General features: G+C 43.0%; 1 protein-coding gene and 1 long non-coding RNA gene across 2 annotated transcripts; both read left to right on the top strand.

Annotated features, from left to right (window-relative positions):
- Nucleotides 1–30,924: 30,924 nt before the first annotated feature.
- LOC134336870 (14-3-3 protein gamma-B) lies at nucleotides 30,925–84,768 on the top strand. Its single transcript, XM_063031462.1, has 2 exons — nucleotides 30,925–31,180; nucleotides 83,841–84,768. Exons 1-2 carry the CDS (start codon nucleotides 31,094–31,096, stop codon nucleotides 84,495–84,497), a joined length of 744 nt encoding a protein of 247 aa, XP_062887532.1. The 5' UTR covers nucleotides 30,925–31,093; the 3' UTR covers nucleotides 84,498–84,768.
- Nucleotides 84,769–95,501: 10,733 nt separating this feature from the next.
- LOC134337026 (uncharacterized) lies at nucleotides 95,502–103,621 on the top strand. The gene is made up of 3 exons (XR_010015915.1): nucleotides 95,502–95,860; nucleotides 97,171–97,324; nucleotides 103,462–103,621. It is a non-coding gene; the product is annotated as an uncharacterized LOC134337026 (long non-coding RNA).
- The last annotated feature ends 40,558 nt before the right edge of the window (nucleotides 103,622–144,179 follow it).

Below are 144,179 nucleotides of genomic sequence, written 5' to 3' on the forward strand. Positions count from 1 at the left end.
TCCACATTCAATATATCATCTATAATTCCCTCCACCTTTAAGGTAATGACATTACCTGACACACCACAGCCTCCCAGAATAGTAAAGGGACCATTTGCTTGGCAATTTGATTATTTGCTCTTCCATCTCCGTCAGCCTCACAGGAGATGTGCCACCTGCCATTCGCCTCTTCCCTTTCCAGCATCCAGCTAGCCCTTCACAAGAAGCAGAGATTTACTTGCATTTCTTGCAATCTAGTGTATTGTGTTCATTGGTGCCCTCACTTTGGAGAAACCAAAGGCAGAACATCTCAGCTTAATCTTCATATGGATATAATTACAAAGACAGCACAACAGTGCCTCTACTTCCTCAGCAGTCTGAGGCAGGTCATCAAAAATCTTGGCAAAGTTCTATGGATAGGTGATGGAGCATGTGCTGACTTGCTGCATCAAAAATCACTCAAAAGGCCCAGAACATCATGGGTAAAACCCTCCCAACCATTGAGCACATCTACATGAAACGTTGCCAGAGAAAAGCAGCATCCATCATCAAAGGTCCTCACCACCCAGGCCAAGCTCTTTTCTCACTGCTGCCATCAGGTAGAAGGTACAAGTGTCTCAGGACTCACACCACCGGGTTCAAGAACAGTTACTACCTCTCAACTATCCAGGCTGTTGAACAATAGGGGATAATTACACTCACTCTATTTCTGGTGTTCCCACAACTGATGGTCTCGCTTTAAGGACTCTTTATCTTGTTACTTCATGCTCTTCCATTTCATGTTATTTCATACTCGTTATTTTTTGCTATTTATTTATATTTGCATCTGCACAGCTTGTAGTTCATTCATCCTGTTTAGAGTTACTGTTCTATGGATCTGCTAAGTATGCCAGCATACCTAGCAAATGATTTTCATGTGGTGACATGTACGTACTCCGACAATAAATTTTACTTTGAACTGTGAAGGACAGTTCAGTTTGTTTATCACTCCCACTCTGCCATTAGCTGCTCATGTTGTTCCCACTGTAAATGGGAAGGCAGTGCCCCAGGGAAGTTTCTATCACACTGTTACCACACGATAGAACTCATCTCATGTGCCAAAAGATGAGCCAATTTACCTCATTGTGGCCCTTGCATTTTATTTGTTTACCTGCACTGCAGTTTCTCTGTAACTGTAATGCTCTATACTGTACTCTGTTTATCTTTTTATGAAGTTGATTTAACTACGAATGGAATGATGTACCTAGAGGGCATATGAACAAAATATTTTTGCTGCATTTCAGTACACGAATGTTAATAAACCCATACCAATCTGGCCTTGCAGGGATTCTCAGCACTCAATTGAACAACTTCAGATAACCAGCCTTTCTAGTTTGTCTCAGAACTCTCTTGTTCTGATGACAGCTCACCAAACTATAATCTTAATTTGAATTCCCACTCCCCATTGATACTGCCCGGTGTTTCCAGCATACTCTTTTATGTTAACCCCTCTAGCAGCTTCTTTTTTGTCATCTCTCAGTCCAGGCATTGTGTTTGCTTTTCCTCCGTTTGCCTCACTCATTTCCCACCATGTAAACCTCCTGCTGAGAGGTCAGTTGCAATCAACAAGCTTTCATCACTCTCTTTCAGCTGGCGAAACCACCTTCTTTCTGTCTTCACCCTATCAGAGATAACCCCTCTGATCACTCCACTTCTCCCCCTTCACTGCAATGCGAAAGAGTTTATTTCGTACTTTCATAGAACAGTACAGCACAGGAACAGGCCACTTGTGCTGAACCAGCTAAAAAAATGCAAATCAGAAGCAACCAAACACTAATCTCCCTCCTACCTACACCATGTCCATATCCCTCCATCTTCCTCACATCCATGTGCCTATCCAAACATCTCTTAATAACCTCTACCACATTACCAGGCATCCACGACTCTCTGAGTAAAAATCTTATCCTCACATTCCCCTTGAACCGACCCCCTCTCATCTTCAATGCATTCCCTCTGGTAGTAGACACTTCAGCACTGGGGAACAGATATTCTCTGTCTACTCTATCATAATCTTGAAAACCTCTATCAGATCTCCCCTCAGCCTTCAATGCTCCAGATAAAAAACAACCCTAGTTTATCCAGCCTCTCATGATAGCACATGCTCTCTAAACCAGGCAACATCCTAGTAAACCTCTTCTGCACCCTTTCCAAAGCCTTATAGTGAGGCAACCAGACTTTCCCCAGTTTTGTTTAAAGGTCACTGACCTGAATCATCCCTGCTGTTTCTCAGTCTATACATGGTGCTTGGACAGGGTATTTCGACTGTATTTTGTTTTCCTTTCAAGCTTGGGTGCAGTTTAGGTCACCATGCTACAGGAAAGATATCATTAAGCTGGAAATAATGTTAAGAAGATTTACGAGAATTTTGTCAAGACTCAAGAACTTGAGTTATAGGAAGAAGTTAGGCAGGCTAGGACTTTACTTCTTGGATTGTAGGAGACTAAGAGGTGACATTATTGAGGTGTATCAGGTCATGAGTGGTATTTTTAGCATGAATGAACTCAGTCCTTTTCCCACGGAAAGGTTCAAAGGTTCATTTATTATCAAAGCACTGTACACAACTCTGAAATTCTTCTTCTTCGGGTAGCCATGAGACCAAGAAAGAAAAGAAAGGCAGCACAATCATCAACCTCCTAATCCCACCTCCCTGCACAAAAAAACCGAACAAAAGCAGAACACCAATCCCCAAATCATTCCTCCCACAACAAAAAGAAAAATACAAACAAAAGTGGAACAGGCACATCAACCCCTAAATCATTCCTCCTGCACAAAAAAAACAAACAAAGGAGAACCGAGATATCAATCCCCAATTCCCTCCTCCCACACAAGAAACTGAACAAAATGGAGCAGCACATTGACTCCCAAATCCCCCCCTCCCTGCACAAAAGAAAATGGGAAAGATCAGGCGAAAAACACAGAATATAAAAAACTATAAGACTGAAAAAAATGTCTACAGTCCAAGTCCACATCCAAAACACAGAAAACCTGAGCAACACCCTCCGGGCACAGCAGCAGGCTCTCCCATCTCTGGTATAGAGCAACCAATCAAAATACAGGCAGCTGGAGAATCAAAACCAGTGGGCATAGGTTAAAGATGAGAGGGGGAAGGTTTCAAGCAGAGGGTAATCTGAATATAGAATGAGGTACCTGAGAAACTGGCTGAGACTGATAACTACAGTAACAACAGTTAAACAGCTGCTGGACAGGTACATGAATAAGACAGGATTAAAGGGAAATGGGCCAAACACAGGCATATGGGACTAGTTAGATAAACATCTTGGTCAGTATGGATGATTTGGGCCAAGGCCCTGTTTCCCTGTTGTATGACTTCATGGGAAAGCTGATGTTGGAACGCAGACAAAAACTTTTTTTTTAAACCTTGAATATTTTCGAGGAAAATTCAGAATGAGAATCAGGTTTATCATCACCAGCATATGTTGTGAAATTTGTTAACTTAGCAGCAGCAGTTCAGTGCAATACATAATAGAGAAGAAAAATAACAATAATAATAAATAAATAACAGTATATGTATATTGAATAGATTAAAAATGGCGCAAAAACAAAATTAATATATATTTAAAAGTGACGTCGTGTTCATGGGTTCAATGTCTATTTAGGAATTGGATGGCAGAGGGGAAGAAGCTGTTCCTGAATCTCTGAGTGTGTGCCTTCGGGCTTCTGTACCTCCTACCTGATGGTAACAGTGAATAAAGGGCATGCCCTGTGTGCTGGAGGTCCTTAATAATGGATGCTGCCTTTCTCAGACACCGCTCCTTGAAGATGTCCTGGGTACTTTGTAGGCTAGTACCCAAGATGGAGCTGACTAGATTTACAACCTTCTGCAGCTTCTTTCGTTCCTGTTCAGTAGCCCCACCATACCAGGCAGTGATGCTGCTGTCAGAATGCTCTATTACAGGTTGAGTACTGCTTATCCAAAATGCTTGGTGTGGTAAACCATATATATATGTTGTAACTGGGTTACCTGTCTGGACACGCCCCTCTGCTGACTGCTCCTGTGGCTCCTCACACAGTTCCTGAATAAAGGCGATTGCGCCATTGCTCCTCCTCTCAGTCCAGGGGCAGGTACTCAGCATGGTGGAGGTCATATTTTACTGCTAATAAAAGCCTTTTAGTATTTATTCTACTTCCAGTCTTTTGGAGTTATTGATGGTGCATCACTTGGGGACGGAAGTATTTCAGATTTCGGATTTTGGAATGATATAATCGTTCTGTAGCTTGGGGTCACCATCATTTCTGACTCTGAATTTATATACCACTGGCAAACAATCTTTGTCTGACACCTGGTCATCACACTTATGTACTGACATTCAGTGTCCCAGATTTTCATCAGCAATGATTTTGGCAAACTCATCAATGAATTTCTCTGCTGCATCATAATCAGCAGACACTTCATCACCACAAATCTTTAAAAATTTAATGTCATGTCTTTTCTTAAGTTTCTGCAACCAGCCTGCTGAATATTTACTATTACCTTCAATTTTCAGTTTGTCATGATAGATATTTGCTTCTTTCATAATCAGCATACTGTTATGCCAATCAGACACTGATGAACTCACTCTTTCAATACACAATTAAAATCTTCCCTTTTCACTTTATGCAGACTTTATCTATTTTTCATTAATTTCTGTTCATTACTTACGTGATGTCACTTCTCAGAACTGTCTATGGTGTGCAGAGACCTGTGCTTCACCTGAGAACCTTATCAACACCTTGTAGAATTTTCCATTTGTGGCATCATGTCAGTGCCCAAAAAAAGTTCAGATTTTGGAGGTTTTCGAATTTTGGAATTTTGGATAAGGGTACTGTTACGTACCCCGTAACTGGGTTGCCAAACCAGCAGAAATGGATCACTCAGTTGGAGTCTGGATTACTACAACTAAGAAAGTTTTATTAAAGAAACAAGCAACACAGTACTCTAATCAAAAAAAAGGATAATAAATGCAACAGTTCAGCAATGATAAACACACATGTACACAGAATTAAGATAACAAGTTTAATCAAGCTCTATTGTTGTCTAGGGGCAAATGACCAGTTTCAAAGTGACACAAAGTCCAGTTCAATTTAGTTCAGTTTGCAGTAATCGTTGCCATGGCGATGGACAGTTGGGAGGGAGGAGAGAGAGCAAAACAAATGAATATTCAACACAGCTTCCACACAGACCTTCGCAGTCAGATTTCAGGCGAGGTCTTTGTGATGTCATCTGAGGTCACCGACCGTGACCCCTCCGTTTCCAGATACGACCGTTTCTCTGCGCTGAACCTGGCACCCAGGCAAGGGTGGACACACACCAGGTTCCCGCCGATCGTGCCTTTCCACCCTAAGCGTCTAAGGCTGATCCTGCGATCAGCCGTGCAAGAGCTTCCCACCGACTTGTGAGAGGCGCACCGCTTCCAGGGTCTCGTTACCTCGGGTGTCGTGTGTGTCTTGCCTTAGCGAACCTGTCCCTTTTTATCCCCCTGCTGGAGTATCGCTTGTCCATCACTTCAAACAGTTCAGGGTTCAAAGGGGGAGCCACTCTAGACAGCTCTCCTTCCCCTTCATTACACATCTCCAAATGCTGCTCCATTGTTTTCCTTCTCTCTCCCTCTCCTGAAGAGAGGTGGCAGACCAACTGCTGATCCCACTGGTGCCAGCACAGGACAGCTACATCTTAATCTATGTGTATTCTCATCACAGTACTCAACCTATATACAAAATTCAGCATAAACCTTTCATGTATTTTAAATAGTTTATTCAGTGATTCACCTGCCAACCTTAAACTGGGGTTACTTCTCTATGTGAGTACACAAACTTCCACAATACAAATTGAAAATCTCACAACAGCCCTGCAAATCACTTCAATTATTGAATGGTCACACCTCAAATGGAATCACATAGTAGTATCTGCTCTGGTCCATATGTGCTCCCAATCTACATCTGGGAAAACCATTTCCATCTGCATGTGCATAGTTATCATGGCTCAAATTAGCTGTTCTTGTGGTGTGCTATGCCTTCCTTCCTTACTTGTATGCACTGCAATTGATCTAGTCTTCTGAGGGTTTGAATAGGGTTGAAAATCAACTATGGTTCCTTTACAAGATTGCAATTCAGTGAGCCCAGTTGGAAGACATCTATGCATGAATTATCTTAGTGGTTACCACTCTTGTCCACAGTCAAGTAGTCTGCTAACTTAGGGATAGATCTTATAGATTTGGTCTGTAGCCTTTGAACCAGAAGTAGATGTTTTAAGGGTAGTGTTAAGAGTATGCGTGTGGGAATTCAATGCAAAGGGGAACCAGGGTTTGTGTCTCCGATACACTTGCTTTGTACTTAATGCAGATTGGTGTGTGTTTTTTAATAAAAACTTACATGAGTTTAAAAGTTGGCTAGTTGGTTCAGATACACCAACTATCTTTCGTCAACAGGAACAACTTGGTTTGTCAGGAGAGAGTCATGATCCAGGATAGTCTGCTCACCAGAAAGATGCAAAATTAATTAAACATCATATGAATAGAAATCAAACCTAAATGAATATATTAAGAAAAAATATATAATGATACGGTATAGATGATATGTTGTTGCAGCAATATGTTTGTGGAAACCAATGCAGTCCCAACAACTACTGGATCTGATCAGAAGGAACTTGGGATCTGTGTTATTGTACAAAAATATTGACTGTAGATGTTACCAGTAGAAAATTTAACTGGACAGTTCAATGCATGAGACACCCTTAAGTTCAGTAGGAGCCAAGATTTGGGCAGTGGTTAGAGACAGAAGGAAGTGTTTGTGAGTCAAATGGATGTGGTGGCCCAGGAAGCAGTGATACACAGCACTTCAACTTTTCCCTTTGGCCAGCAGACGTGAGTAATTTGCTGATGACTATGGAGAAGATGGGAAATCCCACTGTGTTAACATGGTGCAAGAGACCATTCATTTAAAGAGAGTGAAAACGATCAAAGCAGTGGAAGAATGTAACTAGGGTGACGGATACGGCTACCTATTCTACAACTCAGAATCCAAACTGGTGTGTGCTTGTCCACTGACTGACATAAAGCTAAACTGTCCTAGACCCAAAATGTTACTTTACACTTTTTGCCTCCACAGATGCTGTTTGACCTGCTGAGATCTGATTTTTTTAAAGACCAGCTGAGGAACTTAGATTAAAAGGATTTCTTTGAATCTTCTTCTTCGGCTGTCCGTCGATTTTCGTTGTTTACTGAGGCCTGGGCAAGGTTGTATGGAAGACCGGCAGTTGCCCATGCTGCAAGTCCCCCCTCTCCACGACACTGATGTTGTCCAAGGGAAGGGCACTAGGGCCATGACAGAGCAATGTGTGGTTAAGTGCCTTGCTCAAGGACACAGCACGCTGCCTCAACTGAGGCTCGAACTAGCGACCTTCAAATCACTAGACCTTAACCACTTGGCCACACGCCACACTTTGAATCATTGAATTCTTTGAATCAGTGGGGAAGCAAAGATATTAGTAAATCTTGGATTATGGTTCTGTTGAAAAATGAGGGTGGCATTAAAATGAAAAGTCTTCTCCACCAGGGATACTAATCAGGGTTAGTCATATTCATAGTCATACTTTATTGCTCCCGAGGGAAATTGATTTTCATTACAGTTGCCTCAACCAAGAAAAGAGTATAAATATAGCAATATAAAACCATAAATAAATAAATAGTAATATGTAAATTATGCCAGGAAATAAGTCCAGGACCAACCTATTGGCTCAGGATGTCTGGCCCTCCAAGGGAGGAGTTGTAAAGTTTGATGGCCACAGGCAGGAATGACTTCCTATGACGCTCTGTGTTGCATCTGGGTGGAATGAGTCTCTGGCTGAATGTACTCCTGTGCCCAACCAGTACATTATGTAGTGTATGGGAGACGTTGTCCAAGATGGCATGCAACTTGGACAGCATCCTCTTTTCAGACACCACCATCAGAGAGTCCAGTTCCATCCTCACAACATCACTGGCCAATGTTGTTATTTAAGCTGTGGGGAAATTGGCATAGGTCTGATTGATCAGAGAATTAAATATATGACTCAAAGTCTAGAGTGGGAAGAAGTAGCCTTTGATTCTTGGCATATTGGCAGAGGTCCAGAGAGAAGAGTAAGCTATTCAATTGTGATGTGCTCTTCTTAAGTCAAGCTGGTACCCATGTCTTGCAGAGTCAGATAGCCACAACAGAATGGACAAAACATCATAGTAGGAGATGAATCAAGGGAACGGTGGGTTATAGACTCAAAGGAAAAGCGGTCAAGGGCGCAAACCATTTTGTGTAACGATAGGCCATGAGACAGGAAGGGGCGGAGTTTAATTGCATTGCTGCTTCAGTAAGTAAAATAATTTCAATTTTCAGGTCTAAGATCCTTAATCAGAATTGGGAAAGAGAAAAAAACAACTTAGCTTTCAGTTGCAGAGATGATGGGACGGGGTTGATTACAAAAAGGTGAATGTCTCTGAAGGGTTATGACCAAATGTAGCAGTTATAGAGGTAGACTGTGCTTTTTTCTGTGTCGTGTATTACAGCAGGTCAGGTTATAATTGCAGAGTATAGGACTAGAGGGCACAGCCTCAGATGAGAAGGATGTCTCTTTAGAACAGTGATGAGAAGGAATTTCTTTAACCAGAGGGTGGTGCATCTGTGGAATTCATTGCACAGATGGTGGTGGCGGCCAAGTCATTGAGTATATATATTCATTGTATTTTATTTAGAGTTACACTATGGCGACAGGCCCTTCTGACACAACACACCCGTGAGGTTCATTTATACCCATATGAACCATCGGATTTCTGAGTGGACGGTGAACCCTCGTACTCTACCCACTATGTTTTTCTTCTTCTTTTTGCACTATTCATTTTATATATATGTATTTCTTATTGTAATTTATAGTCTATTTTTATTATTTGCATTGTACTGCTGCCACAAAACAACTACTTTCACGACATATGTCAATGATATTAAACCTGATTCTGATTCTGAACCCCTAAGACCTTGGAATGAGGGAAGAAACTGCAGCACCCAGAGCAAACACACACAATCATGGGGAGAACATCCAAATTCCTTTCAGACAGCGGCAGAATTGAATCTAGGGAGGGGAGGTTGATAGGTTCTTGATTAGCAAACGCATCACGGGTTACGTGGAGAAGGCAAGAGAAAGAGGTTGAGAGGGAAAATAAGTCAACCATGAGCATACTTGATGGGCTGAATGGCCTAGCTGTACTACTATAGTCTCTTAATAATGGAGTTCCCAAAACACAGATAGATAACTGACAGAGAAGGCCAGTTCCATTCTAGACAGGAAGAGCAAGTCATCAAAACATAAGGAACTTGATACTGAGTCTGGGAGATTGCATAGAAAGAAGATGAGATTTTGGTGCTCAAGCTTGCATTGTGTCTTACTATAACATGTCATAATTCAGACCAATACATTTCTACTTTCATTTCAAATTTCCTGCATCTGCATCTATTTAATCTATTCAGGGCTCAAGGCTGTGAAAGGAATTTTCTATGTTATTCCGTATTCAGGAACTGGAACCACAGCTAGATGATCTTCGGCTCATATGGGAAAATGAGGAGGTGATACAGTAGATGGGAGTTACAGAGGCAGTCACCACTACGTTGCAGGAGGCAGGTACCTGAGGGACTGTCAAAAGAGAGAAAGGGAATAGGCAGCCAGCTCAGAGCACCTCTGTGGCCATGCCCCTCAATAACATGTATACCACTTTGGATACTGTTGGGGAGGGGACGCCACAGTGACCTGATCTCTGGCACTGAGAATGTCTCTGCGGCTCAGAAGGGAACAGGGGAGCAGAGGAGTGCTGTAGCCGTAGGGGTTTCCATTAATAGAGGAGGAGACAGCAGATTCTGTGGATGCAAAAGAGATACCTGGATGATATGTTGCCCCCCTCCAGGGTGCGAGGGTCAGGGATGTCTCAGATCTGGTCCACAGCATTCTAAAGGGGAAGGTCAACAGCTTTGGTATCTACTGGTATCAACAATGTAGGTAGGAAAAGGGAGGAGGTCCTGAAGAGAGAATATAGAAGGCTGAAATGCAGGGCTCCCAGGGTGGTAATCTCTGGATCGCTGCCTGTGCCATGTACCAGTGAGGGTAAGAACAGGATGACTTGGCAGATGAATGTGCGGCTGAGGAATTGGCTCAGGGGGCAGGGTTTCAGATTTCTGGATCATTGCGATCTCTTCTGGGGAAGGTATGACCTGTACAAAAAGGACAGGTTACACCTGAACCTGAGGGGGACTAATATCATTGTGACCTGATTTGCTGGAGCTGTTGGGGAGAGTTTAAACTAATTTGGCGGGGCGGTGGGGGGGGGGGGACCAGAGTGGTAGGGCTGAGGATGGGGCAGTTGGTAAATAAATAGATGCAGAGTGGAGTGAGTCTGTGAGGAAGGACAGACGGATTAGAGGATCGAAATTGCAGTCACTGTGTTGAGTTAAAGTGTGGTGGGCTAAAATCAAAAAAAGTGATGCATAGAGGACTGAAGGTGTTATATTTGAATGCACATTGTATACGGAATAAGGTTGACGATCTTGTGGTGCATTTAGATACTGGCCAGGTATGATGTCGTGGGTATCACTAAGTTGAAGCTGAAGGAAAATCATAGTTCGGAGCTGAACATCCAAGGATACATATTATATTAAAAGGCCAGGCAGGGATGCAGAGGGTGTTGGGTGGCTCTGTTGGTAAAAAATGAAATGAGATCCTCATAAAGAAGTGATATTGTAGATGTAGAATCCTTATGGGTAGCGCTAAGAAACTGAAAGAGTAAAAAGACCCTGATGGGAGTCATAGACAGGCCTCTTAACAGTAGCCAGGTTATGAGATATAAATTACAAAGAGAATAAATTACTATATAAATTTACAATTACAATTAATTTACAAATAAATTGCAATAGAAAAGGCACGCAAAAAGGGTAATGTCTTGGGAGATTTCAAAATGCAGGTAGATTGGGAAAATCAGGTTAGTGCTGGATCCCAAGGGAAGGAATTTGTGGAGTGCTTACAAGATGGCTTTTCAGAGCGGCTTGTGTTTGAACCCACTAGGGGAATGGCAATTCTTGACTGGATGCTTTGAATGACCCAGATTTGATTAGGAGGCTTAAGGTAAAAGAACTCCGAGGAGGCGGTCATCATAATAAACAGAATTCACCCTGCAATTTGAGAAGGAGAAGCTAAAATCAGATGTATCAGTATTTCAGTGGAATAAAGGGAATTACAGAGCCACGAGAAAAGAGCTAGCTGAAGTTGATAGGAAGGAGACACTAGGTGGGATGATGGTAGAACAGCAATGGCTGGAGGTTCTGGAAGCAATTCAGAAAGCCTAGGAAAGATACATCCCAAAGATGAAGAAGCTTTGTAAAGGGAGAACGAGGCAATCTTGGCCGATAAGGGATGTCAAAGACAGCAAAAAAGCAAAAAAGAGTGCATATAATCTAGTAAAAATTAGTACAAAGGAAGAAGATTGGGAAGCTTTTAAAAAGCACCAGAAGGCAACTATAAAGCAATAGAGAAGAGATGAAATATGAAGATGAGCTAACCAATAATAAATTTTTTTCAGATATAAATGGAGTAAAAGAGAGCTGAGAGTGGATATTTAGCCACTGGAAAATGACACTAAAGAGATAGTAATGAGGGACAAAGAAATGGTGTACAAACTTAGTAAGTATTTTGCATCGGGTTTAACTGTGGAAGACACTAACAGAATGCCAGAAATACGAGAGTGTCAGGGGACAGAAATGAATGTAGTTGCTAATTACAAAGGAGAATTGATTTGACTTTATGACTTACATGCTTCATATACAAGAGGAGTAAAAATCTTTATGTTACGTCTCTGTCTAAATGTACAATGTGCAATTTATAGTAATTTATGATAAATAGTATGTACAACAGGACAGTCAATATAATATAGAAATGTAGTTGTGTCAGCATGAATTAATTAGTCTCATGGCCTGGTGGAAGAAGTTGTCCAGGAGCCTTTTGGTCCTGGCTTTTATGCTGCGGTACCGTTTCCCGGATGGTAGCAGCTGGAACAGTTTGTGGTTTGGGTGATTCAGGTCCTCAACGATTTTAAAATGTCCTGAATAGTGGGAAGTGCACATGTACAGATGTGCTGGGTGTTCCACACCACTCTCTGCAGAGTCCTGCGATCGAGGGAAGTACAGTTCCCATACCAGGCAGTGATGCAGCCAGTCAAGATGCTCTCAATTGCGCTCCTGTAGAAAGTTCTTAGGATTTGGGGCCTATATCAAGCCTCTTCAACCATCTGAGGTGAAAGAGGCACTGTTGTGCCTTTTTTCACCACACAGCTGGTATGTACAGAGCACACGAGATCCTTGTTGATGGGTATGTCGAGGAACTTAAAGCTGTTTATCCTCTCAACCCCAGACCCATTGATGTGAAAGAGGTTAGCCTGTCTCCATTACTCCTGTAGTCCATAACCAGCTCCTTTGTTTTTGCCACATTGAGGGAGAGGTTGTTTTCTTGACACCGCTGTGTCAGGGCGATGATTTCTTCTCTGTAGGCTGCCTCGTTACTATTTGAGATTAAGCCAATCAGTGTAGTGCTGTCAGCACAGGAGAAGATATTTGGGAAGCTTAAATCTCTGATGGCAGATGATTCCTCTGGGCCAGATGGACTACATGCCAGAGTTCTGAAGAGATTGTAGAGGCATTAGTAATAATTTTTCAAGAATCACTAGATTCTAGAATGGTTCCGGAAAATTGCAAATGTCACTCCATTCAAGCAGAAGGAGGGAAATTATAAGCCGGCTAGCCTGAATTCAGTGGCTGGAAAGATGTTGAAATCTATCATTAAGGATGAGGTTTCGAGATACTTGGAGGTACATGACAAAATAGGCCAAAGTCAGCATGGTTTTCTAAAGGGGAAATCTTGCCTGACAAATCCGTTGGAATTCTTTGAGGAAATAACAGGCAGGATAGACAAAGGAGACTCAGTGGATGCTGTTTACTTGGATTTTCAGAAGGCCTTTGACAAGGTGTCACACACGAGGCTTCTTAACAAGATAAGGGCCCATGCTATTACCGGAAAGATACTAGCATGGATAGAAGATTGGCTGATTGGCAGGAGGCAAAGAGTGAGAATAAAGGAGGCCTTTTCTTGTTGGCTACCAATGACTAGTGGTGTGCCAGAGGGGTTGGTGTTGAGACTGCTACTTTTCATGATATAACATGTCAATGAATTTGATTAATGACATTATGGCCAACTTTGTGGATGATATGAAAATGGATGGAGTGGCAGGCAGTGTTGAGGCAACAGGGTGTCTGCAGAAGGACTTGGACAAATTGGGAGAATGAGCAGATGGAAGGTAGTGTAGAGAAGTGTATTGTCATGCTCTTTGGTAGAATGAATAAAGGCGGAGGCTATTTTCTTAACGGGGAGCAAATTCAAAAATCAAAGGTGCAAATACTTCTGTAATGGATGTGGATGTGGGAAGTCTGGGAGACTCCCAGCATCCCGCACGGCCACATCTGTGCCAGGTGCGTCAAGCTACAGCTCCTTAGGGACTGTGTTAGGGAACTGGAGATGCAGCTCGATGACCTTCGTCTGGTCGGGGAAGGTGAGGAGGTGATTGAGAGGAGCTATAGGCAGGTAGTCACACTGGGGCCTGGGGAGACAGATAAGTGGGTAACAGTCAGGAGAGGGAAGGGCAAGAGTCAGATACTAGAGAGTACCCCTGTGGCTGTCCCCCTTAACAATAAGTACTCTTGTTTGAGTACTGTTGGGGGGGATGACTTACCTGGGAGAAGCAACAGTGGCCGCGCTTCTGGCACAAGGTCTCCCCTGTGGCTCAGAAGGGTAGGGAAGGGAAGCGGATGGCAGCAGTAGTAGGGGACTCTATAGTTAGGGGGTCAGACAAGCGATTCTGTGGATGCAGGAAAGAAGCACGGATGGTAGTTTGCCTCCCAGGTGCCAGGGTCCAGGATGTTTCAGATCGCGTCCATGATATCCTGAAGTGGGGAGGTGAACAGCCAGAGGTCATGGTACATATTGGCACCAATGACATAAGTAGGAAAAGGGAGGAGGTCCTGAAAACAGAAAGAAACTGGGAAGAAGGACGACAAAGGTAGTAATATCAGGATTACTGCCTGTGCCACGCGACAGTGAGTACAGGAATAAAGTGAGGTGGAGGATAAATGCGTGGCTGAGGTATTGGAGTGGGGGCAGGGATTCAGATTTCTGGATCATTGGGACAGGCTTGACCTGTACAATAAGGATGGGTTGCACTTGAATCGAGGGGTCAAATATCCTAGCAGCGAGGTTTGCTAAGTCTATTGCGGAGAGTTTAAACTAGAATTGCTGGGGGCGTGGGAACCAACCTGAAGAGATGGAGGGCGGTTGGCTCACGAATAGAGGAAGCTTGTTGGCAGTGTGAGAGGGAGGATAGGGAGGTGATAGAGAAGGGATGCACCCAGACTGATAGTTTGAGACGTGTTTATTTTAATGCAAGGAGTATCATGAACAAAGTGGATGAGCTTAGAGTGTGGATCAGTACTTGAAGCTACGATGTTGTAGCCATTACAGAGACTTGAATGGTGCAGGGGCAGGAATGGTTACTTAGAGTGCCAGGCTTTAGATGTTTCAGAAAGGACAGGAAAGGAGGCAAAAGAGGTGGGGGCGTGGCATTGCTGATCGGAAACAGTGTCACGGCTGCAGAAAAGGAGCAAATCATGGATGGGTTGTCTACGGAGTCTCTGTGGGTGAAAGTTAGAAACAGAAAGGGGTCAATAGCTCTACTGGGTGTTTTTCATAGACCACCCAATAGTAGCAGGGACATCGAGGAGCAGATAGGGAGACAGATTCCAGAACAGTGCAATAGTAACAGGGTTGTTGTGATGGGAGATTTTAATTTCCCCAAAATTTATTGGCATCTCCCTAGAGCAAGGGCTTTAGATGGGGTGGAGTTTGTTAGGTGTGTTCAGGAAGGTTTTCTGACACAATATGTAGATAAGCCTAGAAGAGGAGAGGCTGTACTTGATCTGGCATCGGGAAATGAACCTGGTCAGCTGTCAGGACTGTCAGTGGGAGAGCATTTTGGAGATAGTGATCACAATTCTATCTCCTTTACCATAGCATTGGAGAGAGATAGGAACAGACAAGTTAGAAAAGCGTTTAATTGGAGTAAGGGGAAATATGAAGCTATCAGGCAGGAACTTGGAAGCATAAATTGGGAGCAGATGTTCTTAGGGAAATGTATGGCAGAAGTGTGGCAAATGTTCAGAGGATATTTGTGTGGCGTTCTGCATATGTTTTTTTCCAATGAGACAGGGAAAGGATGGTAGGGTACAAGAACCATGGTGTACAAAGGTTGTTGAAAATCTGGTCAAGAAGAAAAGAAAAGCTTACAAAAGGATCAAAAAACTAGGTAATGATAGAGATCTGGAAAATTATAAGGTTAGCAGAAAGGAGCTTAAGAATGAAATTAGGAGAGCAAGAAGGGGCCATGAGAAGGCCATGGCAAGCAGGATTAAGGAAAACCCCAAGGCATTCTACAAGTATATGAAGAGCAAGAGGATAAGACGTGAGAGAATAGGACCAGTCAAGTGTGACAGTGGAAAAGTATGTATGGAACCGGAGGAGGTAGCAGATGTACTTAATGAACATTTTGCTTCAGTATTCACTAAGGAAAAGGACCTTGACGATTGTAGAGATGACTTACAGCAGACTGAAAAGCTTGAGCATACAGACATTCAAAAAGAAGATATGCTGGAGCTTTTTGGAAAGCATCAAGTTTGAAACGTCATCCAGACCAGACTAGATATACCACAAGCTATTGTGGGAGGAGAGGGAGAAGATTGCTGAGCCTCTGGCAATGATCTGGATCTTTGAGAGGTTCCAGGGTATTGGAGGGTTGCAGATGTTGTTCCTTTATTCAAGGAAGGGAGTAGAGATAGCCCAGGAAATTATAGACCAGTGAGCCTTATTTCAGTGGTTGGTAAAGTGATGGAGAAGATCCTGAAAGGCAGGATTTATGAACATCTGCAGAGGTATAATATGATTAGGAATAGTCAGCATGGCTTTGTCAAAGGCAGGTCATGCCTTACGAGCCTGATTGAATTTTTTGAGGATGTGATTAAACACATTAATAAAGGTAGAGCAGTAGATGTAGTATATATGGATTTCAGCAAGGCATTTGATAAGGTACCCCTTGATCCAGATCAAGGCTTATTGAGAAAGTAAGGAGGTATGCGATCCAAGGAGGCCTTGCTCTGTGGTCCAGAACTGGCTTGCCCACAGAAGGCAAAGAGTGGTTGTAGATGGGTCATATTCTGCATGGAGGTCGATGACCAGTGGTGTGCCTCAGGGATCTGTCCTGGGATTCCTTCTCCATGATTTTTATAAATGACCTGGATGAGGAAGTGGAGGGATGCGTTAGTAAATTTGCTGATGAGTCAAAGGTTGTGATGTTGTGGGTAGTGTGGAGGGCTGTCAGAGGCTACAGCGGGACATGCAAAACTGGGCTGAGGAGTGGCAGATGGAGTTCAACCCAGATAAGAGTGAGGTGGTTCATTTTGGTAGGTCAAATATGATGGCAAAATATAGTATTTATGGTAAGACACTTGGCAGTGTGGAGGATCAGAGGGATCTTGGGGTCTGAGTCAATGGGACACTCAAATCTGCTGCTGTACAGTTTAACTCTGTGGTTAAGAAGGCATACGGTGCATTGGCCTTCATCAATCATGAGACTGAGTTTGAGAGCAGAGAGGTAATGTTACAGCTAAATGGGACCCTGGTCAGACCCCACTTGGAGTACTGTGCTCAGTTCTAGTCACCTCACTACAGGAAGGGTATGGAAACCACAGAAAGTGTGCAGAGGAGATTTACAAGGATGTTGCCTGGATCGGGGAGCATGCCTTATGAGAATAGGTTGAGTGAACTCAGCCTTTTTTCTTTGGAGCAACAGAGGATGAGAGGTGACCGGATAGAGGTGTATAAGATGATGAGAAGCATTGATTGTGTGGATAGTCAGGACTTTTTCCCAGGGCTGAAATGGCTAACACAAGAGGGCACAATTTTAAGATGCTTGGAATCAGGTACAGAGGAAATCTCAGGTGTAAGCTTTTTTCCACAGAGAGTGGTGAGTGCGTGGAATGGGCTGCCGGTGACAGTGGTGGAGGCGGACACGATGGGGTCTTTTAAGAGACTCCTGGATAGGTACATGGAGCTTAGAAAAATAGAGGTCTATGGGTAACCCTAGATAATTTCTCAAGTAAGTACATGTTCGGCACAGCATTGTGGGCTGAAGGGCCTGTATTGTGCTGTAGATTTTCTATGTTAAGTAGACTTGGGAGTCCCCGTGCAGGATTCCCTGATGGTTAACTTGCAGGTTGAGTTGACGGTAAGGAAGGCAAATGCAATTTTAGCATTCATTTCAAGAGGACTAAAAAATGAAAGCAATGGAGAAATGCTGAGGCTTTATAAGGCATTGGTCAGAATGCACTTGTGAGCAGATTGGGTCCCTGATCTAAGAAAGGACGTGCTGGCATTGAAGAGAGTCCAGAAGAGATTCATAAGAGTGATCCCAGGAATGAAAGGGTTACCATACGAGGAGAATTTGATGGCTCTGGGCCTTTACTCACTGGAGTTCAGAAGAACAAGGGGGGATCTCATTGAAAACCATCAAATATTGAAAGGCCTAGGTAAGAGTGGATGTGCAGATGATGTTTTCTATCTAGAGGGCACAACTTCAGAACAGACAGACATCCATTTAGAACAGAGATGAGGAAAAATCGCTTTAGCCTGAGGGTGGTGAATCTGTAGAATTCATTGTCACTGACGGCTGTGCAGATCAAATCATTGGGTATACTTAAGGCGGAAAGATAATATGCTCTTGATTAATCAGGGTGTCAATGGTTATGGAAAGGAGGCTGGAAAATGGTATTGAGTGGGATAATAAATCAGCCACGAAGAAATGGTGGAGTAGAGTGGTTGGACTGAATGGCCAAATTCTGCTCCGATGTCTTATGGAAATTTTCTGCCTGTCTCTGACGCCAATATGCTGGGGCCCTGCTATTTTCAGCAATGGTATTCTTGAGCACCCTCGTCCTATTAGCTGACTAGTTATCCATTCTCTCTTACAATAAACTGAACAAGGATACCTGTTTGTTGAATTTTCAAAGATGAGAAATGCAACATTCCCTCTAACTTTTTTTTTTACAACTGTGCAGACTATTGGCCTGAGCAGGATATTTTTACACAGCCTGAAAACTGTGCATCTGAATATTTTTTTTCCTGATATTTGCATACTATGAATATTTTTAATGAAAATTGAAAAAATACATACGTTTTATCTTATATATTAATTGAAGGTTATGATGGAATACAGTATAACAAAGAAAATCTTTCACAGTGTGTTCAGCAGGCCAGCAATTTAATAACAATGAGCTACCAACTTCCATTCTGTGTTTATTGTTACAATTTGTAACAGTGTTGTAACTTGGAACACTGTCAATGTACTATAAGTAGGTCGAAACTTTAAAATGCTTTAAAGTAAACGTTGTGGCACATTTATTATTTAGAAAATGTATGGATTATATTCATTAACACAATTATATTAACATCATATAAAAGAAAATTCCAGCTGTGCGGCGACAAAGGCTATGTACGTAGGAGCATTACAGTTAGTGTGCAGCTGTGCACCAGCACAGCTCAGAGGGAACAGGGATGAGAAGTGACACATGCAAGATGCTGAAAGAGATCAGTGAGATTGTGCTGCTCTTTAAACCAGCTGGGTAGTCTGGGTGTCCGGAACCAGGAAGCATTATCTCAGGTAATGTTTCAGCTCTCCAGGAACAATATGAAGAGTAGTTTCTTTATGTCAATGATTAAAAAGTGTAATTGTCAAACTCAGTGGGCTATGGGCAATCAGGCCAAGAACTATAAGTGTTTGAACCCAAGGAAGACTAGGCTCATGTGGAATTTTATAGGAATTTTTGTCAGCAAAGTTCAACCATGATCTTACTGACTGGAGGAATCGTGAGAACCCACACTTCCTTATGTTCTTATCAATAACAACAACACAAATCATTCATTAAGGAGCTGTGGTTGTTATGCACAAATTATGACAGGAAAAATCAAATATACTTCCACGGTACAATTTTGGCATTTCACCAGACCATCAAAATGAACATTGACCTTATGAAAGAAATATTTGAATGTAAGTAACAAAGCTAAAATGTCAATTATTAAGCATACTATGAAAGAAAGTCCAAATACAGAAAAATATTAACTATTAACGAACCAACTCTTGGGGTGAACTGAACTTGGACAACACAACACCTATGTCAGGATGCTGTTCATTGACTATAGCTCAGCATTTAATACCATCATTCCCACAATCCTGATTGAGAAGTTGCAGAACCTGGGCCTCTGTACCTCCCTCTGCAACTGAATCCTTGACTTCCTAACTGGAAGACCACAATCTGTGCAGATTGGTGATAACATATCCTACTCGCTGACAATCAACACTCAGTGACCTCAGGGATGTGTGCTTAGCCCACTGCTCTACTCTCTATATACACATGACTGTGTGACTAGGCACAGCTCAAATACCATCTATAAATTTTCTGACGATACAACCAATGTTGGTAGAATCTCAGGTGGTGACAAGAGGGCACACAGGAGTGAGATATGCCAACTAGTGGAGTGGTGCTGCAGCAACAACCTGGCACTCAACATCAGTAAGATGAAAGAGCAGATTGTGGACTTCAGGAAGGGTAAGATGAAGGAACACATACCAATCCTCATAGAGGGATCAGAAGTGGAGAGAGTGAACAGTTTCAAGTTCCTGGGTGTCAAGATCTCTGAGGATCTAACTTGGTCCCAACATATAGATGTAGTTACAAAGAAAGCAAGACAGCGGCTATACTTCATTAGAAGTTTGAAGAGATTTGGCATGTCAACAAATACAGATAATCTATTTAATTACATATACTGTAATTGATTTCCTTATTTATTTACTATTATTATTTTTATTTATTACTTTTTACTCTTCTATGTTATGTATTGCATTGAACTGCTGCTGCTAATTAAACAAATTTCACATCACATGCCGGTGATAATAAACCTGATTCTGATTCTGACATGGACCCCAGTCAAATCTAAACAAAGGAGACCTTTGAAGTGAGACTGCCAGAGCCAAAATTGCTTCCTGCAGATGGATAGTTGAGAATAACTACAGCACTGTTTTAACAACGTAGAACAACATAGCTTCCTTTACACCTCAGGTAGTGCCAGAGACAGATGAGATAAGAATAATGGAAGGATGTGAAACACACCCAACATTTAAAGGACAATTGCTTTACCAACTTCAAAGCATTATTAGTTGACAGCTTGAAGTTTTGATTGACTTTTATCACTTCTAATGTGAACGGTGATTGATCTTGCGAGGAAGGAATTCAAACAAATACAATCTACCAAATGGTCAATATCCATAATTGATAAACTAATTATGTATATGAATACAAGTTTTTTAGTCCTGACTGCAGAACAGTGTGGGTGACAGGGGCCATATTGTTCTCCTTCTGGACAAGAAAAATAAATTATGTTTGAGTCATAAGAGTGTGTTCTGGCTCAGATATTTTGTTTTAATTTATTATCAATCAGGCTATCAAAGTGATCATTTATCTCTATAAAAAATTAAATATAAGTAAGAAAGATAAAATGTCAATTATTAAAGGTACTAAGGTTGTCATAGCCGGGGTGGCAGTGGGGATAAGCTCCCACTACCTATAAGCTGCTCCAAATGGTGTGTGACTCTAACAGCCTCTGACAACCAAGTCCAACTCAGCCTGGCGGAACTGTCTCTACTGACAAGAGAAGCAGCAAAGGTGGACTGCTGGCACCTCAAAAGCAGTTGTTCTGGGCAGGTGGGGCTCATCAGCCTTGGATGGCAGCCTGCCTAGGAGAAGGAAAACTCTGATTTTAAACCTCCGCTGCCTTGCTTCAGAGTAAACCCTGAGAAAGAAATCTGGAACCAGGGCCCTTAAGGCAGTATGATACTGTTTACCACTTCACTCTGGCCACCTCTGAGATGACACTGGTGCCGAGCTGTATTGGTGCTTGCCCTTCCCTTGGACTACATCAGTGATGTGGAGAGGGAGAACCCGCTGCATGGGCGATAGCTGGTTCTTCAAATCTTCCTGCCCTGGAGAGGACACAGTCCACCAGAGGCTCAAACCCATGATCCCCTGGGATTGACGGCTGCCTACTACTAAAAGTACTGTGAAAGAAAGCCCAAACACAGAAAAGTATTAACTATAGTCTACCTACCAACTCTTTGGGTGAGCTAAACATGGACCCCAGTGAGGATGTAACATTTATTTTGGTCATGGTGTCAAGTCCACAATCATATCTTTTCCCCCCGTGGTTGAAGTGTCTAGTACTAGAGGGTAAACATTTAATGTGAGAAGGTGTAATTCAAAGGGTATGGGCAATGCAAGTTTTTTACCACACACGGAGCAGTGGGTGCTTTAAATGCTTTGCCAGGGGTGATCACTGATGCAAGTGTGATAGAAAGCATTTAAGAGCCTTTTAGGTACGTGAATGGGGATATAAGCTGTGCAGAGGCACAAGAATTAATTTAGTTAGGCATTTAATTACTAATCTAATTAGCTGGGCAGAACATTGTGGACAGAAGGACCTGTTCCTGTGTTCCACTCTTGCATGTTCTTTCATTATAGAACTTCTTATCACTACTATTTCCTAAAGAGAATGTTTATACAGCACCTCGTGTTGGTGCCATGGTAACTTGTGGGCTAGTGGACTCCAGTTCAGATTTTGCGAAGATTGCTATGGAATTTAAACTTGATTTAAAAATGAAATTGACCTAAATGTTCAGTTAAAAAAAACAACAGATTATTGGAAAAAACTTATTCACAGGATGAAATCCACAATCGTTATGTTGTGTCACTGCAAACCTACCTACCTGAGAGACTGAACTTCATGATAAAACAATGTATGGACAGTTTTCAAGCAGTAAAGTCTCATATACATACAGCAATTGGATAATAATTGGACAATCTGCCTTAAGTGATATTGGTTGTGGGATGTTTATTGATCCTGAGACTGAGAAGCATTCTCTAACATGGAGAATGGAATCTGCATCCATCAGCTGCAGTCACTCTCCAGTTCTCACCTGCAGTTTTGGTCTCCAAATTTGAGGAAGGACATTCTTGCTATTGAGGGAGTACAGCATAGGTTCACAAGGTTAATTCCCGGGATGGTGGGACTGTCATATGTCGAAAGATTGGAGCGACTGGGCTTGTATACTCTGGAATTTAGAAGGCTGAGAGGGGATCTTATTGAAACATATAAGATTATTAAGGGATTGGACACATTGGAGGCAGGAAGCATGTGCCCGCTGATGGGTGAGTCCAGAACCAAAGGCCACAGTTTAAGAATAAAGGGTAGGCCACTTAGAATGGAGTTGAGGAAAAACTTTTTCACACATAGAGTGGTGGATGTATGGAATGCTTTGCCCCAGAAGGCAGTGGAGGTGAAGTCTCTGGATGCTTTCAAGAAAGAGATGGATAGAGCTCTTAAAGATAGCAGAATCAGAGGTTATGGGGATAAGGCAGGAACTGGATACTGATTGTGGATGATCACCCATGATCACAGTGAATGGCGGTGCTGGCTCGAAGGGCCGAATGGTCTACTCCTGCACCTATTGTCTATTGTCTATTCTTTAGACATTTTCCATATCACCATTCCAGCTATCTTGTGTGCCACAGTGCTGCCTTGATAATTTTGTGTTCTTGCTCTCACCTAGCTAGAAACTGAGCAGGTCCAAACCTTCTGGGCTTTCTCTTCTATGTCCCAGTTGTTCCCTTTATTGGTTGTCACTCAATTTACCTCCTCTCTGTTTCTCCCCAACTGTGGGCTGTAAGCTCAGTATTTTCTGCTCAACTGTGCAAAACTTCATACTACACCCCCTTCTCGCATTTCCTCCGTCTCCGCCGCATCTGCTCTCAGGATGAGGCTTTTCATTCCAGGATGAGGGAGGTGTCCTTATTTTTTAAAGAAAGGGGCTTCCCTTCACCATCAACTCTGCTCTCAAACGCATCTCCCCCATTTCACGCACGTCTGCTCTCACTCCATCCTCCCGCCACCCCACTAGGAATAGGGTTCCCCTTGTCCTCACCTACCACCCCACCAGCCTCCGGGTCCAACATATAATTCTCCATAACTTCTGCCACCTCCAACGGGATCCCACCACTGAGCACACCTTTCCCTCCCCGCCCTCTGCTTTCCGCAGGGATCGCTCCCTACGCGACTCCCTTGTCCATTCGTCCCCCCCATCCCTCCCCACCGATCTCCCTCCTGACACTTATCCTTGTAAGCGGAACAAGTGCTACACATGCCCTTACATCTCCTCCCTTGCCACCATTCAGGGCCCCGGACAGTCCTTCCAGGTGAGGCGACACTTCACCTGTGAATCGGCTGGGGTGATATACTGCGTCCGGTGCTCCCGATGTGGCCTTCTATATATTGGCGAGACCCGACGCAGACTGGGAGATCATTTCGCTGAACACCTACGCTCTGTCCGCCAGAGTAAGCAGGATCTCCCAGTGGCCACACATTTTAATTCCACGTCCCATTCCCATTCTGATATGTCTATCCACGGCCTCCTCTTCTGTAAAGATGAAGCCACACTCAGGTTGGAGGCACAACACCTTATATTCCGTCTGGGTAGCCTCCAACCTGATGGCATGAACATTGACTTCTCAAACTTCCGCTAATGCCCCACCTCCCCCTCGTACCCCATCCGTTATTTATTTATATACACACATTCTTTTTTTCTCTCTCTCCTTTTTCTCCCTCTGTTCCTCTCACTATATCCCTTGCCCATCCTCTGGGTTTCCCCCCTCCCCCTTTTCTTTCTCCCTAGGCCTCCTGTCCCATGATCCTCTCATATCCCTTTTGCCAATCAACTGTCCAGCTGTTGGCTCCATCCCTCCCCCTCCTGTCTTCTCCTATCATTTCAGAACTCCCCCTCCCCCTCCCACTTTCAAATCTCTTACTAGCTCTTTCTTCAGTTAGTCCTGACGAAGCGTCCCGGCCCGAAACGTTGACTGTACCTCTTCCTAGAGATGCTGCCTGGCCTGCTGCGTTCACCAGCAACTTTGATGTGTGTTACCTGTGTAGAGTGCAGGTATGAACCATTTGTATTGTCCTAAATGCTGTGCCTTTCCACAGGAATTTGTTCCAAAGGTAACACGTTTGTTTGTCTGGCGGTGGAAATTCAGGCCCACTTCATTTCTGCACACTGACACTCACCAAGACAGAGCAGTGCAGTCAAAGTGGTGGAACTTGATGCATAGCTCATGACTGCCTGATAATTAATGTTGGATCTGGCACTCCCCACCATTATCCCCATTAAACTTCCTCCCCTACCACCAACTACCCTGCTTCAATCTTTACTGTACCTTAAACAATGCCCACACAACTTCTAAATTCTGCTGGCCCAAGGTGGATAGATCACTCCAGTTGTGACCATTCCAACGTTTTCAGAAATACTTATCACATTCCATTCTCTTAACCTCTGTGTATTTATTTTTATTTATAGAGGGCAGGATTCTGTATACTTTTCTAAATTCACTTTCTAGAACTAGTCTCCCACCATCAAAGAATGATACTTGTTATTTTTCCTCAGTCTGCCATTTCTACTCAAAGTGGAAACTTGATCCTGTTATCTTTACCTCTTCCCATACAAACATGCTTTGCCAATACCACATACAATATTCCTAGCCCAAATTAACTTCATTTGCAGTGATACTGTGAGCAGCAATGAGCCCCTGAACCAAAGCAGTAAAACCAAGTTTGGAACTGAAGTTTAAAAAAAACCTTCACATAGAGAATATATGTGGTGTTAAAGGATAGGACCTACATTTATATAACACCTTTCATAACTTCAGCATGTTCCAAAATCCATTTTATATTTAAGTGTGTCACATCTATAATATAGATTTGAAGAGAATTAGGTTCCTCAAATAGCAGTAAAATAGTGACCAGGTGTATTTTTTTCTGTTATGTTGGTTTAAGGATAAATGTAGAGATAGCAACTCATGAAAAAGACTGATTACCAGGAAATTTATCCTTTGTCAGAAGTGCTAAATGAATCATTTAGCAGTGCCACTGCCTTGCAGCCTGCTTCTGAAAATCATCCCACTGAATTCAATAGAATGAATTTCGGAGGTAAAGTATAACAAGCCACACAATATAGTGCATCAGTGTCTTGATGAAGGATGAACCTCTAAGCATGAACCTTTGACAGTCCAGCACTCCCTCTGTACCACATAGAACTATTTTGGTATGGTGTTTAACCCTACAGGTTCTAAGTCAGAGACACGATAGCCATTACTGAAACAGGGCTGGTACATAATCATCCAAAGTACTCATCAAAACAGTTTTATTCCAGCCTTGATATTTATAAGTTACTTGTATTTTATTTAGTATGTGGAATATACTGGTAGCAATCATTTCTGGGTTAAAATTGGCATCATAGTAGCAATCTCTTCCAGGTCAAAATGCACTCATTGAGAAACTGGTCCTGACATCTGGTGTGTGATTCACTTTAGTCTGGTTGACGATTTGCAACAGTCGTCATGCATCCAAGTGTCTCAGTTATGAGACACAGGTCCTCTCTTATCTATATTAAATTGAAGATTTTGGGTGGAAACTATGATCATTGCTGAACACGTGCTGGGAAATGAAAGGCTTGTCACAAGGTGTCTTACACATACCTGCTGTCAGAGGTCAGCATCACAGAAATCTTACTGGAGTTTCCCATCACTGTTCATGGCCGCTCTGTACAATTCACAAGAACTGCCACTGCAAACTCTGCTCCATAGATCATTATAGTGGGGCAATCCTACCATGGGACCCAGCGAGGCAGGTAGTAATGTGGGGGCAGGGGAGGGTTACCCAGGCAACCAGGAGATCACTGACCTTTCCCTCCCCTTCCCTTACTGCAGCCGTTTAATAGCATCTAGAGGATGGTGTAAGATATGGGACGATTCCCAATGGCTGGTATGTCAGTGATGTGGCTACCTTTTCCTGTATGATCTGTCAAAAGGCACATCGTTTTCAAATTATCATACATCAGAAAAGAAGGTCAACAAACTAAATAAAAGTTGCTGGAGGAACCCAACAGGTCAGACAGGATCTGTGGTGAGCAACCAACAGTTCACATGAATCACAATCAGGTTTAGTTTCAGCAGTATATTGTGAAATGTGTTGTTCTGTGGCAGCAATACATTAAATTAAAAACTGAGTTATAATAACTATATATAAAGTTAGATTAAATAAGTAGAGCAAAAAAAGTAGTGGGGTAATGTTCGTGTGTTTGATGTCAATTCAGAAATCTGGCAGCAGAGGGGAGAAAGTTGTTACTGAATTGTTGACTGTGTTCCCAAGTTCCCTCAGGCTCCTGTACCTCCTCCCTGATGGAAGCAAAGAGAAGAGGGCATGTCCTGGGTGACGTGTCTCCTTCTTGATGGATGACCCCTCTTTGAGGCATCGCTCCTTGAAGATGTCTTGAATGCTATGGAGGCTGGTGCCCATGATGGAGCTGACTGAGTTCACAGCTCTCTGCAGCTTCTTTCGATCCTGTGCAGTGCCAACCTCCTTCCCCCACAATACCAGATGGTGATGCAGCCAGTTAGAATACTCTCCACAGTACGTCTGTAGAAGTTTGCTTGGGTATCACCCCGAAACGTCGACTGTCCATTTTCCTCCACAGATGCTGCCTGACCTGCAGAGTTCCTCCAGCAGTTTGCTCTAGCATCTGCAGTTGTTTGTGTTTTAAGATCAATAAGCAGCAAGAATTGACAAGGGAATGACTGTAGCACAAAGTAGCTGATCTAACATCATCAGTGAAGCCTTTAAATTATTAGCAGACTTGTTGTTTCTTTAAGGAGAAATGACAATAACTTTTAATACATCAAAATGTTCCCTGAAGAATAATTAGAAAAAACTCTCCCAGGGTTAGAGATTTGCTCAGCTAAGTCTGCAAAAAACTGTGACAATCTACTTAATATGGTGGGGAAATACAGTGCACATCCTCCATTGTCCTGGCAATGAAATTGACTCTGCATTTCTTGGCAGAAACTTTGCATTTGTGAGCAACTTTATTCCGGTGTGAAGCTCCCTCCAGATGACAACAACAGTAGTGCAATGTCTGAAAGTTTGTCACCAGTAAGACTTTCAACAAATTTATTCTGAGAAAACAGCAATTGGTAGAAAAGGATGGAAGCACTCAGCCAGTCAAGGAGCATTAGATGGAGAGAAGGAGAGTATGTCAAGGATCATTTACCACAACTTTTATTTATTGATATTCTGCACGGAACAAGCCCTTCCGACCCTTTGAGCCATGCAATCTAGCAACCCCTGATTTAACCCTAGCCTAACCATGGGATAGTTTACATTGACCAATTAACCTACCAACCAGTAGGTCTTTGCACTGTGGGAGGAAACCAGAGCACCCAGAGAAAACCCAGGCAGTCATGGGGAGAACATACAAACTTCTTACAGGCAGCGGCGGGAACTGAACCTGCGCCATTGCAGTCATGCAAGGCAAAAATAGCCTGGCGTAGTTGTAGTCAAGCAAAACCTTTGAAGTGAGACCTTTGGAGACACCTCTGCTCGGTACAGACCAGATAGTGTGTACCCAAGACAAACGAGTAAGGCCTCCGTAGTGAAACTTTTCCAGAACTATCTTTTTAATACATAGCTTCCTGTTATGGGGCTGAAATGGCTAACATGAGAGGGCAGAATTTTAAGGTGCTTGGAAGTAGGCACAGAGGAGATGTCAGGGGTAAGTTTTTTTTATGCAGAGAGTGGTGAGTGCGTGGAATGAGCTGCCAGCAACAGTGGTGGAGGCGGATACGATAGGGTCTTTTAAGAGACTATTAGATAGGTACATAGAGCTCAGAAAAAGAGAGCTATGGGTAACCCTAGGTAATTTCTAAGGTAAGGACATGTTCGGCACAGCTTTGTGGGCCAAAGGGCCTGGATTGTGCTGTAGGTTTTCTATGTTTCTACACAATAGGGGGTGCTGGAAACAAACGAGGTAACAGAAGGATGTGGAACCTACTCGACAAGACTCTATTGTCCTAACTTCAAAATATCATCGGCTGTCTGCTTGAAGTTTCGATGGACTTTAACATCTCTATTTTGAATGGTGTTTGATCTCATGAGTAAGAAATTCAAACATGTACAATTTATGATAGTCAATATTCAGATTTTATGTTCAGACTTCAGAACAGGTGTGGATGACAGGGGGCTATGCTGTTCTGCTTGTGTATAAGTAAAATAAAAGCTACTCTGGATTCGTAAGAATGCACGTGTTCTGGGCCCAGTTATTTCAGTTTAATTTATTATCAGTAATGCAACAACTTGAACGTTAGTCTTCTGCATACTAGTGTATATACATGCACAGCCCTGCCGTGCGAAGCCTCAGCTTTCCTTGTTTTTTACCCATTTCTCTTAAAGCTAAGCTGATTAAATAAGGGGATTTGTCCACCTCTTCTGCTTCACTTGGCTGATGACATAGAGCTAGCACAGACACTCTGGAAGAGCAGATCATAGGAGCAGATCACCAGAAGAGTTCATCACCAAACACAATATCTATCACATGTTTTACAGCCAGCTCACGTAGAAATTTCTCATCTCCCTAATCGATGGATCTATGAACCCCGGAAGGCCTAAAGTGAGCTGCATGAAGAAGTGAACCCCTTTCTTCTTAAGAATGCTCTCAGTGACAGCATCCCCCATCGAAGTGAAGAAAAGCAACAATTCTTGTTGAGAACCACATCTTGCTTTGGTGAGAGGTTAAACAGGCAATTTGCCATTCCCAAAGTTACATACAGTTATAACCACACTCTGCTTTAAAGCAAAGAATTTGGACTATTTTCGTGCTCTTTGAATGCAATGCAGACAATCACTGCCCCAGAAGAAAATGGCAAAAGTCATCTCTATAGTGCCAATTAACCAGGTCTTCTGTCTGCTATAATTTCTCGAACTTCTGCTGATGAGCTGAAGAGATTTACTTGTGAAATTAGCTGTTTGGAATGTCACCCTCTCTTACTTTATGTATTTCACTCCTGATTGATTTGCCTTTTAACATGTTGATCATAAACTGAAAGGTTTAAAGCAAGATTCAGCTGCATTCAAATGAGTTATTAAGCATCACACGGGTCAACATGCCAGGTTCACCTTTTTGCATGAGCCATCCAATTAACCACATCACTGTATTCTGCTCTTTCCTCACAGCATAACGTCATTTATTTTCTGAAATATATAACAAATTACCTTTGCAATCTGCTAATGAAATTGTTTCTATCTTTTCAGGCACGGTATGCGAGACTCTACAGAATATCTTTCCTCCCCGTAGGTTTTCAAATCGTCTTTAATCTGTCCTAGTCAAGACCACGACTCTTCTTTGTATCTTTGCTAGCGAAATTCCCCTTGATTTAGGAGCTTTCTATTAAATCTCTGATATTATTTAACTTTCGGCTAGCCGAAGTGAAGGTTAGTTGTGCCAGCTCTTCAATAGGCAACTGACCAATCCTATCAGTACAAATAGCTTAAGTCAGCAGCACCAATGTTCGGATTCTACCACTATGAAAATTTAAGTTGGTTTCACCTCTCCAAACCAGCTGAATTGACCCAAACTGGCAGTGACTGCAGACGACATGAGTCGCATTGTATGACTCAACAATATTAAGATGACAAATAACAAAATTAAGTCTGAATTAAAAACAGTCAGTGTCCAGAGTAAATAAATCCCCGTTTAAAAAACACATAATGACAACAAAATGACGCAGCTTGTAGAATAATCCAGGCTCAATCCTGAACTCCAGTCCTGCCTGCAGGGAGTTTGCAGGTTCTTATCATTGTGGTGTGGGTTTACCAGCATGATCCTGTTAACTGACCCACTGTAAATTGATCGAGATGCAACGGGGTGAATCATAGAGCTGGTCATTCATGACTCCAAGGAGATGTTGTTTTTAGTGGGAATGCATCATGAGCTAGCATAGACTTAGTAGGTAAAATGGCATCCCTTGTCACAAGGAAATGAATGACCCATACGCTAATTTTCTTTCCACAGATGCTGCTGAAACTGCTTAGAGTTTCTGATATTTCTTCTTCACCTCACCTTCTAACTCCCACATCTTCCTTCTCTCCCACTTCACTCTTTCTCCTTTCGCACCTAGAATTATACAGCATGTAAACAAGCCCATTTGGGCCTCTTCCTCCTCTATTTCCCTTCATTCCTTCTCTCTCCTTCCTCCTTGTTCACATCCACTATCCAGTTCTTCCCTATGTCCTCGCAGCCTCACACTCACTGCCGCCACCCACCTTCCTTTTCTCTCCAGCCTCTTCCCAATCCCACACCTTCCACTTGGTATCCACCTACTTCCCCTCTCCCAATCGCTTCCAATCTCCTAGCTCTCACTTCCCACCTTCTTTCCAAATAATACCCCACCCAAAACCCCCGTCCCGCTCTTCTTTCTCCCTACCCTTCTCCGTTCACAACTCCCCCAGTAACAGTGCATTCCCCTCTGTTCCGGACCTGTCTCTCTGCTAATGAGTGTCCGAAACCCACGTTTTTTTAGCTGGGTTGGCAGCACTTGGCTGAAGTCGCCCGAGCCTGCCAGCCACGGCGCAAAATCTCGGCCAGGCGTGGTTGGGAAATGTAGTTCGGAAGCGAGTCACTGCAGTGGAGCGGGGCGGGCGCTCAACACGGCCACGCTCATTTGCTACTTTGTTTCCAAATGAGGAAATCCGGGGCGGTCGGAGTATGGGCAGTGACGTCGCCGGCGGCGCGGGTGGTGCCTATATATGGGCAGTGACGTCAAGGCGGAATGCTGGGGGTGTTCTGTCGGCGCGAGACTGGGAGGCACCGGCTGCGGCAGCGGTGTGAGCGAGGGGCAGCCTGCTGCAGGAATAAAGCAACGCCGGTTCCCTTTGCTTTCTAGATAAACGTTTTAGTTTATACCTGTTTGTACAAACGCATCCGGTAGAAAAATGGTAGACCGCGAGCAGCTAGTGCAGAAAGCCAGGCTGGCTGAACAAGCCGAACGGTACGACGATATGGCAGCCGCGATGAAATCGGTATGTCTTTGTGAGTTATTTCTCCCCGTTTACCTATTTTGTCTTTTCGCCACTTCCCAGTTTTTCTCATCTCCCCCCGCCCCCACCCCATTCCTCTCCTTTCCCAGCCTTCTTTTATCAGTACAGGACTAGGCGATGCCGCAAAACGGATAACCCGTTTGCAATGAATGAAGCCAGCACGGTGTTTGACACACAGTTTTTGGGCCCAGGGTGGGAGGTGTCTTAACCCAGATATATTTTGTTGGTGGGGCAGGGCCAGCAAATCACTTAATTCCGGAATATCAAGATTTGCGTCTGAATTCTTAACCTAGTAAATTTGCCATTTGGGCTGGTAACATGAAGTGAATTGTCTTTACACGAGACACACTGTGCCTGAGAGTAAAGCGATGAAATCTTTGGGCAAGGGGGGAAAAAAAACAACAGAATGCGGATAATGCCGACTGGGCGGTGCCTTTACGAGAAATTTCTCGCCCAAGCTGCTTTCTTCGATTGAGCATCATTGATCGGGTTTCCTACCCGCGGCGTCAGCTGAAATGGATATTTAAAAGTGAATGGCGTGCTTTTGCTGACTGGTTTTAAAATAAAGCCTTTAAGCTGCCCCCTTTTTAGTAGTATCTGCAGAGCCTTCCCCTGCCCCGCGTGCATCCGGTGGGGGTGGTGGCGATCGAAATAGAGGCGCTAACTGCAGCTTTAAAAGGCACGTTCTTTCCGAGTGACTGGAGGTCGCCCGTGTCTGCAACCCTCCGCTCCCGCGATCAACAGGCTCCCTGTCCCACCCCCAGAAGGGGCGGCTGAGTGTGTGTGTGTGTGTGTGTGTGTGTGTGTGTGTGTGTGTGGGGGGGGGGTGTCCGAGGGTATTGTTCCCACCCCCTCCCCCTGTCCTCTGGAATGCATCGCTGTCAATCTGCGGGAGGCTCTCCGCTTCTTCTGACAGCGAACAAAGCAAATAACTGGGGAGGGAGGGAACAATTCTGGAATATTCTGCCGGTGTGACACTGCAGGTATCCGACTTTCCCGGTCAAATCTACTACGAGTGATAGTCCCCTCCCTCGAGGTTTTCCCTTTCGTTTCAGCGCCCGGTGGATCGTGCTGGGCCGGTTGCTGCAAATGAAAGGAGGAGACGCGTGTCGTTTTTTTTGGCTCTGGGAGTGGCGCAGTCTTCGGTCCGCATGCCCGTGTCTTTATTGCACCATTTGTTTCTTGGCTGTGCTAGGTACGCCCATTGAAACCTCTCAGCCGCATTGTCTCTGCAATTTTTTAGGCAAGAGTCACGTTTCATACTGCCAATTTAGAAACGGCAAACGCCCGAATATTACCCAATTTCTAATTTTTTTGTAAAATGTGGTTTTATAGTCCCATGCTGAATTTATTCGGAAAGAGCGTCCTATAAATCGATTTGAATCGTAGCGCGATCAATTTAACTTGCACCCCTCCTCTTTAGCATCCATTGATTACCCACGCCCTTTTTCTGCGGTATTGGCGGGGTTACAGTCGAATTTGGGAGCACTGGTTCTTTTTCTCCTGTGTGGTGCATCCCACGGAAGATTTCTGGGACCCCGCCCAGGTTTTAACTTTATCAGTACCAGACACCTCGTGGTCGATTGACACTATTTAACGAGTGTGTCTGCCGTTTCAGTCACAGAAGGTGGAGGGAACGCTTTACAGACATCCCGGGGTGAGGGGGGGGCAGATTTTTGCATTTAATGCTAACCTTTTAATCTGTTTTAACAAAAGTATCCGTTTTATGTTATAATTATGATAAATTACAATGGTTTAATAAAACACCAAAGGCTTTGTATAAGGGAATTTGCTATATCGCCACAACTTCAAAAAAAACATTTTTAAAAACCTGGGATTTCTCATAGCATCTCCCATCACTAGGTGATGTGACTAGGTCAGAAATTGTCAGTCTGAGGAAATTAGAATCGTATTTCAAAACATATATTGCGTTATTCTATTTCAACTATACCGAATGGCCTAATTCTGCTTCTATATCTTATGGTCCATAGGAATTAACTGGAGTAGATTTGTTATCAGAACTCCTAAAATGACCATCTATAAATGAGCTAAACATTTAGGGAGTGGATTGTTTGGCTATCGCTGGCTGGTTATGGGTGTGGCTGTGATGACACGGTGACTAAAAACAAGTTGCATAGAGCATACATGATAACATTCATTATCCAGTGAAATAAAACAGGCGCACACTTTGCAAAACGACAAGCTGAAGAGCAAAGTTTAAAGTATATGGGCACACTGCAGAGATCACCTGGTGAATGATAGGGACTCGCTCTTGCTGTCCAATTGGAAAGTCAGTGGTTACCAAGGAATAATTTGCTTGATGTGTTGACACCAGACAAAGATGATTCGCGAGTTTATACTGGGTGATGATTTTGCTATTAGTTGTACTTATCGCATGTTGAAGACTGCATAGATGCAGTGTACACATTCAGCCAGGCAGTGTAAATGTTACATTGGACACTGGAATAGCTATTCTGTCTAGTACAGTTGCATTTTCTCTTTTGGTTAGCATATCAGAATCGGGTTTAATATCGCCAACATATGACGTGAAATTTGTCTAAGCAGCAGCAGAACAATGCAGTAGATAATAGAGGAAAAAACAATTACAACAAGTATTAAATAATTTAAGTAGTGCAGAAGTATGTTTCAAATGTAGTGATGTGTTCATGGGTTCAATGTCCATTCAGAAATCAGATGGCAGAGGGGAAGAAGCTATTCCTGAATCGTTGAGTTGTGTGCCTTTAGGCTCCTGTACTTCCTAATGGTAGCAATGAAAATAGGGTGGTGGGGGTCCTTAATGGTGATGCTCCCTTTTTGAGGCATTGCTCCTTAAAGATGCATTGCTTGGCGAAGGTACAATTAAAATCAGTTACAATTACTTCATTTTATGCTGAGCTATTGATATGGTGTTATGCTGACCTGTTGTTGAGTTATCTTTGGGTTTCACACTGGATAGAAGCATGTCTGGGTCACAGTATCTTTGTCAACACTAATGTTGGCTTTTGATTAGTTGAGTGATAGTTCGAAGGCAAAGTGCAGACAAGCCCACTAACATTTGGGTGAATCACTGTTCGCGTGCCCTGCTATGAATCATGTTGGAAGTGGGAGCAATGTGAATAGTCCGAAATGATGATGCCTGCCCATCTGGGATTGCCGCTATTCAGCCGCTCTTATCATAAAGATTGAAAGATCTTGACAGACAAATGTGGGGGGAAAATCTGTAAATGTGTTGCCAGTAGTCTCAATACTGGAAGGATGTGATAGGTGGGTCCAAACTTTAGGGGGAAAGAACATATTTCAGATCAATGGGCTCTCATGTTTGAGAGGAGTAGTCTATTTGTAGGTATAGAGTCAGGAAAAGCGATTCAGAGTAACTGGGACCAGGGAAAGGGGAACCGGAAGTGACTTCTAGGGGAAGATGGAAGGAGATCGTGGTAAAAAAGGAGCATGAGAGGTAGAAATGAGTAAGCAAAGATGCAAGTAACTCGCTGCCCTTTAGGGCAGCAATGAAGATCCTCTATTTTTGTCTGCCCTTGCCCACTCAGATGTAGAAGGATTCTTCATAGCTGTTTCCATAAGTTTCTTTTTAACCAGTCATGGTTGTTAGCCCTGAGCTGACGCCTGAACTTTGAGGACTGGTGGACTGGTCTTAGTCTGGCTTCTACCCTTTGACCTGTCTGGTAAAGGTGATCTTACCAAGAGTCAAATCATAAAGTGCTGCCTCCAGCCAGCGTGGCTGTCTGGGTCAATGAGGCATGCAAACCTCCAAACTGTGAGAAGGTTGTGGTCCTCTTGAAGGAATGACACAGATGAACATGAGTGTAAATGATACAACAAACTATGGAGAAGGAAGTAAGGAATATTTGGAAGAAGGTAAAGGTCTGGGAGTGCAAAACCTGTCTGATCTCCATCCTATTTAAGATACTTCTGCAACTGTTTCCAGGCATGTAATGGAGGTAACTGACATGGAATACCATAAATGTAAACAGATCATTCTCCCTGGTGGGAAGCAGGTGCTGAAAGCATAATGTCATTCCTAAATGCAAACTGTAATAGATGGGATTAAGTGATAGCTGATTGGCCAACCAGTTTTGTTTGGTCCAGGAATGAAGGAAACCATGTTTTTCTCTCTGCCTGCTGATGGGTGAAAGATTGCTCCTTAGCTGCTCATGTGTTCAAGGTGGCATTTGGTTAGGTCCAGATCATCTAAATGAGGGCAGAAGCTGAGACGTACAACCTGACAGGGAACAAACCCAAGAAAAAAGACGGAAGAGAGGGTGGAACAGTGAATATGATTCTTCTATTTTTGGAATTGATTGCTTAATGGGTACATCGGAAATAGGAGCAAGAGAACACCAAATCCTGCAGCCTGCTCCACAATTCAGGACTGACCTTGGCCCCAACTCCAAATTTTTGTCCAATCCCTATAACCTTAGATTTTGGGAAGTAGAATTTATCTGTTTCCAATATGGCCAATGGGTAACCTGCTCTTGTCTCACTGTTTTCTCGTGCTCGGCTAGTGTTTTCCACGTGTGTAATAATAAAATGATGTTGCTGCCATGCTAATTTGCATAATTTGTCCCTTTCAATGAATAGATGTGAATGATTGTGTCTCCATGTTAATTGTAGTGACAGATGGCAAGTTTACAGGGATCTCTTCAGTCATGACAATGGTAGGTGCCTCCAGCTAAACAGTGGTTTGAATATTTCTCATAATGGTCCAAGCTGTTTCAACCACAATGTTGATATACTTCCCTATGAATGCCTTTTATTGTAAATAAAGTAAGGTGTGAATAGCAGCTGACAAATGGTTTGTTACATATCTAACTTGGAAAGGACTGTATTTGGACAAGAAATGATCTATGGGATTGTGGTTGCCAAGAGTTATACCTGGGTAATGGCTTCCAACCTTTTTTTATGCCATGGACCAATACCATTAAGCAAGTGGTCCATAAACCCCAGGTTGGGTCCTAATTATTTATTCAATGGTATAATAGGGTAATAACTACAACTTTTAAGCCAAACTCCTGCTTGCTTTTGAGCTGCTGTGATTAAACCCTGCTTAAGAACATGATTACACTGACACTCCAGCACAGTTCACTCAGTGGCCCTTTACTGAAGATTTCCATTGCTTCAACTGGCTTTGAGTACAATTCTACTTCCTGCTTGTTTAGAATCAGAATTATTCCTGACTACTTGTTTCAGAGCAAAAAACTAAAGTTACCATGATTGGGGAATACGGTGGATTTTGGTGCATTGGCACATGTCAGGGCCAATATATTTTAGCCCAGTTAAACAGCTGCCCCATTTACCTGAAGTTTCATGAAAATAGTTAAGTATATGAAAAAAGACTAGCATTTGACTGAAAAATTATGTATTTAAATGAAATACAGAACAAATTGGAGCAGTAACGTTACTACAGAACTGTGTATTTCTTCCTAATGGTTATCAATAGAGGAATTCATCCATTGCATGCTGTGTTCTTTTTTGACTGTAAATGACAAAATCATTGCAGACACCTAACACAGAAAATGGACTGCCTTCATACAGTGCTTTTGACCCTTCTGAATTTTCATTGTAAAATTCAAGATGGTTGTTGACACCTTCAAGTTCTTCATAGTTCCTAACTTGAAGTAGTGAAGTCATTTCAGTTTCACTCTTGGCCATTTCTGTCATCTCCAAGCTTCAAACCTCTATGAGCAAAACAGCTCTAAACGTTTGTTTTATTTTGCCAACTATCAGTGAGAAACAAAATCACTGCATTTTGAGCACAGACATATCAACTGACATCATTTAAAGGCAGTTGGCTCTAAGCACGGTGTAGTGGCCACACAAATGCACGTGTCTGCAAGTTAGAAACAGTTCGACATCATTCTTCTGTTCCAGTTAAGAGACATAGTGTCCCAACTAAACAGCGAATCTTGGCTATTTTCTCAATTAATATTTGTTCTTTAAGTATTGTCCCAAATAAACAGATGGCCCAATTAACTGGAATCCACTGTACTTCTAAAGTACAAAAGATTTCCAAACACAAGTACAATCTAGAACGATATTTTAATGATTTGCAGATGAATGAGTCGTCCGTGTCAGAATCCAAATGCTGAAGAATGAATTTTAGTTCTTTCTGTCATTCCTAATAATACTGATGTTTTAGGGAGCTGATGCCAGTGTGGAATATTGAGGTGGTGGTCACCTGATGTTCTTAATTACCTTATCAGCTTAAGTCATCAAAGATTGGTTAACCCATCTAACTATTATGGGATTTTGCTTCCCACTGCATTGCAACTGTACTCTCAGCCTGGTGAGTTCCACCTCACTCATGTTAAGCTGGCGGAGGTTTGAGAGTTATGAAAAGGTGCACTATCAATGTTATGTATTCTGGTGAGAATAAGGAAGAGGAAAGTGTAAAGGAAATAATTGTGGTCAGATTGTTCTTTTAAAAGGAACAAACTGCAACTAGCTTCTTTGTCCTTTGCCATTGTGGGTAATCTGATTATAGAGAGCAGTGGATCCTTTTGACAGGTTTTCTAATGACTTCCTTCTCACGATAGTGTCTGGGAATTTTCCCAAGTTGTTTCTTGGCAGCAGATGTATTTAACCTCTATTTGAGCTGTAATGTCTCAGCAGAGGTAAGATGTAGGCAGCATGATGCACGTTTGGGGCCCATATCTAGAAAAGGGTGTTCTGGCATAGGAGAGGGTCCAGAGGAGGTTCATGAGAATGATCCTGGGAATAAAAATGTTGATTTATGAGGAGAGTTTGATGGTTCTGGGCCTGTACTTGCTAGAATTTAGAAGAATAAGGGGAGGTCATTGATGCCTGCAGCTATTGAAAGGCGTAGACAGTGGATGTGGGGGAGGCTGTTTCCAATAGTGGAGTGTCTGGGACCAGAGAGTATAGACTCAGAATACAGGGGCCGTCCCTTTAGAACAGGGTAAGAAATTCCGAGGGTGGTGAGTCTGGAATTCATTGCCACAGGCAGCAATTAAGGCCAAGTTATTGGGTATATTTAAAGCAGAGGTTGATTGGATCTTGATTACTAACACCATCAAATGTTACAAGGAAAGGCAAGGAGAATAGGAAAATAAAGCTATGGTTGAATAGCGGTACAGATTTGATGGACCGAATGGCCTAATTCTGCTCCAGTGGGTTTCTGATTAACTTTTACATAAGCCAACTAAACCCTGGTCATGGGTAAAGCTAAAGGCAGGGGACTTGTATGTATTTTAATACTTAAGGTGCTGTTTAGATTTTCTCTGAGGAGATTGGGAGCAGGAGGCTATTCAGAATCAGGTTTATTATCACTGGCATCTGACATCAAATTTGTTAACTTGCAATTGATCCAGCCAATTTCCCACAAAATGGTTGCAGCTCTGTTGGGAACTGGGTGTGGCTGGACTAATGAGATGGTGAAAGATACTTGAATATTGTGAATGCTGACTAATGCCTGACCCTATAGCTCCCCAAATGTGAGGGTTTGAGTTCCAAATTTAACCTCGGCAGTGTCATTTCATTTTGATTACAAGTAGCATGAAAGCTTATTGTCAATTAACATATAATTCATTTCTGGAAATGCAGGGTAAGTCAGTCAGCATATAAAATAAATAGATTCATGTGTTTGGGCATTTCAACACAAGTTAGTTGTTTCAACTTCAAATTGAATCATTCACTGTCCTCTCCTTTGTAAATGACTCGTCATTGAACATGATTTTGACTCTACAAATGCCCCTCCTGAAGGAGATATTTCTTTCAAACATCCTCTTGGTTTTAGTTTTAATTGGTATGGTGAATGGTGGTTTGTGAGTACGAGTAATCACTGATCCTAATCAGATGTTTGGAAATGCTTCCAGGATTTAATAATTGTGGGAATGTGGAATAATATTTGTTGCATCAGGATACTGCTGCCAGTGCTTGCGTTGTAGTCTGCGACATTTACTTTCTCAAGGTCTTTTGCTTGTAAGTTTGCCTTGTCCAGTACTGTAGCAAAGGCCTAGTGCAAACTTTAAAAGGAGCCTCGTGACTTAAATGTCACAGGAAGTTGTGGCAGTGATTTTTGAAAGCTACATTGACATTTTGGTTTCGAGTACCAAGGTGTGGTGGATCAGAGAGATGTAGCCTTGGATGCTGAATATTTTAGACAGAAGGCCCTGTAGGTGAAGGACAGTTTTGTTCTAGCAAGTATCATTTTGTGAGAAAATACAGCATGTAATACCTTGGATGTCGATTGTTGATTATGTCAGATATTTTGAGGTGTGATGTAAAGTTCCCGTTTCATCCTTGTGTTAGGAACTAAAATAAAAACAAGCTGGGGGCGTTTGCTGCATCAATTTCTAATGGCAGAACACTAATCTGTGTTCATCTCTACTACTCTGCACTGATCAAAGCGGCAAGCAAGATTAAAATTGTCGAGGGCAAGAGTGGTAAATGAACGGGTTCAGTGCTGTCTGCCTGCGTTTGACTGGTCTCTCCTCGCTGCTGCTGATGGGTGGAAGGTAGTGGAGACTTGGGTTCGGGGTCAGCTGTTGCCCTGCAGCCATCGGGCTCCAGGACAGGCTTCACTGAACAGGCCCCGAAGCTGTGGACCCGCGTTGGGCACTCGTGTTCCTTGTGTTTTCGTTTACATTCTTTTTACCAGTTCTGTGATTTGATCGAGGTGCTTCAACACTGAGTTGACGCTGTAGTTGTAGTTAACTCACCTTGCTCCTCACCTTTCCTTCTTCCTACCTTATTCTGTCTTTCTCCTTCCCTTCCAGACCTGATGAGGGTCTTGGCCCAAAACATTGAATGTTAATTCCTTCCTGAAAGATGCTGCCCGGCTTGCTGAGTTCCTCCAGCATTTGTGTGTGTGTGTGTTCCTCAAGATTTCCAACATCTGCAGAATCTCTTATGTCTATAACTACTGTTTGGGTTTACTTTTATAATCCAAATCATCACTTCATTTAGCTAGTTACTCCTGTCTAATCCAGGTGCATTGTCAATGGAACTTTGTTATTCTGATAAACATGATAGATTTTACATAAACCATCAGTTGGTTAGGTTGGTCTGGGATAAAGGAGTTTGAGGTGCTAGTTGGGCACATCACAGGTTTCATGAGTATTTCCCTTGAGGCAACACCCAAACTGAGTAATGTAGCTGGTCTTAGATTAAAGAGTTCAAATACCAGCATTCATGACTATAAGAATTAGAGCCTGTAATCAGTGCCTTTTAATCTAGTTCCAAATAAACTGTTCTAGGCATTAAATATGCAACATATGCTCTGCTCAGGTTGAAGTATTTGACATTTAGATGAGTCAAAATCGGTCTCGATTTTGCTTTCTAATTTTTTTCAGTCCTACAGCATAGTCATGAACTAAATAGAAGGTGTTGTTCAATCATGAATCCTTGTAAAGGGCAAACTGAATTAAACCAATTTAGCATTTCAGCAGATTGTGCTGAAGTTGGTCTGGTTATGGTGTCAGTTGTGACTCTGACAGTGCTGTCATTGCCGTGACTGAAAAGTGTTCCCATATGTCCTGATGGGAGCTTAAAGGTACATAGCTCTGACCTGGTCATGGCCTGAACTTCATTTGCTAACTCCCTACAGAAACGTTTTTGACATCCAGTTAAGCATAACTTGCAGGTTGAACTGCATTCAGATCTGCCCTCGGGTGTTTGTATTTGCTTCAGATTATCTCTTTGTGTGGAATGAAGAAACTGAGAAGCTAAAGTTAAACAATACATATTGCAGCAAGTGCATAATCTGTTTTAGGCTACCGAAAACCAACAGGTGACTAACATGGATCAAAAGAAAAGGCTTGTATCATAGCTAAGAAGTGAGGTAGGCCTGAGGATTTTAAATTTTAAAAATCAGCAAATAAAGACCAAGCCATTGAAAATGAAAGAAAACAAAAATAGAATACAACTATAATCTAGCAAGAATCAAGTGGACTATAAATGCTTCTATAGATGTGTAAAAATGGAAAAGATTAGCAAGCATTACTGTAGATCCCTTAGGGAATGAGGCAGGAGGGAGGTGGGGAGATAAGTTAACAATTAGTTTTCACCTCAGAAGGTCTGAAAGTAGGGGTAGATGACAAATCCAGAGTGCATGAGGAGCAGAATAAAGTATGCATTAGTAGCAAAATATATTAACAAATTAAAATGCTATTAAATGCCCAGGATCTGATGATATACATATGGTTCAGAAAGAGACATGGTTGTTATCTTCCAAAATTCTGAGTTGTCCAACCGATTGTAGAACATTGAATATTTGGCAAATGTAACTCCACTATTCAAGAAAGACATGAGAGAATTCTGAAGTTGGGACCAGTTCTCTTGATGCCAGTTGTAAGGACAGTGCCAGAATCTATTAATAAGGAAGCAGTAGTGTGATACCTTGTAGGAAAAGCAATGGGACAGAATTGTTTGACTTTGAGAGGAATCATTTTTGATCAATGATAGTTTTGAGGTTATAGCAGGCAGAACAGGAAAAGGGGGGGGGGAACTATTAAAATTGCTGCACATTGGAGTAATAGACGAGTGCAGATTGAGGAGTGGTTGGAGGACAGAAAACAATGGGAATAAACAGGTTGTTTTTATTATGGAGGTTATTACCTTGGGAGACTTTAAGGTATAATGCAGGAGTTCGGCGTTATTTACAATCTACATCAGTGATTTGGATGAGGCGATCAAATTCTGTCCATAATTGGTCATGGCACAAGATTGGGTGCCAGGGTGGATTGTGCTGGATGTAGGAAAATTGCAAGGAAGGGATGGTGGTGATAATAGACACAGGCTAATGTATTGGATGAGAGGTCATGGCAGCTAGAATGTGACGGAGGATATGAGAACATCTGATTTGGTATGAGAAAAGACATTCTGATTTTTATTTTGAAGTGGTTAGATTGAAAAGTATTGATGTTTGGGAGAGAACCTCAGTGTCATTTTGAACAAATCATTGAAAGTTAACCTGCAGATACAGCAAGAAATTTGAAGGAACAGGTATGTTGGCTCTTATTGCAGGATGAATTGAGTACAAGGGAGGTCTTGTACAAGTCCAGTATTCACTGATATTGAACCCACCACCTAAACACCGAGAACCAGTCTGGTGTACAATCTATACTTGAGACCAAGGAGTTGTAGTGAAGACTTGGCAGATTGATTACTAGGATGACTGTTTTAATGTATGAGGTTGGCAGTAAATAGAAGAATTTCCTTGACACGACTAGAGCCTGTGATTCATTAGGAGTTTCTCCATATTTATAGTTATTTCTCCATATTTACAGTGAATCTTTATAGTTCTCTGCTTGAGAGCTCCGGCATTTCAATCAGCAAGTTTCCTCAGGACTAAGGCATTTTTTGTATGTCAAGGGGAGATGGTTTTAATACAGGATGGTGGTCATGATCTAATTAAAGTGTAGAGCAGTCATGAGGGTCTGAGTGGCCTTCTCTTAGTGTGGGAAATAGGTTTTGTTCATTCAATGCTAAATTTACTGATTTTTGGGTACTTGCAGGTTGAGTTGGGTTCTGAAACACCATATATTTTACCATAGCTTCTCATTTAACAAACTAATCTGTCTAGCCATCTGCCTGTTCCTATGAGGAAAAACTGAACGTGAATTGTTAATTTAAAAAATGTGGTTGATCAGACTCCTCCAAAAATTTTAGCCATCTCCTCTGCCAGAACAGAATCTGTAATTTTTTTCATATGAATATGCAAATTTGTGGGGCTTGAAGTGCTGTGAGCCAAAGGGAGGAAATTGGGACTAACTGGGTGGAAACTGGTCACTATGGCTGTGTTGGGCTACAGAGCCTGTATCCGCGTTGCATTGCTCTGTGATGCACTGACTTGCGAATTGGTAACCAGAATAGGAAGATTCAGAATGTGCTAAAAGACAGTTGGGAATAGAAGGTTCTTTTAAGGTTGATGTGCAAGTTCCAATTCATTAATGACAAAATGAAATTGGATAAAGGCCTGACGTTTGTGGGGGATTTGAGGTTGGGGAGAGCAGGGTATGGAGAGTTGGAGAAGCATGGCTTTAGGCTGGAGAAGGGCATTACTTTTTCAGTAAGTTATCCGAAACAATGGTTTCTTCAGTACCGGTATTGTCCTTTGTCTATAATTAGTCACCAGTGTGATCATTCCAGCTGTAAAGAGCTCACTTTCGTTTTATATCTGGTCTAAGGTGGGAAATGACAGTGTTTTTTCACGATGCAGCAAGCATTTACATGTTGATGACACCTTTTCTCTCTGTGCTTACTAATTTCCAATGAGTTGTGAAGTTGGAGGTAAGGAATCATAACTGGGTTGTTTTTACGTTTGAGATATTTAATAAGTGGGAAGTCGTTGGCTCCAAATGTGCATGGTCACAGTACTAAATTCATGCAACTATAAATCAAGATATACAATTATATAAAGTAGGTTATTTCATTTAATGTGGAATATGGATTACTTCCCATGGGAAGCTGCAGACGTTCTAATCCATTTTTCAGGGCAAGATTGAATCTGTATTTTAATAATTACCTTCTAGCTTTTTCTCTAAAGGGAAGCATTGTCTTCAGTTCTTCCTCTGTCCTTTCTCCAAGACAGTCGTACTGCAGGCTTTTGTTTGTTGAAAAGTGCCATTGATTTATGCATCCCAGAAACATGTGCCAGGTATTGCTTCAGCACACATCAGCCAGTATGTCTATTCCAAAGTTGCATGGATGTAGGATACTGAACGCCTCAATGGAAGGGAGGAGAAGCTTCCTGTATAATCCCTGAGGCTGAGAACAGCCAGCTGATTTCATCCATTGATTTTTTTTTTTTAAAAACTAGTCTCCACTTGCGTCTTTGTGTTCTCATTCCCATTGGAGAACAGTGAGGTAGGGAAAGACTAATGGTCTGTTCAACAATCTAGCAGTCAGTTATGTCTGCATAAAAAGTGTGCTACCTTTAGACAGATGACTGCAAAGTTTTGAATCAGAATCAGGTTTATTATCACCAGCATGTGTCATGAAATTGTTAACTTGGCAGCAGCAGCAATTCAATCCTTCCTAGCGTGTCGCACTGGACAGTCGGCCATTTTTGTCTGGTACGTAGTGTCGGGATTAGTCTCCTTTCAGGTTAACCGGGTCACTATATGAACGTCCCTGACTCGACCCTTGTTTTTTACGAGGCCGAGTGGCTAGCTCGACGCTCAACCCGGCACGGATGGAAGCATGCTCGGGGGGGTGGCCCGACTTGGATTCTAACTCGGGAGCCTTTGCTCCAAAGTCCAGCACTGATGCCACTGTGCCATTAGCCAGCCAAGCAATTCAGTGAAATACATAATATAGAGGAAAAATTTTTCTTAAAAAGCAAAATTGCAAAGAACCAAAATAATACAGGCAGTGAAGTATTATTGTTTGTAATCCAGACTGATACCCAGTTCTTCCAGCTTCTCTCTGCATGGCAAGCGTGAGGCTTTCACCTGTGCTGTGAGAAAACTAACTGGGTATATATATCCTTGCATTACAGTCTAGACATTGGTGCCACTTCCTGTTGTAAAAGAGGGCAAAGCTTTGTAAATCTGGTATTTGGAATGATTTGGCGATGCAGATTTTAGTTTACTAGGTAACATGGTGACAGCAATTCACTTGCCCTTTGGGATCGAGAATGACTACTTCATTCTACCTCTAGGTTCTATGGTACTCAAGGCCAAGGTAGGACTGCAGACTCTACTCTGGGTGGGCATGATGTCCTTGATGGGGCACTGGGGGCTAGTTTGGGTGGTGGTGGACTCCTGCCATTTCGATGTATTCAATTCCCTTGGTGCTGCTTACCAATTCGTGTTGTGAGTGACGGACTCTTTCTTGGCTGGTGTATCTCTTGCCGCAGATAGTCCATGAACTGAAGACAGAGTGCTGCTGTCTGGTTTAAGGCCTTGATCTTCACTGTGGCTCCAAATTAAAGATGGAGCTGGTACAATGAGAGTGCTGATTTTCATCTGTGTCTCTTTTTGAATGGTGGCTTCCAAGAGATTGGAAGTGGTGCATGTATTCAAGGCTCTTGTCTGGAACTTTTATGGTGGTAGGTGGCATTGCACAGCTGGGGTAGGTCGACAGAGAACGCTGATTCATGATGTTTTTACTTGTAAGAATCACTCACATTTGCAATGTTTTGGAGCTCTCCCTCTGAATAGGTCCATATTTAATGGTCATCTCAACACTGCAGCTCAGTGACAGAAGCTGGGTTGAATTTCTTTTTGTATCAGAGATGACAGCTTGAGCAACTTAATTGTTTTGCTTCACCAGCTGATTGGTGAGGTATAGATTTGCAGCAAGAAAGATTCAGATGTGTTGAGGTGATATCTTAGATTTGACACCGGTCCACAATACATTTGGATCTCTTCAATACCTTTGGATCTCTTGTGCTGTCATTATGCATGTGGTGAGGAGAGTTTCAATGGCCATCAAAGTTTAAGACGAATGCTCCACATTCCTCCTTGACTAATGTGGTTGAAACATTTGAGGTGAAATGTAGTCAAGTGGTGCTAATGTTGCTCCCTGCATTGTGGGCTAACATGGGGGTTAAGATAATTTCCTGTAGATGGACAGAATTCTAGTAGTGTATTTTCCTCACATGAGGATCCTGGCAATACCTTTAACTGGTGATAGTTAAGAGGGAGACCCTTTAGTTCCATAATCAAATTTGTTCCATCTTGAAGATGGTCACAATTAGTTTGATGTCCCCTAACATGTTGTCCTCTTCAACAACTTAATGAAGAACCAGTGAGCCATATAGAGATGAAATATATTAACTGGATCACCAGATGAGCTTTGCGGCTCACAAATTTAAATCTTCCCTCCTGTCCCAGCTGGTATTGATAGCATATGTGGATGAAATGAAGCATTTTCTAGTGTAGATAAATTTGAAGTACAGCATAGTCATGGAGGGATGCCTTTCATCCCTGTCAGTGAGTAGGGTTAAATATCTAATGCTTTTCTGCTTGCATTCTTTTGGTTCTTTGCAAATATCTCCTGATTGTCCTGAATTGTATATAAACATTTCAAGGTAATTTTTCATGCTTGAAAGCAACTTAAAGTCAAGCTAGTCACAGAAAAGATGCCTTACCGAAAATTTAGATAATGTAGCTTCTATATTTGAGCAATCCATTGGAGTTTAAACCAAGCTTGGTTCAAATATATAAAGAGTTAACTATACTGACAATAGAGCAATGCTTATTTATCCGTCAGTAGCAAAGGGAGGGAAATCACTGGCTCCCATGATCTCGCTTTTATCCCTGACCTCTGCGTCTGTGTGCATGTGACCATGTAGGTTTCCCTCAGGTGCTTAGTTTCCTTGTGTGCAGGTTGGTAGCTTAATCAGCCTGTGTAAATTATCCCAAGTCTAGGTGGGTGCGAGGAGAATCAGAAAGTTGATGGGAATGAAAGCAATTTACAGGGAAATTAACTGAGGAATGGGGTTGATAAGTGCCCTTGAACTAGAATGGGCTTCATAGACCAAATGGCTGCCTTTCGTATGAAAATGAGAAATCTGCAGTGTTTATGTTGAGGACAGTTTGGCTGAGATCAGCTACCCCTAATTGAATTGACTTTATTTCTTTCATCCTTCACATGAGGAGTAAAAATCTTTACATTACGTCTCCATCTAAATGTGCAATGTGCAATCATAGTGATCTGTAATAATTTATAAATAGAACAGTCAATGTAATACAGAGCACACTCAAATCTGTGTGAGTTAATCAGTCTGATGTCCTGGTGGAAGAAGCTGTCCTGGAGCCTGTTGGTCCTGGCTTTTATGCTGCGATTCCACTTCCCGGGTGGTAGCAGCTGGAATAGATTGTGATTGGGATGGCTTGGGTCCCCAATGATTCTATGGGCCCTTTTTATACACCTGTCCTTGTAAATGTCCTGAATCATGGGAAGTTCACAACTACAGATGCGCTGGGCTGTCCGCATCACTCTCTCCAGAATCCTGCGATTAGGGGAAGTACAGTTCCCATACCAGGCAGTGGTGCAGCCAGTCAAGATGCTTTCACTTGTCTCCCTATAGAAAATTCTTAGGATTTGGGCGCACATACTAAACTCCCTCAACCGTCTCGGGTGAAAGAGCCCTGTTGTGTCTTTTTCACCACACAGCTGGTGTGTAATGACCACGTGAGGTCCTCGGTGATGTGGATGCTATTTACCCTCTCAACCCCAGATCCATTGATGTCAATAGGGGTTAGCCTGTTTCCATTCCTACTGTAGTCCACAACCAGCTCCTTAGTTTTTGCGACATTGAGGGAGACGTTTTCTTGACACCACTGTGATGACTTCTTCCCTGTAGGCCACCTTGTTATTGTTGGAGATAAGACCAATTAATGTAGTGTTGGTGGCAAATTTAATTAGCAGATTGGAGCTGTGAGTGGCGATACAGTCATGGGTATACAGGGAGTAAAGGAGGGGACTCAGTACACAGCCCTGAGGGGCTCCTGTGTTGAGAGTCAGAGGGTTGGAGGTGAGTGAGCCCACTCTCACAACCTGTCGGTGATCTGACAGGAAGTCCAGGATCCAGCTGCTCAAGGCAGGGTCAAGGCCGAGGTCTCTGAGCTTTTTGTTGAGCCTGGATGGAACTATGGTGTTGAATGCTGAACTGTAATCCATGAACAGCATTCTCACATGAGCATTCTTCTCCAGGTATGTAAGGACGGTTTGTAGAGCAGTGTCTATTGCGTCACCTGTTGGTAGGCAAATTGTGGGGAGGTCCAGTTTGGGTGGTAGCAAGCTGCCGATGTAATCCTTGACCAGGCTCTCAAAGCGTTTACTTAGTATTGAGGTGAGTACGACAGGACGCCAGGCATTCAGGCCTGTTACCCTGGTCTTTTTTGGCACAGGGACAATGGTGGATAATTTGAGGCAGGGGAGCACTCTACACAGAGACGGAGAGATTAAAAATGTCAGTAAACACCTTTCCAAGTCTGCTACGAAACTGCAATTGTGTAAAGTGGGTTCAAGATGCAGACTGCTGAGTAGACAGGAATATGGCAGATGTAATATAGACAAATATCGACTGAAGACAATACAGTGCAGTATTTCAAATAGTGATATTGTGAAAAGTTAAAAGGGACCTATGTCCTTGTATATTGCCTTTTACTAACTTGGGAGCAAGCCATCAAAACAGAGTATCCTATGTAAACAATCACTGTCTAGGCTCAAAAGTATGTGGATCTCTGGGGTAATGCCTTCTACTCCAAATCTCAATCAATGAGATGAAATTTGAGGTGTGGGTTGTAGAGGTACCCTGCCCTATAAAAAAAAGACAGTCAGGTTACTGACAGAACCTGCTGTTATCGAAGATCTGTTTAAGTGCAAAATGCCTCGATCAAAACAACTTTCAGAGGACCTTTAGAAGAAGAATTGTAGAGATACATGAAGCTGGAAATGGCTACAAAAGCATTTCTAAAGACCTGAGTGTTCATCAGTCCACAGTAACAGAAATTGTCTACAAATGGAGGAAATTCAGTTTTGTTTCTACACTCCATTGGAGTGGACATCTTGCAAAGATCACAGCAAGAGTCACAGCTTGCAGTGCTGAGGGACGTGAAGAAGAACCCAAGGGTATCACCAAAAGACCTACAGATAATCTCTAGAACTTACTAAAGTCTCTGTTCATGTGTCCACTATAAGAAAGACACTGAACAAGAATGGTGTTCGTAGAAGGACATCACCGAGGTAACCGCTACTCAGCAAAAAAAAATGGCTCACATCCCAAGTTTGCAAAAGACCACCTGGATGTTCCACAACACTTCGGGAACAATGTTCTGTGGACAAAGATAAGACAGAAGCTGAACTTTTTGACAGAAACACACACAGCTGTTGAAAGACGAAGGGCACTGCACACCATTTTACAGGAGAATGTCAGGATAGTGGTCTGTCACCTGAAACTTGATAGAAGTTGGATGATGCAACATGACAATGATTCGAAACACGAGTAACTCAACAGTAGAATGGTTTAAAGAATAAAATTCATGCTTTAGAATGGCCAAATCCAAATCCAGGCCTTAACCCAATTGAGAAGCTGTGGTGTGACCTGATGAGGGGTATCCCAGAAATATTGATGAACTGAAACCGTATTGAGTGGAGGAATAGTCTAACATTCCTCGCCATTGTGCAGGTCTGATCAGCAGCTACGGGAAATGTTTGGTGGAGGTTATTACTGCTAAAGAGGGTTCACCCTGTTACTAAATACAAAGGTTCACATACTCTTTCCAGCTTGGACTATGAATAGTTAAACAATGTGTACAATAAAGACATGAAAAGTACAATTGTTTGTGTTATTAGTTTAGGCAGATTGTGTTTGTTTATTAATGTGACTCGGATGAAGATTGGGCCACATCTCAGTAATTAATGCAGAAAGCTAGGTAATTGGAAAAGGTTCATAAACTTACAACTGTATGTAAATACATGTATATAATATGACTGCAACTATAAGGGATCCTGCTATGTGGTTTACAGTTTTGGCCTCCTTACCAATAAAAAATAGTATGCTTACCATTCAGTGTGCCACAATGATATTGAAATTTACGTTGTCTCCCTTACTGTTGTCCAAAACCACAGTTCACACAGTATTGGTAGGTCAGTTAGGACCGGGATGAGAACAAATCCTTTGCTGTATGTTGTGAATCTTTGGAATTTTAAATCTCTGCTGTGGAGGTCAGTCAGAATGGATCAATAGATAGGGATATTGGGGTAGTGCAGGAACCCCTTGCCCTGGGGTAGATCTTTTTGAACAGGAGAGTAGCCTTCAGGAGTCAAACGACACAATCTTTCCCATGTCTTTGTTCTTGCATACAATGCATAGTTTCTATTTCACTTTCTGCGGTATTTTTAATGGATGTTGGGGATTAGGTGTCATTCATTGCATGGGCTCTCTGGAGTTCTCGTTCCACGTTTAGTCGGACAATTGTTACTAGTGTCTCAGCAAGATTTAGAAAAACTCATCCATGCATTTATTTTTAGTAGGCGTGACCATTAATGTGTATTCACATATGTGTTTTTTAAAAAAAAAATCACTCAGAGCTGCAGTTCATTCAGAAGACCAAGAAAGTAGAACATATCGCTCCAGTTCTCAGATCACTACACTGGCTTCCTGTCTGTCAGAGGATTGACCTTAGACTATTACTACTGGTTTATAAAGCACCGAATGGTCCGGGGCTAGGAACCTTCCCGAGCTCTCAGGTCATCTGGGGTAGGTCTGCTTACTGTCTCCAGGGTCAAAACTAAACATGGTGAAGCAGCTTTTAGTTACTATGCTCCACATATCTGGAATAACCTTTCAGAGGATCTGAAGTCTGCCCGAACTTTAAGCTCTTTTAAATCGAGGCTTAAAACTTTTATTTTTGCTGTAGCTTTTAATTAGAATCTCATGCACTGTAACCTCTATTATGCTTATTTTTGTGATTTTATTCTCTTGCATATTGTCTAAAATCTGATGTTTGATTTTTTTAAATCTTTTATGTAAAGCAATCTGAACCTCCTTGTGTTTGAAAATGCTATACAAATAAACTTCTATATTATATGCAAACCTGCATCACATACAATTATAATATTACACAAGATATCCATGGCTACAGATTTGTTGCTTTATGGCAAATGTTGATTTGAATCTTTCTTCAGCTATCTTGCCATTACAGAATGAATGTTTTGAAAAGAAATAATCAAATAATGAGTTTAATTTGTTCTTTGCACTGCAGAAGCTCTTGTCGTGATTTCATCTGCATGGTGCTCTCAGTTGTTATAAAGATACCATTTAAGTACTAAATAGTTGCAGCCAGTGTTTGTTCTTTGTTCTGGCTGGGGGGGATGGGAGACTTTAAAACATTTTGACCTATGAACCTGAAGACTGCATTTGTGAGACTGCAGATATTTCAGACTGGCACTTGTGTAATACGAGAGTGCTGCATGCTTAAAGAGCTTTCAGATGAAAGCAGACAGGGCCCCAGTGTTTAACATCAGGTCCCATAAGCTGTGTTTTTAAGAGAAGCCGAAGGTATCCTGGATGTCTTGGGGGAATATGATTATCCTACATCCAGCATCACTAAACAGATTGTTTATCCATTCCAATATCATTTGTGGCTGCTTTTTCTACACAAATTAGGTTCAACGATGATGTGCTCCATTGGCTGTAAAGTTCCTCGTGGCATCCCAAGGTTGAGGTGCTAATTTATGCAAGTCTTTATATGGTTCAGTATTTTGTGCATTTTGTACTTGACACTTCCATGCCCTTCTCACTGTCAAGTACAAAATTAGGACAGCGTTAGTGCCACAGCTAGTTCAACAGGTGCTTCAGTGTCAGGAACCTAGGTTCAGCCCTGACCTCTGGTGTCTGTGGAGTTTGCACCTTCTCCCTGTGACACCCTGTTACCCCCCCTCCCCCCCCCCCAGGCTGATGGGCACATCAAGAATAAAGAAATAAGTTAATGTAAGATGAGGCATTTAGGCAGATGTGATCAGATGGGTAATATAGAGATATGGATCATGTGCAGGCCGACGGGATCAAATAATCAGCACAAATTGCAGCGCCTTATCCTGTGCGCCGAGGTCCAGATTAATTTGTATCATGAAAAGTGAGAGACTGTTCACAGTATCCCATGGTACCCTGTTGAGAACTGCCTTCCAGTAATAAAACCAGGCATTGGCCAATATCTTTTGCTTTGTTGTTTTTGAGCCAATTTTGGATCCAACTTGCCACTCCGTTCGATCCCATGGATTGTTAGTGTTTTACCAGCCCGCTATGTGTCAGAACCTCGCTAAAGGCCTTCAAAAATCCATGTAGACTGCATTTCCTTTACTGACCCTTGTGTTACTTCGGCAAAAACGTGCAATTAAAAACTGCATGCAAAGGCTTTCTAATCCATGCCTTCCTAAAACTTAAGTCTTCACTGTCCCCTATTAATTTCTATAATTTGCCCACATTCAAAGTTAAGTGGCAAATAACTACAAAGTTTATACTTTTTTAAGCAGTGATATAATATTATCAGTCGTCCAATTCTCTGGTAACATCCCATAGCCAGGAAGGATTGGAAGTTGTGGTCAGCTTCTGTTATTTCCGCTCCTCGCCTGTGATAGATCTTGAGGTTCATGATTTATGCTATCAGCAGCATGAGCTCCTTCATGCTTCCTGTTACAGTGTGAAACTCTTTCAACGTTTTGCTCTTGGCCTCTGCAGAATGAACAGCTCCCCCCCCCTTCTGAATGATGCCTGCAAAAATTCATTATGAACTTTCCCACACTGTTCATGCACACTTGTTTGTTAATGGCTCCTTGTCTTTTTCGTTATTCTTCCTGATCATTTTGTTTTCACTAATCACTTGTTTTTTTTTCCCTATTATACTTGCTTTTTTTTAAATTCACTCTTGTAATTTCTATATTGGTGTATGCTTTTTGCTATGCTAAGCTCTTGGTTTCTTTGAGTTTTTTTCTTTATCATGCAGTATACATTCTGCCGTCTTTAACTTTGTTAAATATTTCCCATTGTTCTGAGAGACACTTACCTTCAAGTAGGTTCTTCTATTTCACATTGGGCTTAATCACTCCTTGGTCTTTACCCTATTTTAGAATCTTCACTTCCATTGTTATCTTTATCTGAAACCATGCCATTGATTACTGCCCAAAGCCACCCTGCGCTCTATCTTGCCTGAAAACTATACAGCCAGATTTCTGAACTCCTTTAGAAAGTGTTTTGGTGATTAAAATCAGTCTTTCAGTGCTGTTAGCTCATCTGCCTGGTTCTTTAAGCTTATTGCATTTGGGTGTTTGCCATTAATCTTGCCCAGACCTTTTTTGTAAACTTGTTTGATCTGCCTTCCAAAGTTTCATGAACTTGCTACCTTTTAAATCTAGTTCTGCTTCACTCCAATATGAATCTTTGCTTGTCTTCCCATCCCCTTTGGAGTTAGACTAAACGCCCTCCAACAACGCAATTAACCCAGCAGCAATATTCTTACAGGCAGTTTTCTCTAAAGGTTCAGCCTGTCTGTGCTTCCCCGGATCTGGTCCCAGTGTCCCAAGTGGTTAAATCCCTCCCGTGTCACAACTTCACTTTAGTTCCTCAGTGACCCAGAGCAGTTGTTCTGTGGCCTGTGTGTTCTGCCACTTGAGAATGCAAGTCATTGAAGTCGTGTTTCCTAACTCATCTGCCTGCAGGACCTCGCTCCTTTACCCACAGACACTGCTGCTGGAATGTAGACCAAGACCTCCTTCCTTTCCAGAATGTTACTGGTTTCAGCTTAGTGATATCCTTGACCCTGGCACCAAGGAGGTAGCACACCGTCCTGGGATCATGTATGACTGCAGAAGCAGCTGCCTGCCGGCCTAATAATAGAACCCCTGTAACTGATACTTTCGAATGTTCGCCTCGCTTCAGGGCTGAGTCACCCATGGTGTCTCTTTCCCAGGAGAATCCTCTTCTCCCGCTACTTGAAGCTGAATACTAGTTGAAGTGCAAACATCTGTCAAAGGTCATCTCTTTTGTCTCCAACTCACTCCCTAACCAGGCTCTCTCCATGGATTTTCCTCAGTACAGTCTCCTAAGCTCAAATATAATTGCTTTTCACTCTGGCAGCATTACAGCAAAACATTGCAGCTGGTATAAACTGTAAACATAGTCCAACATATTGCGGACGATGATTGGTGAGGGAAGGGGGAAATGCCGTACATAGCTCTATCCTGGACAGAGGGTTGAGCAGAATTTGTGTAGCAACAGGAGCAGGCCGACTATCCCTTTCTGTCCGCTCCATCAGTAAGGTCAGGCAGCATTTATGCGGGAGGGGGGAATAATTAATGATCCTTTGCTGGGAATCTTTGTCAGGGTGCCACAGTACCGTAGTGGTTAGCACAACGCTTTACAGTACCAGCGACCCGGGTTCAATTCCCTTTTCAAGGTTCAAAGATTCAAAAAACTTTATTGTCATTCTAACCGTACATCAGCTCTGCAGGGCAGAGTAAGACTGCGTTTCCCAGGAGCAGTGCAATCATAACATAACAAATGCAACACTAAATAATAAACATAACAAATAGTAAAACACAACAGCCACATGTAAGTTTATAATCAAGTTATAAGTGTCCAGTGCACATTGTGTCCAAAGCAGAGTCAGGTGGAGCAGCTATTTAGCAGTCTGACTGCCTGAGGGAGGAAGCTGTTTAGTAGCCTTGTGGTTTTAGTTTTGATGCTCCTGTAATGTTTGCCTGATGGCAGAACAACAAACAGTTCATGGAGAGGGTGTGAGGGGTCTTTAATGATGTACCGTGTCTTCTGGAGGCATCGACTCTGAAAGAGGTCTTGGACAGAAGGTAGGGAGACCCCAATAACCTTCTCTGCTCCCTTAACCACCCTCTACAAGGCTTTTTTGTCGACAGCACTGCAGCTGGAGTACCAGGTTGTGATGCAAAAGGTCAGCACACTCTCAACCACGCCTCTGTAGAATGTAGTTAAGATGTTAGTGGGGAGTGATGCTTGTTTAAGCTTCCTCAGAAAGTGCAATCTCTGCTGGGCCCGTTTCACAATCCCAGTGGTGTTCCTGGACCAGGTGAGATTGTCTGAGATCTGCACCCCAAGGAACTTGATGTTTTCCACTCTCTTCATGTGGAGCTGCTGACGCTGAGGGGTGTGTGCTCAGGCTGAGACGGTCTGAAATCGACGATCATCTCCTTGGTTTTGGTGACATTAAGCGTCAAGTTGTCATCACTGCACCAGCTCTCTAGGTGTCTGACCTCCTCCCTGTACTTTGCTGCATGTATGCAGTTTTACGTTCTCCCTGTGGCCGCATGGGTTTCCTCCCGCAGTCCACAGACTTGCTGGTTGGTAGGTTAACTGGTCCACGATTAGGCGTGTTAAATTGGTGGGTTCCTGGGTGGTGCTACTGGAAGGGCCTGTTCCCCACTATGTCTTGTTTAAAAAAAAAAGTCGGAAAGGGGTAAATTGTTCTCAGCAGCAGTGAAAATGGGTGATGGGTGGAACTAGGAGAATGTCTTTGCTAGGGGGAGACCAAATGACAAGGCGGCACTTACAAACATTATGCTTCCTTGCTTTAGTAGCATACTTTTAAATGGGATGTTTTTGAGTCGAAGGCTGCAGATTTAAATTATCCAACTTTCAAGGTGCTCTTTCTTTCTGACTCGCAGAGCTGGCCATTTTACCTAATAAAGTTCAGAGTAAATGTACTATCGCGGTGCATGCGTATCACCATAATGCTACCTTGAGGTCGCTTTTCTTGCAGCCCTTCTACGGGAAAGGTACAACAGAATTTTGCAATAATCTACATTTAAACAGACAGACTTGACAAACAACCAATGTGCGAAAGAAGAAAAGCTGCAAATAGAAATAACACTGAGAGCATTAGTTATAAAGAATCCGTTTTGAGAAGTGCTGAATGAAGTTAACGGTACAGTTTCAGGAGCCTGATGGTTGTAGGCCAATAACTGTCCCTGCACCTGAAGTGCAGGACCCAAGTTCTCTGTACCTCCTGCCTGATGGTACGAGTGAGAAGAGGGCATGGCCTGGATGGCAGGAGCCTTTGGGTATGGCCTTCATTTCATGTAAATGAATTCAGTGTGGAGGGTGTTTGGGGGGTGGGGGGGGTTGTATCCACTACTTTCTGTTGACTTTCCTATTCCCAGGTATTGATGTTTTCAAATCAGGCCGTGATGCAACCAGTTAGAATACTCTCCACCATGCATCTCTTGAAGTTTGTCAAAGTTTTTGATATTCAAAGTACATTTATTATCAAAGTGTGTATTCAGTATACAACCCTTCTCACAGATGCCACGAAGCAAAGAAAACCATAGAACCTATTCAAAGAAAAACATCTAATCCCCAACATGCAAAGTGAAACACTTGCACAAATGGCAAAAAAAAACAGGGAATATAAAACACCAAACTCCAAATTCAATCCAGAATATATCACTAGTCTGTCCCGAACAAAAATCGCACAAAATAGCAACAAAGAAGGAGTGGCCAAAAACACACAACGTGAACAATCCACAAACTACGTGGATTAAACCTTGCCCAAGACCCAGGACTCCGGCCGTGTCCTCTGGCTTGAATGAATGCAAGCTTCTAAGAAAGTGGAGGCACCATTTTGCTTCCTTTGTTATACTTGTATGCTGTTTCCAGGACAGGTCCTCTGATACGTACAGAGGCTCTAAACAGAACTGCACCAGAGTTGAACTCTGGAACGCCCCAAGGTGCTGCACTACTGTGACACCTGAACTGTTACGTTCTCTTAACATATTTTCCAGATATGATTTACCTTACAGCTATGGTGACTGTCTATTTGTAGGATTATTTTCCATGTTCCCTTCACCACTTAAGTTCTAGCACTTATTACTGTCTGTAGTTTGTTCTGCTTTTCCTAAATCATAAAGTTACAGTTGCCAAATCGCAAGCTATGCCAACAGTCCTGGAGTCTATGAAATTTTGCAATTTGACCAGTACTGTGGACAATATCTTCACTACTGTCTTTTAAAACCTTGGGTACAGGTCAAGACATTTTGGGGATTTATCCCTTCAAAACCACAAATTTCTCCAAAACTTTTAAATTTTACTTTCAACCTTTAATCTGTTGTTCTCCAGTATTCCAGCAAGTTTTTCTCATCTGAGATTAAGCACATTTAATTTATCTGCCATTTTATTTCCTAATCTCTCATCTCTCTGGTTTTAATTGAGTCTGTTTCATGCAATATTATACTCGTTGCCCTACTTTCCCTTGTCAGTGTCCTGGTCCTCCTTGGCTGACACCAAACTTGACTACATCTTCGGGCTTCTCAGCAACATTTGGTTTAATGTGCTGTTTGACCGCTTTGCCCCTGTCAGACCACTTTGTGGCCTTAAGGGGATACATATTTGTAAATGTTAATAGCCAACTTGGGTCTTGTGCCTTCACGATTTGCTTTGTTTAATTTTGAGACCTTAAATATTGATTTATTTTAAATTGGTACCAGATCTAAACTGGTTCATTCCTAATTGGCTTTTCTACTTTCTGATCTTAAGCTATCTCATGTACACCAAATTTGTCCTTTACATTACTGATGCTAATTTAGTACATCCAGTTCATTTTATTATCAAAGTATGTATGCAGAATACAACTGATATTTGTTTCCAGATAGGCATAGAATACAGAAAACCATAGTGGTTAATGAAAGACATCAATTCCACCCCCCCACCCCCACATGAAAAGAAAAATAAATGTGCAAAGCCCCCAGCCTGCCAATTAGCAGCAAGGAAGAATGGGTGAGAACACGAGAAAAACATAGAACTGAAGGAAGCCAATATGAGCTACAGTCCAATCCATAAATCTCAGAATTTTTAAAGTAGATTAATTGAGAGTAATATCCTTGTTGCATGTCCCCTTAATTTTTCGTTCATTAGTTACCCATTTTGCGCTCATGGTCAGTGCCATCAGCTGGGAAGTGTGTTGGTTAAACAAGATGATGGTGTCTCTAACTATGATGCAGTTGCCCATCTGGGTTTGTGGTCAAAGTAACTAAGGGCAGCTGATGTTTACAACAATAAATTGCACTACTCAATGTGAAATAAATTGAACAGCCTGAGCTACCTGGCAAAATTAAGCACTGGCTAGAAGAAGCCATTGTCCAGCAGTCAGTTATACACTCTCGTAACTATGGACAGACTAGAATTGAATGGTTGATATGAACAGAGGCAAATATAAAGAATGTTGGGGATACTCAGCAAAATGGGCAGCATGGGTGGGGGGGGGGGGAAATATTAAAGTTTCAGATGATCCACAATTCCAGCCAGTGTGTGCTGTCCAAGAACCTGTCTCCATATTGCAGTGAGCTCATTAAAATGCTATCGTATGGGTAACGGTACTCCAAGCCAGACCTGTTTTACTGTTCAGATCCAGTTGCTTGTCAGTGATGGAGGTACTTTTGAGAAGAGAACAAGGGTTCAGGTAAGCAATGAGATCTCTGTACTTGTTGGGCGGTTAGATGGGGGGGGGTAGACTTCAGCTTGTCTATCACATTGAATAATGTGGACAGGGCAAAAACAGGAATTTTACATCCCTAAGTTTCAGATTAATTTGTACAGAATCAGTCAAAACACAGCACAGATTGTGAAATTCCAAATGAGATGTGTTTCAATGCACATTAACTTCCTGAAGTCTTTTCGTACTTAAAGAAGCCAGCACTGGTTCTGTGTAGAACTATCATTTTCCAATATTCGTAAAAGGCATTGACATGAAATGTGTCCCCTTTTTTTTGATCTTTAAGTATTTGTTGGATCCAAGGCCTCTGGTAGGCACCTAAGACACAAGTGTATTTAACTTGTTAGGAAGCTAATTCTACACCAATGAAATTAATAAAATGATACTGTGTATCTTAATTAAAACAGGATTACCTGTGAGCAAGCGAGATGCTTATTGTTCAGTGATTTTCAACTGATTTTAGAACTGCAGCAAGTTGCCAAACTTGCAAGTATTCCGCTTAAGATGCCGCTTTGTGTAATGTGAGGGAACAATAAACAATCATTTTCTCGACGTTGCACTGTGTATTCTTTCTTCAAATGTTAGTTTGTAATTGTGCAGATAATTTTAAATGGAAACTTGAGCCATGAGTTCACTGAAGCAACGTGGGGGGTGGTGGGGAAGCGGGGGATTCTAGCTCTGGGTGCTGCACTTTTGTCAGGCTAGTTTTAGGTTCATGTCTAAAGTGGAAATTGAATCTATAAATCTGACATAAAAGCAAGAGTGCGACCAATGAGCCCAAACTGATATTTTGATTATCGCACTCGTTTAAGCTCAGAAAACCATCGTTATCCATTCAGGACTGCAAGGTTTTTGAGGAATTACTGAATAGTTGCGGATGAAAAGAAACCATTTAGGCTTTGGAGTTTGAGCAAACTGTATGCATGAGCAATCCAGCTGGTGCTTCTCCCCTACTCTCTCCTCATAGCCCTGTAAATTATTTTGAATGTGTATCCTGTTCCCTTTTCAACACAATGTTTCTCTGGAATTGCCACCCTTGGCTGTCTCATGTGTGGGTGGGGAAAATTTCTTTGTCACTCCCAGTTATTATGTACATTGTGTTGTATTAGTTATCAGAAGAGTAAAGTAGTAGCTGTTTCTCTCTCCACATCTACTATAACCTTCAGATTCATTCTCTTGCCGGCATACTCAATAATTCCACAATAGAACAATAACCATAACAGAAACAAAGACCAATGTTGGGCGTTCAACCATTGTGCAGAAAAACTGTGCAAATACAAAATGAAAGAAATAATACATGAGCAGTGCATATTAAGAACATGATATGAAAGTGAGTCCATTGCTTGTGGGAACATTTCAAGTGAAGTTATCCTCTCTGGTTCAAGAGCCTGATAGTTGAGGGGTACTGACTGTTCCTGAACCTGGTGGTGTGCACCCTGACACTGCTCTATCACCTTCCTGATGGCAGCAGGGAGAAGGGGGCATGTCATTAGTACTGGGGGGGGAGGGGGGGTCCTTAATGCTGCTTTCCTGTGACAACGCTCTGTGTTGACGTGCTCAGTGGTGGGAAGGGCTTTACCTGTGACGGAGTGGACTGTATCAACTACTTTTTGTAGGATTTTCCACGCAAGGACATTGGTGTCCCCTCAACAGGCTGCCAGTCAATGTACTCTCCACCACACATGTATAAAAGTTTGTCAGAGTTTTAGATGACATGCCGAATCTTCACAAACTCCTAAAGAAGTAGAGCTGCTGTGCTTTCTTTGTTAATGCCCTTGGGTGCTGGGCCCAGAACATGTCCTCTGACATGATAGGAATTTAAAGCTGCTGACCCTCTCTTTCTCTGATCCTCTGAGGAGTGGCTCATGGACCTCTGGCTTCCTCCTCCTGAAGTAAATAATAGGCTCCTTGGTCTTGCTGACGTTGACTGAGGTTGTTGTGATTGTGATAGTGCTTAGCCAGATTTTCAGTCTCCCTCCTATATCCTGATTTGTCACCACCTTTGATTTGACCTACAACAGGAGTGTCATAAGCAAACATAAATATGGCATTGGAGCTATGCTTAGCCTCTCAGTCATAAATATAAAGCAAGTAGAGCAAAGGCTAAGCACACAGCGTTGTGGTGCACCTGTGCTGATGGAGATTGTGGAGGAGATGTTGTTGTCAATCCAAACTAACTGGGATATGCAAGTGAGGAAATCCAGGATCCAATTCCACAACAAAGTATTGAGGCCAATGTGTTGAAGGTTATTTATTTGTTTTGAGGAGATTATATTGAATGGTGAGCTGTAGTCAATAAAGGGCATCCTGAAGTATGCATCTTTGCTGTCCAGATGCTCCAGGGTCAAATGAAGAGCCAATCTGCTGTGGACCTGTTGTGCTGATAGGCAAATTGGTGAGAATCCAAGTCGCCTGTCAGCCAGGAGTTGGATATGTTTCAATATCAACCTCTCCAAATGCTTCATCACTGTGGATGTAGGTGCAATTGAATAATAGTCATTGAGGTTACTATGTTTTTGGGCATTGGTGTAAGTGAAGCAGGTGGCTACCTCAAACTGCTGAAGTAAGAGGTTAGCTGTTGGTGAACACTCCAGGCAATTGATCAGCACAGGTGTTTAGTACTCTGCCAGGTACCCAGTCTGGGCCAGATGCTTTCCGTGGGTTCACCCTGCTGAAAGCTGCTGTCATGTCAGCCTCATCCTGAAATCTCAGGGTCATCCGTGATAGTTCTCCATGTTTTGACCGTCAAAGCGAGCATAGAAGGCTTTGAGCTCATCTGGAAGCAAAGCCCTGTTGTCACCCAAGTCACTTTGAATATTTAAGCCTTTCCTACCACCAAAATTAATTGGTCTCTAATATCTCATTCTATCTCCACTCCCTTTTTTCAAAACAAGGCGCTATTTTTCCAGTCATCCCTGAATGTATTTTTAATTTACAAGTACTTTATTCATAATGTTTATACACATGAAAATCTTAGTCTGTTATTCCCTCAATCTGTAGGTTTTAATTTAAAAAATAAGCACTGTTCATAATAAAAATATACAAAACATAAAACAGTGTGAAACGCTGTCTAAGTATTCAGTAGTGCAACTTTTTTTTAAAATGCTTAGCACCACTGCTACTTAATACACTGAGTATGGCAGCATCTAGGGAGGACCCTGGGGTGATGCACCATTTCAGTGTTTGAGGGGCTTCCCCATCTGACTCAACCCCTCCATCTCTGGTAGTGCGAGCCTAGACTGTGGCCCTTCTCCACAGCTTTTGTAGTGGTTATTGCTATTTTTATTTCTAAAATAAACTTTATTCATGTTCTTTTGAAATTACATACAAAACAAAGAAACAGTACATTGTGTAAACTTTAAAGAGAAAAAGGGAATAAAACAAAGTTCTTGATGTGGCATGCTGAGATGATGCCCCTTTTTATCTGGTTAAGGGACTTCCCAGCCATTAATCGATGCACCATATTTGGAAGAGAGCCAGGTCTCTCATTTTCCACAGAGACCTAGGATGCATCAAAGCTGAGTTAAGTGATAGATTCAAAGTAAATTTATTATTAAAGAACATATGTCATTAATAAAACCTTTGAGATCAATTTTTTGTCAACCCAGAGTTGGAGCTCTGCCTTAAGAGTTTTGCTTCCCTTCCACCCCTGGACCCTGCTGGGATCACTTACCACAGAGTTCATTTGGTCCTGCAGCCATGCCCAGCGCCTCCATGAGTTCATTTCCTTTCTGTTGCCTGATCAGCGCCATCTCTCATTTACAAGTAATTTCCTGTTCACAGGCCTGTAGAATATTTTTGAATTCCCCTCTTGCTGCCGGTCTATTTGCATGCTTTCCTTTCTTTCTGAACTTCCTGTAGTTAGTGCTTGCACGTGGTAGAACTTTTTTAATGACTTTTTTCTGCTCTATTTTGTTATCTTTGAGTAAACAATGGGGTACAGATCTACACTTCTCCCAAGTGGGATCATAGATGAAACATTTCTATCTTTAAGTTTTCCATTGTTTACCAGGCAAGACAAGAAGTGGACATCAATTCCAGTTTACCTGTGCCAGATCTATTCTTAACCCAGTAAACCTGGCCCTTCTCCAAATGGCTATTTTTACCTTGAAATAATCCATGTCCTTTTCCGTAGCTATTTTGAATATTTAATATTCTGAGCTGCTGAGATATTTCCTCCAATGGATCTAGTGTTTCCCTGGCATATATGACAAATAAACTCTTCTCGGGCTTCCAGCCGGGTATATATATCGATTTTAACCGATGTTTCAGTGACAAACCCTGCCATCTTCATCAGCAGTTTTAACTGACGTTTCGATGGCAAACTGCCATCTTCAGGGATGATGTCTAGTCTGGCAGTGTATATATACTCCTGTCATCTGTCCCTCCTGGTTGTTTAGTCCTCATCCAGTTTTCCGCTGTCCCACCTTGTCTACATTCGAATTTCATTTTTAACAGCGAGACTTTTTGACTTTTTCTCAATGACTTCCTTTAGGTGGCCCCCAAAGCCAATGGCACAGCACAGTTTTGTGCTATCGAAGTCAATCCTGTGGCTATTACGAATACAGAGTTCTGTTACTGCCGATTTCGCCAGGTAATACAAACGAATATACCTGTGCTCCTTGATGAGGGTTTCGGCCATGCCAATTATATGCTGTGTGGCGTTCACAGGGAATGTCCTGAGTCCCAGGTCATCTGTGGCTCACATAAGCTGTGATTTGAGCTTCCTTATGCCAGTGGCATTTGGGGACCACCTGCTGAAGGAAGCTGTTGAAATTGGAGAAAAATAATTTTAACAAAGACAAAGGTCTCGCTTTAAGTAAAAACTGGACTTCATTGTAAGCATGGTGCGACAGCGGAAAGCAGATTGGTTGAGGGCTAACCAATCAGGAGGGATAGATGATGAAGGTATATGTTTCACCGGACTAGACATGCCTAGGGATCATCCCTGATGAAATGCAGAATTTGTCATCAATGCCTGTACCCAGCTGGAAGCCCGAGAACCGTTCATTCATTTGTTTGCTCCAATGTTTATTTCTGCTTTAACTTGACTAACTTCCAGGAACTGTCCAGCAATACTACCTTCTTTACTGGGTCAGAAAGCTTCACTGAAGAGACCTAAGGAACTCCTCTGTGGCATCATCACTTTCTCAGTCCACATTTGGGTAGAGGGCACTGGATTTTACAATTTGTTTTAATGTTCCTACAGATTTGCTGCTTGATGATCTTCCCATCATTTGCCAGGTGATAAAAGATTCAAAACCCATGTAGTCATACCTCTTGTTTAACTTTAAACAGATTGTCTTCTGTTCCAGAATCTTTGTTTAATATAAAATGCCAGGGCTTGAAGCCAATTTTATGCTGCTCATTTAATCGTCTCATGCTAAAGCTGGTCAAACTATAACATTCAGCATGCACGTCTCTGTGGTGCATACATTTCTTCAACGTAGATCAGTGTAGATGGGAGTTCAAATAACCGCAAATTGGCAGGAGATGCTTGTAAACTTCAAGCACTGAATACAAGAGTGAGGAAGTGGCGTTACACTTGATAGATACAGCATACCACATCACTTCTTGCTCATTGTGCCTGAATTTGCAAGGCCTCAGTTTGAATATTGGCTCCAGATGAGGATTCTTAATTGTAGGAGGTATGTCTGTTGAAGGAAGCAATGGGAATAGAGGGGGGAAGAGCCTTAATTAGGGTATTCTTACGTGTGTTTAAATAAAAGGACTCATGAGATTTGAGAATCAAGAACATTTTAAGCACGTAACTTTTACTGGCTAGCAAATTAACAGAATGGATGAATTTTATTGGTGCTATAAAATAAGAATTATTTTGTATCATTTCATTTAGCAGTATAGTGCAGAGTAGCCTTTGAGCCATGTCACCTCAGCAACCCCTACCAAATCAGATTAACCCCCACGGGATAATTCAGTGACCAATTAACCTACCTGGTTACGTCTTTGAGCTGTGTGAGGAAATCGGAGCATCCGGGGGAAAACCCACATTCCACAGGTGCGCGATAGTACAGAGCGATGCTAGGATTGAATTCCAAACTCCTGAATAGTGTTGTGCTAACCACTGTACTGTGAGGGTGCCTGTGATTGCCCTTAAATGCCACTTGACGCTAATAGTAAAGAAAAGAAGAGAGACCAAGTAGAAATAGCAGTGGGTCTCGGATGACTTTGTTCAGTAATGTAGTTTCAATAATAGACAAAGAACAAAGGACCAAAGAATGTATTTGAACTTATTGGAAGTAGGCTACGAAATAGTGGTGTTATGTTAGGTTATCTTGTGTAATATTTCCATATCCTGTTCCAGTGCTCCAAAGCTTAGAAATAGTGCAGTTCAGTGCTGGTGCTTTGCCACTGAATTAGGTGATCAAGCCTCATTCCAGGGACAAGGAAAGCCCTTTAATACTGAGAGCATTACGTAACTGGATGTGCTGCCATGCAGTAACAATTAACTCTGGATACAGTGATCTCGTAGTTGTGATTTAAATAAGGGTAACTGCTCAAGCTAGTTGTGTCAATAATTATTCAACATCTAATCACTGGTAATCATTAGATTCCACTCTGTTGCCAACTATGTACAAAAAGACTCCCATTTTTTTTGTCATGAACTGTTCCGACAGGGAACTGTACATCACCAGTTGTGCCATGACTGAGCATGAAAGATGATGGGTATATGGCAGATGACAAGTAAGCCAACACAAAGGATAAGCAATTTACTTGTTGGTGCATCTGTTCAATTTGGCTTTGGTAGGCAATCGTGATTGTGGAGTGAGTGAATGTTAAGGGAATGCAGAGAGACCTGTCCTTAGTGGCAGAGTCCAAACTTAATTTCTCTGAAAGCCAGGGGCAATTAGCGTCACTTTCCAGCACATTAATTTATGGGTTAAGCCAGACATTGCACCCTGCAAAAACTTATTTCAGGGAGGTAGCATCCCTGCCCCCTGCAACCCCATATTTCTCTTCTTCTCTCCCCCCACCCCCCCCCCACATCGACTTCCAGTGATGTATGTAATACTTTGTTTAGTAATTTTGTCTAATCTGTAAACCAAGTTGGGTATATGCAGAAAATGTGACATTAAAATATGTACTTATATTATCATGGAGTTTTTTTTTTATTCTATTACAACTTTAAGCAAGTCTGCAGGGAGTTTGGCCTCATCACGTAGGACATCAATATGAGTAGCTCCTTAGCAGCTAGCCAGCTAGTTTAAATAATATTAGCTATGCTAATGAATGAATGATACCTGTTCAACTCACCTCAACATGTCTTTTGCATTTTAACCCACCATGGGCAATAGAAAAATCACTGTTGCAAACAGTGCAGCGAGCAACACTCATTATTTACCATTACCGTTGAGAGCATACTCACCAACTGCATCTCAGTGTGGTATGGCAATTGTCCCGTATGGGACCGCAAAGCACTCCAGCGTGTGGTGAAAACTGCCCAGCGGATTATTGGCACCCAATTGCCCACCACTGATAACATCTATCATAAACGCTGCCTGGGCAGGGCGAAAAGCAATATCAGGGATGCATCTCACCCTAACCATGGACTTTTTACTCTCCTCCCATCCGCTGGGCGCTACAGGAGCCTCCGCTCCCGCACCAGCAGGCACAGGAAGAGCTTGTTCCCTGAGGCTGTGACACTGCTGAACCTCTCATCACAGCGCTAAGCAGTATATTGCACACGTATTGTACTGTCTCAGTACTTTTATATTTGTGTGCTGTAGCACTTTTTATTTGCAGTTATTTTGTAAATAACGCTATTCTTTGCATTTTTGGTTAGATGCTAACTGCATTTCATTGGCTTTGTATCTGTACTCGGCACAATGACGAAGTTGAATCTAATCTAATTTTTGAGGTCAACTGTAAAGCCTGCCCACAGAGAAAACTGATTGGTCTCTCTTCATGCTAATTAGACCTATCAGGATGCTCGCTCTCGCTCAGCTTCTCAAAAAAAAATTGATTTCCGGGATGTTGTATATAATTGCCGGACGTCAGAGAGCCGTTATCAACATGCGGGAGACTACCAAAACTTCTGGGAGAGGTGGGATGTCTGGGTTCTTCACATGACCCTACTTCTCCATCTTTTCTGCCCCCACCACTCCAAGTCCATTCCTACCTTCTTCCACCACCTCCCTCTCTGTTTTAAGGCTCCAATTTTCTGCAAACTTTTTTATATTCATAGTATTGTGTTAATTATATTTTGAAATTCGTATTGAGTTGGATATACATTTAAGGTTGCAACATTTTTTCTTTTTCCAATTCTATGAAATAAAGAAAAGTGTATACAAACAGGAGGAGAATATCTCTGGTATATATGTCAATAACAGTACATACAGAAGGTAAAATAAACAATATCAGAATCTCACATAGTGTTGATCTACAAAGTATAAATTTGATAGGATGTATAATACAGGGAAAAAATGTAATTCATTCTCCTCTTATCAATTTATGCAGAAAGGAAGGACTATTAGAAATTTTTATATTAAAAAAAGAAAAGAACCCCACTATTCTGAACAGGTTGCAACATCTTAATTCAAAAAGTGTGACAGTTATCTTGATGGGATGGTTTAGGAGCAGATCTGGAAGCTCACTTGGGCATTGCTGGGTTAATAATAATAAATTCCCAAGTGGGAACATTTAAAAACACTCCTAGCAGTGTGCATACTTAACAACTAATAATAAAGTATAGAATAATAATATACAGTTTACCAATGTGCAATAACGCATGAAATAAAAGACTATTATACTATGATGAGTTCTTCTGTCGCACAGAGATGAACGGTTATATGTGCTTATTGCATTTGGTAGGAAAGATTTTCTGTAGTGATCTTTGTGACAGCGAAGCTGAATGAGTCTGTTCGAAAGGGTGCTCCGCTACTTATTCAGTAGGTCATGGAGAGGATGTGCCAGATTGTCTATAATGGATAACAGCTTGTTTAGTGACCTCGTCTCCACCACTAACTCAAAAGTGTCTGGGTTTGTAGCAAGGACGGATTCAGCTTTTTGTTTTTTTTTGATGAGTTAATCTTTTTGCATTATCAGCACCAATGCTGCTCCCCCAACATGGAGCCACAAGGAATACTGCAATTGCTGCAACAGACTAGTAAAAGATCTCCAGCGTCCTGCTGTACACATTGAAGTATCTGAGCTTTCTTAGTAAATAGTCTGCTGATCCCCTTCTTGTAAACCGCCTTGGTGTTGATTGAGGTTGTCAGTTGAATGTATCATTCCACCACAATCTACACCCCCTGTAATCCTGCATATCCCTCATTTAATGATGCCATTAATATCAAGCTGGAATCCAACTCTTCATGAGGAGTTTAGTGGGCCACATAATGAGAAGTATCTGTATTTAGAAATAAGCTGCTAACCTGACAAAAGTGGCTGAACACCAAACTGTTCAGGTTTATAGCTCTGAGCTCTGCAGCAGAGTAATTCCCCCCCAGAAAATGGATAAGGAACTCTGAGGAATCAGTGATGGTAAGGATTTTAAATAGCTAGTTGAGAAAGTAGATCCGAGAATAAACCTAGTAGATGGGTGCCAAAGCACCTTTAGCCAACACACGGTAATGGTCCTTTTTGGTTTTGCCTTCTGTCTCCCCAGTAAAATGAAAACTAGTCTTCAGTCTGTGATACCAACCAAGAGCAATGGATACACAAAATCCATTGGACCGGGCAACAACCTGGCTGCAGTGCCAGTGATTTGTATTCCACACCTCCCAATGAGCTCTTCCAACACTGGCATTTCCCTGGTAATGTAGACAAGTGGACAGCTATAACTTGTCCACATAAAAAGCAGGGCAGATAATTGAAATCCAACCAGAAAATAATAGAAGATGTTAAATCACTTGCTGTTGGCCCGTGAGGTTCCACAATGTTCCAGAATGCGTTCGTTGGAAGGTAGACAGGATCCAAATTCCAGAGGGGTGTGAGATGTGTCAAGGAAGCATTACTCCATGTAGCCCTGTGAAACAGAAGTCCATAGGATTTGAGGGTAAAATTCTACATGAGCTGATGTTGTTCTTGACATGAATGGAAGATGATTCTAATTGCTGCATATCAATCATCTCAGTCGCAAAGCTGTGAGAAAGTCCTGCTTCGGGCTGAGATTGACATTCAGTAACTCTTACCCTAACTATCTGCAGTTCCTTCATGAAAGTCATTCCTTTCTAATCATGGGGTGGGTGGGGGGTGGGGGGGTGACCATTAAAAGAAACTCCACTCAACCAGAACTAGCTACACAAATACAAGAGAGCAGGATGTAATGTTACATCTACAATGTGCACTGCCGTTACTCATACAGGTTACTCTGACAATACTTGTCAAACGTATGACCTCTCCCTTTAAGGTAGCAGAGTACTTGGTAATGTTATCTTGTAACCACCCCCATCCCAGCTCACCTTCGTGACATGGAAATGGAGTTTCCTTCAGTGTTGGCTATAAATCTTGGGGCTCCTCATCTGACAGTGTTATACAAGCACCTTCAGAGAGACTGCAGCAACTCAGCAAAATCATACACAAAATGCTGGATGAACTCAGCAAGCCAGACTGCATCTATGGAGGGGAACAAACAGTCAACGAGACTGGAAGGGAATGGGGCAAAAGTTAGAATAAGAAGTTGGAGGAAGGGAATCTGGCAGGTGCACAATCTCTTGTTTAACAATTCAAGGCTGCAATTTGCTGCCATCCACCTTGTTGGCAGAGAAGGATAAATTAGTAAATGCTGTCTTATCAGATGACTTCATCCAGTAAATAATAAAACAATCACTCAACCTTCAAACAATTACTAAGTGATATTTGTACTGGAGTTCTATAAATGTGCCTTTGACTATTGTTCATTGTGGATCAAAGTACTATGGGTGTTTGTTGTCCTTTGAAATATTTTGATTTTATTGGTTCTGTGTAAGGTGATAGCAACTGTTTAGTGCCGTGGATGTATAGAAAGGTGACGGGTGTGGGGAAGGACAAGGTAAATGTTCAACTTGACTATTTCTAACTGGGCTCCACTGTCTTAACTTCACCTTTAGAGCAGTCCGAGTATTCCCAGGTGAAATTTCCAGGACTGCATTAAAAATTGGCCAGATAATTTCAGACTGACTACTGAAATAAAACTGAGAATGCTCTGAAGTTGTAAAATTCAGCTAAAATGTTGAAACGCATTCACAAGCCTCATGTGTCTTCTACCCGGCTTGCAGTGAGTGAGCTTTGGCAGAGGTGTTTGCAGTGTCCTCTTGGCATTTGACTGCTGGTTCTGGGAGGCTGTATCTTACCAAGTACTTCACACCATTTTGTCTTGCGCTCAGTGATCCCCAATAGTTTTTGCAATTAATTATTCTTTATAAGATCACTAAAACATGATTAGAAATAAGACCAATGACCCACATACAAAACAAATGAAACAGAACTTCAAGAGGAAAATCCGGATTGGTCCAGTTAACAATGTAGTTTAATGCAGACTCCTTGGTGAGAAAGGTACAGAAGGTTGTATTGCCAGATATCAATAAGTAGGCAGCTTAAAAACTTTATTGGGATGATGGGTAACTTGTGACTTGTGTGTTGATTGCCAGCACCAGATAAAATCAGGCAAGCAATAAGAAATCAATTAGTTTTACCTTGAATAAATTTTCAATGAATATTTAGATAAAGATTTGGGAGAATGCTAATAGATGGGGAGCAAATGTCCATCCTCCGAAAGGAAGGACATCAGTCCCCCTCCAAAAATTGGCTTAAAAAGCCAAGGAGGGAAAATTTGATTCCATGGTAGATGCCAGGAAGAAGCAAGGTTATCAGGTGTCCTGATGTCAGCAGTGTATATCGTGCATATACAAATTATGTGAGAATTGGTGGCTTGTGCTCTGCAACAGTAGAGGTTTCCAATTATAAAGGAGCATTCAATCACAAACAAATCCTGCCCAAGGATCTTGGCCCAAAACATTGACAATGCTATTTTCCATAGATGCTGCCTGACCTGCTGAGTTTGTCCAGTATTTGTGTGTGTGTATGTATGTGTTGCTATAAAAGGGCATTGTTTTTTTCTTTGTGGAATCAAAATGCATTTTAAGGGATGGATCATTATTGCTCTTGCCACTTAGTGAGAGGTTTTGAGATTAACTTTGCTTCCAGGAATTTAACCATTAATAGCCAAGGATAGGTCTCAAGTCTAGACCTTTCTTCAAAGGAGACTTTAAAAATGGCCACTGTGGTGCTCTCTTTGGGTTTGAGGTGTCACTTGGTTCTGTTTCAAAGAGCAGAGTGCTGTTTCTCAGCCAATGTTTATCCCTTGATCCACATTAAAGCAGATTGAATGTTCAATTCCATATTACTAATGTCATCCGATGATTATGGATATGTCTGAGGTTGTAATATTAGATAATATGAAAAATGCCCACTAACATGGAGTCTGTTGAAGCTTTAAGCCAGGAAAAGATCTTTGTCTCCTGACAAGGTAGTTCATTTGCTTACATAGTTAGTTATTATGTATATAGTAGTTTCCTGCAGAATGAATGTCAAGGTCAGATGTGGAGAACTAGCCTGTGTCTCCCCACCACAGCACTGCGACAAAAGCCTGGCAGCTCAGTCCCACTAAGTAGCTGCAATGTTTACCCACACTGCAGGGATGACTGTACTTCAAAAGAAAATCATTGGCTTTAAAGACTGCAGATCAAAGCAAGTACTATATAAATTATCTAAATATATTTTCTTCTTTCCTGGTTATTGATCATTATGTTTGGGGGGATAAAAGGCAGTTTCCTATCGGATACAATGCACTGCTCCCAAAAGCTCTTCTACACACTTACCCAACTCATCGAGAAAAGTTTAAATGTGTGTTCACTTTTTTTCCAAGAGGCATCACAAACATGAATCCTTGGAGTCATTTTACAAATTTTGTGCAGGTGCTTGGTGGGGTGGGGCAGGATAAGAAATGTGGTGTAGATAAAACTATGCTTTAAAACTGAAAGTTTCTCTCAAATGCTTCTGAATTGTATGCACAAGACTAAATTTCTTCCTGCCCCCGCATGGCATATTGGTTCTTTACCACATAACCATTCCACGGTCTATACCTGGATGGTAAACTGGGGGAAACAATCGTCTTCAGAAGCTGCAGTGTTGTGATGACTACACAAGTAGGTGGGGGGGGGGGTAAAGAATACAGCTACTGTTTTCCCCTAATCCATTTTAGAACACAACTAAGAGGCAACTACATTCCTGTGGTCTTCAATACACAGGCATTGCAATTTCCCTCCTCTCAAAGGTCATTAGTGAATCAGATTGGTTTTTAAGGACAATCCAGTATTCTTTTGGTTATCATTATAAAAAGGAGCTGCTTTTTTTTAAAGAAAAAACTTCCACATTCCAACATGGAATTTGAACTCTTGATGGTTAGTCCATGCCTCTGGGTTACCAGTCCAACCTGTAACTTGTCCCACCATTCCCTGCTGCCCATTTTACCTTAGCCGTTGACAATTTGGAGAGTCGAGTTAACTATTTAGTCAGGACCTTGCAAGGTTTTGAAAGAGAAAATGACCAGTGCATCCACTGCCAAAACCTCTTTGGTTCCCACAGATCTGAAGACAACAAGAGCAACAGAAACCAGGCATTTATAAGAACTGTTGGTCTGTTCTCAGTAACGGGGGAAATGGGGTTCCGATTGAGGTTGTAACTGGTAAAGTGGGGGTGGGGTGGGAGGGAATGATTGATGCATTTTGACTTGCAGAAGACCTTTGACAAGATGCCATATAAAAGATTAAGTCAGCATGATATTTGGAAGAGGGGTATATTGTAGTAGCATAGATTGAATATTCTGTGACTGATGCTAGACAGTAGGAATAAGTGAGTCATTTTGGTTTTGGATGACTTGTGACTACTGGGTGCAGAAGGAAGTGCTACTGGGACCAAAGCTGTTGACAATCGACAATCAGGGATTTGGACAAGAGACCAAATTTGGCATGTGCTGCAGTGCTTTATGACCGTTGTGACCAAGTGTAATGTATCTAGGCTTGCTGCTGAGAGCTGAGTGATGGTGAAGGCATGGGAAAGTACTACTATGGAAATTGAAAGATGTTTTTGCTCAAGGATATGAAGGTGAGTCACTGAAGGTTAACATGCAAATGCCTTGAGCAATTTGGTCAACTGCATGCTGGGCTTCTGTATCCATTCTACTTGCAGTAAAGATACTGCAATATTATGGGTTTTGAAAATCTCTACTGAAAGCAGGATTTACTACTTACTGTAGGGCAGTCACTAATATTTACCGGATTGGTTTTGGGGTGGGAGGGGGCTGTGATCCAATGAGAGGTGGTTAAGCAGACAGGTTCTCTACTGGAGTTCAGAAGAATGAGAGATCTCATGTAAAACTCATGAGACTTGGCAGGGTAGAGAGTGAACTGACTCATGCCTGGCTCATGTGTCTAGGGAACATAGAATAAAGGCTGAACTATTTAGTTCGATGAAAAGGAATTTTCTCATCAAGAAGGTGGTGATCTTTGCAATTTTCTGACCAAGACAGTTGCTAAATGTATTGAACATGAGGCAGTCAAATGTCTATGAATATACCATGGAGGTTTGCAGTTATTAAGGTAAACAATAATTGGGATTTGTATAGTAATGGCACTCGAGATTAAGATCAGCTATGATTTTATTGAAGGGCAGTGCAGGTGTGAAGGTGTTTCGGTTTCTTCTGGAAACCCTATTTGGCCAATTCATTCCAGATAATATTTAACAATTTTCAAAAAAAAATCTACATTGATTTGTTTGTAAGAAATGATTTTCTGTATTGCAGTTGCCATATATTTGCAACTTTAATTCTCCCATTAACAGGAGCTCAAACTGCATTGGTTTACTACAAGGTACGTACGTGCTCCTTCACCAGATTAAAAGACAGCTCCTTGTTTTACAACTTGGTGTCGGTCAGGCTTTGAGTTAACACTCTAAAAGTGATTGCTATTGTAACGCAGAGAACAATGAGTTTATCCAGAACCATGTGTTGTAACCATCCTCTACAGCCTCAGCCCCAGCAAACTAGGTTGGGCGTATTCTCCCTGTGACTACGTGGGTTTTTATGGGTGCTCTGGCTTTCTTGCAAACCCTAATGACGTGCAGGTTGATGTGTTAATTGGCCACAGTAAAGTGCCCCTAATATTTAGAAGGATCTGGGAGGAATTGGTTGGAATTTGGACAGAATATAATGGGATTAGTGTAAGCAAGCCCTTGATAGGTTACAGGTCTGGTGGGCTGAATGGCTTGGTACTGTACTCCATGACTGAGGGATTGCAAAGACTGATGACTCATGGGCATTGTTGCAGAATGTCAGCTGGAGCATATGCTCAAATAGCTGCTGATCTGAAGTTTTCGTTTTGGAGATGCAGCATGGTAAAAGGCCCTTCCGACCCAGTGAGCTTTGTCAGCCCAAATACACTCGTGACCCAATTAATTACTAACCCATACATCTTTGGAGTGTGGGAGGAAACTGGAGTACTCGGATGAAACAAGCTCTCCCAGGAGAACATAGTGGCAGAGTGGAAGCAACACACAACGCTGGAGGAACTCAGCAGGCCAGGCAGCATCTATGGCGGGGGGTGGGGGGAAGGTACAGTTGATGTTTCGGGCCAAAATCCTTTGGCAGCTGGTGCTGTGATGGCATCGCACTCAAAGCAGTACTACTGTGCCACCAACATGTAATCTATCTGATGATGCATTAATAAAGTAGATGATGAACTTATTAGTACAAAATAAAATGCTGGTAGTAATCAGGCCACGTGTGGAAAAGAATCAGTTAATGTTTCAGGTTGATGACACTTCAGAACTGGGCAATTGCCACAAGATGCGCATTAAGCTGCAGGGAGAGTGGGGGGGGGGTGAGGTTTCTTATGTGAGGCAGAGTCAGGGTGAGCCGGAAACAAGGTTATCTGGCCAATGATTCAATCGGACCAGTGGGCTCCCCGTCACCCAGGATGTGCCCTCTTCTCACTGCTGCCATCAGGAAGGAGGTACAGAAGCCTGAAGCGCTCAGAGCAATTCAGCAACCGCTTCTTCCCCTCTGTCACCCGATATCTGAATGGGCCTTGAACCCACAAACATCACCTCAATGCTACTTCAGATTTTTATTTTTGCACTACTTATTTATAAGTATACATGTATTGCATTGTACCGCTGCTGCAAAGACGACAACTTTGACGACATATGCTGGTGATATTAAATCTGATTCTGATTTTAAGAGGAATAGGTAGAGTGGACAGCCAGCACACCTCTTCCCCAGGGCAGCACTGCTCAGTATAAGAGGACATGGCTTTAAGGTAAGGGGTGGGAAGTTCATGGGGGATATTAGAGGAAGGTTTTTTTTACTCAGTGGTTGGTGCGTGGAATGCAATGGTGGAGGCAGATACACTAGCGAAATTTAAGAGACTGCTTAGACAGATATATGGAGGAATTTAAGGTGGTGGGGTTATATGGGAGGTAGGGTTTAAGGGTCGGTACAACATTGTGGGCCTAAGGGCCTGTACTGTGCTGTATTATTCTATGTTCTATATACACAAAATAATGGCCATGTGAAATGCAGAGCAGGAAGACAATTTTCTTTCCACTATGGTGTGCACCTGTAATACACTGCCTAAAGAGGTGATGGAAGCAATTACGACAGTAGTGTTTAAAAGACATTTGGATAGCCACATGAACAGATAAGGACTATTTTGACCAGGAACATTAGTTTGGATTGGCATTTTGACCAGCATAGACATGATTGGCTGAAGGATCTGTTCCTGTGCTGTATGTTCTATGCCTGTTAGAAAGGGAATAAAAGGGAGTGAAATAATTAGGGCCAATGTCACAGAAGAATAACTGAGACAGAAATTAGGTTATTTAAAATTGTACTGAGACTAAATGGCTGTGATCTTCCCAAAATGAAGATGAGAAACTCATCCTCAAGCTTGCACTGGATCTCATTATAACAGCGCAGGAGGCTGACGACCAACGGATCAGGGTGGGATGGAGAATTGGCAAACAATGGAAAGCTGGAAGATGCTCCTGTGGACAGAGTTCTGCAAAGCAGTCAGTTGATCTGCATTTGTTTTTGCTGCTGTACACCATAAGTTTTATTTATGTTTCTTCTATTCTGCATGGAGTTTTTGAAAGTGCAAATAGACCAGCATGGAATCAGGAAAGGGTCTCGGCCTGAAACGTGGACTTTACTCCGTTCCATAGATGCTGCCTGGCCTGCTGAGTTCCTCCTGCATTTTGTGTGTGTTGCCGGCATGGGATCAGATTTGCTGCCTCAAGATATTTCCCTTGCAATATTAAATCTGCAAATTAAGAGTTATTACAGTCCTTTGCTTCCTGGCCATGGCTTATGTATGTATTAATTCATTTTTCAAATGAAAAGGTAAAAAGGTATGTACTTTGACTTTGAGGATGAGTTGTTGAATTCTCAAAAAGGAAATAATAGGCAAGACAGTCTGGTGTAAATGATAAATTTGGGGTAGTTGGGGACAAATATAAAGAAGATCAAGGCATAGTTAAAGTGGTGAAATCTTATCCCTAAAGATTTAATATTTTCTTAACAAGGAATGTGAACTTTACAGATCAAATACATCCAAAGTTTAAAGGGCATAGAAGTTACTGAAGTTGGAAATGTGCGATGTGTGACAACTAACTTGGGTATTTCCAGTTCCAGCAATAACAAAAAAAAATCATGTTGACAATTTGGTACTTTGCAGCTGTTGTATATCTGGAATAAGTGCTCAAGAAACCAATGTCATTAATTCCCTATAACTTTGGAGAGCAATAATAGGTGATGAACTGATAATGACTCTGCTATTGAACACTCCTGAATGGCACAGTCTGGTATAATTCATCTTTGACGACTCTTGCTTTTCACGACAGAATCTTGCTGCCAAACCTAATCCTCTCTATGCCTTATTTACTTTCAAAGAAGGTAATAAAGTGTATAAGTTTAAAGACATTTCTTTCTGATTTCTAATTTTTGCTTTAGGATATTAATGGACAAGACCACCGAATTCTGGGCTTGGGCAATTGAACTGGGCAGCTTCAGGTGTGTGTTTGCAATGCACGCTGAGCAAGGAGGTTACTAACTGGATTGTTGAGGAAGTCTTTGGAACACAATGTGGTTTTGTGTGGTATTGTCAGTGAAATGAGAAAGTGGAATATTTTGTGTCAATTGCATATATTGTGCAAAGGGGCTTAACACATCTTTGCTTTAACAAGTTTTATTTGAACATAGAACAGTACTTTGGAGGAACAAGCAATCAAGCACCATTATTGTGCTGATTGATCTATTTAGTGATACAGTGCAGAGTTGGCCCTTCTGGCCCTTTGAGCCACGCAACGCCCGACAAACCCGATTAACCCTAACCTAATCACAGGACGATTTACAATAACCGTTTAACCCAACTGATGGAGGGTCCCGGCCTGAAACATCGACTGTTTATTCATTTCCATGGATGCTGCCTGACCTGAGTTTCCCACCATTTTGTATGTATTGCTTTGGATTTCCTGCATCAGCAGGTTTTGTGATTGTAACCCACCTGGTACATCTTTGGACAATGGGAGAAATCCAGAGAAAACACACTTTCCACGGAAACGACGTACAGGCTGTGCTGGAATTGAACTCTGAGCTCCAGAACAACCTGAGCTGTAATGGTGTCACGCAAACCGCTGCAGTGCTGTTGGGCCCGAGGGTCCTGCCATTTACTGTATATTCTCGCCTTGCACTTGACCTCAATGAAGCTCCTTATACTTGCTTCCATTAAACTCCACCGATTATTTCCCCCACCCAAGTTTCCAGCAGATCTGTATCCTTCTGAATCATTTGGGAACTTCCTCTCTGTCCAGAATTCTGATTTTTGTGTTGAACGCAGATGTACATTTGGAACACCTGCATTCTTCTCCAGGACCAGCACTGTTTCTTGTGGAACACCACAAGACTTCCAGTCAGAGGAGCACCGCGCCAGTCTCCTTTGTCTTTTATATCCAGCTTATTTTGTATTCAGCTTGCTGTGGGTACCATGTGATTCTTATCTTCAGACCAGCCTGCCATGAGGGACTTGGTAAACAACATTCAATACCATATTCTCATCAATCGTCTTCACTTCATGAAAAAATATTAATCTCCAAGATAGGACCACCCTGCACAAAGCTGTGTTGACTTAATGTCCATGTTTTTACAAATGCAAGTAAAAGTAAAACTTCAGTAATTTAACTACCCTATTATAAGGCTCACTGGTCTATCATTTTCTGGTTTATCTCTGTTACTCTTAAAGCAACTACATTGGCCAATATCTAGTTTCCTGGGACATTGTAGCTAGAGGATTTTAGCATTTCTGTCAAGGCCTCTGTGATCTCCTCTAACTCCCTCAGTAAGGCATATTAAGCCCTTGGGGACATCTCCAACTTGGTGCTTCTCAAAACCCATAGGTCTTCATTGGTACTGAAATAGCCTGTAAAATCAATACACCTCTGCCAAATCTCCTCATCGTCCACGTCTTTCTTCGTGAATATTGCTGCAAAGAATTTTGCCATTTTTTTTCCCTCCCCAGACATAAATTATTCACTGAAGAGACTGGGAAGAGGTGGGGCTGGGAGGAAACGAGTGTTATTCCATCTGCCAGCAGTGCTCACTGGATAAATAAGTTGCAGTGTAGTTTGGCTTTGATTTACTGTGTCTATACTGGGAAGCGATTGACTTCTGTACAATATGCAATAGTTAAAATTTACTGTAGCTCTAGGGTTTGTTAGGAGCCAGTAGTGTGGTGGTTTACAGTGGTGTACAAACCAGCAGCCCAGGCTCATTTCCACTGCCTTTAAGGAGTATGTACGTTCTCCCTATAAGCACGTAGGCTTCCTCTGGGTTCTTCAGTTTCCTCCCACAGTCCAAAGATGTACCAGTTGGTCATTGTAAATTGTTCTGTAATTGGGTTAGGTTTAAATCGGGGAATCGCTGGGCAGTGTGATTCAAAGGGCTGGAGGGGCCTATTCCACACTGTATCTCAATAAATAAATTTTTGGTTAATGGGAGAGACCTTTTGTTTTACACCATAGGTTCAAATTGATTACACTCGTACCTTGGTCAAAACAGTTCAATGCCTTTTGACTCATAGATCCACTGCTTATAAGTTTTGATTTTTCTTTTCACTAAATCTATTGAACCCTTTATTGACAGACCAACATTACTCCATCATGCATCCCGATGTGTTTGCTGAGAGCAGGACTCATGTCGCCTCTGCAGTATACATATATTTTAGGCTTGTTAATTCAGGGATGCGTAGGAGGCCATTAGGAATACACAGCGGCAACAGGAACAATATATTGTCCCTTGTCATTTGTGAGTCAAAGCTTTTTACTGGCATCTGTACCTTGTCCTCTAATGTGCCTACTTCCATTCAGGTTCCACATCATGTAGGATGTGTGTGGTTACGATGCAGAAGGGAGTTAATACAATGAAAATTATGGACTTCAGTGATGTAGAGGGGCTGAGATTGCTCTCCATCGAGCAGCAGATACTAACGGGAGACTTAATACTGTTTACAAATAAAACAATTTTACTGGTAGAATAGAAAGGAAAGAATTGCTTCTACTAGCTGACAGTTTGATAAACAGAGTACAATGACGCTATTTCATTTCTAAGAAGTTGCTCTATTTAAAGGAGACTCGATATGCTCTTTATAAGGGGAAAACTTCCCTGACAAATCTGTTGGAATTGTTTGAGAAAATAACAAGCAGGATAGACAAAGTCAGTCAGTGGATATTGTTTACTTGGATTTTCAAAAGGCCTTTGACACAAGGTGGTTACATGTCAGTGATTTGGATGACTGAATTGATGGCTTTGTGGAGAAGTTTGCAGACGATATGAAGATAGGTGGTGTTGAGAAAGCGGGGACTCTGCAGAAGAATTTTGGGAGAATGGGCAAAGAAGTATCAAATGGAGTACAGTGTACGGAAAGTGTATGGTCATGCAATTTGGTAGGAGTAAAGGCATAGACCAGTTTCTAAATAGTTCTAAAGTCAGAGATACAAAGGGACTTGTGCAGGGTAAAGGTTAACTTGTAGGTTAAGTAGGTAAGGAAGCCAAATGCAATGTTAGCATTCATTTCGAGAGGAATGGAATATAAATTCAAGAATGTAATGCTGAAGCTTTATAAGACATTAGTCAGACAGCTTTTTTAAGTATCGTGAGCAGATTTGGGCTCCTTTTCTGTGAAAAGATGTTCTGGCATTTGAGAAGGTCGAGAGGTGGTTCCGAAGAATGATTTCAGGAATGGAAGGGTTAACATGTGAGAAGCATTTCATGCCTCTGGACCTATACCTGCTGGAGTTGCGGGGGGTGCGGAATGGATGGATCGCACTGAAATTTATCAAATAGTGAAAGGCGTAGAATAGTGGATGTGGAGAAGATGTTTCCTATAGTGGTGAATGTGTATTTAATATTTCAGTGATAATTGCATAATGTAAATATTAAAACATTATTTGTTTAAATAATTCATTTTTATATATATAAAATATGCAAATTACACACGGAATGATGCCACCACATGATGTGTGCGCCCCCTCCCAAAAAAAAAGTAGAAACGAGGTTAGACATTTGTTCTCTTTCAATTAGTTTTTGTTTTGAAGTTACAAAACAACAGGGGAAGCTAGGGCCAGAGGGCACAGCCTCAGAATACAGAGATGTCCATTTGGAACAGATATGAGGAATTTCTTTAACCAGAGAATAATGAATCTGTGGCATTCATTGCTGCAGGCGGAGGTTGATTCATTTTTGATGAGTCAGGATGTCGAAGGCTGTGGAGAAGGTAGGAGAATGGAGCTGAGAAGGGTAATTACTCAGCCATGATGGAATGGCAGAGCAGACTGTATGCCGTCTACTATCCAAGTCTTAATTCATGCCAAGTTTTTTTAGTCCGATTTCCAGGTCTCCAATTCTGTGATCTGGACTGCCTTTGCTTGAAAGGTCAAAGGAAGTAGATCCAACAGCAATGTGAGAAATGGAAATTGGATAATAAACTTGGAGAACAAAGAAAGGCAGGCTGTTGGGACGATCAGTCAAAGGGTAAACTCATCTTAGGACTGGCACAGACCACATTGGCCAGGTGGTCACATTTCTTGTAAGATTGTATGGCGGGATAGGAGGGAGATTTGGAAATTTGCCTTTGGTTGTTATCACTTAATATTGATCAGCTCCTTGTAGTCACATATGTGTATTCTGGTTCTGTTCATCTCCAATGCGATGTCAGTGCAACCAGTAGCCATCACATTCAGATATTGGTTCTGATCACATTACTGTGTGGTTATCCGCAGCCAACTGTCCACATTACAACCTATTCCACAGCTGGTTGGTTGCCATTTGTTGAAATGAGAAATAGAAAGACAAAATTAATAGTTGTACAGGAGTTGAATATTAACTCTTCATATGTAATTGCCTCACCATAAAGCTACTGGCTATGTCAAGTCATAGAGATTGTACCCATCTGAATGAACTCCCTGATACTTTTCAGGAATGATTTTGTCAAGATGCATTGCAGCCAACATTGCAAAATAAGTTCTGTAATTCGAAGTTAATGAACCAATACAAGAAATGATTGATTAAGTTCATGGCCCAAGGTAGAAGGAGTCAATTGTAGAAAACCTAGCACATTTATTTTTCAACATAGTCCCCTCCTACATGTACACACTTAGTCCAATAGTCGTGGAGCATATGGGTCCCTTTTTTTGTAGAAATGGTCCACAGCGGGGTGATCGATAAGTTCGTGGCCTGAGGTAGAAGGAGAAGAGTTATACAGCTTTCGTTACATGCACGTGCAGGTCGAGTGAAAATGCAGAAAGTTTGAAGTTTCTCCTCATCTCCTTCTACTGTAGGTCGTGAACTTATCAATCACCGCTGCTGTGGACCACTTTCTGGAGGTCCAAGATGCCGACCTTTACAAAGAACGGATCCATATGCTCCACGACCGCTGGACTAAGTGTGTAAATGTAGCAAAAAATAAATGTGCTAGGTTTTCTAAAATTGACTTCTACCGTAGGCCACGAACTTATCAATCACCCCTCGTACTGCAGTACTCATTGTTTTTCTTGTAATTATTCAACAAACACTGAGATTGTACATCTTGATGAGTTATTCATTCCCAAGTCCTGTACGCAGCATCTTCCAGAGAGGGAAATAATGAACTCTTTGAATAGAAGAATCACCAGTCTAGCAACATGTATTAAAACAATCAAATACGATCTTGATCTTCTGACTTATCATTTTCTCTACCTGATTCCACCTTCTTCAACAGAAAACACTTAATACCCAGTACAGATAAATGTATTTTTTATTTTCACATTTCAGGCCACTATTTGGGGAAGCTCGGGGCGGGTGGGGGTAGAACAAGGAAAGATTTATTTAATAAGGTGACATGCAAACTGTCTTTCTTATTCCTGACAGATTTTTTTTAAATGTTGCACGTGTCCTGTGAGTGTTGAGAAAACAAGTTGCTTACTTTTCATTTAAAAAAAAAATTGGGATCTGGATTAGCATTTGAATTAATAGCCAGCCACACAACTGGATTAACTTGGCTTCCAGTTTTGTGATTAGTATATTTAATGTTCTGGGTAGTAGGACTGATGAAGATCACTAATTAGACCTATAACTGAAATCATAATGCTTCCTCTTTTCTAGATGTGGGTTCTGGGCCCTGTGGTCATATCTGCTGCATTGCTTTAAAATATACATGCAGCAATTGGTTAGGGAGGCTTACGTCAATTAAAGCTTCTCTAGCACTTCATATGAGCTGTTAATCAATATTGGCAATTGCCAAGGAATAAATTGTATTTCAAGACTTTAATAAACCTACAACAAAAATCCCTGTATTTATATATTTGTTTCAGAATCAGTCAGGTGACATGGTGAAAGAGGATTTACCATTTAAGCAAGATAAGGAAGAATATCATTTAAATTGTGAAAATCTCTAACCTAGAGAGCTATTGATGCTGAGACGTGCAGTACATTGGAGATTAGTTGGAATCAGGGGTTTTGGGGATTGCTTAGGAAACTAACAGAACTAATATCAGATCAACTATGACCTTAATAAATGGCAAAAACAAGCTTGAGAGACTCTATCTACATTTTATATAAAATATTGTCCATCTCGTGTTAGTTTCAAGTTAGAAGAGAACTGTAGCCCATTGAACACAGCGTTTGAAACCAGTAGCTTTGCAGTTAATGGCTGTGGTGACGTTCTAGCCATGGATTGTGCAGGATTTAAATGTATACACAAAGATTGAGACGCCTTTTCATAACATTGGGAAAAGCTAAAAGTAACATCGTGCCTTCTGCCAGAATCTTATTTCCATTGAAGGTGGTCACGTTAGGAGATGCATCCAGAGGTGAAAGTAAGCTGGGTTGCCTTGTGCTATATTTTCAATAGGACTCTTTAACAGTAAGAAATTTAATGCTTTCACTATGGATGTATCCCACAAGTCACACGTCCTCCAAAGATTGACTTTATTGGCATGGGTAAAACTTGGCCAGGATCTAGTAATTAAAGAAAACAAAGTTGTAAGGTTTAAGATGATAGATGACACAGGTGTGCCTGACCGCAGAATTCTCAGCAATAGCACTGACATTTCAAAATTAGTGTCAGAGTGAAATGAAAATTAGGGTTGTTTATCTTCTATATGCGCTGCATCATAATAAACATGAAAAAGAATAATCAATGTGGTTTTTATCACAATGAATTTTTACTCATTTCTGTGGAAAGATATTTCTTTGCAACCAGACGCAGCAATGCTGTCATATAGGAACTCGAATCCAGTTAAAATTGGCTGTGCTTCAGCTGCATTTTCTCTCCAACCTCAGCTGGTAGAAATTACGACGTTATGCCCAACTTGCCCGGTGGATTGGAGTTGCTCAATTAAGTGAGCCACAACCAAAGGAGTCGTTTATCTTACTGTCCCTGGGGCAGCTCTCAGACAAAGCTATTCCATTAATCTCAGTATCATGGTTTTTCTGCTTAACCATGCTTTCAAGACTTTATCCATATCTATCCAGTCAGGGCCATGAATGCCAGATCCATATCAAGTTGTGGCTTTAAAATAATATTGTCTCTGTCACCCTATGGATTTTGCTTTGTCTTAAATCCGTCAGGAATGTAAAGGTTGAATGCACACAGCTGGTCAAGTAGCATATGGATCGAGAAATGAAATTAACGCTTCAGATTCAAGACACTCTCAGATCGGGGGAAGTAAAACAATTAGTTTCACGTTGCAAAGAGGAAAGGGGAACAAAGCAAATACTACCCGGTAGGATAAAGCTCAAAGTCGCCTTGCTGTGGAAGCAAGAGAGAAAAGTAAAATAATGCAAAAGTTCTGAAATGTACAGCTGTTGAAAATGCCCAACAGGTCAGACCAAAGTTGGTGGATTGAGTTACTATTACATTAGTTTGTGTGTGTGTGTCTCTCTCTCTTTCTCAGATCCTTGACCAGAAACATTAATTCTGATCCCCCTCTTCACAGATGCTTCCCAGCCTGCTTGGTCTTTTCAACATTTTGTTTCAGATTTCCAGTATCTGCAGTTTTTTGGTATTTTACTTAGATCCATATCCTCAGCTTACAATTGTTTCAAAGGTGATGTGGATTTTCCTTATTTGCTCCTGTCTAATGTTGGATTATTTGTTTCTTCACAACAGGTAACAGAACTGAACGAAGCCCTTTCCAATGAAGAAAGGAATCTCCTGTCTGTTGCTTACAAAAATGTGGTAGGGGCAAGGCGTTCATCCTGGAGGGTGATTAGCAGCATCGAGCAAAAGACCTCTGCAGATGGTAACGAGAAGAAAATTGAGATGGTGCGGGCCTACAGGGAGAAGATAGAAAAGGAGCTGGAATCTGTGTGCCAAGATGTGCTCAACCTCTTAGACAATTACCTGATCAAAAACTGCAGCGACACACAGTATGAGAGCAAGGTCTTCTACCTAAAGATGAAGGGAGACTATTACCGCTACCTTGCCGAGGTGGCGTCTGGCGAGAAGCGTGCCACAGTGGTGGAGTCCTCAGAGAAGGCATACGGCGAGGCTCACGAGATCAGCAAGGAGCACATGCAGCCTACACACCCCATCCGGCTGGGCCTGGCCCTCAACTACTCTGTCTTCTACTACGAGATCCAGAATGCTCCTGAGCAGGCCTGCCATTTGGCCAAGACCGCCTTCGATGACGCCATCGCTGAGCTGGACACCCTCAACGAGGACTCCTACAAGGACTCGACCCTCATCATGCAGCTTCTCCGCGACAATCTGACACTCTGGACAAGCGACCAGCAGGACGACGAAGGAGGGGAAGGGAACAATTAAGCCCTGGGGGGGAGGGGGAAACTGGCTGCTGCAGCTGCGACCGCAGTCTTTTTTTTTCCACTTGGGGTGGGGGAGGGAGAGCTTCTGGTTACCCCCTCCCCTCACTCTCCGCCCTGTTGACGCCTCTTCGACATTTGCCAAAACACCACTAGCGGAAAGTCAGACTTGGCCGTGCTGGTTCGGAGTGGGAGCCACACACTGGCATTTGGACTGTTCTGTAGTTAAATAAGTGGAGTTGTTTCATTTAACGTAAAGCTAGGCAGACGTAAAACTTGAATGATGAGGTCTGCACAAAAAAATACTCTTGTGGTTTCAGTAACCTCCATTCATTTGGGGGAAAAAAAAATCAAGTATTAACAATACAGTATAACATAATTTATTTCAGTTTACCTATTTAAAAAAAAAAATCTAATTTATAAAGCCATAGATGAATTCCTGGGCTTGCCCTTCCCTAAATTAGAAATTGATTATGGCTCAAGTTCTGAAATGGTGACCTGCAAACACAAAACTTTGAGTTATAAAAAGTAACTGGATCTAAAACAAAACTGATCTACCAGCATCACGGCCTAGTTTACAACCACTGGTAGATACATCACTTTTTTTTTGGAAGGACTTGTGCCTTTTATGATTATAGGAAACCCATGTTGGCCAATTGGCTGTTATGATCCCACCATTGTTTAACTGGTGGCATTTGAGACCAGAGATAAGTCTTCTTGCTACTTGGACCCCTCTGCATGTTACTGGAAGCACAGGATCATTTTTTTGGGTCAGGCCGAATCGAGGGCAGATTTCATAAAAAGAAAAATAATGGGAATTGATCTTCAAGCAGCTTATTTGTTTTTTTTAAAAGAGATGCACTTGCCTATTATGCTGTCTTATCAAGTGTAATATGATTATTATGCTTCAATATTGTGCATGCTGGTGATGTATTTAAACAGTAGCTCAGATTTATTAACTTATAGATGTGATGTATTCTAATGGCAAAAATACTAGTCTTCATATGTAACTGATTTGCTGGAGTACGCTCTACCCAAATGATCGTAACAGTTGATTGGTCTGTTATGGACGTTACTATAGTGACATGCAATTATGTAATTGACTTGTTGAAAGCACCAGTGTTCTAGCTTAATCTTGATGTCTGGTGTTTTGTTATAGTGAAATTATTACAGTGTAGGAGCTTTTACCAGAACTTGTTAGTATGAGGCTTCTGTTTGTGCTTTTGTCATGTTATGCAGTGAACTCTTACAGTTTGAGCAAGTGACTTGATTATTTTATCTCCAACCCAGTGTATCTGTGGGGAAACCCTTCCACACATGGACCATTCCTTGGCAATTTTATCGGTGATGGAATATCTTGAATGTGAGTCATTATGTAGCAGTCGCACACAGGCTAATAAAATCGCAAATCAGTTCTTCTGCTTATGTAGAGTTCTGTCTACTTCATTTTGTCCTGAAGTGTTCAGAAGGAACTGAGTCTAGGGCAGGGGGTCCCAACCTTTCCTTATGCCATGGACCAATGCCATTAAGCAAGGTGTCTGCTCTCCAGGTTGGTTATCCGTGGTCTAGGGAGTGATGCTGGAGAAGGAGGGGGGGCTGTTGTCTAGCATGCAAATAACACACAGAACGGGGAACTTATTTCAATTGATATGAAAAGGTATGGAACTGTTTGGGGGAATTTTTCCTCATGCTTTCACTTCCGGTCAAAGACGGGCAGAAACACCACAACACGCTGGAGGAACTCAGCAGGTCGGGCAGCATCTGTGGAAATGATCAGTCAACGTTTTGGGTCGAGGCCCTTCGTCAGGACTGAAGAGGGAAGGAGCAGAGGCCCTATAAAGAAGGTGGGGGGAGGATGGGAAGGAGAAGGCTGGTAGGTTCCAGGTGAAAAACCAGTAAGGGGAATGAAGTAAGGGGCAGAAACACCAAATATCCATCAAATTTAAAAGGTTTTTTGTTTATTAAGGCATGTGAGGACCAGCTCCAGTGATGGATGATATCAGGAAAACTGAATTCCTAGTCAATGATTGGAGCCACTTAATGTGTCCTCATTTTTCACTGAGATGGATAACTATGAACGTACATTACAAACCTTGTAAGGGCTGCACAGCACTCATAAGCATGAAGATCCCTAGAGCATGAGTCTTGCAGGTGTCTAAGGTCCCTCTTTACGCTGCCCAAAAGATGATATTGGGATAAGTGTTTTCTGGAAATTCTATCTCAGGTTTGTGGCTTGAACCTGCATCAGGACTTGGTCATAGGAATTGATGTGCACTGGCTGCAAAGTAAAAATGTCTACCAAGCAAAGTAGAATTGATTAATAATTCTTCCAAAAATGTCAGAATTCTGATGACACCAATGTTCATCTCTCAGCTAATGCCAACAGAGCCACTTCGTTGTGGATACTTTATGGATGTTTTGGCGTGCAAATTGACTGCCACATTTCCTGAGAGCAAATCTTTCTCCACCTGACAATATGGGTGCTTTGTGCCTTGCCATTGAACTAGGGTCTTCCCTTTAGAATGGCTTTGACTACCAGAATCTCTACAACAGTAAGTTCTGAACCACTTTGAAGGAACTGCAGAGGTCCATAAATTCCTGTCTCAATTTTTTTCTGTGTTGCATTGGTATAGATTTGACTGCATAACCTTCCTAAAGGGAAATTGCTTGTTTATGTTATTTGTCTAATTTCACATCCTGACTTCAGTAATGTGGAACACATAAAGCAATTGGTGCTTACTGCAGTGTTAACACTAGTGACTTTCCACTAATATTGCAGTCCTGTGAAGTGTTTGGGGGAAGTTATCATGCTGATGATAATTAACAGTTTCAACAGAAGGAGTTTTCTGAGCAAACTAGAATGGGCTATAGCCTGAAAGCTTCTTCTGCTTCCTCGACATCCCCAGGATGATTAGTGTTTTTTTTAATTTTAGCTTTGCATTTGTTCTGTTTAGCTGCACCATAAACTGGGGTTTGAACACTCAATCCAATATTCCTCATTTCCCACAGCAGCAGTGACAATTATAGCTCCCTGTGACTGAGGGCTCATCCTTCCATAATCCAGAGAGCCTGCTTGCAGCTGCTGAGGCGCTCTGACCATAACAGGAAGACTCCTTCTGGGTCATTCAGTCACAGTCCAACTTTAGCTGACATTTGAGCAAAGCAACTTCCTGCCTGGTATGTGACTGCAGGTTTTTTTTTTAAATATCTGCTCCCAATTTCTTGAGATTGTTCCAGTGATCCCCATTCTGCAGAATGGCAGAGACAAACTAATAGTGGCAAGTTCATGTGTGGCTTTCAACAATGGTGCAGTTCAGCAGTCAGCTTCTGACCTCTAGCTGTGGAGATGGTACTGTATTCAGCCAGGGGGACTCCAAATTTTGTGTGTTTGTGTTGTATGCTTTCACTTCTGTACAATGGCAGAAACTCAAAATTAGCAAGTTCTCTCCATCCCACAGCTTTGTAGCACAGCCATGTACTGATACGGAGTACACCAGGGCATTGTTTCAGAATACTTATATGGAAAGGCATTTCAGTCTTGGAGTAACACAAGACATGACGTCATTGTGGATTCTTAATGGTGACTGATCTGTTAGTAATTGAACAGCTGAGTGCCACTTTGTCCCAAAAGCAAGGCTTTCTCTGACTGGCTTTTTTCTAACCCTGAAATTGTGCATTACCTTCGTTTGCAGACAGATTGGAGAAAATCTGGAGGCACTGAAGAAAAATGTGTTGGAAATCTCAGCTGTATTGTGGGCAGAAAAAGATGCTGGAATAAGGAAAGCAGTATCCATAGAGAGAAATGATCAACAATTTGGGTAGATAGCATTTTGGAAGTGATCAGGAGGCTTTCTGTGCTCCAGCCATAATCTCTTGATGGGGCCAGTTCGTAAGGAACACGGCAAAAACTTAGCATTTCCAAAGAGAACCCTGCAATTTTTAATATGTTAAGTTTCTCCAGCAGAGTCAAAGTAATGTAATAAATCTCTTTGATGTTGAGTGGATTTTATGGAATGCCTTTTCACATCTGTACCTACAAAAGGCAAAACTCTGCTTTCAAACTAAAACATACCCTCAAATGAACTGTCAATGTACAGTTCAGAAGGCAGATAGACAGGTCTGAAGTGGTTATGAGAATGACTTGGGATTAATCTGTGGGTTGGACCTTGCAATTTAGAATAGGACAGGATGGACCACCCTAAAGTCTGCGTTCAGATTAGCAATTTTTGTTGGATTGAGAGGGTCAGTGAACCCTTTCAAAAGGCTGTTGAGGGTTGAGTTATGCTGTGCCTTTGGAGTCATTTATCAGCCAGACCTAGTAAGAGTTACATTTCTTTCCCCGAAGAACATTAAAAGTGCTCTTTCCCATCCTTCCCCATGCTTAAAGATTCTGCAAATGCTGGAAATCCAGAGCAACATGCACAGAATGCGAGGTAGAAGTTCAGCAGGTTTGGCAACATCTACGGAAGTGGATAAAGCGGGTGACTTTTTGGGCTGAGACCCTTGTGCTTTTCTAAGGTTTTATGCTTCATGGTAAGCAAAATAAGTTAAATGGTTTCCATCCACAAGCAAAAATCTGATAATTTATCACCAAAGTAACTAAACAAGTGTAGTTTAGCAATAGATTTTCTCCAGATTGACCCCTGATCCATACCGATAGTAACCCCATTGACAGGTGACTTGCAAACATCAGTAGTACTCAAGGTATCATTGTGTACTCTGTGGCCTCCATAGGATAGCTAATGTCCCTTCTGTGGGTCTGGTAGTTGGAGGCTTGGGGAATCAGGTCATGATGGGGTCATCACAGCCCCTCAGGGTGTCTGGAACCTGGGCTGATCGACAGTTGTGAACTGGGAGGAGAGTGTCAGAAGGTTGACTTGTTTCACTTGGTGATCAATGCTTTGAGCCTGGAGAAATGCTGGGTGTTGGTGACTGGTTATTGTATAGAATGGAGTCTTGGTTCAATGGCAAGGATGTTCAGGAAGGTTGGAGAGTAGGGATAAAAACGAAGTGCTGGAAAGTTGGCACTTGCAGAGAGGCAATTACTTTTTATTTTAGATATATTTTTGAAGAAGTCAAGCTGTGCTGCACACAATGGGAACAGATACCTTTTCCTTCAGATTCCCCCCTCCCTCAATCCGTCAACTTTCCTGCCTCCATATCCCAAATCCTCGGTCCTCCTCTATCTCAGTTGTCTTCCCCTTCATTAAATTCCTTCTTAGCTCTTTTCCTCTTTCCTTCCCTCTCTTACCTTTCACCCTGGTCTCTTGCTGCTCGATCTCTCAGTGAGGCCAGATGACCATCTTCAGAGCCGTTCTCTGTTTCCCCATCTGAATGTCCCAAGCAGCCTGCGGCCTAGTCCAGAACCCCTGGACCAGCTGCCTACCTGGTGCCGGCTGAGGTTGGCAGCTTGCCGTTTCCTGCTGCTCTGCAAGTGAGTTGGTTGACTCTTGTGCAAGTTCCTGGCCAAGGGCGGTGTATTCATTCTTCAGGGCCAGGCGGCTGCCATCACTCCGTACATGGATCCCATACTCAGCTGATCTGTTCTTGTGCTTTTCGGCTCGGGAAATTTGTTTTCTGTGTACGACACACAGGGCTTATGATCTGGAAAATCAGAATCCAGGCTGTGGAAAATCCCTCCCCAACAGCATTGTGGAAGTACTTTCACCAGCATGACCCCAGTGTTCACCACCTGAACACAATTTGACAGCAATCCCATGTCCTTAAAGATCAATAAAGAAAATACTGTCATTACCCCGGGTGTATGAGGGGAGCTGATCAAGAAAGGCATTTCACAAGTGAAGACAGCTCATCCACATTCACCCATGAAATGAAAGACTTGAGATGTAACTATTACCACAGCAGTTCAAATCCTTTTTTTCCAGAATAAGGCATGCCTGAGAATGTGCGTGTTTTATCACTGGAGAATTTGCACAATATGCAAAGTGATACCAGAATAACATTGTGACCACCACATGTCACCGAAAGGGCAGGAAATAATAGAGGCCTACCTTGAAGAGAACCTTCAACTACAAAGAAAGACCTCAGTCTACCTTCATGTTACACTGGGATATACCTGTGATGTGAAATTGCCATCTGGGCTACAGAATGGGTGAAAGTACTGCACACAATGTGCTGGAGGAGCTCAGCAGGTCAGGCAGCATCTGTGGATGGGAGTTAACAGTCAATGTTTCAACTGAGACATTTCAGGTCCTGAGAAAGAATCTTGGCCGGAAACATCAACTGTTTGTTCCCATCCTGGTGCACCTCCAATTATTCCAAAAGATTGAAGTAGGGTAAGTACTGAAAGGTTTTCATTCGCAGTAAAATATGACTTCCAGCATGCTGCGTGTCTGCCCCTGGACTGAGGGGGAGGAGCAGGGTGAAATCGCCTTTATTCAGGGATCTGTGGGAGGAGCCACAGGGGCAGTCAGCAGAGGGGTGTGTCCAGACAGTTAACCCAGTTACAACATATATATATAGTTTACCACACATCCATAGATGCTGCCTGACTCGCTGAACTCCATCCGCACGTGACGTGCGTATTGCTCTAGCTTTCCAGCATATACAGTGCCTCTTGTGTCTGAATGGGAGAAAGTATAACTTTGCCAAGCAAAATGTAATCTCCATAACACCAAGGAGAAGGAAGATTGAGTAATGCTCATGTAACTGGAAGTCATCACAGCAGCCATGTTAAATCATTTCCTGAGTTGCTGAGAACAAACAGTGGTAATGCAGGGTTCAGCAAATTTTAACAATAAAATTGACACCAAGTTGCATAGTATTGTCTACTTGTCAAGTTTATTCTTAAATGCTCAAGTGCATTGAAGTACAGGTCCAATAAAAATAAACTTGCAGCAGCATAGACTCAATGCACAGAATGTAAATTTTACATAATATGTGCAAAGATGTACCAGGAGGTTAATCACTCATTGTAAATTGTCCCCTAGTTGGGTTAGGATTAATTAGGCTAATTAGGTGTGGCTTGAAAGGCCTATTCAGCACTGTTGCTAAATAAGTTATCAAAGTTCAACAGGACAGCAAAGGCTCAGACTGCAAAACAAGACATTAGTGTAGAAACACAATCATCAGATACAGACGGTATTAAAAAACTGGATAGGGCATCAGCTGAGGCAAAACAGAATCTACCTCCAACCTACACTGGAGCTGGTAACACCAGAAGTACCAACAGCAAGTACCAGCAACATAAGGTATAATTTTCTACAACAAAGCAACTTACCACGGAAAGGACTCATCACAGGCAAGTAACATAGTGAGTGACACTTTAAGGTGAATAACATGTAATAGAGTTAAAATTAAATTTTAAAAGTTATTTTAAGAAAATTCTTTTTAAGGAAACAGCGATGTTAGATCAATGCAAGAATGACCAGTGATCTATACTTTAGCTGCAAGTTCGTCTATAATTATTGCTGCCTTGGATGAACCTTTACGATCAAGGTTAACTTGCTTCTGCTCAGGGTTTTGTGAGTTCTGTGGTGGCTGAAGAGGCTAATACTGGACCTGCGGGCTCTTCCACACTTGTGACAGGAGGTGGATAGGTTCTGAGGTGGTGCACCTATTTCCTACAGCCAGAGGGTGGTAATGGGGACAAGCTCCCACTATCTAGTAAATGCTCCCAGTGACGTGCACCTCAAATAGCTTCTGTCCTTAAAATGTAGCTTAGTGGAACGGTTTCTGTTGACAGGAGAAGGGGCAAAGGTGGCTTACTGACAGCCTTAAAACCAGTTGCTCTGAGCAGGTGGGGCTCATCATTCATGACTGGCAGCTCATTTAGGGGAAGAAGACTGATCTCTAACCTCCACTGCCTTGTGGCTCTACCTACTCATGAGCAAGGCTTCTGGAGTACTCCCCCAAGGGGAGTTGGTGTCCCTAAGGCAGTCCTACTTTGAGTTCAATGTTGATAGGCAGCTGGTGCTAAACTGTATCGGCCTCTGCCATTCCTATGGGTTCATCAGATGTGTGGAGAAGGGGAGCTTGTTGTCATGGGCAACAGCTTGCTCTCCATATCGTACTGCCCTGGCTCGCATATCTAGACAGATAGGATGCCACATCCTTGGTCGATCCTGACTGACCAATGGAGGAGGCAATCAGTTCTACTCTTTACACAGCGTACTCCCAATGCATAGATTCGAGGTTGCTAGTACCATTCTGAGTGTTTCTCCACTTTGAGTAGGTGTGAGCCAGCAGTTCCCAAGTGTCAGTGAGAATGTTACATTTTTCAAGGAAGCTTTGAGGACATCCTTCAGTCTTATTCTCTATCAACCTAGTAATCCATTCCCCCCCCCCAACTGCTGCCCCCCCCGCCCCTGGTGACATAGACTGCTTCAGCAGTCTGGTATTGGGTACGTGAATAATGTAGCTAACAATAACTAGGGCATAATTGCTTTGTTGACGTGGGAGAGAATGTAGAAGTTCTCAATTATCCTTCCCTGTGAATTTAGAAATGATGGTAGTCAGTTTCCAGAAGCTTAGATGAAGGCAGGAATCACTACCTTCCATGAGTTTTTCGTCTTGATTTTCAAATAACCTTTACCCAATTGACCGAAAGTCTGTGGTGGCTCTTGGAAGGCAATGGTGAATTTTATCATCCAGAGTTGGCTCTTGAGACACAGGAAGTGATTCATATGAACCTTCAATGCCAAAATTCAGTGTAATGCAGCAGATCTGGGTGCTGGAAGTAAAGCTAACTTCTCATGTACTTCAATGTTTAGGAGCTTGACTTCAGAGCCCATGCAAAAAAAGTTTGGGTAATGTTGGTTGTGGAGGGTAGATTCCCATCAGGTTTGAAGACGAGTTCAGGATTACTAGGAAACTCTTGGAAGTGAGGTGGCACACTGCACTGAGAAAGAACATAGAACATTACAGCACCACACAGGCGTTTGGACAACGTCAGACATATGTTCGACAACAGGTCTTTAATGAGATTACTGTGCTGCATCACTGACCAACAGAAAACAGTTTCCCTCTGCAGTATGTGGCCTGTAGTATGAAAATATTCACACTGGGTGGGTTATATTTTGTATAAGAAAGAGAACAACAAAATGAAATAAGTAGAATATCATGTTTTGTTTTTAAATAATACAGAATTATTTCATTACACTCCTGAATCAGAACAAACTGGAGCTCCAGTGTTAGGTACAGTAATTGGATACTATTATAACACTTCATTTTTGTGCTTTATGTTCCTAAATTGATTTCACCCAGAGTAAATTACATTGATGATCATTTCCAGGTGGAATTGAGCCAGTAGCGAAATTGGACCAGGCACTTTCGGCCAAACTTCACATTAGGACGCCTGATGTTGTCTCGGCACCTGAAGATGTCAATCATCATGCAGTGAACAGTTTGGCCCCGGCTGCTATAAACTGGAGCTCACAGCTCCAGCCAAGAATTACAATGCAAAGGTCTCTGGTGAATTAGGAGTGCAGCATGCTTACTCCCTTGGTTTAGGGATTTAAAGAGAAATCAGAGCAGCCTGTAAACTGACTTCAGGCTGCTCAACCAATGCCCAATGTCCCTACCTCCCCCAAACAGTTCACATCTCCTACACTTTCACCATCCTTTAAAATCTGTTCCCCCCGATCCCCAATGAACATTACATAGCAAAAGCCTCAATCACCCATCCTGACCTGGAGTACTGTGTGCAGTTCTGGTCTCCATACTTGAGGACGGATATACTGGCTTTAGAGACAGTGCAGAGGAGGTTCACCAGATTGATTCCAGGGATGAAGGGGTTAACCTATGAGGAGAGATTGGGTCACCTAGGACTATACTGTCTGGAGTTCAGAAGGATGAGAGGGGATCTTATAGAAACATACAAGATTTTGAAAGGGATAGATAAGATAGAAATAGGAAAGTTGTTTCCATTGGTAGGTGAGACTAGAACTAGGGGACATTGCCTCAAGACTCAGGGGAGAAGATTTAGGATGGAGATGAGGAGAAACTGTTTTTCCCAGAGCGTGGTGAATCTGTGGAATTCTCTGGCCAGGGAAGCAGTTGAGGCTTCTTCACTAAATATTTTTAAGAAACAGTTAGATAGGTTTTTACATAGTAAGGGAATTAAGGGTTATGGGGAAAAGACAGGTAGATGGAGCCAAGTTTACAGACAGATAAGCCATGATCTTACTGAATGGTGGGGCAGGCTTGATGGGCTGCATGGCCTACTCCTGCTCCTATTTCTTATGTTCTTATGACCTCAATGATTTATCATCTAGTAGCACTTAGACCAGGGGTCCCCAACCATTTTTTTTGGCATGGACCATTAAGCAAGAGGTTCATGGATCCCACTTAGGAACGTCTGTTTTACATCCACAGTGATGAAGTGTTTTGAGTGGTTGGTGATGAAACATATCAACTCCTGCCTGAGAAGCGATTTGGATCTTCTCCAATTTGCCTACTGCCGCAACAGATCAACAGCAGATGACATTTCATTGGCTCTTCACTCAAACCTGGAACACCTGGACAGCAACGATGCTTACGTCAGGATGTTCTTTGACTACAGCTTGACATTCAATACTATCATCCCCTCAAAACTAATCAAAAAGCCTCAAGATCTTGGCTTCAATACCTCCCTCTGCAATTGGATCCTTGATCTCCTGGCTTGCTGACCCCAGTCAATTCATATCAGCAACAGTATCTCCACAATCTCCACCAGCACGGGTGGACCACAAGGCTGTGCACTTGGCCTCCTGCTCTGCTCACTTTGTACCCATGACTGTGCGGCTAAGCTCAGCTCCAATGCCATATCTAAATTGATTGATGACACAACTGACATTGGCCAAATCAAAGGTGGTGACAATTCAGCATATAGGAGGGAGATTGAAAATCTGGGTGAATGGTGCCACAACAACAACCTCTCAATATCAGCAAGATCAAGAAGCTGATTATTGACTTCAGGAGGAAAGCAGATCTCAGTTTATAAATCCCTCCCCACCAATGCCACATCTACTCAAAGTGCTGTTGCAGGAAAGCAGCATCCATCATTAAGTTCCCCCACCACCCTAGCCATGGTCTCTTCTCACTGTTGACATCAGGAGGAAGCAATAGGAGCTACACCACCAAGTTTAGGAACAGTCATTACCCCTCAACCATCAGGCTCTTGAACCAGTTGTAATAACTTAATTTGTTCCATCACTGAACTATTCCTGCAAATTGTGGACACACTTTCAAGGACTCTTCATCTCATGTTCTAGATATTTATTGCTTACTTATTTATTATTAATATTTTTTATTATGTGCACAGTTTGTCATCTTTTTCACATTGGTTGTTTGTCCTGTTGGGTGCAGTATTTCATTGATTCTATATCTTGGATTTTCTGAGGATGCCCACAAGAAAACTAATCTCAGGTTTGTATATGGTGACATAGTGTACGTATACTTTGAACTTTGATCTTGAACCTTTGACCCCCCCCCCCCACAGCCCAAGATGAAGATGAAGTATTCTGCCGCCTCCATCCTTCATTACTATTTCTTGGCCAGCGGTCTTCATCTCTGAATGCTGGTCTCCAGAATCCACAATTCATCTGAAATCCTAGCTCTTAGCTTTTCTAGATTAACTCATTGCTAACTGCCAATGGGACATTGACTGCTTTGGTTTTCCTCACTTTCACTGATCTACCTCGTTCTGGACTTGTTGCTCAGAGCCAATCCTAATATTATCATATCAGAGCCAATCCTAATATCATCATTCTATCAAGTGAAAAGGATGGTGCTGTCATGCTCCAGAGAACTGAGCTGTGTGTTGCAAAGGCAAATGTCAATTTTCAGGCACTTCCTCCTGTTGGACTATGACCTCACCATTGAACACTAGACAGTAGCGTCCCACAAAGTCACAGACCTCATTTCCTCACGTATTTTCCTTCCACAACTCCCAACCTTGTAATGACCCAACTTCATGAGCTCTCCCATGGTCCAGTACCTTCCCTTCCTTCTCCGGAACTCGTTTCAGGGGATAGGCTAACCACAAAATCCATTATAAGCCAACAGACTGCCGCAACTCTCTTGACTTTCCTTGCTCCTCTACTGTGCCATGAAAGGACTCCCTTCCATTCGCCTATTTCCTCCATTTCTGTTGTGTTTGGTCTGATAGGTGCCCTACAGAGATCTCTGAAATTACTCCCTCTGAACCAATGGATCCCTAATGAATCAAAGCAGTGGGAGCCAAGTGCAGGAATTCCCTGCTCGTCTTACCACTTTGACATGGCTGTCTTTCTGAGGGGCCATTCTTCACAATACTGACCATGATATCTATGTCTTTACCCACCATCTCCATGTTCTATAACTCCTCTTTAAATCCTTCCATCTGTCTCTCTCTTAAGGCCTTCCTTAAAACTCATCTATTTGCCCAACGTGATGGCCAAATTTTCTATTATCTTTTGTTTTTGACCTTTTGGCTTTGATACCCATTATTTTCTTTGCATTCTGGAGAGTACCTTTGAGAATTTTCCTACATCATTCAGTTTATAAATGCAAACCCCTCTTTGTTGTTGGGTCTTTCATTGAGTTAATCATTTTATTTCACTTCTATATTCTATTCTCTTTTATTGTTTGCATGAGTGTCATTCCGTTGTTTAGTTCACCACAATGTTAATCTAATCAAGGTAACAACAATGTTTTCAATTCTATAGATGATCACTGACCATATTTTCCCTTTTTAGAAAGTAAAGTTCACTCCAATCACCATGAAGAAACCAACATTTTGAAGCCTGTTTTTTTTAAAAAAAAGCAACTGATTGTCATTAAACTGCAGATGCTGGAAAGGTGAAACAAACAGAAATTACTGGAAACACTCAGCAGATCAGAGAAACAGGGGTAAGGTTTCAAGTGGTAGACCGTTATCAGAACCAGATCTCGACCTGAAACATTTCTCTCTCCACAGATACAACCTGATCTACCATGTTGTTTTTGCTTCATAATCAGAATCCGGTTTAATATCACCGGCATATGTCATGAAATCTTTCTATTTTTATCTCTGACTGCATCAATGGGTCACTAATCAGCAAGGACAGCCAATTGATTGAGACTACGTTCTTTCAGGATTGGGGTAACACTTGGATTAGCAGCATTATTGCCCATCCCTAAAGAGTGAAATTCTATTGGTTAAAGGATGGTGTTTGTAAGCAAACTTCTACAAATTAATAAGATTAGCTGTAGTTCAGTTTCAGTGGCAGCAATCTTAAAAGAATGTTGAGTTTCTGTTGTTGACAATATAACCAACTGGCTCAAGATTCACCAGGTGCCCCCTATGAGACAAACCTTCCCACCGCATGTAACTGATTCTGAATAAATTATACTACTGATTGCGTCAATTCCATCACTAATAGAAGGAACTGAAACTCTTCGTTTCCCACCAACAAAACTAAATTATTCAAACATAATGCAACATTCGTTGGCAACTATTTGTATTACTTTGCAAATTTTATTTCTGGCTAAGTGATGGTTATTAGCTATTTGAGGTTGGTGTGATCAGGTCTGGGAGTGTTAGTGAGTTTTAAAGTAACTGACGAGCACTGGTGCCTAAAAATTGGGCCTTTTCCACTTTTGGTGAGTTAAATGCGGTTGCTCTACAGTAGAAGTGCCCGTATGTTTTTCTCTCGTAAAGGTGACAGAACTTTCTGAAAAGCGGTTGAGAAAACTCAAGTGCTTCTTTTTAGCCCAGAATTGTACAGAGCAGTCAAGTACAGTCCCTTCAACCTGCCATGTCTGCACCGATCCTAATGTCCATCGAAACTAATCCCATAGTTTGTATCCCTCCATTCCTTGTCCCAGAGTGTATCAAAGCAACTGAGCCTAATGTGTGGACAGTAATTTAGACTCCGTTCTCCAGATGGAAAGGGTCAGGGTGGTTCAGCTTGCTGCTATGCTCTGTGCTGAATTAAGGTCTCTCTTTATGGGCTTCAGTTCAGCACATTATTTGTTTGCATTTATTGATTGCATGATTCCTTTTTTTCCTTTGCACATTTGGTGTTTGATGGTCTTTTTTTTAATGGGTTCTTTTGGGTTTCTTTGTTTTGTGTCTGCCTGTTAGGAGACTAATCTCAAGGTTGTATAATCTATACATACTTCGATAATGTTTTGAACTTGATTGTTGCTGTCTTATCTGTTAGCACTGGAGCAAGTTCCAGCCACCTACCACTGTGTTTTTCAAAAAAATCATAATGACGCACTCTTTATTATAGATCAATCACACGATCACTCTTTCCCTGCATGCATAGAGAGCAGCTGCACATGCAATGGTGGAAAGGGAGAGGGAGAGCCTCTCAATAAATTCTGCTTGACTTGCAAGTGGTCATTAATTCAGTCTCTGAGAAGGGGATTCCTACGCTACAGGGGGCCAGGAGAGGCTGCATGGTCATGCTTAGGAGATGCGGGAGGTAGTCAGTGACATCATGTGTAACAGTGGTCCAGTAATGGCGCCATTGTCATGATTTGAACAGATGATGTGAGATAAAGCCATATAAGGGAGTCCACTATCATCCAGTAGCACAGCCAGCCACAGTGAGGAAATATTTTGAGAGGTTGGTGATAAAACATATCAACTCCTGCCCAGGAAGCAACTTGGATCTGCTCCAATTTGCCTACCAGCACAACAGGTCCGTAGCAGATGCCATCTCATTAGCCCTTCACTCAATCCTGGAACATCTGGACAGCAAAGATGTATACATCAGGCTGCTCTTTATTGATACAACACAGCATTCAATACCATCACCCCTTCAAAACTAGCCAATAAGCTTCAAGACCTTGGCCTCAATGCTTCCTTGTGCAATTAGATCCTCTATTTCCTCACTTGCAGGTTCCAGTCTGTTCGGATTAGCAACATCTCTACAATCTCCTTCAGCGCGGGTGCACCACAAGGCTCTGTGCTTAGCCCTTTGCTCTACTCGCTTTACACTATGACGGTGCTTCTGATAACAACGCTGTCAGAGACTAATCAAAGGTGGTGACGAATCAGCATATAGGAGGGAGATTAAAAACCTTGCTGGTTGGTGCCACAACGACCACCTCTTACTCAATGCAGCAAAACCAAGGAGCTGATTATAGACTTCAGGAGAAGGAAACCAGAGGTCCAAGAGCCAGTTCTCATTGGAGGATAAGAGTTTGAGAGGGTTAGCAACTTCAAATTACTAAGTGTTATTATTTCTGAATACGCGCCCAGCACATAATTTATGAAGAAAGCACAGCACTGCCTCTACTTCCTTAGGAGGTGGCAAAGATTCAGCATGACATCTAAAACTTTGACAAACCTCTATAGATGTTTAGTAGAGAATGTATTGACTGGCTGCATCACAGCCTGGTATGGAAACATCAATGCCGTTGGACAGAAAATTCTACAAAGAGTCGTGGATATGGTCCAGTCTGTCACAGGTAAAGCCCTCCGCGCCACTGAGCACATCTATGTGAAGCATTGTCACAGGAAAGCAGCTACCATCATCAGGGACCCTACCACCCAGGATATGCTCTCTTCTCACTGCTGCCTTCAGGAAGAAACACAAGAGCCTCAGGACTCACAGCACCAGGTTCAGGAACAGGTACAACCTCTCAACCATCAGGCTCTTGAACCAGAGGGTGAAACTTCACCCAACTTCACTCACACCATCACTGAACTGTCCCCATAACCCATGGACTCTTCATCTTATGTTCTCAATATCTATTGCTTATTTATTTTTTATTATTGGTACTTGCAGGTTTTTGCCTTTTGCACATTGGTTCTCTGCCTGTTGGGTGCAGTCTTCCAATGATTCTATTGTGGTTATTGGATTTATTGAGTATGCCTGCAAGAAAATGAATCTCAGGGTTGTATTTGATGACGTGTATGTACTTTGATAAATTTACTTTGAACTTTTTGAGGTCATCATATTGACAGTTTATCTTTCCCTTTATCAATCACGCACACACTGGTCGATATTTCATTAGGACTGATTGGCATGGAAACTACAGAGCTGCAGAGAACTGGGAGAGCAAGCAGGCATTATGCTGATGACAAAATTCCTACTGAGTTCCTCAGCCCTATACAACTTCACAGAGATCATTGGTGCTCCAACAGCATGAAGTACTGAATGCTGGATCATAACAGTTCTATCGTTTACAGTTCTAGCTTTTCAGAACCTAAGCAGAGATCTGAGGTGCCCCCTCCTCGGTAGAGGAAGAATGAATGGAAAAGGAGCAATTGGAGTGGAAGTAGAGGAAGATAATGAAACTTGGCCTGATACCAGACACCAGCTCAGAGCTCAGCACCATGAGGGGTCACACTGTTGGTGTAGAGGCATGTTTCAAAGATACGATTGGGGCTGTATGCTAACAGGAGGCAGGGGAGTCCGATACAGAGCTGCTCCAATGGAGTTTGTGCATCTCTTACTGCCTGGACTGATCAGGTATCCAGGATGAGATGCATCCTTTCCAAGGCCGATGTGTGTGGAGGTGTTGAATTGTATTGTCAGCACTGCTGAACCAAACGTAGATGCCAAGGAGCATGGAGCAATTGTCTCCTCATTCTCGCGAAAGCTGTTGTGGAGACTCTGGAGAGGCCGTGAACACCTCTGTGCAAGAAGCCCACAATGACACCCTCGCACAGCACCTAACAGAGCGAGCGACGACTGCAGCAGAGGCCCAGGTGGAAACTGCAGGGACTCTGAAAGCACCCAGATGGTCCTGCCCTGATCCAGCTGGGACCCTGATCCCTGCCACCTGGGTGCAGCCTGCGGCTCTGACAGAACAGCAACTTGCCATCAGCTCGACGTCGTTGTGCTGCAGAGAGTTCCTATCGGTAGACTGCACTGTTCTCATAGATCATTGAGGTGCTGGTCCTGAAAAAGTCACTGGGCAGACAGAAGCAGCTTATGGGCAAACCAAGGCTGCTCTCCCCCAGGAAGACAGAGATGGTCTGCAATGAGATCTTCCCTGATGAACAACTGAAACACCCACCCTCTTTCACAGGAGCAGTGTCCTTGCTCTCACTGTTCAGAGAACTGTCTCCAAGAAGAAGGATAAAGGCAGCCGGGATCAGAGACCCATGGGTCTGGACTATAGCTCAGCCAGAACCCTGGAGGTTGGCACCATACTGGCATTGTACAGTTACCATTTGGTCAATGCAACACTGCCTGGCCAAGCCCCTGGTACATGGCCTGGTGTCCAGTTTCAGCACAGCCATGCTGCCCCTCCAGTAGGAAACATTCACCCAGACTGCCAGCCACCCCAGACCATTCGTTTGATTGGCTGCAAGCTGCACTTTGAAACCAGCCCCTCAAGGGCTAGAACTTTACGTTAGTCTCCAAATCCATCAAACTCCAACAAATGGGTACCATCCTTCCAGTAGGTAGACTGAAGTCACACAGGGGTCAACACAACGCAAAGCTAGAGAATGTCAACCCAGGTAAAGGTTGTAAAATGTAATGGCCATGAGGATGTTTATAAAGACAGATTGTGTATTTGTGTGGTGACTACTTGAACAACCCAATGCTTTTGCTCGAGACCAAACACGGGGAGTTATTCTGTACGACGTGCCCTCTGATCAATCCAATCATAATGTTCAAAAAGTCAAAGAAATGTATTCAATCCTTTACTAGCAACTAGCAAAACATACAGTCTTGAATGAATGAAACATATGAAACTAAAGCTGGCGATATTAAATGTACTTTGCAAAGTTAAGTAGGGTTAAATAATTTCAAGTGTAATTAAGAGGTCAGCAAGAGATATGACATTCGGCGGTCCCCAGCTGTAAAAATGCCCAGAGCAAAGCACAAATATGTAACTAAACCCTTCAATTTTATCACAACCCCACTCATATGACTATTTACCATAATAAATGTGCAATAGAGAATACAGTGCAGATCAAGAACAGATGCATGGTTTCTACAATTTGCTTGTTTAAATTCATGGGGTTTTGTTATAAATTTCTATTTAAATAATCACATATGAAAATTGGCTTTAGTTTTATTTTGCGGCATCTGCTGGCGCATCTGCACAGAATACTGTGCCTCATCCAGGCAGTTTGTTACATGAACACGTGCCATGGGCAGGGGCTCCAGGGTATTCCTCATTCAATCGAAATGATGCCTTCCCACCGGCTGGGAATGGCTGACTGGCAGCTGCTCCTTTCACAGTGATTGTATACTTTTCTCACCGGTCGCATGCTGGTTTTTCAGTGCTTACATCTGAACCCCCTGTGCCAAGATGTTTCCCTCCTGATGTCTTACACTTCCAATGGAGAGATTTTTCACAAGGGCAATAAAATAGGCAGAGATGTCAGCTCCTCTCCAATAAGCCCTTTCTGCTGTGGGCTCTCCAATGAATTAAATGATCTTTATGTGAGAGCTACAGTATTGATCATTTGTTCAGGTAAGAGATGCAGTATGGTGAACTTGGGGAAGCAAATCACTTCTAACCATTACATCTTCAGCTGCAGACACTTCTATCCCTGTGGTATGAATCAATTGTGCATTGGATTTAGGTGGACCTCCCAGGAAATCTTGTGAGGTCATCCTCACTGATTTAAGATACAACCCAAGAGGCTGGAAATATTAAACCTTAGCATCTTCCTCACTTTTGAACACCAGTCAGATTACTTGTACACTGTTGATCTGCACATGACCTTCAGCTGTTGGAGAATTTCGGTCTGCATTCACCTTGCTCAGCTGTATGAGGGGCTCCACTGTTGGGAAAACATTCAGCTCATTCTCCCGCATGTGTACCTGTGGAGACACTGTAGGAAGTGATCATTCGTATTATCTTATTTGTTGGCTTGATGTTGAAGTACAATGTTTTGTGTGGTGGGTCACCTGCTCTGGAACTCTGTCAACACAAGTGAAATGAGAACTATCAGTGCGTGTGTCTCTCTTGCTCTCTCTCTCTCTCGCTCCCTCGTGCCCTTTTCACCCTCACAGTGGTGCCAACACTCTTTTCCACCGCTGGAAGATGTTACAGATTTTAATGTCAGAATTTTTCTTCCTCAGCATGTCCTCGCCTCTTCACTCCAAGCACGTCCAGTTCAAAGTTCAAATGTTGGCAGCTGTACTCCTTTAAATCAGAAACAAAACTGCAGAATAGAGCAAATTATCCTAGGGAATGAATCTCAAAAGTGGTAAGTGAAGCCCAAATTATCCAATCTAATATAACTTCCAGTCACTGCTCGCTTCTGTCTCCTCCTTTTTGTTTTTCCCCATTCTCACCTCCCGCCCCTCTCACCCCATCTCTTCTCCCCACCCTCATGACCTGCCCCTCACCCCCCTCTAGTTCCCTACCTCCTTCACTTTGTTCCATGGCCCGCTCTCCTGTTCATGTCAGGAAATGTAGAGGAGGCTCGACCCAAACACAGAACAGCAGAGATGATTTAGCAGAGAGTGATCACTTTAATAATAAACTGCAAAGGAACAAACCACGAGAGGCCGCAAAACCAGAGGACAGATAGATAACGTGACAAGGGAACAAGGTAATTAAAGGCTAGAAGAAACTAGCTGAGGCTGGCTGGTTTGTATGAGTGAACAAGGATTGTGGATAATAGCTGGGTTCAAAGTTCAAAGTAAAATTTATTATCAGAGTATATACATGTCACCACGTACAACCCTGAGATTCTTTTTCTGAAGGCATACTTGGCAAATCTACAGAACAGTAACTATAAACAACAGGAACTGTTAACTATAAACAAACTGTGCAAATGCAAATATAAATAAATGGCAATAAATAACGAGCATGAAACGACGAGATAAAAGAATCCTTAAATGAATGTAGCTATCCCCTTTTGTTCAAGAGCCTGATGGTTGAGGGTAGTGACTGTTCTTGAACCTGGTGGTGTGAGTCCTGAGACACCTGTACCTTCTACCTGATGGCAGTAGTGAGAAAAGAGCATGGCCTGGGTGGTGAGGATCTTTGAGGATGGATGCTGCTTTTCTACAGCAATGTTTCATGTCGATGTGCTCAATGGTTGGGAGGGCTTTACCTGTGATGTACTGGGCTAAATTCACTATCTTTTGTAGGATTTTCTGCTCAAAGGCATTGGGGTTCTCATACCAGGCAGTGAAGCAGCCAGTTAGCACACTTTCCACGACACATTTATAGAAGTTTGCCAAGGTTTTTGATGATATGCTGAACCTTCGCAGGCTCCTGAGGAAGTAGAGGCGCTGTTGTGATTTCTTTGCAATAATATTAATATGATGGGTCCAGGACAGGCCTCTGGGATAGTGACATCCAGGAATTTAAAATTAATGACCCTCTCCACTTCTGATACTCTGATGATCACTGGCTCATGTACCTTCATCTTCCCTCTCCTGAAGTCTACAATCAGTTCCTTGGTCTTATTGACATTGAATGAGAGGTTGTTGCTATTACACCGCGCAGCCAAATTTTCAATCTCCCTCCTCTTTGCTGTTTTATCACCCTCTTTGATACAGCCTACAAGAGTGGTTTCATCAGCAAACTTGTATATGGTGTTGGAGCTGTATTTAGCCACACAGTATAGGTGTAAAGCGAGTAGAGCAGGGGGCTAAGTACACATCCCTGCTGTGCTCCTGTGCTGATAGAGATTGTGGAGGAGATGTTTTTGCCAATCGGAACTGACGGGGTCTACAAGTGAGGAAATCCAGGATCCAATTTCACAAGGGGTATTGAGGCCCAGGTCTTGGAGCTTACTGATTAGTTTTGAGGGGATGATGGTATTAAATTGTTGTAATCAATAAAGAGCATCCTGATGCATGCATCTTTGCTATCCAGATATTCCAGGGTTGTGTGAAGAGCCAAAGAGATAGCATCTGCTGCAAACCTGTTGTTTCGGTAGTTGAATTGGAGTGGATCCAAGCTGCCATTCAGACAGGAGTTGATATGCTTCAACACCAGCCTCTCAATACACTTCATCACTGTGGATGTAAATGACCCTGGGCGATAGTCATTTAGACAGGTTACCACGATCATATTGGGCACTGGTACGATTGAAGCCTGTTTGAAGCAGGTGAGTACCACACACTGCCCGAGCGAGAGGCTGAAGATATCTGTGAATGCTCCAGCCAGTTGGTCAGCACAGGTCTTCAGTACTCGGCCAGGTTACTCCGTCTGATTCGGATGCTTTTCTTGGATTCATTCTCCAGAAGGCAACCCACACGTCATCTTCAGACACTGAGACCAAAGGATCATCGGGAGACACAGGGATGCCTGATGGCTCCTCCCTGTTCGGGTGGTCAATCTGGAAGCAAAACTCTGCTGTCCCCTATTTAGCTTTGTAGGAGGTTATGGCATTCAAACCCTGCCACAAATGTTGAGCATGCCTCGATAATTCCAGTCTAGTCCACAATCTCCACTTCACCCGAGAGATGGTTTTCTGGATATCATGTCTGCACCTCTTGATCTCCAGACTTGAATGCCTCTGATCTGGCTCTCAGCAGGTTCTGGATTTCATTGTTCATCTGGAGCTTCTCATTGGGGAAAACCCTGAATGATTTTGTGCGGACACATTCCTGTTTTAATAAAGTCTGTAATGACCCTGGCGTAGTGATTCAGGTCCTCAGACGAGTTCTCGAACACAGCCCAATCCACTGACTCAAGGCAATCCTGTAGGTGTTCCTCAGCGGCCTGCGCCACCCTCTTGATTGTCCTGATCTCTCGAGGCTTGCTCTTTGGGCTCTGTCTGTATGCAGGCAGTAGGAGTACAGCCAAATGATCCGACTTCCCAAAATGCGGTCTCAGGAAGGAACGATAAGGCATTTCTTATCATAGTGTAATAGTGTTGGGACCTCTGGTGCAACAGGTTACATTTAAATATGGTGCAGATAATGAGTTGGAATCAAGTGGCAAGGTGACTCCATATAGCTGGGTGGAGACTAGGAGAAGCCTGCAAGTAAAGTCCAGACAGGACCCACCACCTCCACCCCCCACCCAACCAAGGCGAGCTCCTGATGGCCCACAATGATCCTGATGAGTGATGGATCCAAGAAACAACTGGACAGCACCCAAGATCTCCCCTCCAAGCCATTCACTAGGTACTGCACACCCCATCCATGACAACATGAATCCATTAACCAGAACGCCTTCCACCATCTTTGGTTCCAGAAATGCAGGCTCAAGTGGGTTGAGTGGTCCTTGGTCAAGAAGTTTGAGGCAGGACATGTGGAAGGTGTTTGTTTATTTATTGAGATATAACGTAGAGCAGGCCATTCTTGTCCTATGCATCATACCACCCTTCAGTTTCCCGATTTAATCCTGTGGATTTACAATGACAATTTACAATGATCAAATAACCTACCAACCAATACGTTTTTGGGATGTGGGAGGAAACCAGAGCACCCAGAGGAAACCCACACCGTCACAGGGAGAATGTACAAACTCCTTACAGGCAGCAGTGGGAATTGAACCTGGGTCACCTGCACTGTAAAGCGTTGTGCTCACCACTACGCTACCATGGTAGGTATGATCCTGGGGACAGTAGCAGCTGGGGATGGTAAGTGACTGGATTGATGTATTGGGTAATGTTGAAGGGATCAATGACAGGGCAAGAACATGCAAGGAGTCAGTGAGCACAGGTAGATCATGTGTGGACAGCCAGACACGGTCTGGGCCAGAGTAGTCTGGTTGGGCGCTGCTGGTAGTTGTCTCTTTCATGGGAAACAGCGAGGGTTGGTAGCCTTGAAGCACTTCAAAGGGTGACATACCCGTGGCAGAGGAGGGGTGTGGATTGTGGGACAGCTCGACCCAGAGGCAGCAAAATATCGCAGAAACCTCTCCGCTTGCTGATGGCTCTTTCCGACTGTCCATTGGTCAGCAGATGATAGCCAGAGGACAAGCCCACTGAGGTGCGGAGGCTTGCTAGAAACAGGAGATAAATTGTGGACTCTGGTTCAACACGATGTCCTGGAGAAAGCCATGGAGGTGAACTACATGTTGGAGAGAAAGGTCCTCCGTCCAGCAGCCAATGGAAATTTTCAGAGAGCATTGAAGTGGGTCGCCTCTGTTACGAGAATACACATAAAATTAAGATGTTTGCTGGCCTGGGCTAGCATCAGTGGCATCAGCAGTTGGTCTGCCACCTGCCCTCAAGGGAAGGAGAGATAAGGAACAATGGAGCAGCGTCTGGAGATGTGTAATGAAGGGATGTGGGAGGAAGAGCTGTCTGGAGCGGCTCCCCCCTTTGAACCCTGAACTGTTTGAAGTGATGGACAGGCGATACCCCAGCAGGGGGATAAAAAGGGACCGGTTCGCTAAGACAGACACACACGCCACCCGAGGTAACGAGAGACCCTGGAAGCGGTGCGCCTCTCACGAGTGGGTGAGAAGTGTCAGACAACGACAAGGGTGGAAACGTACGATCAGCGGGAACCCGGTGTGTGTCCGCCCTTGCCTGGGTGCCGGGTTCACTGCAGAGGATCGACCGCATCTGGAGGAGGGGTCACAGTCGGTGACCTCAGGTGACATCACCAAGGACCCGCCCAAATGCTGTTTGTGAGCCATCCCGCTGGTCTGTGAGTGAAGCCGTTCTGAATGATCAGTTGTTCCTATTCTGTCTCTCTTCCCCCACCTTGTCCATCGCCATGGCAACGATTACTGCGAACTGAACTACAAACTGGACTGAACTTTGAGTCATTTTGAAATTGGTCATTTACCCCTAGACAACGATAGAGCTTGATTGATGCTGTTATCTTAATTCTGTGCACATGTGTGGTTATCATTGTTGAATTGTTGCATTTATTATCCTTTCGATTACTGTGTTGCTTGTTTCTTTAATAAAACTTTCTTAGTTCTAGTACTCCAGACTCCAACTGAGTGATCCATTTCTGCTGGTTTGGCAACCCAGTTACGGGGTACGTAACACCTCGGAGAAGTGGTCCTCCATTGTCATGTTCACAATGGTCCCATCAGAAGGTAGCAAACGTCTGGTGATATCCATGTGGGACCATGGGCATCAGGGGACAGCAGGAGCCCAGAGCCACTGGTTGGAGGAATTAGACTAGGCATATTGAAGGCAGGCAGTGACAAACTGACATAGATCTATGATCATGATGGGCCACCAGGACCGGCATCACAGAAAATCCAGAGTCTGCTGTGCACGTGGATGGCCGGAGAGGAGCGAAGAGTGTGCCCACTGCAGTGCCTCAGAAAGGACATACAAGTGTTTGTCAGGTGTCTTGGTTGGAGCAGCCTCGTACTGTAGGACCCAGTGGATCTGATTCTCAAGGTGCCAGATGATCAGGGCTAGATCAGGGAGGATGAAATGATAGGCTGATGTTTGATATCCATTTCAGTTGGGTCAAACTGTCGTGACAGGGCAAATGCCTTGGTGTTCTCGGAGCTGGGTCAGTAAGAGATGGTGAAGTTAAACTATCAAAGAGAGAACCCAGTGAGGCTGATGTGGGTTGAGTTGATGGGTCTGCTGAATGGATATGAGGTTCTAGTAGTCAGTTCAGATAAGGAAGGGGTTGAAGTTTCCCATCAGCCAATGTCTCCTTCCTCCAAAGTCCAGTTGATAGCAAGTAGTCCTCATCTCCTATTCCAAAACAGTGCTGTGTAGAGTTGAACATGAGTGAGAAGAAGGCACAAGGGTGTGTCTTCCCATCCGGTCATCACTGGGAGAGGAGAGCCCTGGTGCCCATTTCAGATTGTCCTCCTCTACCACAAAAGGTCCAGATGAGTTCCGATGATGGAGAACAGGAGCAGAGGTGTGTCTCTTGAGCTCCTCAGAAGCGTGGTCTGCAACAGCAGATCAGGTTATCCCTGAGCTAGGTGACTTAGTGAGAGAGGTGAGAGGAGCAGTGATGTGGCTGTCATTTTTGATGAAATGGTGGTAATAAGAGAAGAAGTTGAAGACGCGCTGTAACTGTTTAAGGGAGTGCACTCAGAGTCATTCAACGAGAGCGTGCACTTTCTCTGGGATCATGGTTATGCCTTGGAGTGAAAGGATGTAACCCAGAAAGAAAATGACTGGGTATGGAACTGACATTTTTCTAATCTTGCGGTACAATTGGTTTTCGAGGAGATGCTGAGGGACTGATTGGACATGACAGACACGGTATTGTGAATGAAGATGAGAATGTCTTCGTGATGGACGAACACATACCTTTGTAGCATGTCTTGGAGGATCTCATTGATGAAGGCTTGGAAAACTGCTGGACTGTTGGAAAGTCTGAAAGGCATCACCAAGCAATCGTAGTGGCGAGTGGGTGTTATGAATGCCATCTTCCACTCATCCGGCTGGCAGATATGGATCAGGTTGTACACATTCCGTAGATCCAGTTTGTTGAAGATCTGGGCTCTATGGACTGTTTAGAATGTCCTATCCATCAAGGGGAGTGGGTAGCAGTTCCTACAGGTGATTTTGTTGAGTTCCTAGTAGTCAATGCAGGATCGAAGACTCCCAACTTTCTTCTTGACAAAGATGAATCCTGTACTGTCTGGGTACTGGGATGGTCAGATGAAGCCGTGCTGTAGCGCTTTGGCAATGTAGTTATTCATGGCTTGGGCCTCAGGAGGGGAGATGGAGAACAGATGGCCTGCGACGTAATCCAGTTTGAGCATGAGCCTTGACACAGGAGAAGTATCTGATCCACTGCCCCTCCCCTTCCACTTCCCAATGGTCAAAACTCAATACGTCTCAGCAGTAAGAACTTCATATTGGTTGCAAATGGGGGTTTTATTGTCCCAGCTAGCAGTGGCCCAGATCAGAGCTTGCCTGGTCAAGAGAGAGATGATGAAGACAATGATGATGATGAAGAGAAAGATGGCTGGAGCTCAAAATATAAGATGCACGGGGATGGGAAGCTGCAGCATCTGGTTGGGGGTCCATCGAAGCGTTTGGGCAAAGGTATCTAGGGCTCTGTAGGAAGAGGTTGACTAGCACAAGGTTGCTTTATCAGGACAGAGAGTTGGTTAAGACTGGCACGCAAATGGTGAATGGCTTCCTGCTGTTTCTGGATTGTGTGCTCATGGTGATGGCCTGCTTACTTTAGGCAAGAGGACTCTTCTGGATCAATTGCTGGTTCACTCATCCTGTCAGAAAGCATACGGGAGGATTGATCCAAACGCAGGGCAGTGATTACTTTAATAATAAACTGCAAAGTAACAAGCCACAAGGGGCTTCAAAACAAAAGAGATCAGATACTTAACATGATAAGGTAACATGGTAACTGAAGGCTAGGAGCAAATGTTCCCAAAGCAAGAAATACAACTAAATACTTTATTAATAACACTTTTCCTGTAAAAATGGAAAATGATCACCGCAAATAATGAAGAGGCGAGTGAAAGCGAGGCTAACTTGTGGGTCGAGGCATGCTGGTGCAATGCAAAGTTAGAGCAAGGTCGAGGCATGTTCGAGGAGGAGTGGTTGGAGCGACGTCAAGAAATGGTTGAGATGGAGTCAGGGTACTTCATTGCCCGTCCACCTTGGGCGATCTAAACACCGGGGTGGCTGGATTGAAAAGGCAGGGTGTTGGAACCAGAGGCGAGGGCTGGGCTGATTCTGCTTGCTGCTCCTGGATGTTTGCTCCATGCTTTGCTGCACCAAGGCTGGAGCTGTGGCCCTGCTTTGGCTGCACTGGGCTTCGTGTCTGTGAGCTCTGTGACACTTTGCTCCACTGGGTGATGAACACAGCCTCAACTGTAGGTTGTGGGCCTACTCTGGCTGCTCTGGGCTTTGGGCCTATGCACTTACCTCCGTTCGGAATGCTGTTGCTTGCTTTTATTGTTTGCATGGTTTGTGTTTTTTCTCTCTCCGCTCATTGGGTGTCTATTGGTTTATTTTAGTGGGTTCTTTTGGGTTTCTTGTTTTGTCTCCTTACAGGCAGCCACAAATCTCAAGGTTATATAATTTATACATACTTTGTTAATACACGTACTTTGAACTTTGAAATGATTGAGTCTGGTTGGTTTGTAAGAGTGTACATGGATAATGGATGAGAGCTGGGTTTAAACAGGCTGCAGGTGATGAGTTGGGAACAAGTGGCAGCAGGGTGCAGACTGAGGAAAGCCAGCATGTGCAGGCCTGATACTTCAGCCCTTTATTTCTTCCACCTATCACTTCCCAGCTTCTCACACCATTCTCCCCTCCCCCACACACTCATCTTCTCCCTAACCTGGTCTCATCTATCATTTGTCAGCTTGTACTCCTTCCCTTCTCCCACCAACTTATTCTGGCTGCCTCCCCTTGCTTTTTAATTCTGACAAAGGGATTTGGCTTGAAATACTTACTACTTCATGTGCCTTGCGCGTTACACGCTTGGGCGATCATGCGCTCCACATTGAACCATCCTTCGCAGTATCAATGATATCTCGCTCACTGTTAGTTCTTTCGCAGTGTCCATATATTTTCTTCTTTGCCTTCCTCTACCGCGTACAGCCTTGTAATGTAAAGCATTCTATTTCTCCCTTTCTGATGACATGGCCCAGGAATTTAAGTTTCCTCTCATTTAATGTTCTCATTAAAGATCTTTTTGTATGGGCACATTGGAGTACTGTCTTGTTATTTACCCTATCTCTATATGATATTTTCAGCATTCTCCTAAGAAACCACATTTTTGTTGCCTCTAAATATCTTGGACTGAAATAGCAACTGTTTTTCCTCCCCACAGATGCTGCCTGACATGCCGAGTTCCTCCAGCATTTTGTGTGTGTGTGTGTGTGTGTGCTATACAAAATTTCCAGCATCTGCAGAATCTCTTGTAACTCTGAGTGTGATTTTTGATGTTAAACTCTGAAAAGAAGATCAGTTGATGTGATGTTATCATTACTCACACAAATGACAACCAGAAATTGTTTTCGGTGCAAGGGTGAATTGCACATGAAATCATTTAGTCAGTTTTATGATAAGTGCTTATTGTATCAATTTTTGGTACCAAATCTTGAAATTGTGCTTTGAAGGTATTTTATGCACTATTTGCATGTGACAATTGGACGCTAATGGGTCCAGAATCATGGCTGTGCACTCTAATCTGGACAAGCAGTAGCAACAGTTCTACTAGCTCTATATCAAGAACTCATGAAACACACACTACTCAGAAATGACCGATAATTCTCTCTAACCACACCATGAGGACCCAGCAATTGCTATGACTATGAAGGACTCCAATGCATTAATATTTCTGCTGTTAAGTGCACTGAAATCTGTTCACTGTAGCTTCTGGCAGTCCAGTTGCTTTGGAGGGGGCTTCAGTAGCTTAAATTGAATATTTTTAAGAACATTTTAAAAACACAATGCAAGCGGTAGGATTTGTAATGGGGACAATTTTAAACAAATTGTCTATGAAAGCTGATGACAACTAATTTACTAATCTATATTTTCCAGAGTGTTGGCGCATGCCCAAATGGTTTAGGCGTTCGTCTAGAAGGTCGCTAGTTCGAGCCTTGGCTGAGGCAGCGTGTTGTGTCCTTGAGCAAGGCACTTCACCACATATTGCTCTACGACGACACCAGTGCCAAGCTGTATGGGTCCTAATGCCCTTCCCTTGGACAACATCGGTGGCGTGGGGAGGGGAGACTTGTAGCATAGGCAACTGCTGGTCTTCCATACTACCTTGCCCAGGCCTGCCCCCTGGAAACCTTCCAAGGTGCAAATCCATGGTCTCACGAGACTATATAAAAAAAAAATTTCCAGAGCTCCATAAGATCTAGCAGCAGAATTAGGCCATTCACCCCATCGAGTCTACCCCGCCATTCCATTATGTTTTCCCCTTATATATTTTCCCTTTCAACCTCATTCTCCTGCCTTCTCCCCGTAACCTTTGACGCCCCTTACTAGTCAATAACCTATCAATTTCTGCTTTAAATATGCCCAATGACTTGGCCTCCACAGCCTTCAATGACAATGAAATTCCTCTGATTCATCACCTTCTGGCTAAAGAAATTCCTCCTCATCTCTGTTCTAAATGGATGTCCCTCTGTTGTGAATCTGTGCCCTCTGGTCTTAGACTCCTCCACTATAGGAAACCTCCTCACCACATCTGCTCTGTCTAGGCCTTTCAAAATTCGATAGGTTTCTCTGAGATTTCCCCTCATGATTCTAAAGTCCAGTGAGTACAAGCCCAGAGCAATCAAAGGCTCCTCATACATTAACCTTTTCATTCCTGGGATCATTCTCAAGAACTTCACCTGGACCCTCTCTGATGCCAGCACATCTCTTCTGAGATAGGGGGCCCAAAACTGTTCACGGAATTTTCGTGCCTACAAATAAGAGTTCATTATTGTAGAAACTTGACAAGGTTTTGATAACTTTAGATTTGTTTTTCATCAAAACAACTTTTCTTTGAAAATATGCAGTTAGTTCTTGTCATCAGTTGAAAAATGCATAGACACATGAGGAATAGATGGACGAACAAGATACAATCAAGTATTATGGGTGTAATTAATTTTGTTATACGAGCGTTTGGAGCAAACTTTTAACAATTTGTAAGTTACTGCCAATAGTGATGATCACGTCTGCATAAAAGGATAATTGTTAATTCAGAGTCAGAGTTGGAGATCTAGGTGAGGTGAAATTACACTGACAGATAAAAAGTTAAAGATTTGTAAGTTCATTAGAGTACAAAAGCCATATAAGCCTATGGTAGTTTGCTGTAGTATTTTATATCTTGTAATTCTTTTGTAGTTTCGGTTTAATGATAGGTTATCTGCCCTGCTTTATTTTATATCGGTTGTAATGTTTACTTAACCTTAGTAAACTTTCGTGGGGAATTCTGGGGTGGGGGAGGGCGCAGTAATCTGAGATTCTTGATATGTTTTCCATCACCCAGGCAGGCTTGGCTAAACACGGGAAATAAGACACAATTATCTATAAGGAATGAAACTGCAGTGCTTGCAATATATTACAACATGTCTATTACTTATATACTCATGATTTACATGTTATCCATAAGTGTACTACAATCCTATATATTTTAATGGATTATAATTCAAACAAAAACATAAATTAACAAAGAGACAAAAATAATACTATACTACAAAAAGCCTTCATCTGGACATTCTCCCATTTTCAAATCACTTGAATTAAAGTATGTTATTTAATAATTCATTTTTGTTTCAGTAGATCAGAAGCTTGAAAAAGCACAAGACAAATGGCATTAAAGAAAGCTTTGAGTTTCTGGTGGGGCTGCGATCACTGATGGTCCAGTGGTTACAATTGCTGTTGTGGTCCCGAATGGATTCCTGGTTAGTAAGGCAATGTTTACAGAACTAGATGACGACAGCAGCCTTCCTCATTTGCCAGGCTTTGCTGAGCAGAACTGAAGCAGGTTTATTTCACTAACCCAGCTTTTCCTTCCACATGTCGTCTGAGCTACTGTATGTCTACAGTTTCTCTTTACTTTCCTGTTCTGCACATAGTCCAAACCCATGTCAGTGGCGAAACTTACATAATTGTGAGTCACTTTTCATATACTGAATCACTAAAGTCAATGCACTCAAGCACCATAGTCATCCAAATGAGCAGTGCTGTGTTTAATTGCTTTATATTAAACCTAATGGCAGAAATGAGAATGACATTGTGTTAGACTGTTACCACAGCAGTGGACTGCAGTAAGATGGAGAAGCTAAAGAAGTTGTAACTTTTCTTAGAACAAGATTGTTCTAAGAGACAAATTGTGAGAGTGTTTCATGGAGTTAGTGACAGGAAACTGTTCCCACAAGCAGATGTGCCATAAACCAGAAACAGATCATTAAGATTTGGCAAAAGTAATAATGGGGAAATAATATGCATCACTGTTTTAATCCGATTGCAATGCCTGAAGCGGCAGTAAATTAAGTACTAACTATACGAAATTAATTTGATATATACTTCAAAATGTAAGATGTGTGGGAACGTGAAGAAAGTGTTTTCAAATGGCCAGCTTCTTTAAATATAGACGCAAGAAAATCTGCAGATACTGGAAATCCAAAGCGACATACACCTCTTTTTCCTAGACTCTGACTGACCTGCTGAGTTCCTCCAGCATTTCTGCGTGTTGCTTCTTCAAAGATGTGTCACGGGCACATAAAAAAGTGACCGTTTTAAAAAAAAAACAAACTGCTTAACACTTCAGGCCATAGAGGGATAGTCGATATTTTGGGTCAAGGTTGAGGGTACAGAGGTGAGATGGCCAGCAAAAGGAGGTGAGAGCGATAGTGAGGTTGCGGCTGGCAGGCAATGAGGTGAGGAGGAGAGTGATGAGCAGAAGCAGCAAAGTGGGGGGGGGAGGAGGGGGAGTAGGAACAAAACTGGGTGATGGGAGGCTAGGAGTTGGAAAAAGCACGTGAAACACCTGGGTGGATCAGAAGGAAAGAAAAAGGAACACCATTCACAGGGACTGTCTGAAATTGGTAAATTCACTGTTCACCTTATAGGATTGCAGAGTACCCACATGGAACATGAAATGTAGTTTTTCTGCTTGTGTTTGGCCTCACTCTAGCAGTGGAAAGGGTAGAGTGCAGATAGACCAGTGCGAGATTGGGAGGAGTAATTGGAATGACATACATCTGAGAGCTCAGATTGGCTCAAACTGGGGGCAACAGTTTGCAAGCATGTTCTCCAATCTCGTGTGCTGCATTTAGTCCTGCTAAGGGGTTTCAGCCCAAAACATCGACCGCACCTTTTCCCATAGATGCTGCCTGGCCTCCAGCATTTTGTGTGTGTTGCAGATTGTTTGTGGTTATTATTTGGAATGATTTTCCAGAGGACATGGTGATGGTGGATGTTAGTGCTCCATTGGCAAGACCAAATGTAGATTAGGCGACCATTTGGCTGAGCACCAGCAAAGGCCAGTTATTCTAGGCTTCTCAAGGAACAAAAGAGTAGCCATGGCCAATATTTCTTAAACCTTCATAGATATGTAACTTGTGCTAGAAGGTTCAAGGATAACTCATTAAACATCCATGTGATAATCTCACCAAAGGTCGTAGGAGGAACCATCAATAAATTCATGTATCATGTTGCATCACCCATAAATTGACACAAAACTACGTTTGTATTTGGATTTTGGAATTGTGAGGCTTGATTAAGAACCATCAAAACAGAAAAGAGACACCTCAGGGCACTACAGATGCTGGAATCTAGAGCAACACACATACACACACAAATGGAGGAACTCAGCACATCATGTAGCATCTATGGAGGGAAATGGGCAGCCAGCTTCAGGTCAATACCCTTCATCTCACCTGATACCTTTTACCTTACTCCTTCGTTAGTGTGCCTTTTACTATTGTTTTAAAAAATCATACCTGATGCCCATAAAAAATTTCGAAGCATTTATGGAAAATGCAATAAATCTAGAGTAAGAATCTAACATATTAAAATCTCAGTATAGTGTCACATCTGTCACTGGAATTCAACATAATATATAACTAAAGGACGCTGCTGGCAAAGTGTGGGTTTCCTGGTAGGTAAGGTTAAAATTAACATATCATTGAGAGAGTCCATAACCATCAGTCTCCTGACACAGAACTGGAATATTGTTAAAGCTATGGCAGACCTCTCTGTTTCAATAAAATTAATACAGTTCTTTAAATTGAAACTAAAGAATGGGCAGGAAATACAACTGGTGGAAGTTATTCTTCCAAGCATTTGGCGCAATTGATCACAATCAAGTTTTTACCCATAAGCTTTTGAGCAGCAGGAAATTCAAGTCTCATGATTTTAACTGAATGAAAAGGCAGGAAGTCATCGTTGGATTTTTTTTTCCTTATAAGGAAATACCACCCTCTCAATGTTCAAAGCTGAGTACTGGGTGTGGTTTACCTTGGGACTCAAAAATAAATCTTTCAAGAAAACTTGAGAGAACTAGTTCTCATAGATTTATTGAAACATCACAAAAAAGGGACCCTATAGCCCTCCTTGGCAGTGATGCCCATCTGTGCTATTCTTATTTTCTTGCATTAGAAGTGTATCCCTCCATTTCTTTCCTATCCAAGTACATAACAAAATACATTTTAAATATTGTAAAAGCGTCCACCATCAACATTTCCTCTGGAAAATAATTCCAACTACTTATCCCAAACAAGAGAAAATCTGCGGATGCTGGAAATCCAAGCACCACGCACAAAATGCTGAAGGACCTCAGCAGGCCAGGCAGCATTTATGGAAAAAAGTACAGTTGATGTTTCAGGCTGAGACCCTCCTGCATGACTGGAAAAAAAACCGATGAGGAGTAGATTTAAAAGGTGGTGGGGGGGGGGGGGGAAGAGAGAAACACAAGGTGATGGGTGAAACCGGGAGGGGGCGGGATGAGGTGAAGAGTTGGGAAGTTGATTGGTGAAAGAGATACAGGGCTGGAGAAGGGGGAGTCTGATAGGAGGGGACATAAGGCCATAGAAGAAAGAAAAGGGGGAAGTGCACTAGAGGGAGGTGATGGGCAGGCAAGAATATAAGTGAGAGAGGGAAAACTGCTCCTCCCCCTGATTTGTGAAAGGAAAATCATGTCTGATGAATCTCATAGAATTTTTTGAGGATGTAACTAGTAGAGTGGATAGGGGAGAACCAGTGAATGTGGTATATTTGGATTTTCAAAAGGCTTTTGACAAGGTCCTACACAGGAGATTAGTGTGCAAACTTAAAGCACACGGTATTGGGGGTATGGTATTGATGTGGATAGAGAATTGGTTGGCAGACAGGAAGCAAAGAGTGGGAATAAACGGGACCATTTCAGAATGGCAGGCAGAGACTAGTGGGGTACCGCAAGGCTCAGTGCTGGGACCCCAGTTGTTTACAATATATATTAATGACTTAGACGAGGGAATTAAATGCAGCATCTCCAAGTTTGCAGATGGCACGAAGCTCAGTGGCAGTTTTAGCTGTGAGGAGGATGCTAAGAGGATGCAGGGTGACTTGGATAGGTTAGGTGAGTGGGCAAATTCATGGCAGATGCAATTTACTATGGATAAATGTGAGGTTATCCACTTTGGTGGCAAAAACAGGAAAACAGATTATTATCTGAATAGTGGCCGATTAGGAAAAGGGGAGGTGCAACGAGATCTGGGTGTCATTATACACCAGTCATTGAAAGTGGGCATGCAGATACAGCAGACGGTGAAAAAGGCGAATGGTATGCTGGCATTCATAGCAAGAGGATTCGAGTACAGTAGCAGGGAGGTACTACTGCAGTTGTACAAGGCCTTGGTGAGACCACACCTGGAGTACTGTGTGCAGTTTTGGTCCCTTAATCTGAGGAAAGACATTCTTGCCATAGAGGGAGTACAAAGAAGGTTCACCAGATTGATTCCTGGGATGGCAGGACTTTCATATGATGAAAGACTGGATCGACTAGGCTTATACTCGTTGGAATTTAGAAGATTGAGGGGGGATCTTATTGAAATGTATAAAATCCTAAAGGGATTGGACAGTCTAGATGCAGGAAGATTGTTCCCGATGTTGGGGAAGTCCAGAACGAGGGGTCACAGTTTGAGGATAAAGGGGAAGCCTTTTAGGACCGAGATTAGGAAAAACTTCTTCACACAGAGAGTGGTGAATCTGTGGAATTCTCTGCCACAGGAAACAGTTGAGGCCAGTTCATTGGCTATATTTAAGAGGGAGTTAGATATGGCCCTTGTGGCTAAAGGGATCAGGGGGTACGGAGAGAAAGCAGGTACAGGGTTCTGAGTTGGATGATCAGCCATGATCATACTGAATGGCGGTGCAGGCTCGAAGGGTCGAATGGCCTACTCCTGCACCTATTTTCTATGTTTCTATGTTTCTAAATACATGAAACACACTGCCAGGTGTGTTAGTAGAGGCAGGGACATTTAAGGGACTCTTAATTAAAGAAAGTAAAATGTAGGGCTAAGTAGTAGGGAAGAGTTAGATTGATCTTGGAGTAAGCTTATGGGCCAAAGGGCCTGTACTGTGCTGTACTTTTCTAGGGTCTTTGTAGCATCCAGAGCAAACCAACACAGTCACAGGGAGAAGAAACAAGTTCCACACAGACAGCAACCAAGGTCAGGAGTGAACCTAGATTCAGTGAGCAGCAACAGCAATGCAAACCACTGCACTGCCATGCCAACCCTACAAGCAAAAGCATTCCAACAATCCTGCCCATTTTAACATTCACTTTGAAGTGATGTTTCTATTTATCCAACCAAATAAGGATAGGTTGTTTAAATAAGATGGCAGTGTCTTGGTTACTAAGAGTATTATCTCAGTAATGTTGGACAACCTGCATGGTGGACGAGGAAGGCTCCAACGAGCAGTATTGGGAATGGACGGTAACAGGAGTGATGCTGCATCTGATAATATCTTAGAGCAAGCTATTTGAATGCTTCAGCTCTGTGTGAGAAATAGAGAAGTACATAGTTGCATTAGGCTGTCTGCCTTTTCTTCCTTTGCCTAACCGATGTGGTTAACGATTTATTTTTTACTCATGATGTTGTGTAGAGGTCAGTATGTTGACAGAATTAGAAATCACACATCACTATTTTGTTAGAATCTGGCCAGGTTACATTGCAAAGCATCTCTTAGAAAATAAATTTGCTTTCAGGTTCTCTGTATTGATCCTGGTGGTGAAATGAGCCTCATGCTAACAATAGTAGCTTTGACTCCCAAGGGTATTCAGAGTGTCACCTTGATCTAGAATTTTATTCTACTGAGACTAGACAGTAAATATCAAGGAAGTAATTTGAATTGATATTGATCCTTTCATGAGCTGATAATGGCCTCAAGTATCCAGCCAATAAAACTGTATTTGAAGTGTTAGTACATAACCGCTGGTGTTCCTCATAGCTGATATTTCATTGCTTCAGCAACAAATTCTTTTCTGTCATAGGTCAGAATTGGACAGTAATCAGTTCCATTCACAGCTTCTCATCCAGTTAAGCCGTCAATGCCTGCTACATTTAGATTGATATGGGGCATAAAATGTTCAAATCACAGTGTCAATCTATGCTGTTCTCAATTAAAGGAGCGTGTAATGCCCCCCACCCCCGACTTTGATGTTCAATGACATTAGTGATTGCCAAGTGTCCCACGACCAATGTCTTACTGTCACCACTGACAGCTCAAATGACAGGACATTTAAATACCATGACTAAGAGACCAAGTCCGAGGCTAGGCATTCTGTAGGGAGCTACTCATCTTCTGACACACCAAAGACTTTATAAGGCAAAAAGAAGGAGTATTATAAAATATTCTCCATTTGCCTGGCTGAGATTTGCAACACTCAAGAATTGCAGCAGTATCCAAGATAAAGCAACGTTCTTGACCGGTACCCCAATCATTGCCCTGAGCATTCATTCCTTCAATCACTGGAACCCCTGCTTTACGGAATGTCATCTGCTGCATTTACTCCATGAGGTTACTTGACAGCACATCCTAAATGCATCATCTCGACACCATGGAGGTCAGGGCAGTAAGCATCTGCCACTTTGACCTGGCCATGCCTTTATTAACCTGCTCCAACACTTGCCTTTAATAGGAACTTCCTCCTTGTTACATCCATTTTAAGGATTGTTGTTGTTGTTCCCTTTCGTGCCTTCTAGCAAATTGGGCAGCATTTTAGCGGTTTCTGCAGCATTTGACTGTTTTTTTTAAACTAGGCCAAGTTGCTAGCTCGATGCTCAACCCAGCATGAATGGAAAGCATGCAAGGAGCCGGCCAGATTTGAACTTGGGACCATTCACCTCAAAGTCTGATGCTGATGTCACTACACCACCAGCCGGTCTTTTTTTTTAAGGTTTAGGGTTATGAATATGCTAAGGTGGTGGGGCTACTACTTATGGTTGGTGCTGGGTGTGTTTAATGTTGGATTGCAAGATATGAGTGCTCAAGAGTGGGGATGTGTAGGCAAGGGTTTGTTCGGGTGTGAGGGCCAGGGTGTAATTCTGTGGACAGCGGAAAATTATCCCTCCACTTAATTTTCCCTCAAGTGGAAAATTATCACTTGACCCTGCTACTTTAATCATATAACAAGCAAAAGGCAATCCGTTGGCGGAACTCACAGTCAAGCAATGTCTGTGGAAGGAAAGGAAATGTCAGCATTTCAGGTTGAAACCCTGCATCACAACCTAAGCTGTCAACAGTTCCTTTCCTTTCACAGATGCTGCCCGACCTGCTGAATTCCTCCAGCAGATTATTTGTTGCTCCATATTCGAGTGTCTAGATTCTCTGGTGTTTCTCAGTCAGGTACAAACCTGATTTGGAGAGTCATAGAGTCATACAGCATAGAAACAGGTTCAATCAGTCCATGCTGAAGGTGTTGCCCAGCGAGATAGTCTCATTTGCCCATGTTTGGCCCATAGTCCTATAAACCTCTCTTATCAATGTACTTACCTCTTAAGTGCTGCTAATGTATCTGCTAAACCACTATTTCTGGCAGCGCTTTCCAATATCACCATTCCTTCATTGTCACTGACTCAAGTCCTAGAGTTACTTCCTTAATATCATTGTTGGGATTTCTTTACTGTAAGAGCAGAAGCAGCTCAAGAAGACAACTCATCATCCTCTCATGAGAAATTAGTGATGGGTAACAAATGTTGGCCTTTCTGATGATGTTCGCATGCTTAAAATTGAATCTAACACGTTACCTGGCATGGTCAGCCCTCTAGGATTCTCAATTGTCTCGAAAAAGAAAAGTTAATATTCTGAATACAACTGGGAGAACAAGGGAAAAGAGAAAATGAAATTTCTGTGACAGGAACAACAAGTGTTTAGTAATCCTACTCCTGAACTTGTAAGCTGCTGTGAGTTTAAATTTTGCTGCATATGTTGTCATGGCAACCTCCCAGATGGTGGCAGGAATACTGAAGCTCGGCATCATCAATGTAATTAAGCTAGCTCTGGAAAATTCAATAGATTCAACATGGAAGTCAGACCCATCCCACACATTTGGGTCCAGAGGTTCATTTTACATTCCAGAAAATTCCAGCCAGTTCACCCTTTACCCACATGCTTAGGTTGACACAAATCCACGGGCAGGGAAAGTTAATTTGTCATCAGATTAAATCATCGATGTCAGGATGCTTTTGAGAAGGGCTGATATCTTCCAAATGTCACAGGACAAATAACTTCCCTTTTGTTAATTGTCGGCTCTCAAAGCTGCAAGTCAGCAATGATTTAATTGCTTTTGCACTATGGCACATGACTAGAAGACAAATAGAATGCTTTGAATCTTCAGACCAACTCTTTATTTTTCCTATTGAACAAAGTGAATTGATTGGTTGTCTCAAAGCAATGGCCAGTATTAGTTCAGAACAAATATATTGACTAGGCACAGAATGATCTCTGAAGGTCAAAGGTGAACTAATGAAACATTGCCAGAGTCCCACTATTCAACACCATGAAACCTCTGACCCTAACTGAGCCATACAGAATTTCTATGGTAATTTTTGATGAATGGGCCTGCCCACACCACTGTGCTTAACGTAATGTGAACTTGCAAAGAAAAGCTACACTATTTGCATCAAAATATCTGGGGAGGACATTGCATTCTTTCTGGAGCCTTGGCTGTATGGGGGGGTCACATTCCAGAGTAGTTCCTAACTGAAATACTGTGTTCTCGACCGAACAATTTTGGAAGCATTCATAACTTTCAAGGCACATGCCTGGCAGTTGAGCAGAACCTCCAGGGCATTCTCTGTATTTGTGGGGAAAATTGCAGGAGTGCTCTCTTCCAGGCAAATGTTGAAAAGATAAAGGAATCTACACTGGCCAGACATTCCTCATAGTCCCGATCTGTTCTCCACGTGTCCCACGTAGGAGCGCTCACACTTGTATCTGCGATGGTTATTCTCCGGAGCTGTCACTATCTGTGGTAAACCATGTATATATGTTGTAACTCGGTTACCTGTCTGGACACACCCCTCTGCTGACTGCCCCTGTGGCTCCTCCCACAGAGTCCTGTATAAAGGTGTTCGCCTTGCCCCTCCCCCTCAGTCCGGGGGCAGACACTCACTGTGGAGGTCGTATTGTACAGCGAATAAAAGGCTTTCAGTATTTTACCAAACCTCAGTCTTTTGGAGTAATTGAAGGTGCTTCAATTTTATTCGCTGTACGTTTTAAAACATGGAACAGTCCCTGAGACCAGAAAAATTAGACCTCAATCCACAAACACCTGAAGCTGGAAGCGCTTTCGAACTCTGGCTGGCCTGCTTCGAAGCGTATCTAGAGGAGATTAAAGTGACCGACCCCGTAGTGAAGCGCAGAGTTCTACTCTCCAGGGTCAGTCCACGGGTTTATTCGCTGATCAAAGACCAGCCGAACTACGACGGCGCAATGAACGCACTCAAAAGACAATACCTGCGGCCGATAAACAGCGTCTATGCTTGGCACCGTTTAGCGAAACGGCAACAACGCCCCGGGGAATCGAGTGCTGAGTTTGTCCAGGCCCTACGGACGCTCGTGCGAGCCTGCAATTGCCAGGAGCTGACGGCGGCGCAGCATGCAGAGCTCCTAGTGAGAGACGCCTTCGTTACGGGGACCAGGTCAGTAGCCGATCTTACCCTAAGTTTGGCGATCGAGCTGGTTGATACGTTGGAGGCCGCTCTGCATAACTCCGAGGCTCTCCAGGCACGCGATCCCCCGATGGCCTCGTGGGTGCCGCAGACCCCGCAACCTGCCGGCGAATCGACCTCGCTGCCACCAGTCGTGAGTCTGCGAAGTGCTACTTCTGCGGACTGGAGAAGCACCCCCGGAAACGCTGCCCGGCCCGACAAGCTACCTGCTCCAGCTGCGGAAAGAAGGGCCACTTCACCAAGGTCTGTAAGTCAAAACCGCGAGCGGGATCGAGCAGTGCCGTGTGCGAGACGTGGGGGTCGCTATCTTGCCTGCCGCTATCTTCCCTGCACGCCACCACCACGTGCGAGACATAGGGGCAGCCATCTTGGTCGGCGCCACCTCCCACCGCCTACGACCAACGGGTACTCACGGGGCACCCCACCACGCTGGACCAAGACAACGACCCCACCCTGGCTTCCGTGACCCTCGACCAAAGCGCTCCCCACCAGCTCGCAAGGTCAATGATGGACATCCTGGTGGAGGGGCACAGGACAAGCTGCCTGTTTGATTGACACAGGCAGCACGGAGAGTTTTATCCACCCGGCCACGGTGCAGCATTGTGGACTCATGATACGGCCGGTAAGTCGGAGGGTCACCATGGCCTCCGGGTCGCATACAACAGACATTCGGGGGGGTTGTGTAGCGACACTAGTGGTGCAGGGCACAGAATATCGGGACTTTACGTTACTGGTCTTGCCTCAACTGTGTGCCCCTGTGCTGTTGGGGTTGGACTTCCAGAGCTACCTGAAAAGCGTGACAATGAAGTATGATGGGCCCCTCCCGCCAATTACTGTCATAAATCCCCTGTTTTGTAGAGATATGTCACGTACCCCGCTACTGACCACACACACACACCGACCTGCACATCCCACCCAACACCATGCCAACTGCCACACTACCGACACCACTTGCGGCCTCTCCACCCTCAGGATCCCTCCCCCACCGCTGTTCGCCAACCTGACCCCCGACTGTAAACCTGTGGCAACTAAAAGCAGGAGGTACAGCGCGGGGGACAGAGCTTTCATTAAGTCAGAGGTGCAGCGGCTGCTCAGGGAGGGGGTCACTGAGGCAAGCACAAGTCCTTGGAGGGCGCAGGTGGTGGCTGTTCGGAACGGGGAGAAGAATAGGATGGTCGTGGACTATAGCCAGACCATCAATAGGTTCACGCAGCTCGACGCATACCCTCTACCCCGCATAGCGGATATGGTCAATCAGATAGCACAGTACAAGGTGTACTCGACCATAGACCTAAAATCCGCTTACCATCAGCTCCCCACGCGCTGGGAGGACCGCCCTTACACCGCCTTCGAGGCGGACGGCAGGCTTTATCACTTCCTGCACTCCCCTTTGGTGTCATGAATGGTGTATCTGTCTTCCAGAGCGCAATGGACCGGATGGTGGACCAGTGTCAACTGAAGGCCACGTTCCCATATCTGGATAACATCGCCATCTGTGGTCACGACCAGCAGGATCACGACAACAACCTCCAAAAATTTCTCCAAGCGGCCAAATCTTTCAACCTCACCTATAACAAGGACGAGTGTGTATTTGGGACCACCCGACTTGCTATCCTTGGGTGTGTCGTGGAGAATGGAGTCATTGGTCCTGACCCCGACCGTATGCGACCCCTGTTGGAACTCCGTCTTCCCAATACCCTCAGAGCCCTCAAAAGGTGCCTGGGCTTCTTTTCATATTACGCCCAATGGGTCTCTAACTATGCAGACAAGGCCCACCCCCTGGTCAAGTCCACCACATTCCCCCTCTCTGCCGAGGCCCACACGGCCTTCAACTGCATAAAAGGGGACATTGCCAAAGCAGCAATGCATGCAGTGGATGAGGCCATTCCCTTCCAAGTAGAGAGTGACGCCTCTGACTTTGCGCTGGCTGCTACCCTCAACCAGGCGGGAAGACCAGTGGCGTTCTTCTCCCGTACCCTTCAAGGCCCTGAAATTCGGCACTCTGCGGTAGAGAAAGAGGCCCAGGCCATAGTGGAAGCTATAAGGCACTGGAGGCACTATCTTGCCGGCAAAAGGTTCACCCTGCTAACTGACCAGCACTCAGTCACATTCATGTTTAATAATCAGCAGCGGAGCAAAATCAAAAATGATAAAATTCTGAGGTGGAGAATCGAACTCTCCACCTACAACTATGACATCATGTACAGGCCTGGGAAGCTCAACGAGCCCTCCGATGCCCTATCCCGGGGAACATGCGCCAGTGCGCAGATCGACCGGCTATACGCCCTACATGTAGACCTTTGCCATCCGGGAGTCACCCGGCTTTTCCACTTCGTGAAAGCCCGGAACCTGCCTTACTCCCTTGAGGAGATCAGGATGATGACCAGGGACTGCCAAGTCCGTGCAGAGTGCAAACCGCACTTCTACCGACCCGAAAAGGCACCACTCATCAAGGCCACCCGCCCCTTCCAGCAACTGAGTGTTGACTTTAAGGGCCCCCTTCCCTCCATCAACCGCAATGTGTACTTTCTTAACGTAATTGACGAGTACTCGCGGTTCCCCTTCGCCATCCCCTGCCCCGACACCACTACCACGTCAGTTATAAAATCCCTGCGCAAGCTCTTCACTCTGTTCGGATACCCATGCTATATCCACAGTGACAGAGGGTCCTCGTTTATGAGTGACGAGCTGCGCCAATATCTACTGGCTAGGGGAATTGCAACCAGTAGGACCACGAGCTATAATCCCCGGGGGAATGGACAGGTGGAGAAGGAGAATGGCACAGTGTGGAAAGCCACACTCTTAGCCCTCAGGTCAAAGGGACTGCCGGTCTCCCGCTGGCAGGAGGTCCTTCCCGAGGCACTCCACTCCATCCACTCCCTGTTATGCACAGCCACCAATGCCACCCCTCATGAGCGGCTCTTTTCTTTTCCCCAAAAATCGACCACTGGAACCACCCTACCAACTTGGCTGACGTCCCCGGGGCCAGTGCTGCTTCGGAAACATGCGAGGAGCAATAAATACTCCCCGATAGTCGAGAGGGTTCACTTACTTCATGCGAACCCCCAGTATGCCTACGTGGTTTTACCTGATGGGCGGGAGGACACGGTCTCCATCCGCGACCTGGCGCCCGCAGGAGCTCTGGGCCCCTACCCTGAACACTCCGTGGTGACTATTGACCCCGTACCCACCAATGTATGTACCTACGAGACACCGTGCACCCCAAACCCTATACAGACACCACACGACACTCCCATACCGGGCGCGACGCACACGCACGAGGGGTTACCGACGCCTAATGTGCTGGCACCTGAAGTCAGGCCGGAGCCAGCACAACCGCCATCGCCGGTGCCTTCGAAAGCCTCTGCATTTATATTCATTCCTGATCTGTTCAAGTGTGGCATTTTGGTGTCATTAGCTACTGACTGACCTGTAACACCTCCTTATTGACTCTGATTCAGGCCAGCATCCATTTATTGCCCTTCTTCCACAAGTGACAACTGGTAATTTTATGGCTCATTTTTCTAAACCCATTACCAAACCAGTAACCAGCTCAAATCACTCAAGGCAGACACAGGCCTCACCATTCACAAACCTGCATGTTATATTTAACCAAAGAACACCTCACAAATAACTTCTTATTTGGAAATGATCTCTCATTCATCAGATTATCTGGGGCATATTGTGTCTACTTTAAAGCATTTATCTAGCCAAGCAACTCCTGTTCACAAAATGGAGGTTGCTGAGCAGCATCACAAAATGGCAGCCTCTATTCCTTCGACTTCATGGCGAGAGATGTAAGCTAGCAAGATGACTCTGCCATAGTTGGATGCATCAGCAAGGGAGATGAGGTTGAGTACAGGGCTATGCTAAGAAACTTTGTCACATGGTGTGAGCAGAATTATCTGCAGCTTAATGTGAAAAAGACTAAGGAGCTGGTGGTAGACCTGAGGAGAGCTAAGGTACCGGTGACCCCTGTTTCCATCCAGGGGGTCAGTGTGGACATGGTGGAGGATTACAAATACCTGGGGATACGAATTGACAATAAACAGGACTGGTCAAAGAACACTGAGGCTGTCTACAAGAAGGGCCAGAGCCGTCTCTATTTCCTGAGGAGACTGAGGTCCTTTAACATCTGCCGGACGATGCTGAGGATGTTCTACGAGTCTGTGGTGGCCAGTGCTATCATGTTTGCTGTTGTGTGCTGGGGCAGCAGGTTGAGGGTGGCAGACACCAACAGAATCAACAAACTCATTCGTAAGGCCAGTGATGTTGTGGGGATGGAACTGGACTCTCTGACGGTGGTGTCTGAAAAGAGGATGCTGTCTAAGTTGCATGCCATCTTGGTCAATGTCTCCCATCCACTACATAATGGACTGGTTGGGCACAGGAGTACATTCAGCCAGAGACTCATTCCACCGAGATGCAACACAGAGCGTCATAGGAAGTCATTCCTGCCTGTGGCCATCACACTATACAACTCCTCCCTTGGACGGTCAGACACCCTGAGCCAATAGGCTGGTGCTGGATTTATTTCATAATTTACTGGCATAATTTACATATTACTATTTAACTATTTATGGTTCTATTACTATTTATTATTTATGGTGCAACTGTAACGAAAACCAATTTCCCCTGGGATCAATAAAGTATGACTATGACTAAGAATGTCTGCTTCCACTGTCCTTGATACATTCGAATTCACTGATTTGTTATCTGTAGTTCTTTCTGGCCAACACTGGCATATCCTCTTGTGAGCAATACACAAGACTGCTGGAGGAACACAACAAGTTGTGCAGCACCTGTGGGAGGAATGAAATTATCAATGTTTCAAGTCGAAACCCCGCATCAGGACTAACCTAAAAAGTTGACAATTCCTTTCCTCCCACTGATCCTGCTTGACCCACTGATTACCTGTTGCTCCAGATTCCTGCACCTGCAGTCTCTGGTGTCTCCAAGGTGTCTTACGAGCTGTTCTGCACTACTGATCCTCTTTTTGGTTGGTATAGCAGCATTATAGTTAAATTATTGGATTACAATGAGCTAGATCAATAATTAACACAACTGATTAGTAATCAGGAACAGCAATCGTTAAGCTCGCAGTTTGTTGTAAAGGCCCACCATTTACAGACATTGCTCAGGGATGGAAATTTGTCTTCCTGATGCATGGTGTCCATGTGTGACTCCAGATCTGATCGCTTCTGAGCCCCAGAGTGTTATACAGTAGGTGCGGGTCCTGCTGTTAATGCTCATGTTGCAACTCCAGTGTCTGCTGTGATTATTTTGATCCTCATCCAAGGCACAGAGTGGGACGGTGTAATTTTCAGCTCTGCTGATATGATTAATCAGAAATCCATGGTCGACCATTGAACGCCCAAGGTGCCATTCACACCGACAAGCAGTGCCATCTCTCATCAGAAGTGCTGAGAAAAAACTATTTGCATAAACAGACATGAAAATAAATAAACCGTGTTCCTCAATGAATCTGAGTGCTTCGTTTTGTGAACTATTTTCATCATCACTGCTTTAGACGTCCCTGTTTTTGTTTTTTTTCCCCTCTGTTCTTATTTTGAATTCCAATGTGGTGAGGGAAGTGTGTGCATGTGGGAGTGAGAGGGAGAGAACAATGAAAGATGAAGTGGGAAACTGAAGGGGTCACACTGCTGGTTAGAAACTCTGGTCAGTTTAAATGTGCAGACATAGCTGCTGGGACCTGAGTTAGCTCTCAGGTTGACATCTGAAGACCTGGCTAGTCTCAGTGGGAGAATGTAGCTACTGACAGTTTAACAAGAAGCCTTGTGAACTATCCTCCTATCTCTGAGAACAAAGCTAACAGATAAGGATGTCTGGGAACAGGCATCATATGCAGAACTGTAGACAGACATCCTGATAATACAAGACTGGGTTATGAAAGCCAGGAGGAATTTGAATAAATTAAAGAAACAAGTACTTATAAGGAAAGTAATGAACTTATAGCCATTCAATTGGTTATAAAATCAAAGCAATGCCTAGGAGGTATATAAAGAAGGCACCACACAGAATGTTCAGGAGCAACAAATTCAGGGAATAAAAATCACAGAGGGAGATCCTGAGTCAGTTACTTGACAAAGAATTCATCAAAATTTGACCCCAGCTAGGCATACCGACAGCACATAATATCTGAATATAAATTGTGTGTTTTGAAAGATGTGACGAATTGTGTTACAAAAAGAATCATGTAGCTAAAGAGTTAATGCTTTTCAGACAAAACAATATAATAGTTGTATAATTAAAATTTCATGAGTTTTGTGTAAAACTATAATAGCTGTATAACTGAAATCATGACTTTGGTTTAAAACCATGTAAGAGTTGTGTAAACATAGAAATAACATATTCTGTTTGGAATTATATAATGAACCTTTGATTTATTTTTACTAATTGAGATTAATAAAGTATTGTTAGGCAAAATTATTGACTGGAGTGGTTCATTAGCTACTCAATCTAATTGGAAGCACCAACATTTCAGAAACACTAGAAAATCGTTGGATCCAAAATTAAAGCTCAAACCCAGTTTAGCATCACTATAATAAACTGGTTTAAGATGGACTTCCGGTTTAAGATGATGCTGGTGAATCTCAGTGACTTCTGGCTGGTGGGCTGATGAAACAAGGAAGACAACTAAATACTTTGTTAATCACTCTTTTCCTGGGAAATGATCATTGCAAACAATAACATGTTAATGCCCCCCTTGCAATTCAATGTGGCAGAACAGAGGCAAGATGGGGCAGCGGCCCATTACCGAGAGTGAGGAAAGCCTGAGGTTCAATCAATTTAGGCGCCAGGTCGAGTTGGAAAGGTTGGGTACTGGCCAAATCGAGGGAGCGGGTCCAGGCCCCAGATCATACTGAAGCAACTGAAACCGATGCTTGGACGGTGATTTAAGAAAGGTCGGGTAGCGGCCAAATCAAAGCAGCGGGATTCAGGCCGCCAAAGCTAGAATGTACTGAAGCAACTGTACCCGATGTTTGGACGATGATTTAGGTGCCAGGCCAGATTAAAAAGGTCAGGTGGTTGGCGCCCGAGATGTGGCACGGATTCTGTTCGCTGCTTGGCTTTCCATTGAACTAAGGGTCTGGGGAGGACTCTCTGTGGACTTCAGCTCAGAATACTATTTGCTTGTGTTTATTGTTTGCGTGATATGTTTTTTTTTCTTACTGTACTTTGGGTGTTGACAGTACTTTTCATATGGGTTCCTTTGGGTTTCTTTGTTTCGTAGCTGCTGATTAGGAGATGAACCTCGAGGTTGTATAATGTATACACACTTAAATAATAAATGTACTTCGAACTTTGAACTTTTGTTAACTCTTTGAAACTGGCATCCCACCTGTCCTGAGATGCTGTAGTCATACAGGCTCAGGCGCAGCAGTTAAATGCAGAAATATTCAAGCTGCTTTTGGCTTCCTAATTTTCTCTGATTTTAAGTTCCTACCCACTCTCAAACCCAAGTAATCTTCCACAATGAAGTTCAACTCAGAGGAACAAGTGTAGCCATTCAATTAAGTTGTGACTGATCTGTAATTATCCACATTGGTTTCATAACCCTGGCCTAACAATAATCAATTTCAGTTTTGAACGGTGATGATGACAGCCTCCTCAGTAGTCTCATTCAGACACTGAAATAATGTGTGGCCCCACAGTGGGGATCAGAGACTCAGGAGCAAAGTAAAACAGGCACAGCATACAAGCCAGAATAGTTACATATGCGCAATAAGCAAAAACATATTCATTCAGTGTTTTCTTTTGTCATCTCAGGATGTTCCAAAGCAATTTCAGACAGCTAAAGAAAATTTTTTTAGAACAGTAGTACCTGTGTAATGTAAGAAACACAAGCATCAGTTTAGTGACTCCATGATCCCACAAAGAGCAATGTATTAAATAACTGAATAATCTATTTGTGGTATTGTGAGAGAAATGAATGTTGACCGAGGGTCTGGAAGAGACACAAGAGACTGCAGATCCCTTATGTCCACCAGTTCTTCCAGTATCTGGAAACTGGAGCAAAAGGTGAGTTGTTGGAGGAGCTTGGGAGGGGAGGGGGAAGCGGAATGGGAAAGGAACTCAGTCTGGATGAAGATACTCAACCTGAAACGTCATTTCCCTCCACAGATGCTGCCTGACCTGCTGCGTTCCACAAGCAGTTTGTTACCTTACTGGTTGAATTCTACTGTTCATCTGAGTGATGTTATGCCATGCTTTCTACGTTAGACATGCGAGTACAATTCAAAAGTATTGAAAATGCTTTGAGATATTGTGGTGCAATGAAAGCTGCTGGTTAATCAGCCAGAATTGTTGTTGTTCCTTTCTGTGCCTTGGGCAGCAAACCTGCCTTTCTTTTACCATTTTGCCCATTCTTTCTCGAGGCCGAGTTGCTAGCTCCATGCTCAACCCGGTATGGATGGAACGCATGCAAGGAGCCGGCCGGATTCGAACCCAGGACCACTCACCCCAAAGTCTGGTGCAGATGCCAGTACATCACCGGCAAGCTAATGTTTTTTTTTTGCAATTCAATGAGGGCCCCTGCTGATAAATGGGAAGTGTCAATATTAGGAGAGATTTAGACTTCCTTTGTCTACGATATTTGTTTTGTTGAAGAGCATAACAGCATGCAACTGAACAGATTCAACATTCATTGTCCAGTTGGGTGAACAACTGCACTGCCGGATTCAGCTCAAACCGCATCGTCCAGTTCGCCTACAGTGGCTGGCCTCATCAGTAACAAAGACGAGTTGGCATACGGAGAGGAGGTATGGAGACTTGTCAATCAGAACGAGAACAACAAATTGAGTCTCAACATGGACAAGACAAAATAGATGATTGTGGACTTCAGGAAGTCACAGGTTGACCACTTTGCATTGCACATCAGTGACTCTGCCCTGGAGAGAGTGAAGAGCACAAAGTTCCTTAGTGTAAACTTATTGGACGATCTACCCTGGACCCACAACACCTGCTCACTAGTCAAGAAGGCACAACAGCATCTACACTTTGTGAGGAGACTGAGGTGTGCAAAGCCCCCCACTGTCATTCTAACAACTTTCTGCAGGGGCACCATGGTGAGGGCTTTGTCTGGCTGCATCAGTATTCGACATGGAAGCTGCAAGGCATCGGACCGCACGATCCTCAACAGGACAGTAAGAACTGCCAACAGAATCACTGCGGTCTCCCTCCCCACTATTTGTGAAACTTACCGGGAGCATTGCAGACGAGGGGAACAAAGCATTGCTGAGGATCCCACAATCTGGCAGACCCACTACCACCAGGAAAGAGGTGCAGGAGCATCAGGACTAGGACGGCCAGGCCGGGTAACGGCTTCTTCCCTCAGGCTGTGAGACGAATGGAATTTCTGCCCTCACCAAGGTCTTGTCACTAGGACAGTGAGCTGTTTACTATTTACCAAAGAAACATAGAAACATAGAAAACCTACAGCACAATACAGGTCCTTTGGCCCACAAAGTTGTCCCTAAAATGTCCCTACCTTAGAACTACTTAGGCTTTATCCATAGCCCTCTATTATTTGAAGTTCCATGTACCTATCCAGGAGTCTCTTAAAAGACCCTATCGTTTCCACTTCCACCACCGTCGCCGGCAGCCCATTCCATGCCCTCACCACCCTCTGCGTAAAAAACTTACCCCGGACATCTCCTCTGTACCTACTTCTAAGCACCTTAAAAACTATGCCCTGTTGTGCAGCCATTTCAGCCCTGAGGAAAAGCCTCTGACTATCCACATGATCAATGCCTCTCATTATTTTGTACACCTCTATCAGGTCACCTTTCATCCTCCGTCGCTCCAAGGAGAAAAGGCCGAGTTCACTCAACCTATCCTCATAAGGCATGCTCCCCGATCCAGGCAACATCCTTGTAAATCTCCTCTGCACCCTTTCTATGGTTTCCACATCCTTCCTATAGTGAGGTGACCAGAACTGAGCACAGTACTCCAAGTGGGGTCTGACCAGGGTCCTATATAGCTACATCATTACCTCTCAGCTCTTAACCTCAACCCCATGTTTGATGAAGGCCAATGCACCGTATGCCTTCTTAACCACAGTGTTGACCTGCATAGCAGCTTTGAGTGTCCTTTGGACTTGGACCCCAAGATCCCTCTGATTCTCCACACTGCCAAGAGTCTTATCAATAATGCTATATTCTACCATCATATTTGACCTACCAAAATGAACCACCTCACTCTTATCTGGGTTGAACTCCATCTGCCACTTCTCAGCCCAGTTTTGCATCCTATCAATGTCCCACTGTAACCTCTGACAGCCCTCCACAATATCCACAACACCCCTAACCTTTGTGTCATCAGCAGATTTACTAACCCTTCCCTCCACTTCCTCATCCAGGTCATTTATAAAAATCACAAAAAGTAGGGGTCCCAGAACAGATCCCTGAGGCGCACCACTGGTCACCGACCTCCATGCAGAATATGACCTGTCTACAACCACTCTTGCTTTCTGTGGGTAAGCCAGTTCTGGATCAACAAAGCAAGGTCCCCTTGGATCCCATGCCTCTTTACTTTCTCAATAAGCCTTGCATGGGGTACCTTATCAAATGTCTTGCTGAAATCCATCTGCCGCTCTACCTTCATCAATGTGTTTAGTGCCATCCTCAAAAAATTCAATCAGACTCGTACGTCACGACCTGCCTTTGACAAAGCTATGCTGACTATTCCTAGTCATATTATGCCTCTCCAAATGTTCATAAATCCTGCCTCTCAGGATCTTCTCCATCAGCTTACCAACCACTGAAGTAAGACTCACTGCGCTATAATTTCCTGGGCTATTCCTACTCCATTTCTTGAATAAGGGAACAACATCTGCAACCCTCCAATCCTCCAGAACCGCTTCTGTCCTCACTGGTGATGTAAAGATCATTGCCAGAGGCTCAGCAATCTCCTCCCTCGCTTCCCACATTAGCCTGGGGTATATCCCTCCAGTCCCCGGTGACTTATCCAACTTGATACTTTCCAAAAGCTCCAGCACATCCTCTTCCTTAATATCTACATGCTCAAGCTTTTCAGTCCACTGCAAGTCAGCCCTACAATCACCAGGATCCTTTTCCATAGTGAATACTGAAGCAAAGTATTCATTAAGCACCTCCGCTATTTCCTCTGGTTCCATACACACTTCTCCACTGTCAGACTTGATTGGTCCTATTCTCTCACATCTTATCCTCTTGCTGTTCACATACCTGTAGAATACCTTGGGGTTTTCCTTAGTTCTGTCCACCAAAGCCTTCTCATGGCCCCTTCTGGCATTCTGAATTTCATTCTTAAGCTCCTTCCTGCTAGCCTTATAATCTTCTAGATTCCTATCATCACCTAGCTTTTTGAACCTCTCGTGAGTTCTTCTTTTCTTCTTGACTAGATTTACAACAGCCTTTGTGCACCATGGATCTTGTACCCTACCATCCTTTCCATGTCTTATTGGAACGTACCAACTCAAAACCCCACGCAGATATTCTCTGAACATTTGCCACATTTCTTCCGTACGTTTCCCTGAGAACATCTGTTTCCAATTTATGCTTCCAAGTTCCTGCCTGACAGCCTCATATTTCCCCTTACTCCAATTAAACGTTTCCCTAACTTATCTGTTCTGATCCCTCTCCAATGCTATGGTAAAGGAGATAGAATTGTGATCACTATCTCCAAAATGCTCTCCCACTGAGAGACCTGGTACCTGACCAGGTTCATTTCCCAATACCAGATCAAGTACAGCTTCTCCTCTTGTAGGCTTATCTACATATTGTGTCAAGAAACCTTCCCGAACACACCTAACAAACTACACCCCATCTAAACCCCTCACTCTAGGGAGATGCCGATCAATATTTGGGAAATTAAAATCTCCCACCACAACAACCCTGTTATTATTACTCCTCTCCAGAATCTGTCTCCCTATCTGCTCCTCGATGTCCCTGTTATTATTGGGTGGTCTATAAAAAACACTCAGTAGAGTTATTGATCCCTCCTATTCCTAACTTCTACCCACAGAGACTCTGTAGACAACCCCTCTTTGACTTCCTCCTTTTCTACAGATGTGTCACTATCTCTGATCAGCAGTGCCACGCAAACAACAGGAATTCTGCAGATGCTGGAAATTCAAGCAACACACATCAAAGTTGCTGGTGAACGCAGCAGGCCAGGCAGCATCTCTAGGAAGAGGTACAGTCGGCGTTTCAGGCCGAGACCCTTCGTCAGGACTAACTGAAGGAAGAGTGAGTAAGAGATTTGAAAGTTGGAGGGAGAGGGGGAGATCTGAAATGATAGGAGAAGACAGGAGGGGGAGGGATGGAGCCAAGAGCTGGCAAAATGTGGTCGAAAAGTTAAAGAGCCGAAGAAATTACAGATGGGAAGCAGTGAGAGATGGTTTCACAGAACTCCCGTCGAAGAGAGGATCTAAACTTCTTCGGTGTAGGCATCACCGGAAGAGGCTTCTCAGTAGTGAATTTAAAAATGCAAACAACAGGAATTCTGCAGATGCTGGAAATTCAAGCAACACACATCAAAATTGCTGGTGAACGCAGCAGGCCAGGCAGCATCTGTAGGAAGAGGTACAGTCGACGTTTCAGGCCGAGACCATTCGTCAGGACTAACTGAAGGAAGAGTGAGTAAGAGATTTGAAAGTTGGAGGGGGACGGGAGATCCAAAATAATAGGAGAAGACAGGTCCCCAGCTCTTCTGCCTCCCTCCCTGTCCTTTCTGAAACATCTAAAGCCTGACACTTGAAGTAACCATTCCTGCCCCTGCACCATCCAAGTCTCTGTAATGGCCACCACATCATAGCTCTAAGTACTAATCCATGCTCTAAGCTCATCCGCTTTATTCATCATATGCCTCGCATTAAAATAGACACATCTCAAACCATTGGTCTGAGTGCGTCCCTTCTCTATCACCTGCCTATCCTCCCTTTCGCACCGTCTCCAAGCTTTCTCTATTTGTGAGCCAACCTCCCTTTCCTCCGTCACTTTATTTCAGTTCCCACCCCCTAGCAATTCTAGTTTAAACTCTTCCCAATAGCCCTAGCAAACCTTCCCGCCAGAATATTGGGCCCCCTTGGATTCAAGTGCAACCCGTCCTTTTTGTACAGGTTACACCTGCCCCAGAAGAGGTCCCAATAATCCAGAAATCTGAATCCCTGTTCCCTGCACCAATCCCTCAGCCATGCATTTATCCTCCACCTCATCTATTCCTATACTCACTGTCATGTGGCACAGGCAGTAATCCCGAGATTACTAACTTTGAGGTCCTGTTTCTCAACTTCTTTCGTAACTCCCTGTAGTCTGTTTTCAGGAACTCCTCCCTTTTCCTGCCTATGTTGTTGGTACCAATATGTACCACAACCTCGGGCTGTTTCCCTTCCCACTTCAAGATATCGTGGACGTGATCAGAAACATCACGGACCCTGACACCTGGGAGGCAAACTACCATTCCCGTTTCTTTCCTGCGTCCACAGAATTGCCTATCTGACCCCCTAACTATAGAGTCCCCTATCACTGCTGCCATCCTCTTCCTTTCCCTACCCTTCTGAGCCACAGGGCCAGACTCTGTTCCAGAGGCACGGCCACTGTTGCTTCCCCATGGGAGGCCGTCCCGCCCCCAACAGTACTCAAGCAGGAATACTTATTGTTAAGTACATGTACTGTTTGTCTGTGCTGCACTTTGCTACATGCATTTTGAATTATATTTTATAAATTTATAGTATAAAATTTTGGTTTATGTGCCTGTGTGAAATATATATTGTGGGGGTGCACTGTGGTCAGGAAGAATGTTGTTTCATTTCCTTGTATATATGTACAGTCAGATGACAATAAACTTTAAATTGAACTTGGTGTAGTAGGGAGGCGGTTGTTCAGAAGAGAATGTATTTCACGAGTAATGGATGAAACAAGTTAAATTTTTTTAATCCAAACATATTGGATGAAATGTCAGTTGATGTTCAGCTGATACCACTGACAGAGGTTTGTGTTCAAGAACAAACTTAGACCTCATTGCTGTATTAAAAAAGTGCTACCATGTTGGAAGTGTTGTCTTTCAGATGAAGTTAAATTGAGGCCCTGTCTTATTTCTCTGACGGACTTAAGACATACAATGGAACTATTTTAAAGAAAGGAAGGAGGGTTATGCCTAGAGTGCTGGCTATTATTTTCCCTCAATGTCATCACAGAAACAGACCATTTGTTCATATCACAATGCTGTTTTTGTGAGCTTACAGGATGCAAGTTGGTCATTGCAAATCCTACTTCACAATAGTGATTAGAATTCAGACAGTGTCCCACTGAGTGTAAATTGTGAAATGTGCTCTAGGCATGTGAGTTTAGTTATTATCCTGATGTCCTCACCTAGAGAGGCTTAGCTAACAGGTAAATACCCCTCCAAGTCATGCGTCATCTTAACTTAGAAATACATTACTTTTCTTCTCTTCTCCAATGTCCTAATCTACCTAACGATACTATTGGAATTCTTTTACCACACAGACAGCCTAAGCATTTTATACAAGTAAATATATAAAAATGATTCATATCTCATTTTAATGGCTGTTTCTAATCCCAGTTTGCCACTGTATCCAACATACTGTAGTTATTCAGTACTACAATGAATTTGTAGTCTGCAGCTCAGGAAACAACCCTGCCTTTACGTCTGCCTTTAGAAGGTAGAAATGCTGACCCTTCCTCAATTCAAATCACCCATCTCAGCAGCTGCATTGTCACCATGGTGGTTGTATCACTTACTGTTACCAAGGAGATTGCCATTGGCAACAATGATCCAATGAGCAGTCAACTCAGAACAGGTTAGGCCCTAACTCTTGTTAACAGGAGTGCAGCTGATGAATAATATTCACAGATAGCTCATGAAGACGGGGGCAAATGTCCTATTTCTGCATACTTTACTGTGCAAAAAAGATAGTGTTCTAGGATCTATTGGTTATCTCAGTGAAGATTGAATGGAAACAACAATGTATTTACACTTACGAAGTTTCGCTACTTCCACTCCTGCTTTCTTCTCAACAAATAAAAGTGAAATGCACAAAATAGTGATCAATGGATTATAATGTAGACAAATGGAAATTGTGTTAGTGCTGGAAGGTTCCGCCCACATAAAAGTTCAGCTATGATCATTGAATTGTGGAACAGACACAAGAGATCAGACTCTCTAATTCTGCTTTTATTTCTTGTGTCCTGAGAGTGGAACAGATATAAGTGCCGTAAAACTAGAATTAGGAACAAGGGAATTAAGAACCTAAATACAAAGAGAAAAGAGTAGCCTTGATGTCATTTCACCATTAAATAAAATTGTGGCTAATCTGTGACCTAACTCCATATCCTCACCTTGTATCCATAGCCCTATCCAATGGACAGTGACGGGCACTGGACAATAGGCAATGAAGAAGAAATGCAAGATCAATAAAGTTAGGAGTTTTAGAAACAAAATCTGCAAACATATATTTACAGATACAGTGCGGAATAGGTTGCTCTGGCCCAACGAGCCACACCACCCAGCAACCCACCTATTTAACCTGAGTTTAGCTGAATGAGGCCTCCATCGGCCAGGCTTAACCATGGATGTTGTGTCCTAGCTGTCTAGATAAACAAGCCAGGGTGGTACGTTATGGACAGCAAGCTGTTGCCTATGTAGCAATCTCCCCCTCTCCACGCATCTGATGAACCCAACGGAACAGCAGAGACCGATACAGTTTGGCACCAGCAGCATCGCAGAAGTTTCCAGTCAGCGTTGAACTCACCGTAGGACTGCCTTGGGGACTCCAGCTCTGGATTTTTCCCTCAGGGTTTATTCCTGAAGCCTTCTCCAAGGGTGGGTTTAGCAGCAAGGCAGTGGAGGCTTGGGATCAGAGCTCTCCTTCTCCTAGATCAGATGCCAACCATGGCTGACGAGACCCATCTGCCCTGGCCTAATCACAGGACAATTTACAATGACTAATTAACCTACTAACTGGTATGTCTTTGGACTGTGGAAAGAAACTGGAGCGCTCGGAGGAAACCCACACGCTCAAGGGATGGACGTACAAACTTCTTAGAGAGGACGTCAGAATTGAACCCCGAACTTTGACACTCCGAGCTGTAATAGTGTCATACAGACTGCTACACTACTATGGCACCCCAAGTGGTTTGGAAGATGCAGAAAAAAAAATTCCAAAAAGTTGACTGAATGCTGAAATTTATAATCAGAGGAGAGCATGTTAATGGAAAATAATAGATAGGGAAAAAGGATACGTTCTCAGGAGATTTTATTTGTAACATTGTCAGAGTAGGAAGAGATGGCATTGCAACTGATTCACTTGTTTTGGTTCTAATGCTGAGATACACCTAAGGATGTGCTGGAACATCTGTCCTTGCCCTGGACCCTGTCAAAGCAGGCTGAAAGGAATCTGCCCAGCCCCGTCTGACCAGATGCCATTGTCCCTACCAGACGTGACTCAGCCATCTCCTCTGCGTCCTTGGCCTTCCATTTCCTGCCTGTTCAATAGAGAAGATAAAGGTATGTCCGCCCAGCCGAACAAGTTGGGCTGAGATTCAAAAAGATGCTGGAAACCTGAAATAAAAATAAAACATGCAGAAAGCATTCAGCAGGTAAGGCAGCGTCTGTGGAACGAGAAATCACTAACATTTCAGCTTCGATAACCTTTGCCAGAAATGAGAAAGTGGGAAAACAAGTTGGTTTTTGGGTGGAGGAGGACAGGGAATATCTCTTGTCGGGCGATGTCAAGGTTGCTGTGAGTAAAAAGCTGCAGATGAAGCCATTGATCTGATAGGTTAAGTAAAGCATTTGAAAAATAGAAGGAAAAAGCAAAGGAACACATGAGAACGGTGAAATGCAGGTCAGGTGTTTAACAAGAGCACAGTAAATGAGGCAAGGTAACTGTAGAGAGAAAACTGAGCTCTCAGGCGATGGATAATCTGCAGCAGGGCTGGTTCATTCTGATACAGAGAAACTGGGTTACCTGAAATAGCTGAATTTGATATTAAGTTTGGAAGGCTACAACATACCTTGAGCGAAGGTCGGAGTGGAAGTAGGACTGAGAAGAGGATTTAGCAGGTTTGTTTGGAATATGATTTGGGAAACAAGCAGTGAGACGCTAGGGAAAGAGAATTAATCCCGTCTTTCTGCAGGTGCTGCCTGGTCAGAAAACCTCAATCAAGTGGAAAGAGATTATTACCTGTGGTCAGGAAGAGCACATCATAATTGCTACCAAAATATTATAGTTGTACAATGTCCACATATGCTAAGTAGTGGTCAGGGTGAAGGCTAGAGTCTGATTCACTTCCCTTGACCAAAGCTGCTGCAAGCAGTATTAATTCACCATTTGCAACCCGACACATTAATTAAATTAAAAAAGTTATTATTTTCCTATTAGTTGTGCATCTTATCAATGAAAAAAAATTGATCCAATAACTCATGTGAGTATCATGAGGATTTCTAGGAAAATGACTTTTGAGAATGAAGTATACTACCACTATTTTGTGTGTAGCAAACTAGTGGTAGAATCTTGGGCAATTGTCTCTTCCTTACTGACTGCTGCCATTAAATGACAACAGCAAAGATCACCAATCAACTAATCTCACCTTTCCCTAGCCACTAATCCACCAATCTCCCACTCCTCTGGTCATCAATCCCTCAATCTCTCAATACTCCGGTCACCAAACCAGCAATCCCACACTCTTCCGGACACCAATCCCCCAATCACACACTCCGCTAGTCACCAAAACAGCAATTCTGCACTTCTCTGGTTACCAATCCCCCAATCTCACACTTCTCTGGTTAACAATCCCCCAATCTCACACTCCTCCAGTCACCAATTCCCCAATCTCACACTCTGCTAGTCAGCAAATCAGCAATTCCACCCTCCTCCACTCACCAATACCCCAATATCACACTGTGCTAGTCACCAAAACAGCAATTCCACACTTGTCTGTTTACCGAACCCCCAATCTCACACTTCTCTGGTTAACAATCCCCCAATTTCACACCTCTCCAGTCACCAATCCCCCAATCTCACACTCTGCTAGTCACCAAAACAGCAATTCCACACTTGTCTGGTCAGCAATTCCACAATCTCTTACTCCTCTAGTCACCAATCTACCAATCTCTCATTCCTCCAGTCACCAATCCACCAATCTCTCACTCCTCTAGTTACCAATTCCCCAATCTCTCACTCCTTTAGTCACCAATCCCCCAATCTCTCAATCCTCCGGTCACCAATCCACCAATCCCATACTCCTCTGGTCACCAGTCCACCAATCTCTCACTGCTCTAGTCACCAATCCACCAATCCCATACTCCTCTGGTCACCAGTCCACCAATCTCTCACTCCTCTAGTCACCAATTCCCCAGTCTCTCAATCCTCCGGTCACCAATCCACCAATCTCTCACTCCTCTAGTCACCAATTCCCCAGTCTCTCAATCCTCCGGTCAATAATCCCCAATCAGGAACAGCTTCTTCCCCTCTGCCATCTGATTCCTAAATGGACATTGAAGCTTTGGACACTAGCTCACTTTTTTAATATACAGTATTTCTGTTTTTGCACATTTAAAAAAATCTATTCAATATACGTAATTGTTTATTTATTATTATGTTTTATTTTATTTATTATTATTATTTTTCTCTCTCTGCTAGATTATGTATTGCATTGAACTGCTGCTGCTAAGTTAACAAATTTCATGTCACATGCCGGTAATAATAAACCTGATTCTGATTTTGATTCTGATCTCTCACTCCTCTGGTTACCAATCCCCCAATCCCATACTCCTCTGGTCACCAGTCCACCAATCTCTCAATCCTCTTGGTACCAATCCCCCAATCTCTCAGTCCTCTGGTCACCAGTCCACCAATCTCTCAATCCTCTTGGTACCAATCCCCCAATCTCTCAGTCCTCTGGTCACCAGTCCCCCAGTCTCTCAGTCCTCTTGGTACCAATCCCCCAATCTCTCAGTCCTCTTGGTACCAATCCCCCAATCTCTCAGTCCTCTGGTCACCAGTCCCCCAGTCTCTCAGTCCTCTTGGTACCAATCCCCCAATCTCTCAGTCCTCTGGTCACCAGTCCCCCAGTCTCTCAGTCCTCTTGGTACCAATCCCCCAATCTCTCACTCCTCTGGCCACCAATCACATCTCCAACCACCATCATCTTCCTCCACTACTGGCACTCCAGCTACCAATCACATGCCATATACAACTAGCCATTGACACCCCCACCAAATTTCCCCTCCCTGCCTACCCAGATAGAAAATCTCACTAACTATACCTCTTGCCACTAATCGACATCACCCCTTGCCACTGATCCACTTTCCCCAGGCCACAAATCGCACATAAAAGCTAACTACCACTGGTCACACCGCCCATCCTAGTCACTGAACATAAACACCAGTCAGCTCCATTAACTTTTATATTCAATCTCTGGTCCAACAATGACCTCCCCACACTCTTGACATTTATCACACACATCCTTCCACACTATTTCTTGACAGAAGTCACAGTTGTCTTCCTCCCCAACATGGCCATCAGCCATTAACTCCATCTCTAGCCACCGATTACTACTACTCTATTCTAGCTCTTCCCCTGAGGACTTCAGTAGAGTCCATTCTATATTCTCCTTGCCCTAACCATTAATTACCTAAGATATGTGTTTTGGCTGCAGGATTTGACCCCAAGATGGTCTTGAAGGCAATATAAGGATGCACTCTGAATTTCTTGGCCTATGATTCACATGCAACAACTGTAATAACTCCTAACACCTGTGAAATACGTCAGCAAGTCTGACATTCATTATCCTACAATATTTAGCAGTTGCTTCAAATAGTTCTTTACTCATATGAGATTATAGGAATGTTTTAATACACAAGCAGTCAGGCCAACATACTCGGCATTATGAGCAAGGAAAAGGCATTAGGTTGGTTCAGAAAGTTGAATGTTAACTAAAGATAATTAGAGGTTGCAGTCAAAGTTCTTTGGAAGTGGTGTGATGTCAAAGTTGTCACACCACAACTTCAGTAGAAGGGTGGCGCACTCCCGATAGCTTTTATGAATTCAGATTAAAAAATAAAATAACTTGACTTGACCCAGTTGCAATTGTTCTTTTCATTTTCTGTATTTTGGCCTATTTTTGTCTGAGTTTCATCCTCCAACAAAGTTTAGTACCATTAGATAATAATGCAGATGATGACTTAGCAAACCATCACATTCAACACTAACTCCATCTAGTCTCCTGAGCTAATTTCACTCAAATGAAAGGGCTTCAGGAGCTTTTACTTGATC

This window comes from Mobula hypostoma, chromosome 23 (genome assembly GCF_963921235.1).
Source record: "Mobula hypostoma chromosome 23, sMobHyp1.1, whole genome shotgun sequence".
Taxonomy (NCBI): Eukaryota; Metazoa; Chordata; class Chondrichthyes; order Myliobatiformes; family Myliobatidae; genus Mobula; species Mobula hypostoma.

What these genes read in the sequence shown, in the direction of transcription:
- LOC134336870 (XM_063031462.1), top strand. Translation starts at nt 31,094, where the DNA reads ATGGTAGACCGCGAGCAGCTAGTGCAGAAAGCCAGGCTGGCTGAACAA. An exon ending in TGGCAGCCGCGATGAAATCG is followed by an intron (nt 31,181 to 83,840) that starts GTATGTCTTTGT and finishes TCTTCACAACAG; the next exon opens with GTAACAGAACTGAACGAAGC.